General features: G+C 43.7%; 3 protein-coding genes across 6 annotated transcripts; 2 read left to right on the top strand and 1 right to left on the bottom strand.

The window, feature by feature from the left end:
- The first annotated feature begins 52196 nt into the window (after window positions 1-52196).
- Window positions 52197-97372, top strand: UBE2E1 (ubiquitin conjugating enzyme E2 E1). 3 transcript variants are annotated; one of them, XM_050890822.1, is made up of 6 exons: window positions 52197-52376; window positions 54615-54703; window positions 56854-56904; window positions 89806-89938; window positions 96062-96209; window positions 97212-97372. In XM_050890822.1, exons 1-6 carry the CDS (start codon window positions 52197-52199, stop codon window positions 97307-97309), a joined length of 699 nt encoding a protein of 232 aa, XP_050746779.1. In that variant the 3' UTR covers window positions 97310-97372. The 3 variants fall into 3 exon arrangements, with proteins under 3 accessions (XP_050746779.1, XP_050746778.1, XP_050746780.1); XM_050890821.1 differs by having other exon boundaries at window positions 54525-54703; XM_050890823.1 differs by lacking the exons at window positions 52197-52376; window positions 56854-56904 and having other exon boundaries at window positions 54552-54703.
- Window positions 97373-101673: 4301 nt separating this feature from the next.
- On the bottom strand, window positions 101674-114258 carry NKIRAS1 (NFKB inhibitor interacting Ras like 1). Of its 2 annotated transcripts, XM_050892095.1 has the most exons (5): window positions 114217-114258; window positions 113342-113435; window positions 112512-112638; window positions 105234-105475; window positions 101674-102418 (listed from the first exon to the last, which is right to left on the bottom strand). In XM_050892095.1, the coding sequence occupies exons 3-5, from the start codon at window positions 112603-112605 to the stop codon at window positions 102179-102181; spliced, it is 576 nt and encodes a 191-aa protein (XP_050748052.1). In that variant the 5' UTR covers window positions 112606-112638; window positions 113342-113435; window positions 114217-114258; the 3' UTR covers window positions 101674-102178. The 2 variants fall into 2 exon arrangements, with proteins under 2 accessions (XP_050748052.1, XP_050748053.1); XM_050892096.1 differs by lacking the exon at window positions 114217-114258 and having other exon boundaries at window positions 113342-113445.
- A 1241-nt stretch (window positions 114259-115499) lies between these two features.
- Window positions 115500-119598, top strand: RPL15 (ribosomal protein L15). Its single transcript, XM_050892580.1, has 3 exons — window positions 115500-115684; window positions 116737-116873; window positions 118866-119598. The coding sequence occupies exons 1-3, from the start codon at window positions 115513-115515 to the stop codon at window positions 119169-119171; spliced, it is 615 nt and encodes a 204-aa protein (XP_050748537.1). The 5' UTR covers window positions 115500-115512; the 3' UTR covers window positions 119172-119598.
- Window positions 119599-128374: the final 8776 nt, after the last annotated feature.

Raw genomic sequence — 128374 nt, 5'->3', positions numbered from 1 at the left:
AGGGTCAGGTTAGGCTTTGGATAATTCAGAAAGGGACGGGATTGAATGGCATGGGCGGAGGTGGAGCGAGCAGGACCACAGCAATGAGCAGGACCACAGCAATGAGCTGCCAGATTTCTGAACTCACCTCTGAACCTCATGGTTCCACCCTGCCTCAACTGAGCAATTCCACCCCTTTCTTTACCCTGGCTCTAGTCTGCATCTGACCTGGTGATGAGTCACTCCAGCATGCTAAACTGGTAGAAAAAGGATGGGTTTTGGGGTGTCGAGGGTGTGTGTCTGGCTTGCATTCCCAAATAGCTCAGAGCAGGGTTAGGCGAGCACGAGAGCTGGCGTAAGGAAGGAGACAGGGAATTTGCAACCAGGGTTGGGAAGGCGGGTGGGATTGCAGCAGACAGGAATTAAATTGGTTTAAGCTGTTGTTTTGTGGCAGCGTGGGCCAATTTTAGGGGCAGCTTAAGCCCAAGTGTAAGGATACAGTTAAGTACTCTACCAAATGAAAGCATTTTCCTCAGTAAGTCTAAATATGAGCATTGTATAGCTGTTTTTTCTTGATTTCACAAATACTCACATGAAGCATTTTTAAATGTTGTATGTATTTATAGCCAAGGAGGCAGCTCTTTGAGAACTGTATCCCATTATCTGCTAGTCACTCCTGTGGCTGCGGAAGCAGTGCCTCTTGCTAAGGGGTTTCTGCTAAAAGCCCTTTGATTGCCTCCCTGTTTGGAGCAGGGTAATGCCAGAAAGGAGACCGTGTCTTCGGGAGAGCTGGCAATGGAAGCAGAGTTTTCTGTTACAAATGTGTATCATCGGTAATATTTTTTGGCACTAGCCTTGCTCTGTGTGTTGCTTTGTACGTTCCCTGTTGCTGTAGAAAGGAGGAATCGCTCCCTAACTGCATCTGAGGGCTGGTGTCCATCAGCTCTCTGCAGAGCCTGGAGCAGGTCGACTGTGATAGTGTTTCTGGGCTGCGTGTACCGGGGGATGCTCAAAAATACAGCACCCTTCTGCGGCTCTGCATTGGCCCTTGGAGCATGCCTGGCTGCTGTAATCTCTGAAGCCCAGCATCAGGGACCCCTCTTATCTCTCATGCCAGTGTGGATTGATCTCTGGGCAGATCTGCAAATGAATGGCCGCAGATGGGAAAAGCTACTGGGGATAAGTGTTTCCTTTGTGCCTGTAACTACCACAAGTGCGATTAAGGAACATGCCAAGACCTTAATGAAATAGTGCGGGGTACTTTCTCCCTGTCGCTGGGGCAAGCCAAAGAGGATGGGAGCATGATGCCTTGTCTTGTTTCATCCAGGGTCTCCATCCAAATAACAGTCATTGTCTGCTTACACAGCGCTCCAGAACCAGTGGAAATCGCCTCAGCAGCCTGCCAGGTCATTTTGCCTAGGAATCTGCTGGCCCACAAAAGCTGCTAAACATAATTATGAAGTCCCCAAACCAAACATTAATAAAGGAAGCAGCAGAATCTGAGGCACTTCATTTAGGGGCTGATTAAAAAACAAAATCCAAAAATGTCAGTGGGAATGTTTTGCTGCTTTCGGTATGCTTTGCATCAGGCCATGGGCCCAGGTGTTGCCACATCTTGTGGAAACGATGCATATGACTTCAGAGCTGCACACAGCAGCAGTGCACAGAGAAATCTGAAGTATTTGGGGGTCTTGTTACAGCAGGAAGAAAGCAGTGTTGCAGGAATGAAAGCAATCCTTTTTCTGACTACTCACAAATATATGCCATACGTTTCTCCTTTTGGTACCCTATAACTGATCACATCAAGCTATAATGAGAGGCGGAATGGACAGACAGGTAAGCAGTGCAGTCGCATGAGATCTCACCCTGCAGCTCATTATATCGAGCTTGTGCAGAATGTGATGTGTTGGCACCACACAGATACTTGGGTCTGGATTCACTCTTCACCCTGTCTTCCCCATGGCAGCTGCAGATAGGCTATTGATCTTTCTCCTCATTAATCAGAATAATTTTGAAGAAAAAATAAGGGGCTCATTTCCTATCCATTCTTCCCCTTAGTTCTTTAATTTACAAACAGCTTTATTTTGAGCTTTTCCTGTTTCCTGCCTCCTTTATGAGGCACAATTCAATGACTGCTACTTATTTGGTAGTGATATGTGACTCACAAAGTGTCTGGAGTTTTGCTTTGTAAAGCGTTAAGATGAGAGTAAAAAGGGAGAGAGGAGGGCCCTGTTTTTAAACGGGATTTGCTGTGCTGCAACTTGATCAAACTCCAGGTAAATGGATTCAGTTGTTCGGGGTGGAGGAGGAAAACATGTACTGTTACAGTCATCTTTGGGGTTTTACATTTTTAAATGAAAATAAATGCATCTGTCTAGGGAACAGATACAACTCCTTTTACTCCAACCTCAGAATCTTTAATTACCTTTGCAGCCCTGCTGTGCAGCAATAAAACGCTATTATTCTCACTTCATTTCTTATCCTCAGATACGGAAAGAAGGCAAGGGAGGCAAAGGGCTAGCAGAACCCAGACCCAAGGCAAGAGGTTTATGACCCTGACAGAGCAGATGGAGGCTTGGTGTCTAAGCAAACTGCAGCAAATCTGCGTGCTGAGTGGAGAATTTTCTACTTTGCCAGCAAAAAAATATGAAACAGAGAGGCCTGCCTTCTACTTAGGGTTTCACTGCCTGAATCAAAGACACGTGGAAGAACCCCCCGTCCTCTTTGGATCCGGAGTTTGTATTTATTTTGTAAGGAGAGGAGTCATATCCAGTTAATCAAAGAAATTATTTGGGCTCAGAGTGACCTTGCGAAGGACCCTCACGTAGGTGGAGGAATGACTGAAGCACAGGAAGGGGTTTGGTTGTAAGGAAGACACTGAGCAAGTTGACATAGTGAGCACTGAGGGGCTTTTAGGGGTCTGTGGGACTCTAATATCTAAATAACTGTTTAAACCAATTGAAATAGCAGTTAAACCTGAAAAGCTTAAAGCTCCTTTTGATTTTAAACTCCCCTAGAGCTGACAGCTGAACACGTGTGCTGTCGCTTAGGCACTGAGACCCTGGTCCTGAATGTGGACTTGCATTTCAAGTCCACCACCCAAGGCTGGTGACTTCCCACTGGGCTGGCATTATTTGGCCTTGTTTCATTTTTTCCTTAAGTTCTCTTTTTTTTTCCCTCCCCCTTTCAATGAACCTTTATGAAATAAAAATAATTGTTTCCTTTTAATGCAAATCAAGCAAGAGATTTGAATGGATTGCTGCTTTTGATGCTGCAGTGGGCTAGGTATGTGCAAGGACCAGTTACTAAACTCCATAATGTGATACAGTGGGTTTTATACATATTTTAAAAAAAAATTTATATATATATATATGTATACACACACAATACAAAGGGAAGAGTAATTGTACCCATTTCAGGTTGGTTTGGAGCCTTCTCCGGGTTGTTTCCTTATTAAGCAGTGACTCACAAGGTGCTAGGAGTAAGCAACCTGCACTTTGACTATTGATGGGCAAAACATTTATCTTACTACTACATGTTTTCAACTAGATTCCCAGTATTTCTAAAATATCCAGTATGGTATTAAAAGCAGAGCACAAAGCAGAGTGGGAGCGTGTTATTTACGAGGAAGTTGTCGAGCTATTTGCTGCTGTAATATTGATGAGGCTTCTTGGACAGGTCGCGTTAGGATAACACGAGAGGAAATGAAAACTCTCTTACGGCTCTGAAGCCAGCACTTGGGAAACTTGATTTGAAATTGCTAAGCACCTATCCAGAGGAAAACAAAAGGCTGCTGCCAGGAAGCAGGTGTTGCATCTAGTTCTTAAACTATGTCGCAGATTTGTAAGGCACCGTTGAGGTCACGGGCATTATTAGGAGGTGGTGGGGAGCTGTGTGCTTTTGATTCCCCTTATCAAAAGGGATTTGGGTTTATTGCAGAAGTTCTGACAGCTCAGCGGTGTTCGCTGCCTTATTGTGCCTACTGCAAAAGGTCAGTCCGTTCTGGCTCAGGCAAACGCTTTTCAGCCAGAGTCCTCCTGACAATAAACTATAAATGTTTTGTCTATCAGAAGGTGATGATAGCTTGGTATTGCACAGTTTTCCTGTGCTACTGGAAATCTTTTTGTTTATACAGACTCCTCTGTCTCCAGGATTTATCAGCCTGGCAGCAATTATAAACAAAACCCCATGGGTTTGGGACTTTCTCCGAATGTTTTCAGAGAAATGTTAAAATGCATTGGTTTTCTTGCTGAAGAGTCACAGCTCGTTATCCTGAGCTCATGAGGAAAAAGTGGCCAGGGAACTAAAACTGAAATCTCCCTCTACCATTAAAAGCGAAGGGTGTTCCCCCAGGGGTGATCCCATGGGACGGACACCCATCTCCGCAGGGCTGCTGTGTGGAGCTCTTGAGCAGAGAGGTGCCTGCACTCCCCGCCGGAGCGGAGCCCGCCGCACCGGAGAGCAGACCGTCACACCCAGCACTTCTGCCTGGCCAACTTCTTCACCGATTTTTCTTTGGCAGCAACAGGGAGGGGGAAATTTTCTATTCCCAGAGCCTTAGCCCATTTATATATCCAAGACTGAAGACTGTAAGTATGGGGTCTGTTAACTGAACTAGCACCAGAGCTTTGTTAGACACTGTCACCAGCGTATCCAGTAGCTCTAGTATCTAATAAAAGGACATTTGCATTGTGTAGGAGTGAGAAATTCCAGCTGTTACTAGCCTGGAGCCTGTGCAAAATACTTACACCAAACTGTTCAAAAAGCGGTCTCCAAGGGGCTTGAGGAGAGAGAGGAAAGCGTGCAGAGTTGCACCTGAGGGGGTGGTGTCGTGGAACCAGAGTACCATAATGATGATTTCATTGTGCGACAGGCTTAAAGTACTCTAACAAAGCCATTACTAGGTAAAATGCCAGTGTTAAGTGCTTTGCTAGCACCAAAGTGCCAAATACATGAAATCCTTGATAATGTGAAGAGGTGAGCAGACCCAGGTGTTGATCTTGGTTGTGGAGAAGAGCTGAAGAGCAGAGTTATACTCATACTCACTGCCCTAGCCAGTGACCTAGGAGAGGAGGGGGGGATTAATGCTCCCTTCTGCTTAGTTGAAACCCTGTGAGTATACATTCATTGCCACACACCACTAGACTATTAAGAGGAGGATTCCCTGTCCTCACTCCCACCTGTTCCTTAAATTTCTAGGAGGCATGGGTCTAACTCCTTTCTGAGTTAGAAGGGAGTTGAGCCCAAGTCTCCACGTGCCTTGAATCAGTGTCTGAAATGTAAGGCTACCATGTTAAAGGCTGCAGGAGAGTTTCTATGTCCTTCAGGAGCTGGCTTGGGGCTGTGAAATTCAAACAAGCAGAAGTGAACCTTCCTACAGCCCTCATCCACTGCTAAAGTTTGGGAGTGGGGAAGGATTTTGGAGACCACCTCTGTTGTTCATATTTTCTGTGGGATCATTCTGGCAGCTCCATGGTGTACCGGCAGGAGGCCTGGATTTCTTGAGGGGTGTTTTGGATCACGTCTTAGACATGTGTCCTCATGTTACACCTATGTAGGCTGCTGCTGGAAGAGGTGATCCAGCCCTTCCCTCTGCCTCGGCCACAGATTCCAGTTCATCTCTTTTTGCCTCAAATCTCACTCTTGTACAACCGAAGGCAAACTGGCACAGCTTGCTAACCTGCTGTCAAGAGGTTTCTGAGGCATGTGTGGAAAGAGCAGTTTTCTGAGAATTGAACCTGGGCAGACTTGAAATGGAGCAGCGCTGGTTGCAGGATCACAAAATCCAAAATAAAGTGGTGGGGACACCTCGCTGCAGACAGGCAGGGTTAGAGAGGAATTCAGGACTGACCCTTCTGGTAGTGGCCTACAGTGATGCTGGATGAGGAGAGGCAGCAAACGCCAGCCTCAGCAGTGCCCTTTACCCACTAGTTTCAGGCAGTTCCAAAGCTGGACCGTGGAGCATGTACCTGCAAGCACAGTCTGATCATAGCCATGTAGTTCCTGACCCCATAAAGTGCAAATTATCCCATGTGTGATGGCAAGTGCCTTCAATTCATCTTGCAGGCAGTGAAGTATTTTCAAGATCTGGCCCTGATATACTGGTGGGGTTTTGCTACATCTTAAGCGCATGATTTCAATGAACTGGATGTTGGTGAGTGTATTTTATGTATTTCTAACAATTCCTTCCGTGTGCTTGTGGAGAATTATTATTCTTCTCTGTCTACTTACATTCCATTTCTCTTTCCATCTGTTTCTGTTTCTAGTTTAGACAAAATGATACAATTTTTTTCCTTAACACTTCTCTCGAAAGGTAGAAAATAAAATGTTCCAGTCCTTCATAAATGCTTTTTTTCTGCCCTCCTTCCCCCAGCTCATTCAGCTGCGAGTGGAATGGCATATGTTGTCAGATACCCAGCAAAAGGAGAAGTACGTAACCCAGAACCTAATAAAACAACAAATCTAGTGTGCCCTCCTGGTCTGCAATCCTTCAACAGGCTCCCTTCATTAAACATAAAGCCATGTGTTTCTTAAAACAGATCACATCCCTGGTGCCACGGTGTGGTATGTGTTGCTCTCGCTGTATTTCATGAGGGTTTTTTAATTTATAGCAACACAGTTTTTATTCTTACAAGGATTCCTGAAAAAGTACAAAAAAAAACCCAACAAAAAAAATATGGGCAATACTGATATCTGTGAGAGCTGTAAACTATCTAAAACTGATCTGAGCAGCAGTACTTGCAACTAACCTTGACCGCTCAGCTTTATTCCCGGCAGTGTCTGCAGCAGCCCAGCTATGCCTTACTTCTTCAGGCATTTTGGTTGCCCAGGTGAAAATCCCAATTAAGTCCGGTGGCTCCGGTGGCATTGTTCTGGATTTACACCGGGGTACCCATGAGCAGAATTTAACTGTGGGCTTCCTGCGTGCTCCCACCGCCTGGGCTGCGTTGCCATGGCACAAGCAGTGATGGAGCACCCAGGAGGACTGACAAGTCGCAGAAATCTTCTATTTGTATTCTGCCAGCTCGCCCCAGCTCCCGTGTTTCTATTTCACTACCGTTTTAAAGCAAAGGCTAACGAGGTTATGGCCATAAGCCTCTAGCTGGTATTCAGGCTGCTCTGGGTAACTAACAGCGCTGGCGAGTAGAAGACACCGATGGAGTTTCTTTATAGTTGATTAAAGAATGAATTGTTGCAAGCAGGGGGAGAAAACTGAGCTCTCTTCTAGAACAGGTTTGTCCTTGCCATTTGGATATTTTTAACAAAAAAAACAGCTCTTTAGAAACAAGTGTGGCGGATTGTACCTACTAAAATTGCTTTTTTTATTTTAAGGTAAAAACACCATATAAAGCCCCACATGTAATTCAGGGAGGGGTGGGAGGTAAAATATGTTGCACTTCATTAGAAATGTTGCTTTTCGTTTACAAGCACGAGAACGGTTTTTCACTAGCTGAACTCTGTCTGGCTTTCTATGCACAGCTCTCCTAATAGCATCTCAGTGGGCCAAAATTTCCGCTGAATTAAATGTTCACAGTCAGATCGACTCAAATGGTGTCTTGGTCTTTTACACAAATGGAACATTTGCCCTGCTGTTATAAAAATATCTGCAGTGTTTATTAATCTAATAAATTTTTTAATAAAAAAAAGCCATAAACTAAAAGGGTTGCTAATTAACCACAGAGCTGAAAAGTTAAAGTAGTTACTGCAGATCGAGTCTCAGTTATGCTGACATGAGCGTGAAGTAATTTTACTGAAGTCTGTGCTGTTACCTCAGACTTTCCCCACTCTATCCGCAACCAGAATTTGGTACAGTCTGCCTAAATATCTTTTATCTGGGCTTAGTTTCAGCTCAGTGACACATCTCCACCTTGCAACCAATCCTTTGGCTTTTGTGAAAGTCTTTTTTGTTGAGAACAGTGCCATTTTGGTTTCCATTTAAAAAGAATTAAAGATCCAATTATGCAAATTAATTTTAAAAGCTTTATCGCCAATCTTCTGGGAGAAAGGTTATTGCACAAAGCTTGCGACAGATTTAAAACAAGGGTTCTTTGGCTTTGAAATGCATCCCGGCGTGACACCCGCCTCTGCCTCCTGTCACGCAGCTGGCAGCTGAGCAGGAGACTTCGAGCAGTTCAGGGACCTGACCCGGAGCAGCTCTGCACGGCTGCCAGCCCCAGGCAGGGGACCCCTATTCTCCAGGAAAAGAGCCGGGCTTGACTCATGACAGTGGAGTGGAGAGGTACAGAGGAAGGAAGAGGGATGGACTGGGGTGTGATACAGGAGCCCCCGGAGCCCCCAGACACGTGGGGGTGATGGCTGGGCTTTGTAGTTTGGCTGCGAGACTCAGAGGTTGAACCCCTGTCCTGTTCTGCTGAGGATTTAACAAGGGCCACTGAGAGGAAGTAATTACTTTGGAACAGAGTGGAGTTTAGCTCAGGAAAAGCATGTTCAATCACAAGCTTATGTTATTTAGGCTTTAGAAATTATCCACTGCAAATATTAGGCCAAGACAGGGAAGAGCAGGGACACGCTAAAATAATATTTGCAAGTAGCGTGTGCTCTCTGTGATGAGCAGGGCTAGCTACCCTTCCACTCATTTCTGTCTGACGAGGAAAAAGGTTCACACAGTGATGCGAAGCTCAGAAACCGGCTGGAAGAAAGCTCAGCAGCTGTGAAAGCAGCTCCCACCCTTCCTTGTGCCTCCCTTCCCCATATCCAGCCTCGTCCTAACAGTATGTAAAAGCCGCTCAAGTAGTAGAGTTGCTTCTCACTCATTCTAGCACGGTGTGGAAAATCATAGGCCACAGAGGACAAACGGATGTTGGCATTAAGCGTCTATATCATGGAAACTACAAAAATATCTCCATGTTGCTGCTGAAGCAAGGAAACCAGGGATGGGCAGGCCCAGCTGTGGGTTGCACACCGGGGATGTGCGGCCCCTTGCAGAGCCCCAGAGAAGTCAGCGGGGACCTCTCTGGGCAGAGCACGCAGATGAGATTGCTCGGCGAGAGCTGCACTGCAAAACTCAGAGTGGGAATGAAACTTCTGGGAGTTCAAGTGCCTTCTATACTTAGCCCGGGAGAGAGGGGGTGAGGGGAGCGATGCCTCCATAGTGCCAGGAGCTGGAGCGGCTTCAAGGAAAATCTGCTCTCAGTATCTGCAGAAAACCTTCGCTGCACTTTGGCTTGCTGTGATCTCAGCAGTCATAAAAGGGCTCGCTTTCTCGCATGGCATTTGGTGTCCCCGTTGCACACTCGTCAGGAAACTATTCATCAGCTTTCAGACATGAGCCTGAGCTGCTCAGGGCAATGGCTATCTGCAGCAACTTGATAAAGGACTAACATGCTGAGCTACACGAGAGCGGAGAAGGTGATCCTGGCTGGTGTGATGAGGACCACGCTGATAGCACCTTCGCTGACTCTCTATGCCCACACATTAACAAGCCAGGGGTCAGCAAGCACTAAAGGAAGACGAGCTTACAGGGAGAACTGGAAAAAATAATTTGTGGCCTTGTTCTGTTCACAGAAATCTTCCCTTGTAGCTATATATATTAAAGGGTGAAAAAAGCAGCAGGATTTGGCAAATGTGCTCCTGCTGAGAACACTGCACTGGAAATGCTCCTCAAAAATGGGCTGGCTCTTACCCTTCCCTCTCTGGATGTTGAGTGGGGTAAATCTATGGAGTTGCGCTGGTTATTTTATACAGATGTGAGTGAGAAGGTGTTGAGGTCAGTACACCACCATGTGTGTTTGAAGTCATCTGAGGATTTTAGAATGGACAGTCCCTCCCCTTGAGTTTTACCTTTTTAATTCTGTCATTTCCTATAAAGGGACTGTGAAGAAAAGAAGAAAAAGCTGTATTTACATGGACCTGTAACACTCAAGCAGAAAAGATTTAGCTGCATTTTCAGAAAGAATGACTCTGAACGTCCTTTCAGTATGTTGCTTTATATACACTAGCATGCTCTGTAGGCCACAGTTGCAATAGACAACTACAACTTCAACTGTTGTAGTAATAGCCCTCAAGACCCTACGGTATAAGATAATGTCATGGTGTTTGAACAAGAGGGGTCTCAGGAGCACCTTCTGCTGGGATCACTGAACGCACTGCTGCAAGGGAAAATCCATCCAGCCATGGTGGTGCAGGAAGGTTTAGGGTAGAGGCAATATAAATATTTTGGAATTGATTGCCTTCCCTTTGGAAAGGAAAAGAGGAGTTTGCAGTAAGCGAGGGATGTTGTGGGGAGAACGGGAAGCTTTACATGACAAATTTTACTTCATCGGTCTAGTAGCACTGCCACAGAGGCTGTTGCCTCAATGAGCATCCCCACTGGATCCCTGACAAAGCTGTTTAATATACCCAGTATTCTGCTTAGCTGGCTGAAGATGGGGGTGGGTAGGGTGTCTGATGGGCTGCAGTGTCTCCAATGGGCAGCAGCTCTGCCTGGGTCTGGAGATGGCATAGTCATGCCCCCAGAGGCCTGAGCGCAAAGGCAGCATTGCTTTGGCTCCTCTATGACTTGTGTTATTTACTCTCCTGAAGATGTTGTTAAATGTCTTTCCTGTTGTTCATTCAGAGAACTCAAAAATTGCCCAGATTATAATTAAATATATTCCAGCATGAACTAAGAATCAAGACTTAAGAATTTACAGTGTTATAAGGTACATAAGAAAGTCTCTTATTTGCAAATCCCTGCTCCTGTTGCTCGAGTTCCTGCAGAATCCCCATTACAGCTGGTTGCAGGTAGCTCCCAGTGCAGTTCCAGTTCCATCCAGAAGTTGTCAATCTGATGCCAGTACACTAGCCGCTCCCTTGGGACAGCTTGCTAAATATTTCTTACTATGAAACAACCAAATTGCCTAAAGCAGGAAGACAGACATCAACACTCTGTAAATATTGGCCTGTGCAGAGCTGAAACTTAAGGCAGCGGAGAAAAGAGAATATCCAAGACATCACTTGGAGATCTGGGCTTTCTCAGAGTTGATGGAGGCCAGAGACTGAAGTTGAAGAATTAAGAAGAAGCCATTTGATTCACCTGAAAGACCTGATGCTCCTTGCTCTTGTCCTTGTTCTGACTTCGCTGATGTTGATGCTACATTGCACTAGCCAGAGGACCAGGGTGAGTCAGGATCCACTTTGTTCAACACAAAAAGAGTGAGCAGAGAGGAGGGTGTCTGGGCAAGCCAAAGTGGGACACCAGAAGTCCAGAAAATGAAGAGCAGATCCAGCACAGAGGGAGTCAAGTTTCTTCCTAACATTGTTGGCTCAAGACAGTTAGGGCTTCAAATAGATGGGAGCTTTCATTCTCTTGCTTTCCTTTCAGGATGAACTGTAGATGAGCAAATCAGTCTTTCACCAGTGCTTCCACTCCTGATGTTGATGGCTTTTGTTGATTTTTTGGGGGGTTGGGTTTTGTTTTTCTGTTTTCTTTTTTTTTTTTTAATTTGTGCCCAAACAACCCAACCACTGAAACAAACTCCAGCACAGCATGTTCGGAAGTAGTTTGAATATGCTGAAGATCAAAGGGAGATGCTGCCCAGTGTTTGATGTACACTTGTTTTTAATTCAAGGTTAAAGAAACAGCGAAAGCAAGGATGTACAGAATGGCCCCTATTGAGAATGCATTTGGGAGGTGAAGGGAGAGACATTCCTCCCTAGAACCCCATAAAACTATGCACATATGCTTCTCCCTATTGTTAATCCCTTTTGCTGATGGGATGTGGAGGAGATCTTATACAGTGGTGCAAAATGGAAATCTATTGCAGGAGGAAAGAGTGCTGCAATCCCAGAGGGACTCTTATGTTCAAAACAAAATACAACAATGGAGTTAATTAGCATTGCATGGTTCACAAAATCCCCTCGAGGGGATCTTTCTCTGTTCTAAATCATCACTTGTATGTGAGATGGAAAAGCTCCCACTGAGCAGGCCCCTTCCACAAACTTTTAATAGATATTACCACGGTTTTTCATCATTTGCCATTGGCTTTGAGAAAGGTAACAGCTGAGCCAGGGCTATTCAGCTGCATTAACCAGCTGCATGTTAATACAGAAATACTCTCCTGCTCCTCCCTTCTGCCTGCAAACCTCCCCCGCCCCCCCAATAAATTAACCCTTTCCTACCACACTTTTCTCTGCCACTGTGACACAGATACACAGGCAGAGGGTTTAGTAAAGGTAGACAATTAAGCAAGGGAGGACCTCACTATGGTTATTTGAACTTTAATTGTGTGCAGATGAAGGTACCCAAACCAGATCTTCAACCCACTGTGTCCGCACCCATTTGAAGGGACAGCCCCTGCTCCAAAGGACTCACCACTTCCCAGTGCCAGGGAGGAGGGCAAAAGGCCAAGAGGAAGGACCTTGCCCCAGGAACCCCACAGAAATTAAACCCATGCCTCCCAACTCCCACGCCTGCTATTACTCTCAGAGCCTGTTGGCACAAGACTCCCAGCAAGCCCAGCTATATTCTCACTGAAACGCCCTGCACCCACACAGCACAATTTCCAGTGGGTATTAATGCTGGAGACAATCTGTGCTCTGCTCACTAATAGCGCACGGCGAGTGAGGATTAATGCTTCTCTGCTGGTTTGACTGGCCTCCAGTCGCCCTCCCACTCTGTTTCGTGTCATGCCAAAACTGATCAGTACCTGCACATCCTCCACCCATTTGCAATCATGTTGGCCAGATGGCCAAGTCTGTGTTTCAGCGCAGGCTTGCACTCAAGTGCAGCTCGCTCGCAACTGCAAACTGCTGGAATCAGCAGCAAAGCTCCGCTGTGCACGACTGCACTGCCTGATGCACCACCTCGCCGCTGATCCTGCATCTCCTTGTCTCCTGGGGAGAGCCAGGAAGCCCTGAAGAAATACTGCAATACGGCAATCATTGCAAAAAGCCACAGCTAACGAATTGTTGGAGCAGGAACATGTCAGGGCACCTTGTAGCTCTCAATCAAGAGCTTGGAGCTGAAGTGCTTTGTAAGGAAAGAAGTCAGACTCTGGCAGGGTTCGTGCTACCTGCCAAATTCTGATGGGTGAGAGGGGTTTTTGTCATGGGTCATTCCTACTAAACTATTGTCCTGGTTTCGGCTAGGACAGAGTTAACTCTCTTCTTAGTAGCTGGTACAGTGCTGTGTTCTGGATTTAGTGTGAGAATACTGTTGATAACACACTGATGTTTTAGTTGTTGCTAAGTAGCGCTTATCTTAAGCCAAGGACTTTTCAGTTTCCCATGCTCTGCCAGCAAGCAGGTGTGCAAGAAGCTGGGAGGGAGCATAGCCGAGGCAGCTGACCTGAACTAGCCAAAGGGGTATTCCATACCATGGAACGTCATGCCCAGTATATAAACTGGGGGGAGTTGGCCGGGAGGTGCAGGTTGTGGCTCGGGAACTAACTGGGCATTGGTCAGCGGTGGTGAGCAATTACATTTTGCATCACTGGGTTTTTTTCTTCCCCCCCCCTTCCTTTTTTTGTTATATTCCTTTTCATTACTATTATTATGATTATATTTCATTATTACTATTGTTAGTGTTATATTTTACTTTAGTTATTAAACTGTTCTTATCTCAACCCACAAGTTTTACCTTTTTTTTCCTTTCCTCCTCCTCACCCCACTGGGAGGGGGAAGCGGCTGCGTGGTGCTTAGTTGCTGACGGGGGTTAAACCACGACAACTATATTTTATTATGATTGTCTCAGGTTAGTCAAGACTGCTGAATACTTTGGGACTGGCGGGGTATCTGGTGAGGAAGAGCTAACCATGGAATTCTAGTATGCCGGGGGAAGCTAGGAGGTAAGCCCCTTTCTTCTTCCGTTTCAGCATTGGATGTGTTTACTGCTTTCTGTCTTAGCTAAGTATATTGCCCTTCTCTCCTCACCTGGCCAGGGTCCCAGGGAGCTGCCACAGCAGCTGGGCCCCAAGAGCATCTCTGCTTGTGAGCAAAGATCCCTCTGTAACACAGGAGGGAAAGATGCATGGAGAAGGCAGGCTGTGCATGAGCATGGACATGCAGACTGCCAGTCCAGGGCAAGGGACCTCAGTAGAAAGTATCTGCCCTTCTTTACATTTTATTAGCATTTTAATTTAAATGGTGGTGAGACCGATGTGAAAGGGATGGTGAAGTGTGGTGATGAATTCAAACAAGCCATAGGCTAACACAAACCATCTTCCTCCAGCTGTGGCTAAACTATCACCCACCCCCAGTCCCCTCTCCTCCCCCCTTCCTGACTCTCACCTGGCACACCACAGTGGCACACCACCGTCTTCCCCTTTCACACACCGAAAGCGAGCAACCAACCCAGGGCAAGAGGAAATGGTTAAGCACATCACTGCCTTGGGAGCCTTCTGTTGGCCTCCCACCGCCCTGCCACCACTGCTCTCACCTGCTTCTTACCCTTTCCTTCCTTTGTGCCCATTATGCTGCTCCCCCACTTCTCCCACTGCACTAACCTGCACATTTTGGCCAACCACCTCCTTACCACCCTTGGCACACTGGGTTGAAAAGTACCACCATCTAATGGTGACACAGTCCTTGAATGCTGGGTGCTGTTTAGATTTGTTACTCTCCTACTTTGGCCGATAGACTGCTCTGAGATTACAACCTTGCAGCGCTCGTAGCACTGATGACATAACGTTTCATGACTTTGCAGATGTACTCATAGCTCTATATAGTATGTCCCCGAGCATTTTATCATGGCACGTGAGGAGATGTTTCACAGTATTCTATCTAGGCACTGCTCCTGGCCCAGAGCCTAGGCATTTGAACAGTAAACTCCTTTTAGGACTCGTGAATGTGCACAGAGATAGCGAGGCAAGAAACAGAGGATATAATTAACCACTAAAAAGTTCCTCACAATCATTGCAAAATGCCAACAGACTCTGTTCATCTCTACAGAGAATATAAAGTGGAATTTAAGCACAAGCAGGTCTCTGTTCTTGCTCTAGCAGCCTTACTCTCAGATGTTAGGGGCAGAGGCGGTTTCCTCGATCTTTCTGTGTGCCCTTTCTTTCTTACATCTTCTTTGGGAATCTGTTGTGGAGTAGCTGCCAATGCACAGCCTGCCCTAGTGCAAATCAGCAAAGCCATTTCAAGATGTGATCTGTGTTGTCGAAACTCAGCGTAGTTTGTAGGAGCAATTTGTGGAAGCGGCTCAAATCTTAGGGACCTGACTGCGCAGAGGACATTCTGCTGTATGGTAGAGTGTAACTGCAACGCACTGCAGCTATCCCACAACAATGTTGCATGCAGGCTTCCTTGTTCCATGATTTTAATGCATTTTCCCAGTTCACTGTAACCCAAACCCAGATTGTCCACCCAGGGAGCTTTTCACAACTACTCTTCCTGCTGACTTGGTTTCCCTGGGAAGAAGTCTGGGGAAACCCACAGTGTAAGCAAGCCTGAAGTGACTACCTCCACTTCTGGATTTGCTTCATTATAGAATAAGCCTGGAGTAAACAGCAAAAAGAAATCTGAATGTAATGACCTGCAGCAAGAGCTGCTAGGAATCTGCATAGGGCCAGTCCTGTGAAACGCACTGAGATGCTGAAAGGTTCAGATAGGTGCCTAACCACCTTGAATTGCTTCCAGAGGAAAGTTAAAGCCCTATTGTTTGAAATTCTTAAAACTGTCAACTGGGAAATTCCCTGTAGAAAACAGGCCTGCATTGACTAGTCCTCCAGTGGCCTTTCCCGTCTTCAGCTCCTATGATTTATGTTCTCATAAATTCCTTTGTGTTCTGTGCTTACCTGGAAGACTCGCCTGTGGCTGGCATCCAAGAACACCATAGTGGAGTTGCGTTAGGCTGTTCTTTCTGGTTTCCCATTGTCTCTTCCCTGCCTGAATTTGGATCCAAGAGCAGATACGGACCAGATGCAACGTGTCCTCTTCAGACTGGAAGGCCACCTTTTCCCGTAGGGATATCCATCCAGTTCAATTCTGCCAGGTGATGGTTAAGTGCCCTGTCCTTGCCAGCTGCTACTGGAGTGTCTTCCCTTGCTGCACCTTGCTTAGGCTCCTTGGCTTCAATCCTGCTCTATTTTATTTAAAGGTGACTGTATTGGGAGAAACAGAACCAGCCTGGGGCAGAACTGGTCTGAATTCAGAACCAGTCCCCTACCAGCACAGGCTGTTTGGAATATTTACTTCACATCATTTTTCAGGATGAAGTTTTATTTCAAAATAGCATATAAGGGAATTGTTTGTTAACGCAACTCTGTTTCATGTAAGCGTGCCCGAAGCTCCTCTTTGCCATGTATACAGCAGTATATTTGCATATCAGAAGATTTCACATAGCTTCTCAAGTTACTGCACATGCCTAACTGCTTCCAATTGCCACAGTAACATTGGGGAAAAAAAGCTTTTACAAATGCTTCGCCAGACAAATCACATTTTTAGCAGAAGCAGAACAATTCCTTTCTCTCAGAAAGATGCTTTCAATGAGGGCAGAATCAGTACAGTACTTAGTTACAATACTAGAGTGTCAGATGTTTATTGAGTCAGCAAAGGAGATATAAAAAGAACTGGCAGGGCTCTGCAAATCACTTTGATTTTTAGTAGTGACTCTACTACGGTAAACAGTAAATAATGTAAATAACAAAGGTGTTCTCATTCACAGAGAAATGAAATGGGAAGTCAAAATCCTTTTTTTTCCTTGTGATAAGAAATCTTTTGAAACCCTCTGATGCCATTTCTTATTCCATCAGTATTACATTAACTTGATATGTTGCTGTTAAACAGCCGCACTTAAATACATCAAATGGATTAATGCTGGCACTTTATCAGGTATAGTTTCTGTTTCTGTAAGACATCTCTAGACATATAGAAACTACTTAAAATGAGAAAGGAAGTTTCTCCTCTTCACTGATTCAGAGGACTGTGTGTAACTGGCTGATATTTCTTGAACATCCTGATTAGTGCCAGGCTGGTCACAGCTATGACAAGGCAGATAAGTTAAGTGGGCTTTGAAAATCGCTCTAAGTGACGTGAGTTAGCGCAGCTTCGAAGCGCTCTCAGCTGTGCGGGAAAGCAAGCAGAGGCACAGTGAAGAAGAGCCTACAGACACATTCAAGCTAGCTGCAGTTTTGCCAGGCATAACTCAACCGAAGCTGAGGTACGAACTCAGTGAGCTGTCTTGCAGTGTCTTCGCTTATCTGGTATCACTGCATGTAAATCCTCAGGCTGAAGGAAAAGGCAGGAAAGAAGCTGCTCACAAGAGAGAGTAATTTCATCACTGATAAAAGGAAAGCACTAAAAGGAGTGAGTCACTGGGCACCGTTTACAGAGCAGTAAATAAATAGTGTAGTCACTTGTTACTTATTTTTTTAGTATCAAAAGTAAGAGTGAAAGCTCTTCTTTGTCCCAGTCTCATTGCTGTTTTCTCCCTTGAGCATCCAGCAGTTCACCTCTGCAGGACCAGCTACCTCGCAGGCAGACAGGTTGGCAGGCAGGCTCCCCTTCCCTTCCTACCACTCTGGGACTTGCATGATTGCTACCTTAAATATATGACTCTGCACAAATAACCTTCAGCTCATGGGCCAGGGCCTGCCTCCCCCTGCTCTCTAGGAACGTCACTAAATCACCGCCAGTCCTGACGCGAAGCCTGACTCCGATTGTGATATCTTGGTCTTGCATCATGAGCCACTGGGGCCGCAGCGAGGTTGGGGACTTTCTGGTGAAACAGGAAAGGTTTTTCCAAAAGGAAAACTGAACCCAAGAAAAGGAGATCCTTCCTTCTCCAGCCGGATTTCCAGCGCTCTGCCTCCTTGCGCGGGACAGTTAGCAATTTCCTCCCCTTTCAGCTGCTGCTGACACATGGCTGGGTGGTTTCCAGCCTCCTCTGTGCACATTGTTCTGCAAGTGTTTGTCTTAGCGAAGTGCAGAGCCAGCCGCACCTTGCAATTAATAAATATGTGTCAACACTCGGTGCAAGCCTGATTATTATCATTACCCCAGAATTAGAGGGCTGGCACAGCCATTGAGCCGCCCGAGGGCCTGATCCTGCCAGGTGCTCAGTGCTCTTCATTTCCATTGGCAGCAAGGAGAGTGGAGTGAATTACAGGATTCAGCTATCCAAGGGGTGATTTTTTATTTAGTCTCAAATTCTAAAAGAGATTATTCCTGTCAAGAGAGAGGAACAGCGCAAAATTAATAGCTAGGGGCCATCCCCTCAACCTCTGTAAAATAATGCCACTCACTTAACAGCAATGGATCACTGCTGATCTACATCAGCTGGGAATCTGGTGCTGTGTTGGTAAACATGAAATGGAGATTATAAAAGGAAATTAATAACAGTGAAAGCTAACCTAAAAGCTGAACAGTATGCAGGGATTCCTCTGTCAGTTACAGTGCAGCTGTGCGGGGCTTGAGTTGAATTTCTAATCCATCTTGACCTTGGCAGGTCAGAGAACTCCCCATTTTATGCTTGGAGTGGTGCCCCCCTGGAGCCAGGGTCACACCGACGTACCTGGAGGGAGGTTTGAAACCTCAGGACTGATTATGATTTGCACTAATGCCTCTTTTCACTGGAAATGCTGCGACATTTGCCTAACACCCTGAGCACTCCTATAACAATAGAGAAACCAGAGAGGCAGATCTTGAAAGGCAGTTAGTTTCCTGAAAATGCAGACAGGACACATTTTTAAGATATCTCCACTCTAAAAATGTCTCTTCAGGCTAAGTCCTCAACTCTCCTTGATTTCATCAAGAGTTCAGCATTGCTCCTGCACTGATACTTTTTGCAGAATTTGTAGAAGTGCCTAACTGGTCTTCAGGTACCTTCATAACTTGAGAAATCCTGCCTCCCCAGCAAGCAGGGGATCAGGCTGTCCCGCAGGATTTGCCTGCATCCTGAGGAATAGGTGGTTCTTGTCAAAGCTGCTGTGTCAGGAGGGTTGGGGATTGAGCTAGAAGGATGGAAATGAGCAGGTCCTTGACAGAGAGTGGTAGCCTGGAGTACCGTCAGGTGTAGTGGTGCTTCCACAAGAGCACAGGAAAAGGCACTCACTGCCATTTACTCGTTTCCATCTCTGTCGATCTGAGCATCTTTGCATCATTTAGAGCAAGAGAAGAGTTGGAGTGGGTACTGGTGCGCTGACTTGAATGGAGAGCAATCTAAGAAACCTGCAAGGATTTCTGAAACAGCTGCCTTGAAGGAGGCCTGCTGTCGAAACCCAGTACAGCCCTAGGCCTGGTGACTGCTACTTGAATAAAACAGAAATGGCAGCTCATCCAAGAGCTACCACTAGTAGAGCAGTCGTTACCCCGACTCCCTCTGCCCCTTTCTAATCTATACTGCAGGCACTGCTGTAATATCAAGGCCCATTGCTACGAGATAAACACCAAAACAGGCGAACTGTGCCCTGTAGTGAGTTAAAGTGAAGCGTGTTCAGATGCAGCAGGCAATGCTGAAGGATAATATTGTGGTTAGAAGAAGGACTCTCTCTTGCATCATGTAATGCTGCAGTCCTTATCCAAACAGTTTCTACAGTCCAGACCTGTCTGAGGAGCATGGAGAAGCACCAGACCTCTCTGCCAGCTGTGGACCTGACTCTTTGCCTCCATTCATATCTCCAGCTTGTTGGACATTGCTTTGGGAAAGTTAATCCATGGGTATGACCCACCATGGCTAACTATTACTATCATCTAGGTCCTCTGTGTCTACTGTCTTTCTTGATTATTGTAGAAATCAGCTCCTGTATTAGACATTGTTAATCTGTCTCTTCATTTTCCAAGCTCACACATATAACTTAGTATCAGTGGTCCCTTCTATGTAATAATACCAAGAAATGGCTTTTCCTAGCTAACCTCGCAGTGAAAATTGTCATCGTGGTCCAGGACTATTTTAAGGCATGGACCCACAGTTGCCCAGCCCTACACCACTGTTAGAAAAGGTTCCTGAGATCCATCAGCCAATCCAGAGGCGGTGAAATATTCTGAATAATATAAAATTTCCATTTCTTAGATGATCAAAGCCCACATCCTCTGTGAAAGGCGTAGAGGACTATCTCATATTTTTGTAACACCTGTTTGCATTTCAACACAGCAACCCAAGTGCAAATCATGTCTGTACCGTTGTGTCAGACCTCCTGAGCAAGGTAGCAGATAAGTGACTTCCTGGAGAGGCTGGGTGCTGCTGTGCATGGCTGTGTCCTCGTGTTCTGCTGCCATCTGCTCAGGACAGCAGAGCCCTCACTGAGCCCTGGGGCTGGCACTGCCACAATTCATAGCATAGCACTGTTTAGCCCTCATCTCCTACATCTTCTTATCCGCAGGCTGCCCATAAACTACTGAAAAAGCAATCATCTTGTTATTTTTCTCCTAAAATTTCTCCCTGAAAGGTCTCTCCTTATGACACTTTCCCAAAAACCACAGCCCAAACTCGTTTATGGTTGAGCTGCTACAGAACCGATACTGCTCCTTGCTGCTTATGACACCATCTATTTTTCTTTTAAACTTCTCCAGCCAAAAGACACCCTTTCCTTCTTTTTTCTTTTGTTTTCTGTTCATACGTTACCTAACCTAGAGTTATATTCTGTAGTAGAGTGGGATTGGCGCACAAGCTCTGTGATCATGAGAATAGCATTATTATTTTTTAGAGGGAGCTTCTTTTTCATTCTGTGGTAAGGCAGCAAGAGCAGCCACAGCTATGAGTTCCTTCGTGTCTCTATGCTAAGTTGCTTGTGACTGAAGTTAGTTGATTTGTTACTTGTGCCCTTTAATGGGAAGAAGTATTCTCCCCAAAACTGTGTTGGCATAGCTGAAATTCTCCACGGTGCCTTCTTGCTTCTGGATCACCTGGCCCTCAGCGAGAAATAGGGTTCCTTCAGAAAATGGGAGCAAGAAGGACTGTCTTACAGGCAATGCAGAAAGCAGGTCTGCTGCAAACACTGCGTGGCTCTTTTCTAATCACTACTACATCACCTGATGCAGACACAGCGTTGCCGCCTGGGGAGTGTGATACCTGTCTCCATCTCAGCACTGCTTTCTGGGACTTTCCCTGACTCTTTCCCTCGGTGCCTGCATTTGGAGGGCCTGTTCTGCACCAGATCTCAGAGCCACTGGCTTTAAGACCTTGTTTGTGCATTTTGACTATAGGAGCTCATTAAATGAGCTGATTAAAGCCTAGATCCTCAGAGGTATTTAGGCACCTAAATCTGGTTAAGCCTATTTGATGCCAGTGGGGTTAGGTACCCCCGTGTTTTTAAGGAGCTGGGTGTAGTGTCCTGGTTTGGGGGGAGGAGGAAGAGGGGGCAAGGCGCAAGAGGCATTTTTCTGCCAAATGTGTATAAAAGGACTGAATACTGGAAACAAAGGATGTTAGACCCTGAATTACAGATCTGAAGGTTATAGAACTAATAAAGAGTAAATAGTGGAAAGAAAATTAATGTTTCCCACATTTCTTCCAGCTTCTCAAAATATACTGGGACAATCCACACACTTTCCAACACTCACATGCCTTTTTCTTCTGTCTTATTTGCTCCTTTTCCTCACTGCTAGTCTGCCACTGACCATCAGCCCCTTCAGGCAAGGACTGTGCTCTCCTTCATGTCCGGAAAGTGTTTGGCAGACCCTGGGCAATAAGAACGCGCCTTTCAAAACTGGCCAGGCGGTGCAAGGATTTACGCTGCCCTGAAGCCCCACACAATAGGAAGAGCACAGTGTGTTGACTCTTTGGTATTTGTTATTGTTGGTCTTATGTGCTGGTAAGCTGGTCTCAGCTCGTTTTCCTGACGACTGCTGTGGAATAATCCAGCTTCAGTTGTGATTGATAGGCCCTGATGAATATCTGAATTTCAGGGGGACTGCTGTGGCTGTGCCTGGGCATGACTCCTACCCCAGAGTTAATTTCTTCACATGTGAACCAGGCTACTTCCTAGGCACAATCACGTTAGAAAACCACTCCTCTTGTCAGGAAGGACCTGAGCTGCTAATGGTGGTGCTTTGTTCCGGGGACCCCTTCGCTGCAGTTCAGAGGGCTGCTGGTGCTGGCTGTTGAAGGACGCAGCACAGTGTGGGATGGTGCTGGGAGCCCTCTCTCACCTGCATGGCTGGACGCCTACACAGCCTCCCCGTGCAACCGCTCTGACAAAGCTCAGCGGTTAAGAGGGTGCATATTATACCTCTGACAGACATAAATATGTGCTGGTGCTTATCTTTTATGAAAACAAATGAACAGAGATATCTGTTGCTGCAGCCTCTGAGTGTGTATGGAGGTGAAGTCTGCAGGCAGAAACAACAGCTTCCACCTCCCTGCAGACACCTTTCCTCCCTTTGCCAGGCCACGTCCGACTGAAAACAGCTTCTCCCTCTCCACTACGAGAAGGAAAGGCAGTGCCCACGGAGCCCATTGGAAAAGGAGCCAGAGGAGGGACTGATTAAGATGTGAGCGAGGAAGCTCTGCTCACGAGGCATTCCCGGCAGGAGTGCCGGCGGGACGACTGCCCACAAATCCCTCGGCAGCAGCCGCCTTCCCCGGACCTCCAGAGACACTGGGAGAGTTCCCTTCTTCAGCTATTTTCAGGCGGCATCTGCGTCTCTCACCAGCCATGGATGCCACAAGGCATGGTGCCAAAAAATCAGCAGCTTGGCAGCTTCTCTACATGGACTCAAGAAATATATTCTGGATTATCTGTACCATCTGCCTCTCACAGGTGTTCATCTGGGAGGAGGGGGGAGGAGAAGGGCACCTGAGGGCACCAGATTCGAACGGAAAGTGTTTTATAGGGCAATACGCATTGTAGCAGCTGGTGCTGACGGAGGAGGAAGGAGGAGGAAGAACAGATACTAATTCCTACCTTGGAAAGATTAATAAAGTTTACTGCGCAGTTGCACTGAAACTGGGCAAATCTCTGAGTCCTTACCCCTTGGTCTGCCAGGGGGACAGGGGAGGTTTGGGGTGAGAATCCCCAGGGTTATGTACTGGGGGAGAGGCAATTTTCTGGGTAAGTTTGGAGAGGAACTATGTAGTGTGTCTTGTTTGTGAGTAAGTGGAAGTTTGGAGTAAGCATCCACAGGCCGTGGGCTTGGGGTTTTTGTCAGCTATGGCAAAACGCTGCTATCTCTCAGCAGACACCACAAAGGTCTCATCCTCCTTTACTTATTCATGGTTAATCATTAATATTTTCCTGAAAGTGGAACTCTACCGGTTCTCACAGAACTACAAAGCCACATTTATAAACAAAGATCTTATTTGTGAGGAGACGAAACCCTGACGGCAGTGAATGGTTTGCTTTCCACTGCGCTACAGAAACGCCGTTTCCTGCCCCTCCCATGAAAAGAATTTGCTGCGGCAGTCCCGGCACAGCCTGCACACCTACAGAAACCACAGGCTGCCCACGCCGGCAGCACCAGCACCCACCACCCATCTCACCTCCAGGGACAGCTACAGGTCAGCAGAAGCTGGAGCTGCTACCCCTGCGAGGCTCCATGTACCGCCTGGTGAAGGAGGGCGACTGGCCTGCATTACATCTTCTTTTTAATCTGTCACAAGGAATTGATTTGTCTCCACACTGAAGCAGGGAAACTGAGGCAGGAGGGTCTTTCTGCTGTTTGGAGACAACCTTGGACCAAGACTAGGTAGATCTGGCCCACATCTTGCCTGGTAGGTGCTTCTGCTGTCATCCTTGCTGTGGGTCTTGGAGAAGTCATGAAAGAACTGGGGAAGGCCATCACCACTCCTTTCTCTGCCCCCTTTGTAACCGTTGGTCCAGCACCTCCTTTAAAGCCTGCAGAAGTTGCAGGGATGGCTGGACTTCCTGCAGCGGCACCTCCACTCCCATTGCCTTCAGAAGTGTTCGTGGGAATGGACCAACTTTGCACCTACTTTTCAAGACATAAGGCTGTGCAAGTCATGAAAGAGTTGCACGGAGCAGAAGAAAAATAAAACCACTCTCAGCTCCTCATGTGCAAGCTGTTGCTACACAAGAAGGCAGTGCAGAGCTGGTGTGAGGAAAGAGATTGCTGTTTCATGTGGTTTCCAGATAACCACCGATAACGTATATGATTGCAGCTGACCTTGTGATACCATATTGCTACCTGTATTTTCTTTAAAAATACAAAAAGCTGTGTTGCCTAATGCAAATGAGACTGGTGGTGGAAAAACAAGCTCACAGTACCTCAGGTAGCAAGGCTGATGACTATAGTATCACCGTTCAGCCACAGCTCTCCTCTTGTCTTCCCATTGTGTCTATCATCGTCTGGAGTACATACTGTCTAGGTCATTTGACTGTAAAATATGGCCCTTCATCATTAGCCACACAGTTTTCTAATCCCCCGGCCTGAACCTCTGGGCTTTCTTTTGCTTCATCTGTGGAGCTACGTACAGTGCTTTGCAACAATTCTGCTACCACACAGGCTCTCAGGAAGTGTACGATGCCCACCTTTTTGGTGGTTCCCTACCACCATGCTTCAGGCCTAATTGCAAGTTAGAGCTTCAGGGAGGCTCACAATGTACTCTTGGTACATCAGCTATCCATATTGTATAGGGCTCCAACGAGTTCTGGTTTTATTCAGTATACTAAATAACATCAGTGTTTATTTCCTAGTGTGGATTTTCTATTTTTATCACTACATTTTTGTTCTCAAGTGCAGAATAAAAATACCCCAGACGCTAACGGCTGTTTATTGGGAATGTAGAAAGTAGGGAAATTGAGAATCAGAAATAAAATTGCAATCACTTATAGATAGGACAGGGCAAAAGATATTCTCAGTTGCCTGTGAGTACTGCTCATATGTCTTATGACGTGTATAAAGTTTTATAAAGGCATTAATGTCTTTGGGCACCTTGTCATTTTTAATGCTAACTTTTTGTGTCACTTGTTTTTGGGATGAAGGAGAGAGAGCAAACATCATGTTAGTCCTTGTGAGAAGTGCCAGTCTGACAGACTTGAAAACAAGTACTTAATACATCTCTGTGTCAAGCAGTAGAGAGGCAGAAAAAAACCCACCCAAGGTGTACTGAGAGGAGCTGCACAAGACTTCTTGCCTATGGGAAGAGACAGCTACCTGAATGCTCCCCTGGTCTTGCCTGCTTTGAATGCTGGAGAGGGTCCTAGTGTAACGTAGGAGAGTCTATCATCATCTCAGTTGCAGCATGGGCCTGTGCTAGCTACTGCAAGCATCCCAAGACCATATAAGCCACAGTCCTGGCTGAGTCCCCAGACATTTGTATGAATACCTTGTGTCCTCAGGTATTTTATGGTAAGCTGTGCCTGATCTTCAGGAGCACCTGTGAGTTCATTTGCTACAGAGCTGAACTTTACCGAAGTTTTATGAATACATTTTATAAATGAGATTTGCCCTGTATTACGTTTGCACATATATCAGACAATAAATTGCATAGCTGCTGTACTGGTCATTAGCAGATGTCTCCCCAAGGTTCCAGGGTCACCACGTGATGTACAGAGTGGTTGGGCTGATTTCAATCCCAGGGAAAAAAAGAAAAGAGAAAAAGAAAATGATGACACAAGGTTCAATTAACAATGAATTGGAGGACCAAAATATAATTATTGCCAGTCAACAGATGTTGTGGAAAACAGGTCAAACAAACTGAATGTATTACATCTATGCAGTTATTTTTACCAGCTGATATGTTTGACATAGTACTTCATACCGTTTTGTTTAAATTTAGCACTATACAATGTCCACAGAGTATGCCTACAGTGGACTGGAAAACACACTACTAAGCTTTCAAAAAGTAGTAGTAACTGTATGACATGGTATTGGGGGGCTTCTATAGGGTTTCTGTAAGCATCAACATTAGGATAGAGGGCATTCAACATCTCAAATGAATGCCCTGGAAATGAATATAAAATCACTGCTAACAAAATTTGCAGATGACATAAAGACAATGATGAGGACAGAGCACTCATACAAACTGACCAGGAGCTTAGCAATCCTGGATCATTCTAACAAAATGTGGTTTTATGTAGTGAAATGTAAAGTAATTCATTTAGCAGCATGGAATCAAGCCAAAGTTACAGACTTCATCCTGTTGAAGAATGGATCTGAAAAAAATTATAGCAGAAAAGCAATTCAACATGGACTCTGAAGGCGATTCTGTGATAAAACATGAGCAGTCTTACCCTGGGACTTCTAAACTGAAGATTAGTGAGTAGGACTAAGGAAGTGATTTTACTGGGTAGAACACTGGGGCAACTTATACTGGAATACAACATCTGGTTTTGGTGTCCATATGTTTAAAGGATGTTTGAAACAGGAAAGAGCCTCCAAAAGGAGAGAAATCTTTGCAGCAAGAGATGCAAGAGCTTAGTGCTTTAGCTTATCGAAAAGCATATTGAAGGGACTGAATTACAGCACAGAAGTACCTTTGTCGTAGGGAGGAAATAGAAGGGTTCCCCAGCCTAGTGGAGAAAACTGTAATAAGGACTAATGGCTGGAAACGAAGGCCAGGCAAAGTCAAATTAGAAAACTGAGGATTTTTTTTTTTTTTTGTAGTGAAGGTGATCAACCACTGGAACACATGACCAAAGGAACAAGTCATTCTCCATCTCATGGCATCTTCAAATCAGGCTGTGCCTTAGCCAAATGCAAATTATTGGCTTCATTACTGATATAACTGCAAGGAAATTAATGGCCTGTGATGCACAGGAGGCTATACCAGATGATCTAATGATCCCGTTTCACCTTAACCTCTGTGCGTCAATGAATAAAAGGAATGAATTCTGGTACTACAGAGAGATATTGCCAACTGGGAAAGGATGAACTGGTGCTTTTGGCATCCGGAGAGGACCGGAGGGTGCTTCTAACAACCAGAAGCTTGTTACTTTAGTCATAACTTTACTCTTTAGTAATAATATTAGAGGGCAAGAAATGAATTTATTTTTGTGGGGATTCCCATTGCTAAATTCTTTCCTATCAGCAGGCTTGGAAAACAAAATTTCTTTATTTCCTTCCCTCTAAATTTATGCTTTCAATACATTCATTTAAGCAAATGAATGTCTTCATTTGCTAAGCAAATGAAGCAAATCATGTGGAGGTTCCTATTATTATCTGTGATAAATAGTTAACACTAAGCCCAATCCAAAGACCATTGAAATTAAAGGGAGTCTCCACAGAGTTCTTCCAGTGGAAGTTTTATCGGGTTCACTGACATTCAGGCAGTCATTATGCAGTTTGCTGGTATCCACATCCAGTCAATAGAATAGAGTTCAGCTGCATTGGCGTAGATCTGGATGCACACCTGGGGAGCCCATCTGTATTGGTTCAAACACTGCACTCTGTAGGCTTTTTTTTTTTTCCCATAAACCACCCAGAAGCTTCCTAAAATGACATAAAAGATTCTGTTACTCATTTCTGGAGCAAATTATATTTTGCCGAGATTCAGGTTTTTCTGTAGATATAGTATCTTTTCCACAACTAGGAGAGTGTTGACTTCCATCATAAGGTTCAGTTTCACAGTATCAGTACCAAACAATTTGGTTTTTGAACTTCCCTGTTTCTCCCAAAAGCAAGGGACAATATTCTAGGAGACTTGAAGGGAATTCATCCCAGTGGTTTTCATTTAGCTCCTACAATAAAAACGCCCTTTTCTGAAATGTTCATTTTTGTCTGTCATACCTGCGTCTCTGCTTCATCAAACGTCCTTGAAAACTTGGCCTTTAGGTGCACTTTTAAAAAATGTGTTTAAGTAAAGTAAAGATCTTGGATGTGGAATGTTAGAGCCAGCTCTACTTCTGCTGATTTCACTGGCAACTTGAAGTCAAATTTTCTCACTATTAATATCAGCAAGAATTTTTTGGATGTAAGTAGCAGCAATACTGAATACTGTACATTAAATGAGTTAGAAAACATATAATAAGGCCCCTATTCTTTAGCAGTTGTTTTCTATTACCTGGCTGTTTTTATTATAATGTTCTTGCTTATAGCTGATGTGTAAAAAGACGTATCTACTGTTCTATGTACATTACTCCAGCATAGTGCTGGTTCTTACTTACCTCTCCTAGCCAGCACAGCATCATTAATAATAATAATAACAATAATAACAACAACAACAACAACAACAATAATAATTTTAAAAAGATAATCACATTAATAATAATACTTTATATACTCCACAGGCAGAAGCATATGTACCAGTATTAAGATGAAGACGGGATTTACCTAACAGGAGGCTAACTGGGTGACAAGAGAATAAGATGGGAACAGGTAGATCCAGGGCACTTGGAGACTGTATATTACAATAAAGTCTTTAGATAAAAACATTTTATTTATTTAACTGGTTTATGAAATTATACATACCTATATATATATTTAATACACATGGAAATTTTGCCCATTCAGAAAGCCTGACACTACTTATTTTATTCTGCGATCAAGAAAACCCTGTAATATTGCTATGTTCATGTCCATTCTAAGTAGTCCAGCTATACTTTAGTTCTCTCTCTCTCAAAAAAAGAAAGACCTATAGAAATGCATCACTGATGCACTAACTCCTACTGGGAATATTTTCTCAGCTGGGAATGACAAACTGTCAGTAGAGAGTAGATACTTTGGGGGGGGGGGGAAGATGCAGCAGAAAGGGAGTCCACAAAGTGGGAAGCTCATCATGAATTAGAAAACCTGTGATGAGTTCCCTGTCCTGCCACTGATATCTCTGTGCCTTGAGGCCACACAGAGAATGTCTCTTTAGTGTCTCTGGTCCCTCTTCAGTAGTTTTTCACCACACAGCCATGTTGTGAGTCTCTCAGATCTGATTGTAATGAGGAACCATATCGAGAGCGAGCTGAGTTTGATACGATAGACAGCAGGATAATATCTGCCTTTATTAGGGGACAGATACTGCCTTGAAAAGCCAGGACATGGATCCCTGCCGTTAGGATATGAACACAAGGATTATTAAATGAATGGGTGTCATAACAGAAATAATAACACTGACCTCTAGTTTTCATCAGTCTTAATGTTGTTCCCTCATTATAACAAACTATTTACCCTTTGGCCTCATTTTATGCACATGGGAATCAGATTATTGCCTCATAAAACAAAGGAGCAGTGAGATTATCACTTAAGTAATGGCCCCAAACATACTGTTAGCACAGTGTCACGGACTGTTGCTATACAGCAGAGTAATATAACTCCTTTCATTAGGGCACAGTCCCAGTCACACGGGCAGTGGAGCAGGTAGAAATGTCACAGGGTGAGCGAGCACAGCTTCCCGTTCACCCTCAGAGCAGTCAATCCCCAGAATTTTATCCCTGCAACTTGTTAAACCTCAGAAAGCTCATACCCATTTAGAAGTGATAGCTGCTGCCTCCATGCCAAATTGCCTTATCAGTTTTAGATAGCCAATTCCACACCCCCCCCCCCCCCCCCCGGTATTTGCTGATAAAATGTTTGCACACTGTTACATGGGGAAATACAGAGCACTCGGGGGGAAAAAAAAGGAAAAAAAAGAGGCCTTGATAATTTAAGAGCTGGCATTTCAGAACGAGAATGTCAAGCAGTTTAGATCTTGTTGACGTTGAACCCTGGGGCTCTTCCTCCCTCCTTCTTTTTCTTCATGTTTAAAGCAGGCAGGGTGATCCTATGTTAAGGGTGTGTAGTCAGATACCTCTGCTGGGGATTCTTCTGACCGGCTTCAAGCACACAGCGGTGACTGAAGTCCGTGGAGACAAGGATCTGTGGATATAATGCCGGCATTGTCTACACTTTCATTTCTGCCGTACGCTGGCCCCTCTCCTCCTCTGCATTCATTGTCGCTATTACATTCATCTTGGGAGAGAGGCCATCGTAGGCTGCATATTTATTAATCATTCTTACCTGCTTCTCTTTTTGTTCTTTGCTCTCGTTCTTTTCTGTATAGGGAGACAGAAAGGCAGTGGCATATCATAGCAGAAGTACTTACACAGCACTTTTTTTATCCGCTGATCTCAAAGTGCTCTACAAAGGTAAGTGCTAATATAACAATTATCATCCCTGTTTGTCAAAGGAGAGAAGCGAGGCTAAGAGAGGAACCCAAGGGCACACAGCAGGCCAGTGATACAGGGTGGAAGAGACCTCACAGCTTCCATACAGTATGTTGGGTTTTATGCTATGTGCTTCTTAAGCCAAGTAGCCTGGTGGAAAGGCCTCTCTTGTCCTTCATCAGCGACACGTTGACCAGCAGAAGACACCCTTTTAAACAGCAATTCTGAGAGCTGCAGCACTGCATGTTTCAGTGGACGAGCCAGTGCAGTGTAATATTATCTGCACTGTAGCAACAGAGTTACTTTCGTCTCAGGACTCTGCAAAACTCCTTCCCAACCACTGCTTCCCATAGAGATTACGAGGCTGGCTGGGTAAGCAGGCTGCAAAGGGTGCGTAGGGATCAGGAAATGAATATATGCATCAGGAGATTTAGAAGAGGTGACTAAACCCCTGGTTATTAGCAACTACTTCTAAACACCCGTCCTTCCCAGAGCTGAGGTCCGACCACCCTGGGTAGGCAGAGCTTTCCCCGATTACACAGACACAGCAGCAAAATTTTGATTTCCCTGAAAGTAGTGGTGTCTGCATAATATCACACTGCTGATTTTTATATCTCAATTTCAGCTTTGTTTATCTTCTGAGAACAGTTATAAAAATAAAATCCAGATTTATTTTTTTTTAAGTGCTGATGAGGATGGGAGTCTGGATGTCTCAGGGATTAGGTAATGGGAGAGAGAGTCTTTGGCTTGAAGTCACCCATTCAGCTGTGGTCAGGTCAGCTGTGTGTTAGCATTTATATTGTCCGCTATCCCAAGTACGGAGAAGTTGGTGGTCTTATGTGTACCTCAAAAGGAACATTTTACTTGCAATGTGAAGAAGATTTAGTAGCAACAAGGCTGAGGAGTACCTGAGCATGGAAAATTAAGCAGACCTGAAACTTTTGGGCTGTGCCAGGATTTCAGTACACTGGAAGATGCTGTGGATAATGCTGACCATGCTGCACATCTCTTGCAGGTAATGGATCTAGGGAAAAGCGTTCAGTGCAATCAGTCGAGCACCTTCTCAAAGGCGGTATCATCACTTTAAAAGAGGCTGAACATTCGTATTGTTTTCCTTTGATAATTGAAAGTTTCAGTAGGTTCAAGATTTAACCCGACCCCTTTTTGGCTCATACCAGCATATGAACTCGATGTAATTTTGTATATTATTATCTCCACTGAAAATATTCTGTGGTTTCTTTTTCCCTCTGGGTATAAGTACAATATCTATAACGCAGTACTCGCAGCCACTGCCAGGGCCTTGGACAGTTGTGGGGGGAAATGTGAATTAAAAGTGGATTTGAAAAAAAAATCCCTTCCTTAATGGTACCTTTGTAACTGATTAGATTTGGTAATGGACTTGCAAATGAAGTTTAAACATTAATCTAAGAGCTCAATTAGGTAAGGTATTATGGTGCAGCAGAGATTTCCTCCATTCCCCAAGCAAGTGAAAAAACCTTGGAAATTAAGACAAAATCAGCTTCTTTTCTTTCTTGTCTTTTGAGAGGTTTAGCAGAGGTTGTTACTGAATTAATGAAATACTATTGATTCATATATCCTTTCTAATAAGTGAAATGGAAGGGGATATCACTTATGTTTCCTGCAGCAGTTTCATACTGCAAGTGGCGACACCATCGAACCCCCATAGGCCTGAAAATCCCCAAGCAAATCAGACCTCTCTGGAGGTCACCTGCTGACTGGAGATACATTAGCAAGCCATCTGACTCTTTTGAATAAACTCTTAAGATTTCACTTTGCACTGGGAGTCATAAAGTACACTTTTCAGTGTGACCAAGTTACTGGACCCCATAGTGTTTGCTCACAAAGGTTCAAACTCAAAGTCGCACTTAACCGCATGTTTAAATGGGAATTAAGCATATTATTAAAGTTAAGTGTGTGCTTAAGTACTGCTCTAAATAGAAATGCTTTCCTGAATCCGGAATAGCAGCGAAGAGTAATTCCTTCCACTGCAGGCCTTGCAGGGTGGAATGCCATAACCTACATTATGCAGGAGGTCAGATGGGATGGTTGGCTGTAGTCATCCTGTTTGGACCTCCAGCCTGTGAATAGGACACGTCGTTGATCAAATACCAACTTTCCAACTGGACTATGTCCAGCACAAGCGAACAGTGTTTAGAATTATAAGAAGGAAATAAAGACAGGCTGGGGTAATTAAACACAGGGGAGGTTTTTTCCATTCACAAGCCCCAGCCATCGTGTTTTGGATAACTTGTTCTATTAAAAAGCTATCTTGCTACAACGTATTTGAACAATCCTTTATTCTGCTCATTCTATTAAGGTTGCTCTAAAATTATTCCACCGAGTATTGCCAGCAGCTTTGAGACCTTTAGCACACAGCATTAAGTAGAAATGAATAAAGACTTGGCTAAAATAACACATGGCGACTCACTTAAAAGGCACTGTCAAGACATTTTATACACCTTTCCTTTTGCTCTGCTTTGTTTATAATATTCCTCTGAGAAGCCTGAAAATACTTGATTCTTTCCACTGGCATTTGGCCCCTTACACTGTGCAAATAGAGGTTGTCTTCAATGGCAACATGAGTGAGCCTGGCTCTTTCCTCTTAAGAGTCTCAGCTTGCATAGTCCGCTGTTCTGCTGGACCATCTTGGTTGTGGATCAGCAGTAGAGGTGTCCCAATAATTGCTCCTATGCAGCCAGGTGATGGAAGGGAGCATCTGAAATGCAGAATTCGTAGTCCATATAAACTAATGACTGTGAGACTTTTAAATATAACCTCTTGGAAAGTAATACCTAATACTTGCATTCAGGCATAAAAATGTCCTCACAGTACGCGAACCCAGGAGATGCTGAGTTTGTTAAAGAACTCAGCTGTTCACTGTGGTTTCCCACCACAAGAGCCATGTTCAGTGAGAGACACTCCCCCCACACGTACCTAGTGATGCCTTACAACAAAAGACGTCCTTCAGCTACTGCAGGGAGGACAACGTGAGCGGGAGGACCGTTCTGCCGGCTGGGACTGTTCATCAGTGGGATGACAGCACTGACGATGCCTCAGGTATACAAGCCTCTTAGCGTCAGCTGGGCTCATGTAGTGGGGTGAGCACTGAGCAACTCAGTGTAGCCATCCAAACCGTCTCCTTCAGATGTGGGCTGACAGCCTCAGCTGCACCACTTTGTGTGAGCTAGAAGTCTTTGTTGGGTAGGGCTTTGAAGCAGGGAATTGCTTGCCTCTTCCCTCATCTTCTTGCATGCTGGTGCTTTTGCAACACATTCATCACAGCTCCTCCCTCCCCCTCTCACTGTCATTTGGCTGCCTCAGGAGCAGCAGGAATGTGGAGCCAAGTGACTACGTACCGGTTCAGTTCTCTCTGAGGTAGCACCAGCGCTCTGCCAGCTTTAATTACACGAAAAAAATCGTTTAGAAGTGTGGGGGCTTTTTATAAGCCCTAAGGTCAGATTCTCTTCTCATCTATGCTGGCGTCAATCAGGAGGATGTCAACAAGAGCCAGTGAGATCTGGTTTAAAGTACAGTCTTAATTCCTTTCCAAGTCTCCTAACAGAGTGTAGATGCCACTACAGAACTGTTGCCTGTCAGCAGCCAAACAAAACCGTGCTGGAAGTAGTTGCTAGGACCAGCTATTAAAAACCTGCTTCCATTAGTCCAAGGGCTATCTCCTCTCCCACCATCCTCTTTCCTGTTGCTCCACTGCCTCCTCACCCAAACCTGGAACCATCCAAAGTGACGGTTGTTGGTGACAGCACCCACCTCTGCGAGAAAAATATTAAAATCCAGCTCAGGAACATCCCAGGGAACAAAACTGGAATTTCTTGAATTCAGGAAGAAAAACCATCCAGGACAACTAAGATTTCACAGTATTGTGAGGTGGGGATTAGGGGGATTTCCATCACACTTCACAGATCTACTGAGAGCAAGGCTCTCTACCAGCGTTACTTCATCTGTCTTTAAGGAGAAAGGCCACAGCTGCTTAATAGCACTGTGTAACACTTCCTGACAGCTTATGACAAAATGGGAAGTGGAAATTGGACTTTTTTTTCAAAGATCATTGCCACTACTTTACCCGCCAATTCTCTCTAATGAATTGTGTGATACAGCCCCAAGAGACCTTGCTTGAAGAACAGTTCTCCCAAAGAAAGCTACTGTGAAAACCCTTTTTGACAGTTTTTTCCGGATTTGACAATTTCCTTGGCATGAGGCCCCCTCCCTCACCCTCTCACAAACACATGCATGAGTATTGCTCACTCTCTACTTGCCTTTCACCGTCTTTCCATAAGAATTAAAATCCTCTGTTCAAAGATCTCTCTGGAAGTTTTGTACCTCAAACACAGCCCTACTAACACGAATATTCAGGGGAAGCCTGAAGTACTTTTGCAATGTTTGTCCCTCAGTTGCATTTTGAAGCGCTCATTGAATCTGACCTGTAACAGGTAACAGATATTTAAAGAGAAAAGACCCCCTGTTTCACCAAGGCTCTGGGTTCTCAAAGTACATCAGCCTTCTTCTTGAGCTGATGCAAATTTCCACGTTGATATTCTTACGGTGATTTGGCCCCACCAGGGTCTTGTCCTTTATGTTTCCTTTGAATTAGCCTTGTGTCAGCTCTTTCCCTCAGAAATAGAGCTCAGACTCCTGCCTGCATTATGGGGCCCAACAAATAGCTACCCATGAGACGGGAGATTGTGCCCATCCCTTGGCCCATTGTAAAAGGGAGGCAGCATGACTGATGAGTCAGATACTTCAAGTGAGGTATTACAGAGCAGCTGATGCATGGTACCTTGCTAGCGGGGTCAAACGTGTCTGAGCACCTTTTTATTTATGAGGCGCTTTTGAGACAATGTAGTTGAGATTTATTTTAGCGTATTTGATTCAGGGCACACTTATGGAGTTGAATTTTCTCTCCGTACCTATATTGTTTATGTGCATGTGCGCATGTGTATTTTTATACATGTATATATATTGTAGGCACATTGCTTTGGTTGGCTGCTCTTCAGATTCAGGACACAAAAAATCAACAGTTTCATAATTGACTACTAACATTCACAGACCTTTCCAGCCTCCTAAACCATAACTGCTCTCTGTTTTGTAAGATCAGACAGCAAGGACCACTGCCTCGTAACAGTGCCTCATAGCAGTGAGTATTGAAGTTGGACATCACATTAGACTGCAAAATTGCAGCCAATAATCACGGCTCAAAGCATATCTCTGACATAAGCATAAATATTGCTCATTAAATATTATGAGAGAGGAATATAAAAACCTTACTTGGTCTTTCATTGAAGCAGTAAACAGCAGAGCCAAAGCACCTGTTACAAACAGCTCTGTAAATCTTTCTATAAGGTATGGCATCCAGCATTGAAGAATTAGTTTGTCGTCATGTTCATCTATGTTTTGAGGAAAGAAATAGGTTCCTGGGGAATCAAGTCTAAACCTATCCGGAGGTGCTCAGCCATGGGAACGTCAGCTCCCTGTTTGAGCCCTCAGTAATTCTCCATATGACTGGAAAGCGCAGCTGCTTCCAGTAGCCAACGCAGTGATATAAAACATGACACCTCCAACCTTTCCGAGGCCGATCCCCTAAAGTCAATGAGAATTTGGCATCTGTATCAGCAGCCAGTTTGGCCCTTCAAAACAAGGTATCAGTACGTGGTTTTCAAGTCAGTTGCCAGCAGGGATTTGCTTCTGTGGGAAATGTCCCTGGATTAAAAAAAAAAAAAAAATCATGCTAGCACTTTTGTTTGTTAGTTATATCAGTACGAAAATCTGTGTATAGACCAAGCCAAAGGTTTAGGATTCAAAATATTCCTATTGGATGGTGTTAGATTGCTGGAAGCAAATTAATATATTCAAAACTCTAGTCCAGGCAAGATAAACCATACTTTAGCACTCACTAAGCTGATGAAACTGTGAAGCCTTGCAGGCACACCCAGGCTTCAGTTCAGCATTTGTCTCCATGAAACAGGGCAGACAGTCATGTGCAGCTCTGCCTGCGGTCCAAGTCAGCCAGATGTGAGGCAGCCAATAAGTCCTAGTGAAGCATGTGTATTTGATCCAGTGTGTCATATGTACTCTTGATTAGTTTTCCATTTCTAGTCTTGGAAGACATCCTTATCCATATGTGGATTAATTATGTGTCACATGCTCCTTTTGCAATCAAGAAGTAATATCAGCATTTTCCTGCAGCTACAGAAACACCTTTACATTGAAAGTCTTGTAGGTCGGCATCTTTTCCTACAGCTAAGTTGGAAAGGTGGGGGGAAGGGAGAGGAGAAATAAACTTACTAGAAATGTTTCTTAGATTTAATTTTCTTACTGTGAGCTATGGACTTACATTTAAAATAATTAAACCAAAAATATCGCATAGGTAGCTCACATAGGGCTCCTAAATTTATACTGACCACATAAAAATGACCAGGTAGTAAGAGATGCTAAGTATCTACTATAGCTTCAGTACTCAGCACTTTTGAAAATCAGGCCACTTGATTTAGGCAGCTAAACAGGCACATTGGAAATGGTTTGCCTTAATTAGTTCCCCAATGTTACACAGATTATTAGAAAAATAACTAAAGAAGCATTTTTATTCAGGAGGCAAAATATAATGCAGTGTTAAACTATTAAGTGTAATTTGCATGAAATGGGGTGTGCATACACAACTCCCTCTGTTTGAACTTTACAGCCTTTCTATGTAATATACTAGTAATAATTTTTCCCTTGTAATACTCGATAGGTTTCTCTTGCTTTGGGGGATATTAGGTGAACTCTTTTGTAGGTAAAATGACAACTGCAAATGAATGGTAAGATTGTGTAGCTGAGTGGATAAAATACTTTAAATTATGGCACTATGATAAAGACACCCCTGCAAAGGTTGCAAATCATTTTTCATTTTAAGGTCAGTGTTCATGATTCCACTAACATTTTTAGATAGGTTTAAGAACAAGGTTCATTCTGTTTAAATGTATCACAGGGCTGTATCTGTAGAAAGCTTTCTGTGCCTGCAGAGAACCCTGCTCCTATTCCATAGCAAGGGAAGATACAACCCTCTATCTGGGAGAACTCCTCAAGAAATTCTTTAATTTGGCACTAAATATTTTGAATCCAATCTAGATTCTTTCTCCTCCAGCTCAAGTGGTAGGCTCTTTTTTCCTAACCATAGGCCCAGCTTGCACTAATAATGAGGGTCGTGAGCTTACACATAAGGAGGAGGATATTTTACCTTAGAAAGATATCTCGTGAGAGATATTGCTGGATTTCAAATTTGGTAATTTTCATGGAATTTATACAGGAGAATTATGCAAGCACTTAGGGGACTGTAAAATAAATCTCTCTCAAATGTATCCCTACAATATTAGATTAGCTTTCTACAGGGCTGTCTGCACTAAGAAAAATAATGTCCATTTTATAGACTAGCTCAGCTGCAGTACTGCACCGGTAGGCTGTGCACAAGGGTAGATAGGACTTGGTCTTACCGTTCTGTCATGAAAACCTGCTCTCACTACTGCTGTGAAACCAATACAAGTCTTCCTTGTGGCTTAGCTCCATAAAAGCTGATGTTAGTTTCGTCTTGACGAATGCAATCTGAAAGCTGCGATTTCCTCTGCATCCTTAGGGAGAAATGACTTCAGGAAGGTGCTTTGATGGGTTGGGAATTTTTCCCAGATTCTGCCCTCAGCTGACTTCTCAGAGAAAAGAGTAAAAAAAGTAAAAGCAAAAAGAAAAAGCGTGGTGCCTCAAAGTTCAAGAGGAATTTTTCAGGAAAGCGTCCTAACTTCAAGAAGCTTGATGTTAACTTGGGCTGAGCCTTGCATCAGGCCTAAAGGTGTGGCAGAAAGTTTGTGCGTGACGCCGAGTTCTGCCCCTATTGCTCCGTGTAACAGCACAGACTTGAATATCCTTCTCCTGAATTTAGACTGAAGAAGAGACCTCAATCCTTTGGTCTTGTGATTTTATGATGAGACTGGTAGTTGATGCTTTTCTGTCTCACTTTTGGAAACAAATACTTTTCCTCTGGCATGGCATTGCTCCCTCCACGGGTGTCCTAGCAGATATACAGCTAAATTCAGTGCTAGTGTAAGCAGGCACAACCCTTTATACCTCAGCTGAATTGAGGAGCCTACACCAGGAGTGAACTTGCCCCGGTCTATCAGAGCGAAGGTGTTATTTATTACTGGAAGCATCTTATTCATCGCTGCTAGCGCCGTAAATACATATTAAGATCCACCCGCTCCATCACTTCCCGGCAGCCGCATCACCTCTCAACTCCCCTTTAATTTAGTTTAATTCTCCGCCCTAACTTCAACCCCCAAAATAAAAAAAAAAAAAAAACACCTTTTCCCTTCGAAAGGGGGGAACTTAAGAAGGGCCCTACGGGCACCTCAGCCGCAGTGGTGATTTTGCAGCGTTGCTAAATTAAGTCCCCGATTAAAGCCGGCGCGCTGCGAGCTCCCCCTCCTGTCGCCGAGCCGGAGCCGAGCCGCGCCGAGCCGAGCCGTACGGCTCGGCTCGGCGCGGCTCGGCTCCGGCTCGGCACCGGTGGTACCTGCAGGAGGGCAGAAGGATGCTGGACAAGGGGGGGGGGGGGCTAATTTTGACGGAAGAAAACTCCGGAGAGGGATAGGGCACTGCCAAGGGAGGTCTGGCATTGAAAAACTGGCATGTCGGAAAGGAAAGCGGCTTTACGTTGTACGCTAGAGCCTTCATGGGCCAGGATGATAAAATTGTCTGGCACCGTATAACGCTAGCCTTTGCCAGGACATCACTTATTTTAAACAAGTGCATCTTTAAGAAGGAAATAAATGCTAAAATTACAAGAAAATCCCTTGTTCCTTTTTGCTATCTCTGTATCTTCCCTTGTAATGGTTTAACTCAAAGGGCTTGGGATCTAGGAAGGAGAAAACGGAATTTTTCGGAGACTGTAAGCCTGCCCCTGAGGCACAGAGGAAAAGTGAATACAGAGTAGTGTTGGGAGAGGGCACCACATGCATTGTAGTCAGAATAATTTTGTTCAGGCTTTCCCCATCTATGTTTTATAGATGCAGTGTGTGTTTATACAGCAGGAGGATGGGCAGAACCTTGCATAGTACACGCCAGGCATGAGGGATGGGAGAGCCAGATCCAGAAGCACATTTGCTGTGGGTGCTACTGAAGATCATCTTCACGCATAGCATCTTGAGAGCATTTTAAGAAGGAACGAGGTTTTCCAAGTGAAAGCTCTGCTGAGAAATCATCATCAGCCAGTGTTGCCAGACAACAGGCAATCACAGTAGGTCTGCCCTTGGGTCTGATGTCGTTTAGAGCCCAGTCACACCGTGAAGCTGAGCAGAACAAGTCCAGGAGTTTCCTCTCACTCTTTCTCAGAGGCAGGGTGTACTCCGGAGCAACTGTGAGCCAGCTGCTCGAGGTGTGTAGCTGTTCCCTTGTTTACAAACCAGAGTCAACACTCATTTGGAGGGAGGGGGAAAAGGGAGAAATTGGATTCAGGCCCCTCTTGAATGTGAGCTGAGAGCTGTAGCTAAAATGGAACAAGAGGAGCATCGTTTGGGGTGAAAGCGAACCCAAGCACAGGACAATTTCACTTGTGTCCTTCTGCCGCTTCCCACTCCTGGCAGGCCCTGGAAGTGCCCGGAGGATGATCTAATCCATTGGGCTAGGGTGGGGAGGAGACAGGGGTGTTGACACACAGGGAAGGAGGCTGGGGAGAAAGGCTCACCCCTGGAGCTGAAGTCATTCATTAAAGCTGTGCATAGGGTACAATGAGTCAAGAAGCTATTCATTTAAGACTGCAGGTGGGAGTAAAGAATTTAGTACATTACTTGTGGGCTTTAACCAAAGCCTAAGCAAAAGTCTGAGAGAGAGCAACATGTGTTTGCACAGTTTGCAGCTCAGCCAGGGAAATCTGGCACAGCTCAGGTACCACAGGGTAGAAGTTTTCCAAAAAATCCTATTTCTGTCCTCCCCCCTCCCATCTCTAAAATACATCAAGGCCATTCATAGGGTCCTATAGACTGTGGAGCCTACAGTTAGACCGTAGGACAAAACACATTTGTTCTTCTGAGCAGAGACTGTGTATGTGTGTCTGGATGTAAAGTATTGTGGGCTGGAGCTGTGAGCTGAGAGATGCATATATGGAGCAGGGCAGAAGGAGACCACCATACAGGCAGAGAGGAATAGAGCTTTACACCTGGTGTAAAGGCTTTAACCCTTCCCAGACCAGGGGACTGGGTGGCGCAGTTTAGAACAGCCATAACCTCCATTGGGCAGTTGTTGTGGGTGGAGGTGCTTGTGAGTACCCCATATGCCTTCTCCCTTCCTCCTCCTCAATCTTTTCACCCGTGCTGCAAGCGCATCTCATACGCCAGGGGCCAGGAGGGACTGAGAGATTAAAATCTCACCCTGCGAGCTGCTTCAAAACACCTTTATGCCACAAGGCCATTGAGAATTATTCATAGCGAGAGCCAGACCCTTCCTCTTAGTCAGAACTCTACATGAGGTAAGTTTGTTGGTTTCAGTCAGATGCTTGTGTTATTTACTATGGTTTCTAAAAGTAAATTGGAGTTTTAATCTTAGAAATAAGTGATGGGGAAACCTTCCAGCCGTCAAAGCGAGGTTTGACTCAAAAGGGAAGAAAGAACCCGGCTGTTCATAGGCAGCCTCAGAAATCAAAGAACCCAGAATCTCCACTTCCCCAGTCACCACCTTCGCCAGCGCTGCCTTGGCACCAGTCTCCTCTCCTGAAAATGTGAGTGGGTGGAGTTGTATTTGCAGGCTGGAGGGAGTTCCTGAGCTGACACGCTGCCAGATTCGGGCTTTGTTAACTGTTGCTTTTGCTGTCAGCTGCTGAGATTATAACGGGAGCATTTTTAATAACCAGGGGGGGGGGGGGGCAAAAATTAAAAAGAGGCCATTAGATTAAGCAGCAACCCTGGGACAATTTGTAAGTCACAGTTAAGAGAGAGATATCTGGAAGATTTGCCAAGTTCAAAGGTCTTCATTATTAATGTTCCAGTAGCTGACTTGATGGATTGTCTCTAGTCTGTGTCCCCTTATTCCTTCCACCTTCTCTCCTAAAGACAAATGCTTAAGACAAATCTCTAGATGGAGGGATAGACTCTGTAATAGATTATTTCTTATTACTTAGAAATTGGTTAATAATTTACTAATTCAATTTCAGTGTTTCATCCCCCACTTCAATTAATCTTCAGAATATAAAGTAAATGCTGTTCTTTGTTCTTCCAATGCTAATGAAGAAAGAAACTAATGAGGAGACCTGGCCTTGATACCTTTCTGAAGATGATTTAGCTGCATAGGAGTTAATTTTCTTTTTTTTCTCTTCTTTTATTTACTTCTACTTCTTAAACACAAAATCCACCCATAAAACTGAAAGCTGTACAAGCTGGTTACGAGCCCGATTTCAATCACATTACACAAGTCTTACTCTAATAAAATTCCATTTCTTGGCAGAGTGTTACAAAAATCGTGCATACCTATACTCTTCCGTTCTGTAGACAAATATTTTATAGAGATACTTTATACATACTCAAATAAAACAAGATATAGGAACTTTTGTACAGTGATTCAAACTGCTGTCTACCACTCTGGAACGGTGCTTTAAGATTTAGCCGATGTAGAGAGTGATTTTTTCCTAACAAATTGTATCTGTGACTCTGTGGCCGTAATGCGTTTCAAAGAGATTTTTTTTAATCCCATCTGTCAGGAATTACACAAGTATAGTCAATCCAGCCTCCTGACCTCCCTTCCAGCCCTGTTGCCTGTAATTCTATTACCTTTTGTTTCTTATTTTTTTTCTGTTGTTTTTTCTTACCCTATCCCTCCCATCAGCACTCTGAGAAATGTTTTCAGCCCTGCCTATAGCACTGTACCCAGGATGCATGGGAGCCTGGGACTGATGGCTGCTTGTCTGCCAATGCACAGGCACGAATTAGGAAACCGGTTCAGATTCCAGCCAACAGACTTTTGTTCTTGCAGCATGTTGTGTCATCAGTGGCAGGGGTTTGGACGTAAACACTTAGGGCACTAAATGTCACGTGCTAGTGTTCGGATGCTTTTTGCCAAGTGTGACTTCACACCTGGGGGAGCACAAAAAAAATCTGCCAACAAAGCTCCAAACAGCAGCATTTCTGTATTTTTACTTACCGCAGAATCCTTTTTCTTAAAAGAAAAATTACGGTAGTAATGTGTGGTCAAAGTTGATAAGCTTACTTCATGTAATTGCCACTGATACAGGAAGAAAACAGCCTTTTTCCCCACACCTACAAGCTTGCTTAAGCCTGTCTCGTTACACAACACGGGTAGTACATTAAGCCGTTTAATAGTGGGACCAGAATCCTGTCCGCACAATGAAGGGGAGCGAAGGTGCTGTTCAGTGTGGGCTCTGCTATGAGAAATCCTACCAGTCAGGACGGGACTCCTCACAGCAGGCTGTTGGCATCCTTTTCCCCATGAACGAGAGCACTCAGATCTGTGTCTAGCTAGAGTTTGCTTCTGAGGGCTGCGTAAGCGATTGCTGGCTGGAAGGCTATATCCAGGTCTGCTACGGGCCAGCACTCATGAGCGTTTTGTCTTTGTACAGGGGCAGGAAATTCCCTGGGTGTCTTATTCTCTACTTTGCCCTCGAGCACAAGAGAGGGCAGGGCTTGCTGTATAAAGTTTACTTTACAGATTCCTAATTCTATTAAGCAAACACATCTACACACCACAGAGCAGACCCCCAAATATATTAGAATTGTGAATTGTCCCAGATCTTTGGCAGTAGGGGAGTAAGATTTTCCAAGTGACTGAGTAAATTGATGCCTCCAAAAGCATTGTAAACTGATCCATTGGGCTTGACTCTGAACTCCCTTTATTCCAGGATAAATCTGGAGTAAGCCTGCTGAACTCAATAGAGTTATGCCAAGGCAAAATCAGAATCCTCCTCTTTGCTTTTCTTTCTTCTACTGTGGTAGCTAATCCCATAGCTGCAATGAAACTGAAAAATCTATATACACAAACTCCATTGGCCAGGCTATCTTATTGTGAAACCTACAGTATATCCCAACCTTATAAAAAAATCATTCAAGTGTGACACTGTCCTCTCTCTTGCTTTTCTGATAAGCAAAGAGGAAGGGCTGCCAATAGCACAGAAACTAGAAGACGAGAAAATAATATTTCACAGCAGGGGAAAAAACATAACTGAATGGAGATCAAGGCAGCTAAATTAAAGAAACCCACAATACCTGGGTAACATGGCCACAACACAGCACATGGCTGCAGCAGAGACATGAAGGCAACTGAAGGATTCTCCCGATGGCAATCTTGGAGTTGCAGAAAGCAGCAGCATGCCCACTAATGATTTCCTTCCAAAAATCCGCTCCTATCCATTGCCTTGGTTTGATACAGATTAAACTAGTGAAAAGAATCTTATTGACTTCATCAGTTGGTCCATGAGGCCTGACAAGTTTAAATAAAAGGTAAACTGGTGAAATAGTGTCACGATAAATGAACCCACAGTTTCCCAGACTGCAGATGATTGTACTGCATTGTTCATCCAGTGTGACACTGTATGTTTAGAAGGGTGAGTGTCATCTTTCTACGACATCAACAAAAAATAAATGGGCATCTTTTGAGGTTAGCAGATGTTTAAAACAAAAATAATGGCAGAATTTAGAAGTGGCATTAGAAAGGTGTTAGTCCTGTCTCTGCTATTTGAAAAATCTCCAATTTCCTTGCCAATAAATTCCTAGAAAAAAATGGCAATATTCCATTTCATTATTAGCTGGTTTTAAAAAAATCTAATGAATATGCCTTTCATATCAGCCCACCCTGCAAAGACTGCCTGTAGTTTGTAGTTTCAGTACATGAAGTCTGAGATCTGAAATGCAAATCTCATTTTTGAGGACACAGCAATTTGTGTGCAAATCTTCAAAGAGCAACCGAAAAGATTTTTCTCTGTCCTCCTGACTATACCTAGTAGAGGAAGTACTCTTGACATCTGTTGTTCAGTGTCTTTTTTTTTTTCCGACCTCAGTTTTGCAAACAAACCCTTCCAGGGTGTGGTATGATTGCCACCCAAAATGCCACAGAGCTGTGCAGTTTTACTGACACCTTGAATGTTGTATTCTGCATAGGAGGCATGTCCTTCTGATTTGCTTTAGGCATACACACATGACTGGATTCCTACCAGCCATGTGTCTCTAGGCTGGTAGACGTCTTACTAAATCAGGTTCTACAAAAATATTTTTTCACTTGGGCTGTTGTTCAAGAAAAGAAGTTAAAACTCTCGAAACAGGAATTAAATTTCTGCAGTTATGTTATTGTCTCCTGTTCATATTGTGGTGACGCCTAAAGCCCAGTTAAGCTATAAGAAGGAAAAGTTCATGTCCAGAGGGCTCCTATTTTTATCATGCCAACTGATGCAATAGGTAGTGGCTCTCAAACTACAGGCCACTGTGGACCAGTGAGGCTGTAAAGCATTTGCTATGTTACTGGTCCATTGAGAGAAAGCTGCTTCCATGGCCATTTGCAAGGCACTTCAAGGAGCAGCCTGTAAGCCTGGAAGAAGCATGAAATAAGGAGAAGGAACGAATGTAGTGGCATTGGCTAGAGAAGTAGCTGCCATACCACCTGGGAGGAAGAGGAAGAAGGAACTAATTGTCCATTTTTTATGCTTGGAGAAGACGGGAGGAAAAAACTTGGCTGACTGGACACACTGGCCAAAATTCAGGGAATCATTTGCAGGGTGTTAAGAAAAGCCAGAAACAAGGAAGCGTGTAAAGAAGAAAAAGTGGGAAAGGTAAAAAAGAAACAGAGAATCATGGCCAGACAAATATGGAGAAAGACAGTGCTTCAGGCTATGGGGAGAGGGAGAGAAAAGAAAAAGCCAAAGGGGGAGAAAAGGTGCAATGAGTTCTTTGAGAAAGGATCACAAACACAGCATCAAAGCAAAGTCTTCCTGCTTCAGTTCTAACTCAACCGAAAGGTTGAATGAAAAGATCGGCAGAGCAACTTTGTTACACCATGGATAAAGTTTCCCAAAGCATGTCTGTGCAACAAAAGAGGTTATTATATTATGTAATGTTATATAATTATACTGGTATAGTTCCTCGTGTGAACGCTCTAGAAGTGATTCTTCTTCCAATTTTGACTTATATTGCTCTGGACAGGGTTTTAGTTGAACTGGAGACAGTATTTTTATGTTGGGACAGGAATTCACAGGTAGGGTTATGCTTTTTTAACTGTATCTGCATAGTTGTATTGATGTGAAGGGTGAAATGTGCCTCTGTGGACAAAGCCTGAAATATCTAGCTGTCCTTCAGGCCATAGACATGACGTTCTTTAGCTTAGCAAGAAACCACATTTCAAAGACACCTTTTATGATTGTATGGGAACAGAGCAGAACAACACAAGGTTATTTAAAAAAAGTCTTTTACAGGTATTCACAAATGTTTAGGTTTCCTAAGCTTATAGTTCCATGTAAGCAATTGCTGAAGATGTTACATGGAAGTTTTGTGATCATGAATGTGAGAAGGGATAACGAGAAAATATTATGTGTGAAGTTTTAGTCCATGCTGTGAACACTTCTATAACCTTTGGCATAATCTCAGAGTTACCATGGCCTATATCAGGAAGAAAAAAAATAGACAATGGTGTTTAAGAAGTCTTGAAATGAAGGGCTCTCTAATGCTGGCGTTTTTAATAGCATACACCTTTTTGTTTTAACTACGGACTTTACGTGGGAAATGAAGAATGCTTTATCCCTCAATAAATATGAAAAATATATGATTCAAATGTTAAAATATAAGTAATGGTTAACAATCAGATGCACGTTCTATTCTTTGCTTCCATGTGCTGGTCAGACAAAAAAGAAGAAAAGTGCTATACACTGGTTTCTCAAGAATGCAGCATCAGGGATCTGTAAAAGTCTGAGTGATTCTATTGCTTCCTTTTGAAGGGCTCTAATAATAAGGAGGCCTAGGGAGAAAAATTGCAGTTGAAGACCATTGAAGTCTTGAACTGTAGTCAAGCCACAGAGCAAAATTACTGAGCCCTGAACACCTCTCCTGATCCTTCTCTGTTGAGAAGAACCTTTGTTAGATGAGGAGGCAGAGGTTGAAAGACTCAATTGAAATCCTCACTAAATACATTTTCTGAGAAGTTAGGACATGTGGATTTTTTCCCCACATGGATTTACAAATCCACAGAATTGGAGCAGACAGGGAATCACTCTTTTTTTTAGTAGAAAGAATAAACTAGAATAAGAATATTACCAATTCAGCGTATGAGCAAGCAAAGCAGATTTTCTTGTACTAACCCATCTGAGCCAGAGTGACACATACTGTGACTCTGAGAAATATTTGAAAGGGCAGAAAGAAAGGACTGTAGGTGTAAGTATTATTTATATGGTGAGAAACCCTTTTGTCTCGGATACTAGGAAAATTATTTTGTCCACTTATTGCTGAGTTCTTAAATAGGCCATTCAGTACAATTGACTGACATTTTATATGTCTTATTGTAGATCTGCATCTCCACAATGAGTGATTTTCCAGGGTACGTCTTCGGAGTCTGTGGTCAACCTGTAACATTCTGGTGACCGTATGAAAAATACTGTCCTTTTCATCTGAATTTATCAAAGCACCCTACAAAGGCAGAGGCATAAACTGTGAGTGTACACTCTTAACAAGCCATCCCCAGTGGTTCTCCTCTCTGACTATTCTGTTGCAAGACAGAGACACTCTGAGGTTAAGCTTACACCAGAAAAAGATCTCTTGGGATAGCTGTGCAGGCAAGACAGTTCTGCAGACAAAACGCAACATCAGGAGGTGCAGTTTGTGCTGGCAAAACAGTCTCTTAGACTGGCTTTTCCTGGACTACACCTGGCATTATGCCAGTATAGGAATGTCACAACCTAACCATTTATTATCGTAGCAGAAAGCTTCAACTACGGATTTGGTCCAGCAGTGGCCATTACCATTGGCCGTTCAGTGGTGACAAATAAAAAGCAAACACAAGTCTAAATGTCAAGTTGGAATTTCCTGCAAGTTAGCAGGAGAAGAGCGGCAAAAATAGCACATTTGCTGCTGTTTGACCCATTGCCTCCAGGAGTCGTTTTGTCTGGGTCATGTTGGCCAACACCCTTCACCTCTCCCAGGGCTCTTGCCAACAGGAATGCCATTGCCCTGGGAGCTTTCCTAGGGCAGGACTGATTGATGATAGTCCATCTACTGCTTAATCTAGTATAATCACTCCACTTTCTGAGTTTCTTCAGGACCTGAGTACTGCTGCCAAGGAAAAGTGGTATGTAGAAATGGAGAGCTGATGATGATCAATAAAGCAGCAGCTTCTGTAAACTGAAAAAGAGGCAGAAACAGGAAAACCATCTGAACTAGGGGAGCATGCAGTGCCAGAAGAGAAAAAATCAAGGAGTCTGGAATACAGCAATCCAGGGAGCCTGTGTGCTGCAGAGTTGGAGAAGAAAAGCAGAGCCAGCTACTGCAAAGCCCGAAGGAAGCACAGAGACCACTGGGGAGGCAGCATTCTGCAGAAAAGCATATCCATCAGGCACAAAAAGGAAGCGACAGGAAAGTCTAATAAGTGGCTAGGGGTGAAGTCTGTATGTGAACCTCTACATTTTCAGCCTAACTCCTGATTAACATCATTCTCTTCTTTTACAGGAGGGAAAACGAGGATCAGAAATATGGAGCGACTGCTAGAGACATAGACAGGGAAAGCAATAGACAGGGAAAGCATCTCGTATCTCTCAGTCCTCATCACTAAGTACTAGCTATAGATAGGGCAAACTGAGAAAGCAGTGAATCATTGTATCTTCAAGGTAAAGCAATTTTAAGGCTCAATCTCATCACCTGGAAGCAAGGCAGAAAACCCTGGCAATATATCTCATGAAGCTTCTTATGATGCTGTGAAACTGAATTGATCTAAGCATCTTCAGTTTTTCAGTTACCAAAACGAACCAGACCATATACCAGGAGAGACATAAAAGAAGCACAGTAGAGGTAGAAGATATGTATAGTTATACGCAGCTATACTTCTCTGCTGAAGCTTTTGGAATTAATTGCCAGCCACTCTTCAAGTCTGTGGGTGTTCGGCCAGGACTTTAATAAGGCCAAGACATGTAACAGGTCTCAAGTCTTTCTGCCCACACGACACTCTATCGGCAAGGCCTTCAGAGAGCTCTGAGGGCTAGTCTCAAACAAAACCAAAACCAAGTATCAAATAGCAGGGGTCTGACAATGAGACCTAAACTTTTCCTTCCACAACTAAGTCCTCTTTGGCACTGGAATAAAAGGAGAGGAAACAAGCCTTTTTCTGCTTGTGGACCCTTTCATTCGTCTGTAAGGAATTGAAAAAGGTATAACTCTAAGGACTAAGAGCTGTATTGTGTGAGAAAATTACAGCAAGGGAAGTTGGACTGCATCATTAAGTTATGGCAAGATAGTTGTGAGCAGGAAACCGAAGGGTGAGCCTGTAAATTCACTACCCTTATGTCACATAAATGAGCCACTTGTGTTTTCTCTGTTATATTTTCTCTCATTTGAATGCAGTTCCTTCCTCTTTCGGCCCGATTCAGAGTTTCTGCCTAGCTTTATTCAAATAGCTGTGTCATAAGTCCTGAGCTTATCATAGCTTTTCCTTGCTACCTCAGCTTGTGTCACAGGGTCACGCAAAAAGGACAAAGCATGTCATCACAGGACTGTGTGAAATATCAGCATGTCTCTGGCTTTGCCACTGTCACTTGCAAGTGTGACATTACCAGCGAGCTGACATTAGGAGAGCCAAATAGATGATCATTTCTTTTCTGCTCCCCAAAAAAGGCCTGACGCAAAACTCACTGGAATTGGTGGAAATATAAGGGGCTTTGGCTCAGACCCAAACAGACCAGCCAGGAATAATGCTGAAAATGTATCTGGAGCTGAGATGGTACAAAGGGACTAATCCCAGTCACCTTCCTTTAGCAGGAGGCTCAGAGTGATTTGAATTGGCTAGCTTCTGTTCTGAATTAAGCTCAAAGCCCCAAAGGCAACTCAATTCTAGTCATCCAGCTTTGCAGCCTCCTCCAAACTCGATCCAGAGGGAAAAGTGACTAATCCTATTCAGTTGCTACACTGAGCTAGTGCCATCGATTAAAAAAGCTTGGGGCACAGGGAAAATGAATAATCTGGGTCAGTTTTCCTCTGCAAGTCCTTTGCACAACTTGGCCAAAAAAAAAGAAGAAAAGTAAGGAGACAGTGAGAGGAAGCACTGATAAGAAGGAAAGCTCGCCCGATAAAGTGCACACACTTTACAGAAAAGAAATAGAAGCAGATCAGCGAGGTTTTGTCAAAATTCCCAAGAGGGGAAGAGATTGGATTAGAGGAGCTAGTTCTCCTACTTGCTGAAAAAAGGATCATGTTCTACAGTCTTTTCCAGTTCTTCAGTGTCCATGCAAGGCAGAGAGGACAATGATGGGTGGGAGCAAGGCAAGCTGCAAAAACGTTTCTGGGCATAGAAGTTGGCTTCTTGGCTCCCTCTCTCTCCAGGGCTACGGGTATGACATGGCTAGCACAGGAGAACAGCCCATTGCCTGGTCCTAGCCATGACCTAGGGGGTGAGTCATAAAACGGGAGTTGCCACTGTAACAGCTGCTCAAGCGATGACTTTAGTAGGTGCTTTCAGCAAATACATTTTTGGGTAGGCTTCAAAGTAAATAACCGCTGCTGCTAGTTATTGTGTTATTACTTTGAACAGGGTTACCAAGGATTGTGTGCTGCAGAAAAGGTTAGTCTATAGATAACCCCCTACCAAGGTTATTAACATAGTAAAGGAAAAGTGTGTGTGTGTGATTTTGTAACAATCTTTACGTTTTCCCTGCCCCTTATTACAGAAGTGAAGGGCTTTCATTATTAATATCAGGTGTCTCATTTGACTTTGGTGCAGGTTTCCTGTGATGACAGGAAAGGGCTGGAGGTTTGTTTGTGGTGAAAGTGAAGATTTTCTGTTTTAAAAAAGTTGTTCCATAAGCAGTGAAATTTGTGAAGCCGGGTCACCTTGCTTTGTGTTCTCTCAATTCCTGCATTTGTCACCGAGCACGTACCACCGTACCACCAGCCCCATCCTCCACAGCCCCCTGGGTTAGTTTGGAGAATGCTGACAGAACGACTGGGTGCTGTTACGTATATAGGAGCTGAATTCTGCCCCTCTTTTGTCAATGAGGGGCACGAAGTGACCAGATCACCTGCCTTTATCTAAATGCCAGTTTTCATGAAATGTATTATGTGTCTTCGAGGCCGTTGTCAATGGTGGAGATGCCAAAGCTCCACAGTTACTGGAGGGAAGGGTGACCATGGCTTCCCAAGTGTCATTCCCATAGGTCAGACTAGACAGGTTGGCTCTGCTAGCAAGCTGCTTTTGGAAGACAATTCACCAAGGCCTAATACATGGTGCCACAGGTAATACTGAAGAGGAGGGTTAGCAAAAAAAAAAAAAAACCCCAAAACCAAAAAACCCCACCCAAAGACCAGGAAGTGTGACACTGCAGTGGAATCTTCTTTTGTCAGGGTGACTCTCCCAGTGTCACTGGTGTACCTATCTAACACACTGCACGGCTCAACCACACGGGAGACCGGGCAGCAAGTTTGTGGGGAGCGTAGGTAGTTTGGGGATTGACCTAGGTGAAACGGGGTGCTGCTGAGATGTGTGCAGAAAATGGGGGAGGAGGGAGAAAGAGAGAGGATGAGGAGAGGAGAGGGTGACAAAGGGAAAGACTGTCCCTGCCCGGGTGTCCCCTCCAGGGGCATCTCTGGCTCAAGGATTACTGGATATAAATGGTGAAAGATCAGTGCCACAACCAGATCCTTGTGGTGAGTCACCAAAGTGTGAAGCTGCTGTCCCATGGAGGAGAGGCTCGGCATCCCCCGGCAGTCCTGCTTACAGCTGGCCCAAACACCCCTTTTCTTCAGGTCCCAAGTGTCCCCCCAAAAAGCCACAGGCATCCATTACCCGCCCCAGCCTTCAGGTTTTTGTCCCCACTCAAGTCTGCGCCCTTGCTAAGGGACAGGGTCCCACCGGAGAGGCTCGCCTCGGGGGCCAGCTTCACACCGCCTGTCCTACCGGTGGGCAGAGAGCCGGGTCCCACAGGAGCCCGAAGGCAGCACTTGGGCAAGGCGGCTCGCCGCGGGGGCTCAGCAAGGCCGCCCCCCCCCCCCCCCCCCCCCCGGCTGGACCCGGGCCCTCTGCCCGCCGAGCCCCTCAGGGCGCCCAGCGGCCGCGGAGGGGAGGCCCGCCGCGGCCCCCAACCGCCAACCGCCGCCGCCCGCTGGGGCCATCTTGGCGTGCGGGGCCGGGCGCAGCGCCGCCCGGCCGGAGGGAGCGGCGGCCCCGGGGCCCCGCGGGCGGCTCCCGGGAACGGGCAGCCCCTGGCAGCGTGAGACGGGAAGCCTCGGCTTCAGGAGGAGCCAGCCTCGGCTGCCACCCCCCCCCCCGCCCCCGTCGCTATGAAGCGGAGATGTCCAGCCCCGGGATATCCCCCCCCCGGCGCGGGGCCATGTCACCCCTCCGTCCCCCGCCGCCGCTCCGGCGCCTCGCTTTTGTAATTGAACCCCCGGGACTCCCAAGGCGTCATGTCGTAGCAGCGCTCTGTCGAGGCAGCACCCGTGTGTGCCTGCGGGTCACCTCGAGGTCCTCCCGCGGGAGGAAGGGTGAGAATACAAACTCCTATTCATTATCGTGATGCGCCGTGGTGACAGGCATTGTATTTTCGGCCACTGAAGAGACCAAGTAATTCGATAGGCGATCCCTCGATAGGCTGTGGAAACTGGCGGCACCGAGCCAAATTTGCCCCGGGTGAGGTGGGTGGGAATGCTGGTCCCTATTGTCCCTTCACGAGTGGGTCCGGCACCTCCAGGAAGAGCCGCGGCAGCCCACCGGGGCGGCCCGCGGGGGCGGCGGGCTGCTCCCTGCGCCCACGCGTGGGCTGGGGGTGGCGGGTCGCTCCAGCCAAATCACTTTTCTCCGTTGGGTGGACTGGGAGAGCGAGAGATCGACAGCAAAGATTTCGGGGAGATGAGTAAAACGCCTCGCAAATACAATACGCTAGCAGCCCAGGCGGCTGAACGCCGCTGCGCCTTTCCCGCAGACGGGCTCCCCATCAGGGGACTCGGGGAAAAAAAAAGAGAAAAAAAAAATCCCTAATACTTTTACCTTTGGAAAATTGAAGGGGGGTTTTTCGTGCTGTCGCTGCCAAGCCCAGGATTTTGTTTTCTCTCCCAGCATGCGTTGATGACATCACGAAGTGCCCCTTCTTTGTGTGTCAGTGATGTCACCAAGTGCAGTGTGGGGGACAATGGAATCCTGAACTCCGGGCGAGGGCGAGTGGGAAGCGGCTGCTCCTGCTGCTGGTTCAGGGCTGAGCCGGGGGAGGGAAGGCAGGACACAGCTGCTGCTTTAGGGCTGAAACAGGTGAGAGACGGGAAAGCTGCCGGGGGATCCCTTTTGGCTTGCTGGGGGGGGGGCTTTGGGCTGGGCTCTTTTCTCTTTTTTTTTTTCTCCCCCTTATTGCTTTCCAACTGAGACAGGTGAGAAGTTGCTGCTGCTGCCGGAGGGACAAAGCAGGTGAGGCAGGGGAGAAGCTTTGGGGTTGAAACAGTTGTAAGAATAGGAGGAAAGCAAGCAGCCCCCCCGCCAAGCCTAATAACTCCCTCTCAGCCTTAAAAAAGCAGCCCCGGGAGCTTGCCCCCTCTCCCAGCCACCTGCCTCGACCGCGTCCCTGTGGGGCTCTTGCACGGAAGCAGAAGCGGAGCCGGGGAGGGCGTTTATCCCTCCCCCCTTGATACCCCTGCAGATTACTTTCCAGAGGGTCTCCATTAAAAACTCACGTCCCCGTCCCCCCCCCGAGCGCCCCTTTCTTCCTTCCCCAGCACCCGCCGGAGCAGGGGGGTAGACGGGGGCACTCCGGCTGCCGCGATCCCCCCTCCAGCCCCGGAGAGGGGGCTGCGCCGCCTGTCCCCCCCCCCCGGCCCCCGCTCCACGCGAGACGGCGGCGGGTGGCGCCCCGGCCCCGCCGCCCCCCAGCCCCGCTCGGCGGTGGGGGAGTCAGCCAGGGAAGCCATTGCCTGTTTAATAGTTGCTGTTGCAGCACTTCCGCTTCTCTCCCAGCGAGAGAGACACGAGTGGCCAGGCCCAGCCGCACCGAGGAGGAGCAGCCAGACACAAAGGGAGAGGTAGGGGGACGGGGCACCCCCCGCCGCCCTCCCCGCCGGCCCCGGGGGCAGGGGCGAGGGGCAGGGCCGGCCGCGGCCCGGCGATGGGGCGGGAGGCGGCGGAGCCGGCGGGGCAAGGGGGATCGCGCCCGGGGCTGTCAGGTACCGCTGTCCCCCCGGCCCCTCGCCGCCCGGCCCTGCGGGCCCGCGGCCGGGGGAGCTCGGCCGGGCCCCCCTGTCCCCCGCTGTCGCTCGACGGAGGGGCGGGCAGCGGGGGCGGCCCGGAGGGGGCAGGGGAGCTCCCCGGGGGCCGGTGGCCCTGGGAGGGAGGCGGCCGTGTGCCGGCCCCCCGGCCCGCTGCTGCCCCGCCGCCGCTCGCCCCGGGCCCGCGGCTGCCCCCCTCGCTCCCACCCGAACTCTCCCGGGGTGCCCTGCCTGCCCCCCCCATCCCTCCCGACGGCTTCTCGCCCCTCTCGGGTGCGGACCTGCCCCCCGTAGCCCACCGTGCTCGCCCTCCTCCCCTGTGCCCCCGAGGTGCCCGCATGAAACCACGCTGCCTCCCCCCGGCACCTCGCTGCCCCCCTCCCTGCCACCGGCCTCCCCAGGCCCTCCGCTCTCACCCATTGTAGGCCCTGGCCCTTCTTTTCCTCTCCCCCCCCCGCGCACCCCTCCAGCACAGACCCTCTGTTCCCTTCCCCCTTTGCTGGTATGCCCCTCGCTGCAGCAGGCCTTGGTGGGTCCCCGCCATGCCCCCCCCCCGCTTAGCTGTTCCCCTTCATTCCCCCCCCCCCCCCCCCCCCCCCGCCCTCCCTCTCCCAACACCCTATCCAGCAGGCAGGGGTTATCCAGCAGGCAGGGGTTTTCCCACCACAGGTCACAGATCCTCCTTCGGGGTCTCCCCCCTGTTGCCAGTGATGCCCCACTTCCATTTTAGTGCTGGCGACGGTAACCCCCCCAGCCCTGTCCCTTCCCGCCTCCCCCACGTGCCTCCCGGGAACCCAAGGGACCGGAGCTGTTCCATTTTTATCTCCTACACCCCTAGGCTGGATAGTGGTGGGTGGTGATGGCTCCTCTTGTGTGTGCAGTTTGGGGGAGATTAGAAGGAATTACTTTGAGCTTCCCCAATCCTCACAGTCATCCTCGTTCCAGTCTCTTCTCCTCTCATTTCACACTTGCTTTCTGAGAGGAAGCTTTAAAAGTCCCTTTCCCCCTGCTCCTCAGTGTTACTAGTGCAGGGGAGGCTACTGCTCCTCCTGCTTCGACTGTAGGGCCTGAAGAGGAGAGGGAGACACGAGGACCCTTTAAAAGGAGCGTGACCCAAACACAGAGCGAGATTGTCAGCGGCCTTTCTCTGTGTGTGTTTGTGTTCACTGTTTGTTCCCCACGCCCCATGGTGTCTCCTCTCCAGGTTGGGGTGTGTGGTGGGGGGGTCGCTATGTCGGATGACGATTCGAGGGCCAGCACCAGCTCCTCCTCATCTTCATCCTCCAACCAACAGACAGAGAAAGAGACAAGCACGCCTAAGAAGAAGGAGAGCAAAGTCAGCATGAGTAAAAACTCTAAGCTGCTATCTACCAGTGCCAAGAGGTGAGGCTGCAGTCAGTTTTCTCACTGATTTGCTGCATCCTCTCTCCTTCCTCATTTTATTTTGCTCCGTTCCCCCACTGCTCCCTTGCTGCTCCCATTCCTCATCTCTAGCCCTTATGCTTAGCCTTTCCACACGAAGCTGCCATTGTCTCACTTTTTTCAGCGTCTCGGTGCAGCGAGCGTCTGCCCAACTTCACTGCTTTCTGGTCTGTCTCCTGCTTCTTCCTCTGTTCCATCCCAAATATTTTCCTGTCTTTTCTTCCGCCAGGCTGTTATTCTGTCCCTCAGTCATTTCCACTCTCTTTTCCTTTTTCCTTATTAGCATCAGTTATAGGGATGGTGTAGGATTGGCATGTCGGACCTTAATACCTTCTCTGCTACTGGAAGCTATGTGGTCCTGAGTAAGGCATTGCATTTCAACGTCAGTTTCCCTCTCTGTAGGCTGGGATTGATCTAGAGTGGCTTTTTGCTTTCCAGGACTGCTTTAGGGATTAATTAATGTTTGTGAAGAGTTTTGAGTTTGCTTGCACTGGTGGAGTGCACTCCAGTGCAAGTGGTGTAATATAGCCCCAAATCTTTTCCACCAAATATATTACTGGTTTTCTGCCTGCTCGTCACTTATCTTGAATTTTCTGTGTATGGTTGGATATTGACTAGAATAAATAATCCACAGCAGGTCCACTTGTGGACATTCTGCTCTAAAACAGTCTTTGGTCACAGCACAGAGTGGGTTGGGGTTTTTTTGAGAATGAAAAAATTTTTATTCCAGAATAATGTCTATATGGGGGAGAGATGCCTGCATAGAATAGTAATTCCAGAACAGCTATGTTAGTCAGTTTTCTTCACCTGGACAGACTCTTGGAGCCACTCAGTTTTTAAAAAAATAAATTGTTACCCTTTCTTATTTATTCTGTGTTTCACCTGAATTCAGCACCATCCTGCTCCAGGGAGCTAAGCTGACAAATGGAAGTTTTCAAGCAAACTTGCAGTACTTCAGTAAGAATAATGAACCATCTCACTGAACAGCTTTGCCAAGCAGCACAGAGAGGTTCTATCTGTAGGTGTCAAAAGTGACTGGGGTTTTATGCAAATGCCCTGTCGTCGCAACTGAGTTCTCTGTGGCTTTGTAGAATTTAGGCAGTTTGGTTATTCCAGATCTCCACTCAGCAGGTTTCCATGGCAAACTGACATAGATAGTGCAAAGGAGTGTTTACGTGTTGTGCCCTTAACTATTTTAAAAAGAAGATTGTAAACTGCCTAATATGAAAAGGTTGTGGTTCTCATGTATGACAAGTGGAAGAGAGGCAGAAGATGCTGGCTGAGTTTAAAGAAGAAGGGAGGCAGACTGAGTGCTGGGTGGGGAAATCTGGAGGGGAAGCCTGAGTGACAGTAATGGGACTCCAGGGAAGGGGATGATAGCTGGTTGGGCGTTTTGTGGCAAAAGCAGTGTGAGCCCAGAATAGTCTGGGCAGGGAGGACAGGGTGTTGTCTGAACGCGGTGAAGAGAGGGAGCGTCTGGAGTCCTGAGGGAGGGGACGTAGGGATGTTGTGTGGCTCTTGAGGGTGAAGAGAAGGGAGAACTGAAGGTGGCAGGAATGTGCAGGAGCCTCGGAAATAGATATTCACCTTCCTTTAAGTGTCCTTGGGAATGGCGCAGTTATTCACTCCCTTGGGGCTGGTGTTTTTTCTCAGAATGGTGATGGGAAGCTCAGGGGAGAGGGGGGGAGCCAATTTGGCAATGACTGTTTCTCTCGATCCAGCAAGACAAAATTCCTTTTCAGACTGCAGTCTCCTCCTAGCACTTGGTGCATCACATTTGCAGAGGTTTTCCCTCATTTACAGCCTGGTTGGCAGAGTAAAGCGGACAGTCTTTTCCACTGCCCCTGTGTGGTTGGCATCTTTATGGGAGCCTACAACAGTGCACCTGTCTGGGTTCGGTGCACGGTGCCTGTCTGCTTTTCTGCACGTCTATGTAACAGGGTGCCTGTCCTGCTTAGTGTGTTTGGACTGGTGGGAGGCTGCAGCTAAGAGTGCCTCTCTCTTATGTAGTGTTGCAAACTCGTGGTGACAGTATGTCCATAAGGTGTACGTGTTAACTGCTATCCCACACAGTGACTTACCTTTGTTCCTTCTTGCTTTTATTGCCACAGGATTCAGAAGGAATTGGCTGACATCACCTTAGATCCACCTCCCAACTGCAGGTTGGTGTCGATTCCTTACCTGAGGAGGGTGGGGGAAGGTGAGGGGCTGAAGTGTGCCTCTGTGTGTTGTAACTGTCCTCAAAGGCTCTGGATGGAGCAGAGGAATGGCTGTTTAGGTGGCTGACAGTATTTTTGTGAATGCTTGGATGATGTTAAATAGTTTCCAGGTGAGGGGGCCTCCAGAGGTTATATGTGTTTTGATACGAGTTTTCTGTTTGTTTTGGGGGTTGTTTTGGTTTTGTTTTTTTAACAATTACATTTCAATCTGTTACACTGCTTTGTGTGTATGTTTCTGAAACTGGCCTGTGAAGAAGAGTGTGAAAACTTTCTGCTTGTTTGTTTTTTCTGGTTTATAAATCTAATGCCTGACTGCACTAATCTTATATAAATAAGAGTCCTGCCAAGGAAGCAGAGAATAGTAAAATGCTACGAGCTTCTTAGCTCAGAGGGTTCTGTTGTGAACAGTAACTTACAGTGGAAGAGAAGCGCGAATTTGTCACTCAGTGGGTGCCCTACAGGAGCACACATTTAGCTGATGAAATAAAAAGCAGGGATCTTCTGTTGCCCTTTATAGAGCAGCTTGTTTTTAAGTATGTTTTAGAAACCTGTACCATTTGTTTAAAACATCTAGCATGTTGATTTGGTTCATTGCATGGTGGCCCGAGCCTCTTTGCGTTTGGAGAGGAGACAGTAGTAGTGTAACATCTTTGGTTGTGCTTGTTCATTTGAGAGGAAAGTGGCTTTCGGTCTGGTCTGTGTTCACTGTAGTTGCCAAAGCACAACTCTATTCCTGTGTTCTTGCTGTGGCTGAGGCTTGAGGCCTTTTGATGTTGGTAACAGCAGAAATCAGAGAAAATTCTGTTTATAAATAACTATTTAATTTGGTCTTTTTTGTATTGAGTTGCACAAATGCACGTGAACCTTTTTATTGAAGCTTTTTGCAACGGTTATTCTGCAGGGAGGTATTGGCACAAGAGTTAGCCTGACAGGTCCAGGGTCACTCTTTCGGTACCAGTCCCAAGGACCATAATTAGTGAAAGGAGGGATGGGATAAGGCATGTGAGTAGAGGTCTAGGCTGATACTAAGCTTTTTGTGCTGTTTGGAAGATAACCGGTGAGCTCTGAAATCTTTAGCTGTGACAATATTGTTTTAATAACATAATGACTACCTGAATATTAGAAGAGCTTCCAGCTCTTGGGCTGACGGTGTCTGTCCTGTCTGCGTCCTGGCTCTGTGTCAGGATGAAGTCCACATGCTTTCCCCTCCTCCTCCCACCATAACCTGATTTTCATGGGAAAGAAACCCAGAAGCACAGCTCAGAACGGCACTGTGGCTTGCTCTCTAGATAACTGAGTCTGGATGATCAAGATGCTGGGACTGCAGTCTGAATTTTGCAAATCTATCCAAAAGTTGTGATAGTATACGAGTATGTCAGATTGCAGGTTTCATTTGAAGGTTTGTGTAAATAATATTAGAACCCTAATTTGTCCTTGTTTCAATTGGCATCATTCACAGGTAAAGATGAGCTAGCAGACTACCCGTCAAAATAGAATATGTTTTTGATTTTTCTTTTTTTGATTACATAGACCATTGAGGATAATGCACTTCAAGGCCCACATAGTAAATTTGTGTTGTTTCAGCCTTTATAAATATTTCTAATGGTAAAAATTAGTTCGTAGTACAAGTAGTGATGATTAATCTTTGCCCATAATGCAAATACAAGTGTTCTGCATTCCTTCCGACCTTCAAATGAGTGACAGTGAAGGCTGGCAACTCTTGCAAATAATACATGAAACTGGTGTAATTGTTACTGTCTCTTAATATGTTGATAGGTAGGAAAACGTGAATGGAGGGGGGCTCTACGTGTGTGTGTGTGTATGTGTGTGACCAAAGGAGTTTTGGTATTGCTCATCGTGGGGTGAAGTCATCCTACTTCAGTAAAGATAGTGCTGAGAGTGAAGGAGAGCAGCTCTGCTTATGGCTAACGAGGTTCCAATTGCACAGTCAAGCACTGGGGGTTTGCTTCTGTAGTAGCTGGTTTGTAAAAGGGTGGGCAGGTGCCGATTGCCACAACAGTGAGATGAGTTTCAGCTATCGCAGTTACCGGGAAAGTTCACCTCTTGTGGAAAAAGAAATAGTCAATTTGTGAGTGTGAGGAGATTAAGCAACTGAGAGACTCTGGTTGCTGCGTGATGTTTAAGGTTGCCAGAATTTGCTGTGGGGAAGCCTGCTAATAGTGTCACTGCTTTCCTTTTTTTTTTTTTTTTTTTTTCCTTCATATGAACGTTATTAGCATGCTGTGAGGGAGGTATTAAATACATAGTTCCAGAACTTAGTTTCAATTTCCTGCCTTCATGACTTTGCTTATCCTCACCTTTCCTCTGACCTTCAGCCCCTCATCTCTCTGCTGCCTTTGTGCCTCTACAGACATTTTTCAGGTGTCACTGGAGGGGAGGGCAGGGCAGTCCTCTCCTTTTAGGCATCTTACTCTCTCCTGCAAGACTAACCTCAAAACTTACGTATTCAGGGAGCTATATACGATACCAGGTACTACCTATTCTACTGTCAACTTTAGGGGTGCCAAAGTCTTAGAAGTCACATTTGAAAATGTGCATCTGAAACTGTATCCTGTGTTATGCTGGAAATGTCATATTCTTTTTTTCTACTGGATGTTTGTTCTTACACCCCTCACCACCATCTTTGTATTTTCCTCTGTTCTGTGCTGTGCCCTGTGTTTGATAGCAGTTCATTGTTGGCTGTGCTTTAATTTTTGGCCTCGTTGCAAAGTGCTGTTCTTCTTCCAGTCTTATTGCAATAACGGGAGTTCAAGATATTTAACACATCCCAGAGCAGCTCTGCATATTGAAAGAAAAAGCTTTAGGTTGTAAATGATTTTTAGTAAGAACTGTTTTATTTTTCTTCTTATAAAACACCACGTATAAGATGCAATTACAAATAATGAAAACCATTTGATATTTCAAACAAAATAGCTTAAAAACAAATGAGTTTCATTTTTATTTTTGTAGCTTGCAGTGACCGTATTTTCATGTGTGTAACCCACAGATCATCTGTTTAAAAAAAAAAAAAAAAAAAACACCAAACAAAAGCCCCAAACCCCAAGCACACTCAACACCCTGTGATTGAGCAGCTGTGTGGGCTTTACACATATGTGGGTAATATGAGGGGAAGTTTATCCCAGAACTTCCTCTCCCCTCAGTAGTTTCCTTGCTTCTGCTCTTCCATAGCTTGCCTGTGTCCCCCAAATGCTTGCCTGTGCTCGTGTCTCACTGGCTGCTTCGTCATCTCTTGTAGTCCCTTTGCCCCTCATGTCTCCCTCCCCAGGCTGTGATTTTGATTTTACGCAGGCTAGTACAGTTCCTTGTACAGAGATGCAGAATATGTGCACGGAAACGCAGTCTGTGCTTGGCCTGCATTCAAAAAATAGATTTTTTTGGACTTGAAGACATTTTCTAAAAAGATACATTTAGTACGTGTCACAAATTTGTGGGTTTCTGATGGAGGCAATGCTGTCCTCATAAGTGTCCTAGTGTAGTGTATGTGTGGCGTTCGGCCACTTCTGAATGGTTCTTACTCCTCTTCATTGTTTTCGGTAGGCTGGTGCTCTAGAGGTCTTTAATTTCTGTTGTCTGCAAGATGATTTGACTTCTGATATTAATGCTGAGTTATGAAAGTTAAATGTGGCTTTCAAGTTCAAAAGGTGGTTAGTGGTTAATATGAACTGGAGAATAACTGTTTGGACCTAAAGTGTTTTAAATCTTTTAAGAGAGTACCTGGTGATTTCTTCTCCTACTTTGTATTCTATCAGAAGGTTATAACTCTTGTTTTAGAACTCAGAGGAGGTACCTAAAGACTTCGGACTTTTGGTCTTCTGTATATGTTGGTGACAGAGGAGTATATCCTGTCTTTGTTTTGGGTCATGGAAGTCTGCGTCTGCGACTGTCTGCAGATGTGAAAATACGGTTTCATCTTGCTATGTAGGCAGACCTGATCTTTGTTTGTAGATAACACTTGTGAGTATTGTGCCAAAGCTTTCCTTCTGTCACTGTGATGAAGTTTCCAAAGCTTTAACAGAAGTTAATTAAAGCTTTAAGTACTGTTTATTCTCTTTATGTAATTTATTTGACCTCTGTATCTAAGCATCTCCTGATAGTAAATCTGCTTATTGCTGTGAGGTTATGAAATAAATGTTTTTCCCCATTTTAGGGATGGGGAGTTGCAGCACACAAAAACCAAGTGACTTGTCCAAGGTCATGCAGGAAGTCTGTGGCAAAGTGGAGAAATGAATGTAAATCTCCTTTGTTTCAGGCTAACTTGCAGCTGAGCTGTTCTGCTGGAACTGTGTGTATTGGTTGCGTTATGAGCAGAGCTTTGAATTTGTGCTTTATTGGGTGTCTGGTATTGACTGTATGTAAGCATGGTAATTTAATGTTATTTTTCCCATCTGTGTAGAGGGACTAAAATGGATATTAACTAGAATTAATGTTTTTTAATCTTTCTTACCCGAACTGAAACAAGTTTATCTCCACATGTCTCATTTAAGTCCATATAGGCAAGACCAGCTGTTATTTAAACAAAAATAATTTTCAAACCTTTACTGAAGGAGGCATTTGCCTACAAGGCTTACCATTGCTTCGGAGTAAAATGCTATCACAAATTCATTATTTAGATAATAATAAAATACAGTTGTGTTTCCTGGCTCCTTCAGCCCAGTTTTTGTAAATTCACAGAATAAGGACCAGATCTCCCTGAGAGTCTTGTGAAAGTTAACTGTCAGCACTTAATAAATATATGTCTCAGTATAGATGGTGGGGAGAAGTGCTGTCCACTGTAATGTGTGGAATATTAATAGTTTTCGAAACTTTGCAATGTGGAATTAAGATTTCTTGGCTAGAGAGAAGTCTGTAGAAAATGTGTGGCTCAAAGGCAGTTTTGAACTCAATAGTTTCATATTGTAATTAATATATTTCATCTACATACCATGAAAGTGTGGCATTTGTTTTGATTACATTTGTTTTTATGGTGCTTGTAATTTTTTGCAAATGTATTTTCTCAATAACTCCAACTCCAATAATGCTTTAAGTGCTTTTGCTTTTAAATCTAGTGTATTATCTAAGGATGGATTGTCACTGTTAAACTATAATACCAGTGTTTTTTTATTATTTTCATGCTTGGAATAGTCCTTCCTGAACATAGCCATATTCTAGCATAAACTTTCTGGTCTTACATTTTGTAATTAAAATCTTAATTTTGGTATGACCTTTTTTTTTAATGTGCACACTCAAATTATTAGATCAAGAATGACACAAATGCTGGGTTTTACTTCCTTGTAGAAATAAAAAACGCAGATCACATTTAATGAAAATTATCAGCTTACAAAAGTGGGTTTAGCACTTCTTCCCCCCCCCCCCCCCCCCTTGTTGTTTCTCTGAAATGGGAGTGTTTTCTCTGAGAAGTTTCCAGCCTTAGGATAGGAAGGACCTTCGTAATTAGTGCTGTGTGTAGCTGAAAAATATTTTTTGTCATATAAACTACCAGTGGTTCAGCATTCCCTCCCCGCTTTGTTTGGCACATGATCCCTGGAGAAATAACTCTTCCTTTTGAAATGGTGTATTAACTAATTTAGAGATCCTCTGCAGCTGTGTATGGTCTAGCTTGCAAACCATAAAAATAATACCATTTCTACACTCGGTGAATTTGAAGTATGTGTAGGTAGCAGCTCCTGCAGGCGAAGTCCTCTGCCTGACATACTCAGACAATAGCTGCACAGGAGCAGCTTCTTTACTGTGGATTGATTAGTTAATATTACAGGAATTCATCTTCCTGAAGATATTCCTGGTTTTATTTATTGGCTTCCTTTAAAAATCAGAAATGTTTTGATGGCCAGGCTGCTTGGACGCTGTGGCAGGAGCTGGCTGATGCTGTGGTAGATTTTGTTTGGCACATTCTGGCTCAGTAATTCCCAAATGAACTGCATTCTGTGCTCTTGCATGCCAAACATCGGAACGATGAATCTTGAGAGCGGCTGTGAAATTGTATCATGGCTAAGAACAAAGAGGATTGAAATCCCTTCTGTGCACACTCTCTTGTATACCACTTAATTTTATTATTTGACTTTCAGCTTTGCTGCCCTTGGAGGGCACTGTGCAACTGTGTTTATGATGCTGCGTATATGTTTTATCTGACAAATTCTAATATTTCCTCTTGGTTATGCTGTCTTTAATTTGATTTCATTTCCATTGTATTCCAGCTCTGCTTGTCTAGATTTTTATATTGGATATGTGTATAGCAGCGGGTTATATGTCTGGTTTTGTTTTAAGAAATATTCATGATATGTATATGGTACTTTATAGACATAAATGGGAAACACTGTATGTGGAGTATTTATACTTTAAGGGCTTGAATCTATCTTGTCTTTTTATATGAAGACAAAATTGTCCATGGAGAACTGGCTAGTCTAGGGGATTGAGAAAGCGATAGGGGACAGTTTTTTGTGTTTGAGGATTTCGATGAGGGCAGGTTGCTAGTGACCGAGAGCTTTGTGGTTTCTGAAGAATGAGTTGGTCTTGAGAGCTGATAAGATGCCGTCTGACAAGACGTTAACTTTGGCCCCGCTGTCGAAGGGGTTTGTTCTGGGAACAGAGATAAAGCTCACCTGCACCAGTACAAGTTATGTCGGTGGATTAAGGTTATTGATGAGTTAGTGCATAGTGAAACTTCTGCAGCCTCTGCCTGCACTCTTGTGTAATTGTACATGACAGACCAGCCTTCCATACAGCACCTCTGTAAAAGTATTCAATGTACTAAAAAAAAAAAGAAGATATTTTATGTGAATGGGTTAAGAGATTATTGCACATCTGTGCAGACTTGCACACCACATACAAAGTTAAGGGCTATGCTTTCTCCACCGAAGAGAGTGCTTTAAACTAAGTTAAATTAATGATGTAATTTAGTCATTATAGCAGAATCTTGCCAATCTGTACATTTATTTGAGTGAAATAAGTTTATACTTATTTTTCCCTCTGAGGCTTAACAGTGGAGGTCTAAATACTGACTTTGTTATTTTACAAGATGAACTAGAGGACATGTATTGTCAAGTACTATAAATAAACTACAACTGTCAAAATAAACACAGTACACTCTGGAATTCAGAGGGGTTTTCTTGTTTCTCTTGCCAATTTGCAAATTTCAGCAACGTGCAATTGGTCTTCCAAGGCATTTGTGGAAAGTGTAATGGTTACTACAGTGCATTTAACACATATTTTCTGTGCATGAGGGGCTAATTGACATTACCAGGAGAATATATCACAGATCTGTATGCTTAACTGCAACATCCAAAATGCAGTGTTCTTTTCTTTATTAACCTGGACTCCCTGGGATGGGAGGTGGGGGAGAAAAGGAGAGTGGGGCATGCAGATTGTAGCTCAGGGCAGATGTGGTATTTGATTCCCCACACTCCCTCCGATCTCTTCCATGATTTCACAACTGAAAGTATAGAACAGGTAAGATGAAGCTGAGCTGTTTCGAGAACTGGATCCAGGCCAAGTTTTGGCAGTTCATTTGTTTAAGAGAAAATACAAAGTAATTGGATTAAAGAGGCTGTACGATTAATGATGCAGAGTCTTGTTAAATTTCTTTGCTTCTGTATTTCTGTGAATTAGTGCAGAATTCAGGGCTTGATTCCTCCAGGGGCTTCAACTGTTAGAGTCAAAAGTGAGTGTAAACCAAATCAGCATGTTAGGTGAATTTTGCACTTTCTTTGTATCAGTGTAAATGATTATTTAAGAGATTAGAGAATTGCATTTCTCGTCTTTCCGTCTGGAGCTGCTGGACTCGCTGGAAACAAAGTCTTGAACTGGTCCTAAGAATTGTAAAGGCTGTAGTAAATGCTGTGGGCTAGAGAGGAGGTGCTTCCTGGGGCAGGTGGACTGCTAATATTTAATGCTATTTCTGCTGTGGGTATCTGAGCAATAGATTTTTGCCATTGAAGCTAATTCCAGTATCTGTTAAGGAGAAACCAGGAGAGGGGTCTTGGGATCTTTTTTTCTTTCTTTCTTTCTTTCTTTTGATGTCTAGGATCCTACAGAGAGTTGCACACAGGAGTGAACAGGCCCACAAACATTAAAAATTAATTCTGAAGTCAAAGATATCTTTTCACGATAGATAAATTGATGAAAAGAAGAAAGATACTTCTAGTATGGACGCAAAACATTGTCAGAGTTTTTGGAGACAACAGCAAAGCTTCAGAGCAGTAGCTATTGTTATACAACGAAGCCTGTCAGGTTAACTGTCTCAAAGGTTTTACATGCAGCTTGAATATCTTCACTGAAATTTTAAGGTCCTAATTTAGGTGATGACTGTTATGGATCTGTCATATGTTTCAAATTTTCAAGTGGACAACTTCTAGACAGTTTCAATGTGTGTTTTGTATTCTGAAAAAGTGTAGACTGCTCTGAGAAGTGGCCTATAAATGGTGGAGAAAGTGCAATATATTTAATTACTTAAAGCAATGTTTAACTGTTGCAGATGGTTTTGAAAGATTGCTAAAATGCACACTTGTAGTAACATAGTTTTAAAGCAATTATATCAATACTGTAGTATACCATAAAAGGTCATTTCATCAGAAGTTTCTGGTCAATCAAACTGATTGTTGTAATACTGTATTTGCACGTTACTTCCTGTATGTCTTGATAACCTTTTTAAAGGAGATAAATTAGGTGATGCATGCAAGCATTTATAGCTGGTGTCCTCCTTGACTTCCTTGTAAGTAGTTTATCAATAAGAACTGTCTAGTTTTGTTTTTGATGGGGTAATTCTCAATTTGAGAATCTCATCATATTTTGTAGTGCTCTGGCTTCTGATAAAAGTATTTATGCTTACTTACACTTAGGTGTCTGTGGGAGAGAGGGAAAAGACTGAAGGCTTTAAATAGCTGTGCCAAATAAAATCTCAAAATGTCATGAATCTGACTAGAGTTCTCCATTGCATTAAAGCTGTGGCAGTGCTTTCCTTACTACTTCGAATCAAACTTCAACAGCACCCTTGTGATCTAGGAAATTGGGCAAGAAGATATATAGTAGCGACAAGAGTGACCTAGGAAATCTAGGTTTTGAATGTAACTAGTGTCAGGCCTTGCTGCCCTACTGCTTGTCTTTTAGTTGCATCCCAGGATTGAAGTCTCTAGTGAAATTTTAATACTTTCTTTAGCATAGCATTTTTCCAATTTTTTCCATCCCCTCACTCCCCTAATGAGGTTAATCAGATTGCAGGCATTGGTAAGACTGAGAGAATGAATGAGTTGCAGGTGAGGAATGCCACTCGAGGCAGAAGGGTGTTACGTTCCTATGGACAGCAAGATTGTGCAAGGCGTTAATGGTGACTGTAACGGGCGGCAGAGAGAGATGGCCCATCAGGATACCAGAGGCCATTTTGCACTGGTTGCTGAAACAGTTGCAACAAAGGTGGAGGCAGAGACAGACTGATTCTTTGTCTGCTCCAGCAATTTAGCTCCACTTTCTTATTGCCCTCTCTAAGGAGCAGAAGAGACGAGGCATCCTCCTCTTGAACGAATGGGGAGAGCCATCCATGGGCCAACCTCTTCTTGGGCATGAGTGAATTTTTAAAACAGGCAAGCATGCAAGCTGCAACAATAGTTTTTGCTGTGCTGCTTGTATTACACCCCACCTGGGAGGCAAAATATCCATATAGCAATAAAGTCAATGGGTTTATACAGTCTTGCACTGTTTACAATGCTCTGTAAATCAAGAAGGCACAACCTACTGTATACCTTGAAGAATACATGTAACAGGTGCCCAACTGTATCTTTGCAGGCCTCCTTGAACCGCTGCATGAGCCGCATGTGGCTCTTGACCCATGGATTGTCCTCCTATATCTTTAGAAGTGCATAAGCAAGATGTGAGGAGTGGGAGAAGAAAATTGGAGCAGAGGGAGAGAAAGGCAGAGGTAGAAATGGAGGGAGGGGGCAGAAGGGGGAGAGAGAAACAAGTAAGCAAGCAAAAAAGGGTAGGAAAGTTCAAAAATCACTTGAAACTCCATCAATCCCAATCAAGTAGACTAGTATTAAAGACAGAAAGCTGCAAATTTAATTTGTTGAATGCCCTGTGAACCTGCATCTTCCAAAGGAGCACACCTTGCTTTTGTAGCAACTGGAAGAGAAGCATGACAAGAACTGTTATTCAGTAAATTCCATACCACTAGAGCAGAGATATTCACTGAAACTGTTAAGAGATCATTTTAGAACAGATTAAGTCCTTCTACCCAGTAGGCAGTGGAGTTCTGGAAGCTGTTCCTGCAGGAGGTTGTGAAGGCAGATAGTATCAGCACACTCAAAAACAGGTCCATAAACAGACTCAAAGAGAAAAGTCAGGGACGTACCCTTTAGCACCCCTAATCCAGTGGCTGTGGGTGCTGTGGGAGCAGAAGGGGAATGGACTGCAGATAGTGGCCACAGTCACCTATTCTGAGGAGTATCTGCTCTTAGCTCTGCCAGGAGTAGGGTACTGAATTAGATGACCCCCAAATGGTCTTTTTACATTCTATGTGGAGTACCCACAAAATGACCTCCTTCCCCTACCCCGTTGTCCCTCATTCCAGTCCACTAACTTCAGTCTCTTTTCTGTTTCCTTGTTCCACTTGACATCACTTTTAGCCACATAAAATGTTCAACTTCTGCCCTTTATGGAACTGTTCTTGCCTCTCTTCTTTTTATGCTTTGCTGTTTAAAGCAAGCCCTCGTTTCCTGTCACTCAGCCACTTCTCCGTGCTTTCATGAAGGGTTAACCTTCATGCATTTGTCTTGCGGAATTTAGACTGTAAAACTTTCAGGGCAAAGGACTTCTTTCATTTTTGTCTGTGTTTGCAAAGTGGTATGTAAATTTCCAGCTATGTTTAAATGTTCTTTAATAATAAAGTAGGTTTAGTCCTTGGGCTTGTAGATGTCTCTCTATCCCCCCTTCCCAAAAAGACGAGGTTCTGCTTATGTTGTGACATTGCATTTTTTTTCATTATCTGATTGATGTAAATAAGCGAGTTGTTTTATTCAGCAGCTATTGTATTATCTTGAATATGTGATTTGGTTATTTTCCGGTTTTATGCACATCAAGGTTATCACAGCTGTTACTTTGTGATACTACTACATTGTAATAGGGTAATGTATTTTGAGATACATTAGTGTTGGGGTTTTTTTTTCTTCCTGGATAGTGGCAGAGAAATAATAAAGGTGTCCGACAGCTAATCTCTTTCTTTGCTGTCTTTGTGCTCCTACTTCACCTTCCACCTCAATAACTAGGAGGACTGTAACTATTTGTTAGGGAAATATTAGTTAAATTGCAGAGCTATTACATGTGCTGAGACGTTCCAATTTAAAGTACTTAGTATTCAGTGTGTGTACTCCTAATGACTGTAAATATTGTGTTACATTTGAGGTTTTGTAATGTATCGGGTATGTCTTGTACATTGTTTTTTCCACAGAAAATGCAAATTTTCTAACCCATAGATGGTGCAAGCTGTACTTTCTACATTGCTTTACAAGGATTTTTGCTTTGCTTTTCATAGTAGATTCTTATTTATGAGGAGATGTAAAGTTCAGACAAATAATTTAGCATTGAGATTGTTCAGGTGCATGTTTCATTGCAGTGCTAAGTAGCACAGAACTAGCTATTTAGGACATATTTAATAACTAGTACTGGATTTTGTCAGGAAAGACTGAAAAATAGGGATTGGATAGTGGAGCCTTTGTACGGTAACACTATGCAGTGGGGATGCAATGAACTGGCAGGGTCCAGCCGTAAGCTGTAGCAGCAGAGTAAAGGGCTGAGGGTAAGTGGGGATGTGCTGTGACCTCTCTCATGGCTGGCTGAACAGCGGGATGGGATTTGTTAGTGATTCACAGCGTGGCTTAAAGAGAGATAAGGCAGGAGTGCTGATTGGGGTCTGGATCTGGGAAGGAGACTTGTCTGTTACCTAGTGAAGTCTGTTCTATTTGCAGTGGTCTTCATTGATACAAAACAAATGGGAAAAAGATGATGGAGCTAGAGTTGATGGCTGAACTATGACACACAAGGAAAGAGTGAAAATATAGGATGGGTTAGATGTGACCATTAAAAGCAGAGAACAACAGGGAAAAAAAATGCATTTTGCCAGATCCCTTTCCAGCAGTAAACCTGCCAGTCTCTTGCACAGATTCTCAGCTCTCCCTGTAGTTCTTTACTAGGCGCTCTCTTCATTACAATCCAATGTGTCCCAAGTCACCAGTGTGGTGTAAGTTCTGCAAAAGACAGCTAGTGTGCCTGTTCTGGCCCATGCAGCTGGGCCTCTTTCTGCAAACCATCACAGGCTTGTAAGGAACGGTGCTAGTGTCTTCTGCCTCCTTATCCTGCTGAGCTGAGCAGGTTCTGGCCCCTTCTCTTTCCTGATGGCTGCTCTGATCCTTCAGCAGTGAGCCATTACATCTGTCAAAGTCTGCAGCCCATGCCTACAGGGAACTGAAGAGGCAAGGTTGTCCTGTTAACAGAAAGAAAATGTTTATGAGGAATTAAAAAATAAACAGACAAAACCATTCTTGTTTTATTAATTTACTTGCAAATGAAGTAGCAGTGATCAGCTAAACTACTGAATGTGTATATAAATTTATTTTTTTTTAAATTGCTTAAGTATTTGGATCACGAATCAGAGGAGCTTGATGAAAGGGAAAGAGGAAAGTGTTTTTAAAGTACTTAAATAGGCAATTGGGATAATCCTGAGTGCAAGGTAACATAAGAGTTGACATTTGTCATCTTTCTTTATGTAGTACTCTTTGGTCATTGGAAAAGTGTATTTTATTATCTTGAAAGGTTTCTAGTCAAGAGGATGCATCTAAACTTCACTTTGGGGTTATGAGGACATTTGACATGTGCAGTAGGTGAGCCTGTATGAGTGTTTACGCAGCAGACAGCTGTATGCCAGGCAAATGAAAGATTCTTTGGTCAGTATTTTTACTAATCTTTCTCTCATGTACACATTGAATGACACATCTGGAAAGTCATCTAGTTGCTGTTTTAGCAAATGGTTTCTTTTCAGAGGGAAAATCTCATTTTCTGGATATTAAAATAGTAATAGAACTGTGGTGTTTGCTTAGATTGGCTTTCCTGGAAGATGATGTGTCATATCCTAATGACACACTAGGTCAAGTGCTAAATTTCAGTCCTTGCTGGAGATAGTGAATGAACCGTGCCCAGAAATAAGTGGTTTTGTATGTCCCTGTTCATATTACTAGAGTTCAAGGTCACTAGAAGAGTTGTGGGTTTTAATGTACAATATGTATGATTTACACATTCTTTCTTAAAAAGTGCCAGACTCTTTACTGAACTACATGAGCACCTTACTGTTTTATGTATAGCCAGTGATTTTCTTTTTCTCAGCTGGTTGTATGTAAAGAGGATAAGCATTTCTTTTTTTCTTCCTTTTTTTATTTATTAATTATGCTGGGACAGCTGGATGGAAGAGTGCATCTTGCTTTTGGCTTCTGAAGGAAAGATCTCTTTTTTGTTTGTTTGTTTGTTTTGTTTTGTTTAGTGTACTGGGTTTTATATAGGGTTATTCTCTAGTAGGGATTATATAATATGATTATGAAGTTATCCTCTCTTCCAAAGGGTCATATATATGATCTCTGGTCAGTAGGGAGAAACTCACGCTTTTGACCTTTCTGTCTCTTTGGACCCATTAGTTGTTGGACATAGTGGTGCTTCTAAAATTGCTTAATTGTTCCAAAGAGATCATTTGTGCTTACTCCGTTATGGCCATTTGATGCTGTCTCTCTACACACTGCCAAAACCCCACGGTATATTACATTTTTGTTGTTATGTAAAGCGTCTGTAAAACAAACAGTGTGGTTGTGTAAGAGTGTTTGAAATCTTTGCTATTGGCTACTTCATTTTTTCCCTTTATGTCTCTAACTTCTACATTTATAGTTTTGCCACCACGGGGAGCTAATGAAAAGCAAACATATAGACTGTTTATTTAAAAATAATAATAATAATGCCATGCACAGATTCATGTTGCTTCCTTATTCATATTTATTATCCTGTTTCACAGTATAAGAAAAGCTAGGGCATGCTGTGCTGGGGTGGTTTTTTGGTGGGAGGATTGTTGGGGTTTTTTGTCTTCTCCGTGCATTGGTTTGACTGTAACAGTCCTCTGATTTTTAGGAAACTTCAACAATTGTAGAGCAAGTGAGCATATAGCAAACAAAGAAAGGAAAAAGATAAATGCATGTGCAGTAAGACATTGATCTAGATGAGGGGAGGTCTGTTGAACGGTTTTGGATTTTTAATACTTGCATGCCTGTAGGGAATCGGTCCCGTGTGCATCCTTAGCACACTCACAGGATTATGAAAGGTGATTTATTTTATGTGTTCAAGTTTCTCTTTCCAAGTAGTACTGAAGAAAACAAGGGCTTAAATTATCTTATGTTTTTGATTCTTTCTGTACCTCTTTTTGGTATGTAGTAGAACTGCATGTCTCAGGAGTAAAATTATGAAAAGCATATATTTATTAAGGGTCTGACTTTCAACACTAGCTGTTTACAGTGAGAGTACTTGTTGAGATGATGAGTCTCTTGATCATTCTTTGCCCTAGTGGGAAAAGTGTGTAAAAACAGCCCAACAGCCACTAGGCAGCCTCTTATAAGTTTTCATCCACGTTGGTCACAGCTGCTAAGACATTTTTAATAGGTAGATTTTTTTCTTAGTTTAAGCTATTTTTCTAGTTTAATTGGAGCTTGCATAACTTAGATCCTGCTTTCCGCTTTATTCAGAAAGATACCTGAGCTCAGTCACCACTGAGCCAGAGCTGCCTTCCTTCCGTAGCCTGTGCTGGGGATGCATACCTACTTGTTGGGGGTCTGCTCTACTTGGATTAAAGGAACAGAAACAAACTATAAAGATTAAAAGATGCTCAGGAGGGGAATATGTACTTGGATTTTGCCAGCAGTTAAAGGTAAATCCCTTACAGTAAGGAAGGCTCTGAACAGTGCCTCTTGATATGTGTTTTGCAGTAGGTGAATTGTTCAAGAAGAATGAGAATATAATACAGCTGCCAGACTTCAACTTTGAAATAAATGAAGTAGATTTTAGCTTGGTTTTTATTTTGCCCACCATTTCATTTTGCAGATTATGAGGTAATTAATAATAATTTATAAATTTTAAAACCGCTAGATATTATCTGTACAACAGCTCTAAGGGAACAGTGTTGCATCAGATCTGCTTTTTGTTAGCGGTGTGTTTAGAGCGTGCATGTGTGTGCAAACACCCCTTTTGCATTCACTTACCAGAGTGCAGCTGTATTTCTGAGAAAGTAAAGGGTTATTTTTTCTTTACTTTTCCCATCCCAAATGTGCAAAAATAGCTGTATGGAAAAGAATTATTGTAAGAGTAACTTTCCTTTTCTTCAGCATTTACCTTGACTTGCAGAAGTTGACAGAATACACATTTTCCTAAACTCTGAACATTGCATCACCCAGGAGAAGCACACATGGGAAAGTCTCTTAAGTGCGGGCGAAACAGACGCCAAGGGTAACGCTAACTTGCCACAGTTAGTCCCAGTGGTATAAAGGGTAAGGCCAAACTTCTTGTCATGACTGAGAGCAAAAGGTGTTAGCTGGGATCAGTGCTGCAATATTGTATATTCTTGTCATCATTTTGTAGCAAAAATGATAATATAATTCTAGATCTGCCATTATGGAAGACTGTATAAGAGTGTGTGTGTGTGTGTTCTGAAAAATACCTAAGCAAAGTGGTTGAAGTGGGCTGATTCTCTTTTATCAGTCCCGGATGGTCTTTCTGTACTTCTGCAGTATTATTACGGTAGCAGTAGCTGTTCATTTTAACTGCCACTGAACTGGGTTAGTACAGCCATGGAGGCGTACAGATTTTGTGTGTGTGTGTATGCACATTTTCATGTTTATACACACATGCATATATACTCAGATTTTATATATGAAATAGTGTGCGTATGATCAGAAGTAGATATAACTGTACCTTTATCACCGAATTTTGTTAAAAGATGTATGACATTTTTAGAAAACTCAATCTGAATGTCATCACACTCAATTAGGACACCTCATTTTGTATTTCACCCACCTGGGTTTCCTTTTTCCATCTAATCCTTCTGTCAGCAAGTTTGAACTAATTGTGCTCTTGTGCCCTTGGCTAATCATAGCAGACTGGTGGCTTTCCCCCAGTCTTTGCAGCGTTTTGACTTGGAAAAATGAACTTCTTAACTGTGTAAGAACACTTTATTTGTTTCATAAACTGTTTCATTGTTGAAAATGTACCTTTAAAAAAAAAAAAATCTGATCCAAATTATGAGTATTGTCAACAAGAGTTTCTCTGCTCCAGAAATTTGTTTTCAAGTCCTCAGAGCTGGTCACATACAGCTGATGCCTCTTCATGTGTAACTAATGTATATTAATGATGGTGTAAAGATCAAGGATCCCATGATACTGCACAATGAAGCATTGCAATGTAAGCATATTTTTTTCTCAAGTACAGTGTCGTTTCCGTTAAACATAAGAAGAACCAAATTATTCAAAATGAAGAGGCTGGAGTCCTCTTTTAAGTAGCATAACATAAAAGGATTGTGATCTTGGACTTCTCAGATCCATTGGTTTTGTATTTGTCCTTCTGAATTACTATCTTGTTGTGATTTTCAGTGCCTAGCCTGGGAGAGAGGTTGAGCCAAAGTCATGCAAATATCTTTCAAGCATGCTCTATGCATGCTTGACAGGTGGCTAAGATTTCATACAGAAACTGCCAGAACTCTGAAGTCAATTTTTTCCTGCTTTCTGTGGTTTTATTTGGATGATTTGATGCTAGTTTGGGTGCAGCTAACTGCAGCAGTGTCTCAGTCATTGGAAGGTGAGGGAAGTTGGAACTGGGCTCAGTAAGCCACAGTGCAGGCTGGTATTGGATCTGAGGGTAGGTAACCTTTGTATTTAGGGATCAGTCCTATAGCTGAGGTAATAGCTCTGTAGTTTCTCTGAATTGTCCTTTTCTGTCCTGCAATAACTAAATCAAGCAAGGTTTCCACTGAAATGGTAACACCAATGTCATCAGTCTGTAATCTGGTGAAGTCCCTCTGAAATCTCATTCCACTGCTTTTATAAATCTAATGCCTCTACCCAGAGATCCCTATTTTATGAAATGTTTTGGTTGAAGTCATGCTTGTGTTTGGTGCAAGTTTCACCCACATAATGGTAGTTATATTCAAATATAGAGGTACACCCTTCCTGCAAGTGTCCAAAAATGTCATTGCAAAACTGTGGGCATCGATCCCTTTTAAGCCATTCGTCTGTGACCCTGGTGATGGCACCTGAGAACTTGCTTGTGCTCACAAAGTAAGTTGGAACTGTTGACTGTAACTGCTTCTACAACGAGGTTTAAAATAGCATGCTGAGTATGTGTGATATCAGAGGTTTGGGTGACATTACATGATAGGTTCTCTTCTTTTGCTTTTTTATTGTCCCTCTCCCTCACTAGCATCTTCAGCCATATGTGCTGTATTTCATTTGGTTAGAGTTTGTGGTTTGTTTGGTGGGTTTTTTTTTTTTTTTCTTCTTCAAATATAGTTGTAACAGCATCAAATAGGGGACTAATTTTTAACACTTGTAGTATTTGTTTTCTCATGTTCTCTCATAAGCCTCTTGCTCAGAGTTCATAAGTTTGAGTTTCTTTACTTCCTTTACTTGTTCATCTTTCTCTGATTCTCCTAGTAGTCAGGCAAGTTTACTCAGTTTGGAAGAACAGAGTCAGAATGAAATATTTCAGTCATTTATTTAACTGTTAGCTTCATGCTGCACTGAATACTAGTGTAAAAGAAAATAAATTGGAAACATCTGTTTTCTTTTCTCATAACAGAAGAACAAAGAGATATGTTCTATTGAAATCAAAGGTGGCAAATATAAGAGTAATAAAAGGAAGGTATTATATGTCTTTCACACATATAATTAGTCTATGGAACTTACTGTCACAGGAGATTATTGAGGCCAAGAACATAACAAAATTTGAAATAGAATTGGGCAGGCATGTGGCTATCACGAATGTTCAAAGTCTGTCTTATTAATTATGGTCGTTTTCCAGCAATATTAAACCCATGCTCCTAGGCTTGAGCAAGTTTATCTAGAGATGTTGTATCAGAAGAGCGTGCTTTTTTGTGTTCCTTCGAATTAAACTTGCCTATAGACTAAAATTTACTTGAATTCTGAGCATTGCATGGAAATCTTTTTGTCCAATCCCAGCTTGTACATATGCAAGCGTTTTTCTCCCTCCCTTCTTCCACATACACATGTACACACCTGTCTTGTATCTCTCTGGGACTGGATATCTTCCTCATGTATTTTCTTTGTCCCTTTCCATGCCCCTTTTTCACGTCCCTTTCCATATCAGCTCATCCCAGGAACGACCATTATGCATCATGTCTGATCAGGTTGCACGGGAATGCCTACAGAAATGACCTACAAAGTGAGCAATAGAATCCGAAGACTTATGAATGATTAAATACCTACACAGAGCAAGAGCCACAACGTTGATTAAACTTGAGTATGCTGTGATGAGTGAAATCACTGTATTTCTGTAAAGGAAGTGATGATGGTAGCACACTCTTTACCATGTCTTGGCTTTTTAATAAGTGGCACTTCAAGTTATGGAATTAATTCCACAGAGTGGAATAATATCAGGAGTGAAGTAATAAATATGTTAAAGGGTTTGACTATTGTAGTTGACATTTATGCCTGCAAATCTCAGCAGGGCTTTAAACCACACGGTTCCTACACATTGGGGCCAGGGAGGAGAAATATCTTCTTGATATGCTAAAGCTTTTTTTTTTTTAAAGAAAACAACCACCAAACAAACAAAAAAAACCAACCAAAAAGCAACAAACCCACATCTGTAGTATCAGAAAGAAAAGAAAAAAGTAGTTGAGCAAAAGCGTAATAGAAACAATAATTAGAAATCCCTGGGCATTAGCCAAAATGTTCCTGGTCTTCAGATTCTTTTATTGGGAGTTTAGGAAAGGCAACTTGAATAAATCATGTGGCTTTAAAGGAAAGAACCTTAAAATGTCTCCTGTGGAGGAGTTCAGCTCTCTGCAGAGCTGTGTGCATTCCTTTGTAAGGTTCTGCTCTTCTGTAATTATCAAAAAACTACGGTCAGATTAATGACAGAAGCAAAGCTTGTTGCTTGTTTCTAAGATGCTCAGCAGCACCATTGATTGATAACAAACTCTTAGAGTTTATTCTCCCATAAAGAATACAATATTCTGTCTTTTTACAGAATGCAGAAGCAACAAGGATGCTTTCAAAAGTGTTCTTCGCTGACAGTAAGTGTGAGAATGAGGAATGACATAATTACTGACTGGGCTAAGTGTGATGAAGCAAACCCCCAATCAAAGTGCTTTGCAGCAATCTGGCTTTTGCAGTCACTGCTGGTTTTTTTCCAGGTTCCCAAAAGAGATTTCTCTGTCCTGCATTGCATATGAATTTGTTCTGCTGAATTTGATGGAAGTTTTGTCATTGACTTCAGCTAGCCCAGACTGATACAGAAGCACTGGCTTCTAGAAAGACACTTGACAAATGTATTTGCTAACAGGACAGATCTTTAACAACGCATGCTCTGCTGCAAACTTCTTACTTTGAAAGTAGGGAAGAAACTTATTCTTTACTGGCCTGGTGCTCATTAAGGGCATACCTACGGTGATAAGTCTTCCCATTTTGAAAAAGGAAGGGCAGTAGGTTTTTATGGCATGTGAATGAGAAAAAGGCTTAATATAGATACATACAAAGGAATGTCTTGTCCATCATCTTTTGTGTAATGCCGTCCGCTGTATCTCAAAAAGAATATTGGAGAAGTGGGTGGATTTTGGAGAGGAGAGATGGAAGTTATTAAAAAAGAAACTGGAGGAGTTCTCATGTGAAGACACAGGGATTGTTTCTGTCAGAAAATAGACTGAATGTTTATTTTCCTTATTTTTATTCTCTAGAGAAAATAGACAGGAAGCTTATTTTCCTCTGACTTCTAATACAAGAACAAAGGCATATGGAATGAGATTAAAAGATAGAGAAATTTAATTTATTTCATTTTTACAGAATGAAATTAGACACAGGGATTCCATGCTGTATTACGTTGCTGAAGCCAGGAATTTAGCAAGCTTCAAAAAGGCTCAGACTTCTATGGAGGGCAAAACCAGACAGAATTTCTGCAGCTTATTCATAATACTGACTTCAGAAGGGAAACATAGATGCCTGTTTTTGAGGCTCAGTCAGTTACTGCTGAGGATGTTGCTAAGGTAGGGGAAAGCAGAAGACCTGGCAGGAGCCTTCCAATGCCCATCTCTGCCCCATTTGACACGGGAAACCAGTGGGAGACAGGGCGTTGGAGTAGGTGGACTTCAGATCAGATCCAGCCTGGTAATTTCCTATATTACTTTTGATAAGCTAGTGGAGGAACAAAGTTCTGTGACAAAATTTACATTTGACCTGTGATCAAAGTCTTTGCAGTAATACTAATTCTGTTATACTAATGGATGGCCTGAGCTTTATTTTAACATTGTTTTTTATAGGGGAAAACTGTGTTCAGAAAAAATCTTTGTAAGTCACGTTATAAAAAGCTTTGTGCATTACGAAACACACACGCATATGTATCTATATATGTGTGTGACAGAAGCACCTTTAAGAGTAATTTCCAAAAGTATTTCCCGTAAAGTTTTTGTCAAATTAATCTCTCTCTCAGAGAATTGAGTCTTAAAGCTTAAAACAAGTGCGCACGTACTTTGGTGTCTTACTCCAGTACTTAAGGTTGACTTTGCCTGATCAAATTTCAAGTTTGTAGTATCATCAACTCATGGCTTGAAAGTTACGTGTGTGACATGTAGTTTTACATATATTTATACAGAGCGAGTTAAAAAATCATTTTAGTATTGGTTAGTTTGCTACTCTGTTAATGATACTACCATTGGGATGATTTTTTTTGTGTGATCTGTTTTACTCTTCTGTGACAGGCACAAGCTCAGCAGAAGAGAACTGTTTTCAGTTAGTTTGTCTTAATTGGAAAAAAGGAGTTGTATCATCATAACTTTTAATTACATTTGATTAAAAACCCAATATAAAATAAAAAAATTAGAAGTATGTTTTAATGATGGGAATGTCAGCTGCCTTTGAAATTTGTCTGTTCTTACTGATTTATTAAGGCGGCTATTTGTGTGTACTCTAAGGGTTTTATTTACTGACCTTTCTGAACTGAGATCTTGACATAGAAACTTAAATGAAGAAATATCTCTTTATTATTTTATCTTGAAAGTTCAGGTGAGATTGCCTAGACTGGCTGAGGAATTTTCTAACGTAGTGTATATAGTGCAAATATATTTACATTGTAAACGTGTTGCAGTTTGAACATCTTTATTTCACTAAAAGGAAGATTTGAAATGCCTTTTAGTGAGAAAATCAAAGTGAATGAAGCTGTAGTGACTGGAAACAAATAATTTTTCTCTGTTCTTACAGTGCTTTTCTTTACCTTCATACCCCAAATCCCTGTGATTTGTAGCTAATGATAGATTTATTTCTCATGTTGTTACATGTGTAAAATGACATCAAGCATGGGTATTAAGGCTGTCAGTTCTTCCAGGTGTTTTGCCATACTACTGTATGCTATTATGCCAGTTTCATATTTGTGCCTAATTAGAAGTAACGTGTTCAGTTTTTCTTTAAAAAATTAATAGTGTAAAATTAGGTGCAAACTGTAGATCTCTCTCTGTGTCAGTTTTACGGTTTTGTAGGCGTGCCTCTTTATTTCTGTTGCCGTCTGTATGGAAATGGTTACAGCATAACTATAGTGATGCACAACTCTCAAAACATACCCAGAACTCTCTCCTAATCTTGTCACTCTTGCTTTAAGGTGTTACTTGTAACAATGCTCAGGTTAAAAGGTTAGAAAACGTAAGCTGCTGTCTCTAAAACACTTGCATGTGTCTGTGAGGTGTGCTTTCCTCCTTCTGTCTCTATTTATGAAATATAATAGAAAATCTCATGCTAACACTACTGCCAATTAAAACATTAACACCATCCAATAAAGAAATGCGAATTTTTACTAAATGCCACTAAAGATCCTTCTCTGTGAACTTCATGGGTTGCGCAGGAAGTTTGAGGAAAATATGTCTTTTTTTTTTTTTTAATGACTGGAAAAGCCTCCAGATCATGGGAACATACCTGAAGTATTGTTTAACATCAGTGTTTTCAGCTAATTACAGTGTTAACTTAGCATGATTTTTTTTTTTTTTTTTTTCCTCCATGACAGCGAAAGGTTGAAACTTAGTTTAAACTAAGAATGCCAGTGATCAGCTGAAGGAGCAAAGTTTCCAAGCCGTGTGGGACCGGGAGCGATGTTGAGGAGGATGCCTGAACTTCTTGTGCTCCCTGGCAGTTCCCTTTTACCTGCCTGCTGCAGACCTCTGTCAGCAGAACTTAACTGCCACCCGTGGGTGTTGTCTTTGCAGCTTATTAAATTGTTGCTAAGTCTTCTCCCTTTGGTGGAAATCAGGGAGGAGCAGACACCCGTGTTGGCTTTTATGTGTGTGAATGTGGCATGCTTTTTATAAAAGGTGTAAGTGATGTAATGCACTAAGCTGAAACTCTTATTGCGTGGCACTTGTTGTCTTTGATGTTTCCTTACATTCAGGAGATACTTCCAGTCAAAAATGTCATGAAGTGAAGGCATTGGGAAGTTTGAAAGTCAATAGTGTGGGTTTTTTTGCTTTGAGGGAAAGTTACTTAACGTGAATTGCCAGATAGGGTTCTGGAGAAAAAAGATAATTTGTGAAGGACTGTATCTGTACTTCAAGTTAAGGCATGCAAGTTGGCCCCAAAACTGTATACGTTATTTAAGAGCACTGCTTAGTCCTCTTGTGGCTCCTTATGTGAATTAAATTTAATGTTCCTAATACTTGGAAAACAAAAAAATAAAACTTTAGAAAGCCACCACAAATGCATATTCAGGCTATCCTCATGCATGTGAATATGCTATCAAAAAATCGAAGGCCTATTTTTGTTTTTAAATCTCTTGAAAGATTTTTTGTTTTTCAAGCTTTTACCCTCATGTCAGCTTCAGAATAATATTTACATATGTATCTGCTACAATAAATGCTGATGAGTTATTGTGACTGGCTGTGTTTGCAACTGTTATTAATGAGAACAACTTGCAGTGGTATATAAACAATTTTTAGTGACTACAGTGTAGTTGGCTGGCAGCTGTGCTGTATTAAAGTGTAGGTAATCTTGTTTTACTTAAATAGTGAACTCTCATCTTAGATCTCTCAGATAAAATTTCTAATCTGTGCATGTCACAGTTTCAAAACTCAAAGGCAGTGTTTTCAAATGACTTTTCTGCTAGGCAACTTTGATAGTAGTTTAGAATTGTGAAAATCAGGAAAGAGATGCTCTGGGTAGTGCAGCGTAATTGAGAATATTTTGTTGTTGTTTTGAGAAGAGTAACCAAATTTTGTTGTGGTATTGGGTGGTTTGTGTAATTTTGCTGTTATCACCTGCAGTAAAATAGGTTAATCCAAATGCAGTGATCTTGATTTATTTAGTGAATGGCAAGGAAAGGAAGTTAATGTAAAGAGTTCAATGTAGGTAAAGGAGAAGGGCAAGACATCTAGATTAGATTTTTTTTTTTTCTTTCGAGGTTTCATGTATCGTTAAGATATGTCCTTCAGAACATAATCTATTTTGATTAGCGACATAATGTTATAAGTATCAGCATCGGTATGCTGATGGGAAGCAATATAATGATGTGAAGCAAGATAATGGGATGACCTGGTTCTCTAGTTAAGTGATGTTGACTCTACCTATCCTTGATCTAATGGGAAAGAGACACTGTTGGTGTTGATTGGCTGATGGATTTGTTTTAATTTGTAGCATGTTTTTAGGGACAGGCGGATCAGTTTTGGAGCATGTGGTACGTGAGCAGATTTTTTTCCTTAGGTTATGTTCTCTTCAAAACTTAAAGTTGCATATAAACTAGCAATCTTAAAATACTGTATCATCTGTTCTGAGTACAGACTTTAAACAGAATTCCTGTAGTTCAGTGCAAGAGAGATGGTAGTGTATCTCTAGTCTGGCAATGCATTGTCTGCCCTCTTTAAAATAGCCCTTTTTCTCCCCATGGAAGTAAGAAAGCTAGCTTAAGGAGACAGTTGGGTGAAGCCACAAGAACCATGTCCTTATTAGTTCAGGGAAGTTCGAGAGTCTTGTCTGCTTTCAATTTTCAGCATAGCAGGGTCGTCTTGCCAAGTGTTACACATCATCTTTAACTTTCTGGGGCCAGTTTTTCCAAGGTGTTTTGTAGCTGCTGTTGCCCTTTCGATCTAAGTTATTTAGCGTATGCGTTTCTTGATCTACAGAATTACTACTTATAATGAAATCAATAGGGCAAACTGATGATCAAGTCCAAGATAACCAGACCGCTATGTTATCTCAATGCTGGATAAGTGGACTTACGAAATAGGTGGGATCCTTTTTTGTTTGTTTGTTTGTTCTTCCCTCAACAGGGCAAGTGACTTTTGAAGAGACAGAAGCCTCCAGATCACGTGGGTCCAAACTTAGCAGTTTTACAGTTGATGTACTACAGGGTGCCTAAATATTTATGATGTGCTGGGCTTTTGTTATCTGTTTATTGAGACCACCTTTCATATTCCCACACTGATAGGGAGAGGACAGGAGATGGGCATGGAGTACAGAAACAGAGATGTAGGTCCCAGCTTGATTCTGGAATGGCAGGTTAATTGTGGTGGATTTCTATTTTCCCTAATGGATAAAGCATGGTATCTAGGGGAGAGCCCTCTGATCATTTCATGTAGCACAATTAGGGCTGCTTATGGGGGGGAAGGGGGCATTATTGAACTGTTTTGTTGTCAGAGGGGGTGGTTTCTTTTCCATGTGTGAAGAATCTACTATGTCCCAGTAAGTGCCGGGAGGAAGTAGAGCTTTTGTTTTCTTTTGAGGGGTACGCCACATCTGAGATTAGCGACACAAGAACTTTCATATTTATTAATAGTATTGATTCTCTTTTATTGTCTTTAAATACAGGACTGTCAATTTGATGCTGGGCAACCACTTTAAGAGTACATTTGCTTTGCGAAAGCATTGAAATTACAGAAACAAATAGGTTTACTGGTTATATTTCTATACCAACTTCCAAAACCTGTTGGAATGTGAAGAGGCCCCAAGCAAATGATGTAGTTGCAAAAATGGTGCATTTGTGAAACTGCCTAGTTTTGCTTACCAATTGTAAATTACACATCTGTGCCATAAATACTAAATTTGGAAATGAGGTCTGATGATGTGAAGGAATTTCTGTCCCCACGTTGGCAGCTAATAGTCCAGTTGACAAATAGCAGGAAGGAAACTGATGTAAAAATAACACAAGGTTAAGTTGGCAGAGCACGGTTTCTACCATCATATTTTCTTGTCATTTTAAATAAGCCATTGCTAATTGTTAGGCGAGTCACATTCTCTTCTACTCTTTCCCAATTTGTTTTATTGTTTCTTGTGCAGAGTATTATTTAATGGGAGATGCAAGGTCAAATATAAGCCAGTACATTTTAATTTATTTAATTTTTGGTCATGGTGTCAAGCTATAACTATGACTAGAAAAGGAAAACAGATGTGCATACAACGAAAATAATTTCGTTGACTACTTAGTTTGGCATTTTCTGTATTTGCATACTGTACATACTGAAGCCACAGACTTGCAGAAACAACCTCTCTGCAGTCATGTTGGACACTGAAAATGTTCCTACATGTAGTGGGACAAACTTCCAGTGCTTTGAGGTGGAGAACGCTAGGAAGAAGCCACTGCAAAGGAAAACGGAAGCCCTTGAGAGCTGAGCAGGCTGGATTTATTTTCAATTTTGGAACCAATGCTAAATGGATTAATTTCTCTTGAACCTTTTTATGAGGACTTGCTCCTAAATTGAAGTGATTATTGTTAAACTAAATAGAGCTGCAGCACACTCCTGAGAATATCGTAAGTCTCCTTCTGACCTCCCTGTTAACTGAGATTTTATTTTAAATCTTTGAAGCCTGGTTTAAAAATCAAACTGTGCAGTGAAATTATTCAAGAGGGTTGGCCTTTTCACCAAGTAGTTTAGTAGTAACTTCACAGTAATATTTTGCAGAACTGAAATATTTCAGGTGAAGGTCCTAAATTTGCAAGTACTCCTGGGCATTTCTCTTCCTGTTGCAATTGAAAAGAGTGAGATCTTGGCAACGATAAGGCTCTTGGTTGTTGTGTGATCTTATTGCCAAGTATTTTTTTATATAAACTGGAAAACCTAGTCTTTTTTTTTTTCTTCCCACAAAGAAATCCCCCTGAAACAATTTTCCTTGAAGTCTCATAAATCCCTGCATAACACCTTATCAGCTCCATTATCAGAGCTATTTAGTTATTTAGTTCCTTTTTTAACCTCGTAAGAATGTAATTCACTGCACCGTTTATCCTCTAGTTTAAGCTTTGTGCAATTTATGTGCAATTTTTCAAACCTCCCCTCCCCAATTTTACATTAGTCTGATACTTAAGGGAAAAGCTTTCCCACATGCTAAAACAGAAATTTAGTGCATGCTCTCCTCTGTTAGAAATGTGGTGGGATTTGTAAGGTACTTACCCTTGTGCAATAATATTGTGACTGCCATTTTAAATTTAAGACAGAAAATACAGTACCTTCAATGAGTTACAAGAAAAATAATAATATTTACTGCTTTGTACTTGAAAACCATGCCCCCGAACATGCATTAGAAGGAGAATTAAGTTCTGTTTTCACAATTTTATCATTTGTATTGCTGTAGCAATATAATGTTCCATCTTTGCTCAGTTATCTCTCCTTTCCCTCCTTTGCTCTCTTCTTATGTTTTAATTAAAGCCAGCTGCAACTTTTTCTCTTGCTGTCTTTTCCCTGTGTGTCTCATTGAGCTTGTAGGCATTTCACCTATGGTCAATCCATCATTTTTAGCTAATGTTAACACAGAGGAGCAGCTTGGCTGTGTATAATGACAGTGGGCAAAACATATCATGCTGATTCACGTAGTCACATGGTAATTCAGTATGTTACCTTTAACTTTCCACAGTTGCCCAGGAGGGGTTTTGTTGTGTTGTGATTTTTTTTCTTTCTTTCTTTCTTTTCCTTTCATTTCCATACTTTGACTAGAAATGGGAGGCAAAAAAATTATATCCCACTTTTAAATTACTTGACTGAAAAATGGCAATTAAGTGGATGGCCCAGGGTATCCTTTTAAGTACTTCTGTCTTGTCTCATTGAATTTCTTCCTAATAACTGTGTAATGTCTTAATGCTTATTTTACAAATGAAAAACCTGTGTAAGTTGTGTACACGAGTCTTTGGATTGCATTGTAGCATGCCTAGCATAGTGGGGTCCTGTCTGTGAATGGAGTGTCTCAGTGCTATAGTAATAAAAATACATTTTGGTAGCTAAAGCATGTGCACAAGCTGACAATTTATTTCTAAAATTAGAGCTATGCATCAATATGAAGTTTTCAAAGTGACATCGTGGCCAATGGATTAGCTGCTTTTTTGTTTGGTTGGTTTTAACTCTGTTCTTCGACATTCCCATTTTTAACACAGCTTGCTTAAAAACCTGTAGAGCAAAATTTCTTTGAATGAGGGGTTTGTAAGTGTGTGTTTTTCAATGGCTAAGCTAGATGAGCTGTCCTGCTTCTTTGTAGACCCTGCACCTGCCTCCCCTAGTGATCTAGGGCTTCTGGGGTACTTTTGCAATCTCTGCACCAGATTCAGCCTAACAATGTAGGTGAGCAAGCTCAGCATGGACCCGCTTGGTGGACTACCAGAAAAGAAAGCATATTTACCCTGAGGTCAGGAATGGGGTGGATTAGGAGGGAAAATCAAGGTGCACCAGAACTTCCCATGAGAATGATATGCTGCCTCCCTGCCAGTCAAAAAGTCTAATGCGTTTTGGGCTTGCATCTTTAAAAAAAAAGAAAGAAAGAAAAAAAAAAAAAGGAGGGGAAAAAGAAAGGGGAAAAAAGAAGCCTTCTAACAGTCAACTAAATATTTCCTAAAGCTGCCTAGTAAGGTGATGTGTACATGACTGAGATGCAATTCCATGTTTAGTCATTCACTGTTTCTTACTACAAAATAAAACAACAACAAAAAAAAATTGATGTTGCTATCAGTTTGTAACGGCACAGCTTTACATTGGAGATCATTAGATTCTCTGCCACCTTGGAATTCCCATGCGCCGTTGGTATGTTGTTTGCTTTCTGATTTGAGCTATGTCCCTTGGAAAAGGTCATGTCTGCAGTGTTTTTGGAAATTACATTTATTTTCCACAAGTGTGCAACTTCAAAACAGCTTAGGTACTTGCATCAGACTCTTCCTGTTCAGGGCAAAATAGCCTCAAAAATAGAATCTAGGGATATGGAGTAGTTGGAGTATGAGTTCGTGGTTTTGTTACTTGCGGTTTTAACTGAAATATATTGTAGTTTTTCATTAGCTGTTATTTACTTCAACATACCATGAAATTGCCCTTCTTCTCACCATCCTGGCGGATAGCCGTCTCTGGCATTTTTAAACTACTCTGCTAAATTAGTTAGCTTTTAAAAGGAATATATGCCTCTTTGGTATAGCAGGGTATTAACCTAGTGTCTGTAGCATCAACTAATTTTTGATTAATTTATCACTACAGTGACCTGCTATTGTGTGCTTTCCATATCTCAAAGAAGAGGAACTGAAGTATTCACCAGGCTGTATTTTCACTAGAGGAAAAGCTTATGTTATCATTTCGTCAACTCCTAGAGAGGACTAGGTAGTTTCCAAATGTACTAGCAAGTTAACATAAACAGTGGGCTCTTTCTGAGTCATTCTCCTGGGAAGTACCAGCCGTGTGTTCCCAGGGATTTTCATACATTAGCTATATGTGGTGAACACCAAAAAATCCTGCCTTCCCTCCATGGCATAGGCGTACTTTGAGTGATTTCCCCAGGGATGCCCGGGCAGTGGAGGGAGCTGAGTTTGTGCACCAAAAATAGCAGAGTGGTATCGCGTAATGTATGCCTGAGGTGGAGGCTGTATCTGGCTGGCTTAACATGAAAAAGCCACAGGCTGGCTGTTCTTGCAGACTATCTGTCATTTCAGCCTTTTCAATACACAAAAAGATGTGTGTGTGTCTTCTCCATGAACACCTATCTCTGAGACAGTCCTATGTTTACAGTTGCTCAGTACTGCAAGGCACCTGAGCGTGCAGCCAATTCACCCAGGCATCATTCTGCTCCCCAGCCTCTGCTGCGGGCATTTCTAATTTACCTGTTTGGTTTTTAAGTTGAGAAGGAACATGGCGCCTGCCAGCAAAGGGAGGCAGAGCAAGATGAGATTTTTTTCCAAGTGACACAAGGCTGGTTGGGACTTGGCCCAGGCAGAACTTGGAGCTTGGTCTCACCTGTGCCGAGACTTTCTCTCTGCCTTGCATTTACCAGGAGGATTCGGACTGCTGCTTCTGCCCTTGGGAAGTTAGATAGTCCTTGAACAAAAACTGCCTTGGCACTGGGCAGCTTCCTAAGGGCGTTACTGTCATAACATCTGTCCAGAGGATAAGCCAGCAGTAACTTGGGAATGATCAGAAACAGTTGTTACAGTGGGTGCAGCGCATCTTCACTGAGTATATCACTGTTTTTCCAGGGAAGAGAGATCTCGATTGCACTGCTGTGTAACACATGCTGCCTAATATGATAATGATGGGTTGGGATTTTTTCCGTTTTCTTTCGGATGTCATCTTTCGCTCTGCATTACTGGTCTTTGTCTCATTTCTTTCTTTGGAAGTGAAGAGGTTGTGGGCTATTGAGTTCAATACAGGCAGTTGTTGCTCTCATACTCGTGTCTTGCAGTGAAAACAATTTCTATTTAATTGGTTAAAATTGTCTTCCCAGTGGTCATATGTTGGACAGCTTCAAAATGTTGCGTTAGTAGAGCTAGACACTTAATTTGAGCAGTGGTGACACACATCAGGCAAGGTGGCAGCTGTGCCTGTGAGCCCTGTATCTGTGCATCAGTGAATTTCTTTTTGAAGCAAATAATTGCAAGGATTTTAAACAAAGAATGTAATCTTTAACCTTTGATAGTTTTTATAGCTCCACCAAAAGTTAATGCCGCTGCACTTATGCTGTGGTCCGGTATCATCACTTTCTATTAAGCACTAGGTCTTCTTGAGCTGCTTGATATTACCTAATCCAAATTTAAATCCAAGCAACGTTGCACTCTGAAGCTGACTTGCATCTTCCTCTTTCAGTCTTTCCTTTATAAGAAATCAATGTTAATATGTAAAAATTGGACATCTACAGCTATTTCACTCTGTTAATTGAATTATGAAAAGCTTAAAAGGTAAGCTTAGTACATCACTGTTAAAGCCTACTGATGTCTTACAAAGATGTTGCACTCTTTTAATACGGAGGTCTAGCAGTATATTACTTGCATGCAGTGATAGCTCTAATTGGAAACCTAATAGGATACAAGAGATTTCTAAGACTATTACAAATAATAATATATTATTTTTTAAGTCTGGGGGATTTTTTATTGACAGTCCTTTGGGTTGAAGCTGGAAATAAAATGCAAAAATGTTGAAATATTTCTCGTTGGTTCAGAGGGTTGTATTCAGTGCTAATCGCACATCACATTTCTTGAGTGCTGAAGTGCTCCCAGTTGGCAGTTCTCGTGATATAAATTCCAACAGTAAATCGGTGCTAACAAAGCTCAAGTACCTGTTCCGTTCAGTGGCTCCATCTTTAGGGGAGGGAGGGGAGGATGATCGCCAGCGCAACTTGCAGTAATGACAGTGTGTCAGTAGGTTGCTAAGACGTACATAAAGAGGTGATTCCTTGGAGTGGTGGCTAAGGGTGCCCCAGAGAGTCCTTTCCAGTAAGTTTGCAGAGTTAGGCTGATGTCTTTCAAGAGGTAGAGCTTCCTGTCGAAATACAACGCTCTTCCAGTCTAATGCACAAGTGGTAGCTGGAGAGTACTGAGTGCCCAAATATATAGACCTGCATAGGACAGGGACAAGCCATTAAAGTGGAGCGGGATGCCAGGAGTGTTCAGGATGGAATAGCTTTTACTTTAATTTAGTACCGATCTTGAGCTGCACGGGGTTTTGTGTTCTGAGGAGAGAAATCTTTCCCTAGTGGCTGGTGCATCACTTTGCAGAGAACCTGTCTCCCTTTACTGCTTTCTTACATGCTTTCCTTCCCCTGGAAGCGTGCTTTTAGTCATAGCTTCACTATTGTTGAACTACTTAGCACCAACATATTGTGAACTTTTCTTTTTAGTTTAATCTGAAAATAAAATTTCAGGTTTGATAACAGAATTAACTCCCTTTCTCTCCCCTGATTCCCCTGCTGTCAAGAACATGTTCACCAGTACTGCAAAGAGCAGGGGGAAGAAAACATGTCTCTGATCACTGTTGTTACATTGAGAATTTGTATTTTTGTAATTGTATTTCTATTTGTAACACTGTTACTAACACCTAGCAATTACTCTGGTTCCCTTCACATGATAATCAAATGCATATTGTCATGTATATATTGAACTTATTGGATTGCCTTCCCCCTCAAGTAATACTGCTCCATGATTGTTATAATATGAAAAGAGCGTTTTTTTATCCTTCTGTCTTATATTAGCCTTGTTAAAAGAATAAGAAAAGAAGGGCAAGGCTGGTTTTCATTGTGTTAGGGATGTTAAAATCCAGCCCCTTACAGAACAAGGGGAGAAGAGATTTCCAAAGTCATAGCACATCCATGATGGAAAAAGCTGTGTCAGCACCTCCCTATATGCAAAGGGAGTTTTCAGCTCTGGCATCTTACAGATAAAATATTACCATAGCAGCACAGAAAGAAAGAGGTAGCAATGGAGTCCTAAACCATTAATGGCTTTATACGTTGAGCTGTACTTAGAAATACTCAGTGACATATGGCACACTACAGAATACAGTTGTCTGAGGATCTCAGTAAAACTAATTTTCAACAAGCAGACATTTGTGTTCTGCAACACCTTTAGTTTGTACTGCTCTTGGTGAGCTGCTGGCAGGTTAGGGAGAATCTAGAATTAGACAAAGCTGATTTGAGAAAGCGCTGTTTTCATTTGACACAGTGATTTTAATTCCCCTTACAAAAGCAGTTCCACAATACAAACAATATCAATGGGATGAGTTCATGTGGCCTCGTTTTAGAAATCAGTGTAGCAAAATGGTAGAAGTGTAGAAAATTTTGACATTTAAGAGTATCATCATGTATTTGGATTCCTTCAATTATACCATGAGCCTTGGTTTAGCAATAATGCAGGACTGTATTTTAATTTTGAAGAACACACAAGATTAATAAAATCAACATAAGTCCTTAATTTATTTAGTATGGTCTTTGTGGTGCAGTTTTATTAAGGCTGAGCTGGAAGAGCCGTTTCTGAAATACAGTAGGAAATTGTTCTTTGAAACTTAACTTTTCTGTTGTCTTGAGGTAGTGTAGCATGTTTAGGAGTTGTTCTGGGCAATGCTGCTCTTATAAATGTCAGGAGACAGAAGCTGAAAACTATACCCCACCTCTAGTTTCTCAGCTTTGCTAAACAGTCTGGAACGCTGATAAGCCCAGGTAAGATCTCTGAGATTTTGGAAGCATTCAGTCTACTTTTAATCCCTGTCTTTACTTCAGGTGGTATATGAAGTGTAACACTGAAAACTGTCTTCCATATCATACTTGAAGAATGTAAGAGGTCATATTTATTTGAACTGCGGTAATATTTCTAAACCATTTGGTGTTTTTTATCTCTTAGCGCTGGCCCCAAAGGTGATAACATCTACGAATGGAGATCAACCATTCTAGGACCTCCGGGTTCAGTCTATGAGGGAGGTGTTTTCTTCCTTGACATCACATTTACGCCAGAATATCCTTTCAAGCCTCCAAAGGTAAGAGACCTGTAGCTGACGTCTTAAGTCATGAACGCTCAACAGACCATCAAATAGCAAGCAGTGTTAATGCAATGCAGCCCATTTGAAAGCCACTCTCTTTAAGAACAAGCCTAAGCTCATTTCAGACATTACATTGGTTTCTATTAGCTAATGTTAACAGCTTTTCCAATCCTCTTGATCACTATTTTAGAGCTTGTTTTCTTTTATCCTACTTCTGTTTATAAGAGGTCCTAAGCAATTAGTGCAAGCATGGGGACAGGACTGAGAAACTGAAAAGTAAATAAACTTGGGGAGAGGAGAAAGGATACAAATACTTGTTTCTCAAACCACTCAGTTACCACAAGCATAACAGTTATGTGTGTTTTGGCCACTAAAGTAGTATTTAATTTTTCAGTTTTGTTGGGTACTTGTGTTGTTCACCTACTTGTACAGTAACAAACTACTTCTGTAGGTGTGTTGTGTTTGTGAAGCTCTTCTATTCCAGTGTTGTTGTGTTCCGATGCTAAAACGCAAATACCAGTGCAAGTGAATATTATCTTGTGGTTCACATACTTGGCCAGAGGAAGAATGTTGGGTTGCAAGAAGAGGTGGTTGTGTATACACTTCATGTTTGCCTTGTATCTGAAAGCATTTATGTGCGTGTTTAACTTTCTACTTAAAAGTTGCTTCATTGATGAGATAAACGCCAATGACTGCCCCATCTTCAGACTTTGGTCTAGTCTGCAGTAGAAGGGACTTGCCATAGTTCAGGCCATCAGTCCATCTCAGTGGAGACAGGGCTAATTGGTCATACCAGACAAATTAATACAAGCTTCCCAAATTAAGGAAACTGTTTGATTGTTCTTGCTAGCATAACTTCAGGGTTTCTGGTAGCATCAACAGGACCTTAAATTCTACCCCTAAGCTAGGGCTCTGATTCACAAGCAGCATGGTCTACCTTGGGACACCTCTAGTGATTTCCTGCTGATGCCTGTCCATCCCTCTTTGGAGGTTCTCTGGCAGCACAGATGGTTCTCGTGTCTTGCCTTAGAGTTTAATTGAGTTCAGAATAGTTTTTCATTATTTTGGTTTAATTAGTTTGCATTGGATAATTTATTGTCTGACTATGTGCAATATCTTATGTCATGAGCCCCGTAAGCATTTAAAGAGGGAGCTTTTACCTTCCCACATGTGCTTTGCTACACCTTTGCTTTCTATGCTACAGGTCAGAAGCATTTATCATCCCAGGTTTATCCAGCCTGATGCCTTACAAGACCATATTATAACTACCAGTAGTATTGAGACAGCCCTATATGCCAAGTTCCCTGATGCAGAACCAAAGATACAGTTTTATCGTTCCAGCTCAGACCTGCTTTTTGCTCTGCCCTTCTGACAGGGATCTCTTTGCCTTTATCTTTGGATCTAAACCCTCACCCAGATGAAAAGAAGGATGGGATTAAAAAGAAAACAGGCATCACTTAGTGAGGCCTTAAAAGACTAGTTTAGTGGAGATTAACTGTATTGTAGCAGAGTTGCATTTAAATGGAGTCTTTCGTCTAGCAGAGTCCAAGTTGGTTTACAAACCACATATGTATATGGAAATAAAATACATATAGCTTCAGTCACATTGAGATGGGATATAGGAGAAAGCGTAGCAGTGCTCTAATAGAACGTACTTGTGCTACTTGGGTACTTCAGGTTTAAATGAAGAACCTTTCTTTTGCTGAGAACCAAAGACTCTTATAGCGGCTCCTGTGTTAACACCTACGCTAGTGTTAATCAATGATAATGTGGAAAATATAATTATCATATTGCTCCTGCTTTTATTCCCACTAATTTGTTGATTTCAGATTGCCCAACTGCTTGCAGTGACTGATAAATATTGTTTGTGGGTCATCTGGAAGTGGTAGGACTAATGTAATTACCATAGCCTTCCTATGTTTGTCTTTTAGGGCAAGAAATAAAGAAACAGCTAGTTGAAACAAAACCCAGTGTATCATTTTGATGACAAGCACTAGTAGAGCAGTAGAATGGTTGAAGGTCATTTCAAAAGCCTTGGCCTTTGAAAAGATTAAGCTCTCTGGAGTGAAAGGACTAGTTTCCCTTGAATCTTCCTTGGTAAGCCTTGCAAGACCAGTGGAAGAAAAGCTCTACTGCTTCTTTGAGTCCTTGGAAATTCTTACGAGGACAGTCCCTGCTGTGGGCCACCCTGTGGTGAAGTGTCTATAGTAGAACGCATTTCATAACTTGAAAATGAAATGTCATTAAAGGATTTACCTTCTTAAAGTGAGGTGAAACTGGTCATCCTGGCTGGCTTCCAAGCCCTTAGGCATATGCGTGAGAGAAGGTGTTGAGGCATAGCCACTATTGACAAATGCTGTGTGGTTGACAAGCATCCTAGAGATGTGTGATGGTGGATACACAGGTGCAGCCTTTGAGGACTGGATCTAGCTCCAGCTGAGGGTTTGATTCAGTATGTTGGAGCAAACTTTTGGGGGGAGGATGTTGCTATAGGAGAGCCAGAGGACTGTGCTGGAAGTGCTATTAACAGATTCCTGGAAGGGTATAAAAGGGGACTGCGCTACTGTACTTGAGGCTGGAGAAACTAAAGGTCTTAAAATTTGACTTGGAAATGCATTGCACAGTACAAGGAACTTGAGTGGGAGAAATCTGATACAGGGACAGTTACTCTCTCTCCTGTCCTAAATACGTATAATGGAGTTCTTTTGCATTTAGTGAGCTTTCCATACAACACTTTGAAGATGTTAGCATTAATCTGTTCTCTGCTTTTGTGTTTTCTCATTTGGTACGGTATTCTGGTTTTGCCTTTGTTTCAGATAGCAATTGAGTCAGGCACATGCTGGGTGGGCCTAGATTCAGGAGAATGCAATAAACAAGTATAATTAGAATTTAAGAGTTCAGTACTTAGTCCTCAAGATGATTGCTGTTCTTTTGTACTATTACAATGGACGTTTTCCCAAGAGTTACATTATAGTTATATACATTCATTTATTGAGGTGAAAACAGTAGCTTGTGTTGACCTGGTGTGTGCTTCGATCATTTGTATTTGTAACCTCTAACCACTTCCTTCCCCCCACTCCTATTTTGCTGCTTGTGTAAATTAACCTCTGCTATCACTTCAGGGTAAGGTTGAGATTAGCTTCTTTTATGTCTTCTCAAAAGCTGTGCTTAAGTCTGTGTAGTTACTGCATTAATGTAATCTCAGGTGGGATATTTCCAAAGGATTGTTCAGTTACACTATATTTTTCTGCTATTCCACATGCTGTTCTCTTGACCCTGAATACATTGTACTACCTTTTAAGTAACTCAGTTTCTCTTGGTTTTGGTCTGAGTCTGCTAGATTTATGTGATTTTTTTTTTTTTCTTTTTTTCTTCCCTCTTTAAGGTGTAATGTACATTTACTTTAAATATTTTTGTTTGTTTTTAAGTGGGCCTCCAATTCCTCCCCCTCTCCCAGCTTCACTTGGGTTCCCTGCACAGCTGGCTTTTGTACCATCAGCAAAAATTGTAAATGGCAAACAGCTGGACTACATGTGTCTAACACCATCCCAGTTCTGACCTGCTGCTTAAGTGAAAACAAATTTAGATTTTTCCCACAGTGCTTTGGTTAGGTAGAGCTCCTCTAACTGGAGAAAACTGCTTTTAGTGCCATGGATATAACCCTTAAGGATTATATCTTAAGGTTTCTTAAGGAACCAGGCTGTTCTGCAAATATATGGGAGTCTTCTTTCTTTCTCTCTTTCCTCTCCTGCACAAATAATAATTAAAAAGTAAGTCTTATTCTTAAAGGCAAACAGGATTCATGCTTTGTTATCAGTTATTAGTCAACCGGACTGAGAGGCTGCCTACAGAGTATTTAGCTTTTGTGCTCAGAATCAGGACTAGCAACTTTCTGTCTCTACAAATTAGAACTCTTGACCTCTCTGTTAATTTGGTCCTTATTGTATCAACTTGGAAATACTCCACGCTTCCCCTTCTGGAAGTGTTTAATCTGTTAGAATTATTACCTCACCTACATTTAGAAGCCTTCTTGGAAGGAGACCAAAGCTGCAGGTCAAATAGAGAAATACTGAGCAAGCAGTGGGGCTGGGCTGCTCGGGAACCCCAGGCAGAGCCATTGCCAGCAACTGCAAATGCCACAAACTTCTGTTTTGCCCTAAACAGTGTGGGTTGGGGCAGGTACCACAGAGTCAGATCCGCCCTCTGCTCAGGCTCATGTACGTGGACTTCCACATGACTGTAGGGAGTCATTGCTGCTTTTCCTCTGAGGGTTAGATGATCTGGGAAACGAAGGTCGTTTTGGTTTCTTACCTGCTATACCTTTAAGATTCCCCTAGGTAGAAAGCAGCAGGGGTTCTTGGTTTTGGAGTTGCAGCTTGTTGCAGAAGGTGTGGGAGGGGGACACATCCCTGCTTTCTTGCAGACATTTTGCTGTTCCCACCCGTAATGTGCAAAAGTGTAGGGATTTGAGTTTTTTTTTGTTTGTTTGCTTCCTGTTTTAATCTAAAATTCAAGCAGCTTACAAGGAACAAAGCAGAAAGTCTCCCCAAGCATGCAGTGTGGGTGTCTCCTGTGTGACAAGTAACTGCTTTTGCGAGTCCAAAAATAGCCTGTGTGCTCTGTGCATCGGGAGCGTTCTTGGAAACACTGCATGGATGCAGTGCACGGGGACACGCCAGGCACTGGGGTTTTGTAGCTGTGTCACCCCACCCCGTGCCTGCTCCCCGAGCTTGCGAGAGGGAGGGTCACAGGCAAAATTTTTGCATCAGAAAGACAGTAGAAAAAATGAAGGTTGGCTGGCAAGTTTTATGTGTGGGCTGGTCTCATCTCGAGAGAAAGCACTAGTGTGTTCTTGTTATACTGCACGCTTACTGAGTGTGTTTCGCAAATACCCCCGTGACCTATAAACAGACAATAAAATTTGTGGGTGTGGATAGCTGACAAATTCTGAGGATTTAGGGCATGAACCTGCCAACCTTTATTCACGCAGATAATCCTAATCCATGCAAGTTCCACCAAATTTGTTGTCGCTGTTCATCCAGTGAGTCAGAGTAAGGCCTTTCTGCAGGTCACATTGTATTCTCCTGAAAACGGCTTGTGGTGCTTTTGTTTCCCTTTCGGATAACTTCTGTGGCAAGCTGCCCAGCTCATTCACATCTCCCAGATTTGAAAATAATAAAATCCAACCAACTCCCGCGATTGCTGAGCTCTTAGAAGTGATGGGAGCCACGATTCCAAGTGCCCTGGCCTGTCTGGGGGATTTTACAAGTCCTTGGGAGCCCTGCAGGAGAAAAATGCTGGTGTTAAAGCCCCAGGCCGCTTTGCTGCTGTGAGCAAAAAGATGTAATAAAAAAAAAAAAATTAAAAAAAATTTAAAGACCCTGCAACCTGGGTTTCACAGTGACCGTAAGCACCCAAGGTTGGAAAGTTGGCCGTTTGTTTTGCAGGGAGATGGTGAATGTGTTGTCAGTCATGAGCCCGTGCTGAGGCCGCAGTGATTCACCCCCGGGCTCAGCTAAGTCACCCACGTCCTACATTTGGGTTTCCTCTCCTTGGGATGGGAAACCTGTGCTGTCACCTGTCACGGTGTGTTTAGCACTGCTCAGGTGTACTCGGAGGGGCTAGAAACGGTACTGCCAGCCACGCGCTCGTGAGACTTTTTTATTTTAAATCAGGCTCTTTTTGATTTGCCTCTGGCATCAAAGATGTCCTCGGGCTGTATCTTTTATTTTACCCTGGAACCACCGGTGGGAAATGTCTTTTTAGTGCAAGGCGGCTGCGGTCGGTAGAGATGGGGGTGTCGGAGAACCCCCGAGGCGGCCCGGCCCGGCCCGGCCCGGCGGCGGGGGGCGGGTGTGCTCCCGCCAACGGCCGCGAGAGGGCGGCGGCGGCCCGGGGAGCCCGCCCGGCCCGGCCCGGCCCCGGAGCGGGTGCCAGCCTGCCGGCCCTGGCTCGGTCAGTCAGCCTGAGCCCGGGCCGAAAGGCCGGCCGGCCCTTCGTGCCCTCTTCTCCGCCAGCGTGCGTGGGCTCTTTGCCTTTCCCTTCAGTTTGTACTGCCTGTCGCTTTATCACAGTTGTGTGTGGTACCCCAGCACACCCGCTAATACCCGTTTCTTGCAGGTAACGTTTCGGACAAGAATCTACCACTGTAATATTAACAGCCAAGGCGTCATCTGCCTGGACATTTTAAAAGACAACTGGAGTCCAGCGTTAACCATTTCTAAAGTTCTCCTCTCCATCTGCTCCCTCCTCACAGACTGCAACCCGGGTAAGTGCCCTGCACGGCCACACAGGCCGCCTGCCGCCTTGCACCCCACCCGGCACCTGAATAACATGGCCCTCATCTCATCCTCTTGGCTTCGGCCAGCATGGCTCTGGCCTCCAGCGCAGCACGTTTCCCTCTCCAGGGCAGCCGGAGAGGGGCTGGAGGTGGTGGAGGTGATACACCCTACCTGCCTGCTGTTCACCGCTCCTCAGGCTGACCCGCGAGGAAAGCGGCGGTCCTCCTCCTGCACATGAAAACTCCTTCCCCTTCCAAACCAACTCTGGTTTTGGGTAAGGGTTAAACACTCTTCGCTGGTCTGTAGGACTGTAGTAATTCAGTAGAAGAGCCACAAACGCAGTTCTGAAAACAAGGGGATTAGCCTTTTACTTTCCATCGTCCATGTAAAACCAGTGTCCAACTATGCCACAAGTAGTCCTCGCTGCTTCTCTTACCCACCTGTTATCCACACCAGTTAAGAGGAATATGTCTTGGTTTCCAAAGTCAATTTTACAGGTTGTATTTCTGTATGTGTCTAAAGATGAGAGAAACACCAGATTTCACACTATATTATGTATAATTAAAGTAAACTTGTTGGAAAAATAAAACCTCTCCTTGAGATCTGATCTCTCCTAGAAGGCAGATTTATATTGATACAAGTACACTTAGCAATGAGTATGTCCCAGGCACTTTTAGAAGGGGCAAAATAAACCTGAAACACACGAATCTGTGAAAGTCCTCAGTAATGCAAAATATGACTATTGAATTGTTGTCTTTTAAACTCCTTAAAACTTTAATTGGCATTTCGCTCTGTATTAAGTAATAGATTAGTACGTCACCATAAATACACACAAATCAGTGAAGATACAGACCATCAATTCAGTATGTTTAGATTGTTGCAATGTACCTTAACTGTGTGATTCCCTTGTATTAAATTCACACTTCCACTTTATTTTTAAGTTTTTATTCGGTAACTTGTCTGAAATAAGTGGTTTGTTTTCTTTTCAGCTGACCCCCTGGTTGGAAGTATTGCCACTCAGTATATGACTAACAGAGCAGAGCATGACAGAATGGCCAGACAATGGACCAAAAGATATGCTACATAAATTGGATTTTCGTCAAACTCTTACATTATTCGTCTGTGATGGAAAGAGCTGCTTATGATTTTGAAGGGGTGGGGGGAGGGAGGGTGCTGGTAAAGAGTTAGGGTATTTCTATAACAGATTTTATTCAGTCTTTTATTTCCTAAGATTTTGTTGTTGTAACTTAAGGTATCTTGCTACAGTAGACAGCTAGGATTGGTAACAGCATATTTTAAGACTGTAATTAGTTCAGCAATATTAGCTCACATACAGTACCGAGAAGAATGTAAACTTCTTAGACTTTGGTTTTCAGTTTGCTTGCAATATGTAAAAGATTAAAACAGCTTAATTTTGTACAGGTACATATGTTGACATTTATGTAAAAGTCCTTTCAAGACTCTACACACTGTTTTTGCTTTTTGTTTTGTTTTGGGTTGGGGGGGGTATTTTGTTTCGGGTTGGGGTTTTTTTGGTTTGGTTTTTTTTTTTTTTTTTTGTAAAAAGATGTCGGGATTGTTTTCCCCTATGGAGGGCACATTGGTATTTAACAAATCCTTTTTAAAGACTGTCATCTCATGATCTGTGATACGGAGAGGTGGATATATGGCCTCATATATGAAATGAGAAGTAGTTAATGTATTATTTTATAAGCCAATCTATCTTTGTGAAAAGAATAAAGGGTTTAATCAGGACTTACGGTAACCTGTAGTGAAATACCTTAAGCTGTTTAACTGTAAGGCGTGGAATAGGAGTCACTCAGTGGATTGGTTGTATGTTGTGGGCTACTTAAGTCTGCATTTGTTACTGTGCTAATAAAAAGATGTTTAAAAAAAAGAAGAAGAAAAGATTTCTGCTTAGTGCCTTGCTTTGTCATTTTGCCAGAACAGTGTCTCCCAGTACGCTTTGAGGATTACAGTATGGATAAGGACAAGGGAGATCTGCAGGTGAGTGCACTCACTGCTGCTATTTCGGGAAGATGCTTCTAGACAAGCATACAATGAATGACAGCGTAAAACCTTTTTCAACCGTTTACTGTGTAAGTGTTGCGCAGGCTGGCTCGGCCCATGAGGAGGTAACCTGCCACGGAGTCCGTGCTAGTTACTTTTTAGCTTCAGTTTTCACAGCACTGGCTTTTCAGGACTGGCACATTATTTGAAAGTACAGCTGGAACAGTGTAAGAGATCTGGAAGGGAAACAGGCAGGAGGTAAAAGGAAGAAGAGAATATCTTCACAGCTTTCTGATGGAGTGGTCTGTTCCCACTTGGAAGAGGAGGCGAAATCGTGTCCTGGTAAGCTAGCAGAAGACACCTTAAAGGAGAGTAAAGGAGACTTAATCTGTAGATCCTTTAACTACCTACAAAGATTATCTCCTAGAGACATGGTGTTTACATTAAGGTGTGTAGCAACAAGGCAGTTAGTTGTGGATATGGCATTTTTGACCACTCCCTTAAGGTAAAGGCCGGAAGTACAGATTCATTTTCACACAGCAAGTACTTCACCTTGCAACATTCTTGTGAGTGCAATGTGGTTATGTGCACTCTTGGATTTGTTTTGGTACTTTAAAATAAATTCTGTGTATATTTTATTTATATACTGCTCTTCCTATCTATATATAGATCAAATCTAACTTGGTCCAAAGTAATCTGTTAATTAGAGGTACCCTTCCTTTGCTGGGTGGTTGTGGATACTAGGACGTTAGCCTCATCTGCTAAACTGCCTTCTTGTGACACAATGTATGTTTTGGTGTATGAGCTCCCTCAGCTGTTTGGTTCAGCCTAGGAAAATTATGGGTATATAGCTACATCACACCAGGAGCACCCCTGGTAATCGTTCCCTCCTCTCCTTTACTGAGTGAGGAGGTAAATTGCTTAATCTCCGTAGGTTTCTGTCGGCTCCTTGCTTTGTGCTACCAGGACATGCCAAATTAACTGTTGTAGCTGGCAGGGGGGAGGGAGCTGATTTGGGGTGACTGATCTGCACAGTGTTTATTCAGCAGGATAGAAGTTTAAGAGGAACAGAGAAAGATGGTTCAATTTACTAATTTATTTTTCTTTTTTATAATAATTTTTCTCCATTATCTTGTGAAGGGACTGTCTAGCTTTGTAGTAGATAAGTGATCCCAGTGACCTAGGACAGGTTTTGAGTCAGTGGAATAGTAAGAACAAAATACATGTTCTGCCCTACTATGTAGTATGTAATGTAGTAGCTACTACATTATACTCTGTACTTATTAATGCTATGTAAAACTGTACTACAGTGAGTTTTATTTTTACTCAGTACCAGCTACTGTGTGTAGATTGTTTGCAGAGGAGACACTACATTTTCCATCACTTGTCAATAAAATATTTAGAAAAGACAATTGATTTGAGTGCTTAAAAAGCATCACAATAAGCTTATGAAAGAAAACAGTGGGTGATGGTTGTTCATGTGAATGCCCAAAATGATCTAAACTCGTTTCTAATTAATTTAACCAAATCAAAGATAAAGTGTTTGCCTTTATGTAACCTGTTTGGAAAAATGGCCTTAGTCGTTCAGAAGATCCCTTTTCCTCTTGCCTTTCTTAAAACATTGTCAAGTCCTGAGTGTCCAGGGGAGCAAGTGAGCAAGCCGATCTCGCATGACACAGCTCTGGCAGCCTACAGGTGACATCAGTCTTGGCAGTGGAATTAGCACCGAGTCTGCGGGGTGCAGAACTGGACAGGAACCAGTCATCTCCGTTCCTTCCATCTCCACACGTTTTAAGTTAATTCTCACTTGTCAACCTGCACTCTCTTGGCTCAAGGGTCAGCTTCAGTGACGGTGTGCGGTTAGCAGAGGTCTTCGCGTATTTTGATTGATCCAAAGCTGAATCAAGTCCCTTCTAGAAGAAGGGTTCTGCAGAGCTGAAGAGGAGGAATATAACCATTTCCTTGGTGAGAGGCTGCAGCAAGGAGGTGAACCGCTGCTGCTCTGCAGTCACCCCCACTTCCCAAGCACGCAGGCAGATGCGGAGTCTTCTGGATAGGGAGAAGCCTTGAGTACACGTGTGTTCGGTAGGAAATGAGTGAGGAGGGAGTGTTCTGCAGCATCGCTGGGGACAATGACTATTACTAGCCAGGTTGGGGGAGGCCGTGCTATAGTGCTTACTCAGCTGCAGTGTTGCAATGGAAACAATTGAATGTTTCTAGCAGGTCATTACAAGAGCTTGCTCATTCATAATTGCTCTCTTATCTTACTCCTTTGCCACAGCAATCCAAACTATATTGAGCAAAGCACATGAACAGTTTCGTCTACCTTCATTATAAAGGTAGGAATACCTGCTTAATTTTTAGTGAATTGTACTGCTGCTCTGACATTAGTAATGCTGATGGACTTTATTTGTCAGTATTCGGGAAGAGCAATGCTATAAGCACACAGCTTAATTGTGATCATTAAGCACACTATTTAGCAGTTATGATATGACAGTGCAAATATTGCTCGTGGTTTTGCTGACTCACAGTGAAATTCTCAATATTTGTTCAAAACAACATTAATTTAGTGGGAAATGAGGGAACTGGGTACTTCAGTTCACTCCCTCCCCCCACTCTTTTCTTCAAATATAAAGAAAAGCTAGTATCTTAGTATAAGAGGCTGTTAGAGGCCAAAAGCTGGCCACTCCCTCTGGGAACGGTTGCTCATTCTGTCCCTCTATATCCAATTTTGTTTAGTTTATTGACAGGCTGACCTAGGACAGCAGATTCCTGCAGCACAAGTTTACCAGCATGAAGAGTCAAATACAGCGCGTACAGGTGTGCTCCTGCTGCTGGACAATGTGTGGCGTATTAAGACCAAGGCCATTTGTACAGGTATTTCTGGGCGTTTGCCGTGGGGATGTTCCCAAAAGGCAGCCTCCTGCACTCCCTAGCCCCCTCTCACAAAGTAGCACAGCACTTTGTACCAGTTGCTATCTGGCCTGTAGCTTCGTACCGAGGGTGGATTACTGCAGCTTGGCTGAACGGCTGGGTAGGAGTATTATGCAATGCTCTAAGCAGAACCTGGGCAGTACCTCCTGCACACAAAATTGCTCTGTATAATTTCTCAGTAAAATTATCACCTATGTGAATGTGACTGATTTGTACTGGACATGCTGGAACAAAACCACGTACAGCTATGTTGTCCTTCAGGTCGCAGTTAAATTAATTAGTGCTCTGAGAGCTTTTCTGGTTTGTACAAATGAATTCCTGAGCTGAAAGCACTACTTGCCAGACTTTGCTGACAAGCTTCGTGTTGGGGTAGATCTGTTCTAGTATCTCCCACACGATTTGGTTGGTTCTTTGTTTTGGTTTTTTTGTTGGTTTTTTTTTTTTCTTCCAGACACTAGCAGAACTTCAGCGCCTAAATCTGCTGGTAGTTGTTCCTCCTGCCCCAAACCCTTCTCCTGCAACAACACACTGACCTCAGCCTCCTGCAGCATGAAAAAGCCCTGTGGCCCTGTTTAAGGTCAAGGTAAAAGGACTGTTGCCATTTCAAACATATCCTCACTCCAAATTGAATGCTTTATTGCAGCTAGTACTATTTGTGACTAGAGGCTATAGATCTGCAGGGGGATTGCTTAATGATAAGCTTGTTGATTTGTCCCTCAACATGGCTGTATCCAGGCATATTTAAAGCCCCTGCTAGAGAGGTGTCCACCTGTCCCTCCCTCCTCCATAACCCTTGTTGCAAGATAACTCCTCTCATGAAGTGCTTTTTAAGGCTTTTACCACCAGTGACTTTTTCAAGCCAAGTCTGTGAGAAGGAAGGATACCTCTTAGCCATAAGCTTGCTGATTTTATTGCTGAATGAGATTATTGCTTTAAGTGAAACTGTGAGAAGCAAATGGCACAGGAAGGACTTAGGCTGTGACCTGGCAGCAACAGACAATGCTAAGGTAGCTTAGTTGTCACAGTTATTCCCTTTGCTCTTCCTTCCAGGCAAGGGAAATGTTGATTTGTTCTGGGACTGGGCGAGTTTGCTAGCTAAGAAGGTGAAGGGCTCAAGCAGCGTTTTCCGATCTGTCACAGTCACTTCCCACAGTCTCACTTTCTCGGCCCTTGCCCATTGCTGTGCTGCTTCTGTTTCCACTTGCCTTTGGTCCAGGAGGTCAGTTTTGTTTCCCAAGACAATAACTGTTACCTACAAACAAAACAAAAGGGTGAGCTTTATACAAGAAGCATCCACCACTCACAATGCTTTTAAACAGCAGGCAAGTAGCAACACAGTTCAGACCTGTTCTTTAACTTAGCACTGGCACAAGGTAAGCTGCGTGTCGTTTGGAAGATCAGGGTCTGGGATTTGAATTAGCCTCATCTACTTGTGGGCTGGGAGCTGGTTTTAATCATAGGATATGCAGGACTTCCCCTTCTCCCCCCGATTGCTTAAAGGGAAACGATACCCAAGAGAGCCAAAGTTAAACAGCCCTATTCTCCATTTACTTGGCAATTGAGCTGCCCTAGACAAATGATAAGAGCGTGACATCTGAGTAGGTCAGAGCAGCGGACGCTTGAGAGCTGAAAAAATGCATGGCAGCAGAGAAAGCCTGGACCCCACAGCTGTGGATTTTGCCCAGCTTGTTTTTTTCCCAGGCCCCAGCCCGCAATATAAATAAAGCCCGACCCTGCCAGAAGGCAGCCTGTGCCAGCAGCCCGGGCAGGCTGCGCTGTGTGCCCCTCTCCGGGCCCAGCTGGCTGCCCGCTCCCGCACGCATGGTAAACCACGAGAGGGACCTCGGGGGACAGAGAGTCTGCTGTTGCTGAAAGGGTCAGGTAAGCACCAGCACCATCCTCTTGGGAGCAGTTTCACGAGCAGCTGGTTAGCTAGCTAGAGCAGCACAGCTGTATCAAGTCAGACCCTTAGTTGTAAGGATCCATCAAGTGACTTCTGTGTCGCCGAGATGGTACGGTGTGGCTGAGCTCAGTGGCTGGCCCGGTACTTCAGTTCTAGGAAGTGCTGAAGGTAGTGCTGGCCACTTAAAGGTACTGCTCCTGCTTATTTTAAGTTAACCATTTTCTAAAAATGTTTTACCAGCATCAGTTCTTAGGGGAAACCATGCCTATATTTATAGTTTAAGGTCCTTAGTCAAACTGTGGTCTCATCTCTACACTAGTGGTTTGACAAAGATCAAGTGATAAAGTCCTCTCTTGCTGTTGATTTGGCGTTTTTGGTGTGGCCACACCTGATTGCTCTTTCCTGTTCATCAGGCTAACTCCAGGATGTCTTCTGTTTCTTTCCAGCTAGAGATGTTTGTCCTGTTCCTGTGAGGTCTGAGGCTTCCTTTCTTTTCTATAGGAGCCCAGGGTGTTTGGAAAAATGTTTTTTTCCCTCTGCAAAGGCTTTGGAAGAAGCTTATAATCTTCACATGCGTTTACCACATGCTCCAACTGAATTTTACCTATGGTTAAGCTCTGTCAGTATGAGAGAACACAGCCTCTGTTTAGTATAAAATTTGGCCAGGCTTTAAGGTGCGTGCTGGAGAGCCCCCACAGCCAGCAGAGGCAAGGAACCAGCCATCAGTGCTTTCTGTCATCTGCCATGCAACAGGGGACTGTGCCACTCAACAAGGTGAAGTTCTGCCAGCTCAGAAGCACCATGTGTGGAGATACATCCCTAATTCGGTTAAGGGTGCATTCTAGCAGAGCCCAAACTTTAAGTCCACTGATGCTATCTTAAGGTAGGACTCTTGATCTCACCTGCTACGCTTCAAAGCCTATTTTATATGGACTAGAAATCACAGGAATAAAGCTAATTTATCCAGCTTATTGTGGGCACCACTCTTTCAATTATGTTATCATCAGTCAAGATCACAACTTCAAGCTCTTCCAGAGGATAAGCAAATTGGTTGTTTTCTAAAATACCTGCATGCAATGAGAGAGAAGAGTTCTGGCAGGTAACACAGAAGAGAGGGACACAGATCCTGTTGGGGCTGTGACTCCCTCTCCGCATTACAACATGCTGTAAAGTAACAAATCAAGGCCCTCACAAAACACAGCGTCTGGGAAAAATTTCCTGCTTGTCCACCTTTCCTTGCCCTGCAGGGGAGTTATGATTGAATCCCATACCCCTGATATACGTGACAGGCTGCAGCTCACACCAGCCCTACCAGCCAACATACCTCTCCTATGACTGCACGTTCGGCGGCTGTCAAACTTGGAGCCTCCCTATGTGCTCAGTACTACATTTTTGGAAAGTCTCTCCCTACCATTATCCAATTAATTCTTCATGCACTTTTTTTTTTTTTAACAGCATAAAACAGACATTTGGAAAGCTGTAGGCTAAAGACATTTAACAGGGAAAACTACTCGAGAATATAAAGATACTGTAGGAAAAGCCATAATGCTAATGCCACATGCAAGTTATATTTGTTTAGCTAAGCTGGAACACTGTCAGCTGAAAACACTAGCTGCTTTCTAAGGGAAAACAGAGCAGTCATTTCACACAATTGAATTGATTCAATATGGTTGTTAAAATACATTAAAGCTGCTTTGCCAATTGACTAATGTCTGGGAGACCCATTGTCAATTACACTAGTTTGTAAGCCATCAAGTCCATGAATACAAAACAAACAAAGATAATGCCCTTCGTTATATTATTCTATGCACTTGACTTCCCGTGTACAATATCTAAAAAACCATATGAACTGCACTGCTGTAGACCATATGTTTTATTAGTCATAAGTGTCCTGGCTGGTGCATTCAGCTAACTGAATTTTAGCTGTAGTAGAGGAAGTAAGGAGGAAAAAAAAAAACAACCCTGCATTCTTTTGCATGACCTGCATGGCATGTGAATTAGACTTCCCCAGCATGAGAAAGCTTCCTTTTGCTGGATTGCCCAAGGCTGTGGGTACATTCGTTTTCCTTTGCAAGTTTACAGAAACGAAATCTATGCTTTGCAACCTTAACTTCCTATCACTGAGAGAGCGATAAGCCAAGTAGTTAGGGCACCATGCATTTACCTCCTTTTTGTCTCTAAAGACATCGATCTCCTTTTTGAGCAGTTCGACTCTTTGGAAAGCTTCGAGGCTGGTCACAGCGTACACGAGAACGAAGCCATCAGCGACAGAGAAATAGTGTTTTGGTAATTCTACGCCTTCCTGCAGACCCCTGGTGTCATAAAGCCTTAACTGTTCCTTCACGCCTCGGTCTGTCTCCACCGATGCCAAATACACATCTTCCATTGTGGCACCCTCTTCTAAGCCTGTTTTAAAACAAGCAGTTAAGTTCAACTGGTGTAAGTACAGCACCACTGTAAGAAGTATTTGCAGTACAGCAGAATTTTATCCCACAATAGCTTTCAGTGCATGTTTTCCAGTGTGACTTGACCTGGACTTGACCTTGCCTGACATCCCCATGAAGGGCTGCATTCATAGATCACCGCACCAGCTATTTACAATAGCGACACTGCGTAAATACAACCATCTAATATATGAGCACATGATTATGCCTGTAAAATTAATCTATACAACACGCACATTCAGGATAGGATAAGATACATGGCTCTTCCCCCAGGTTTCCCAAACTCCAGCCACACAGTCTACCAGTTCTGTGCCAAACATGCTGCAAACGGGCCTGCCCAAACATACCCTTTTGGAAGAACAGCCAAGGAACACCAGATAGTCAAGTACTAACATCTTGAGCCTACTTCTTTGCTTCATACTGAGCTGGATCGTACGGCAGAAGCAGGAGCCAAAGGAATAATTCTGGAAATGAATGTGTATTGGTGGTACAACTAACCAACAAGTGAAATCAAGCCAGAAAGGGAAGGGGATGTTTGCATGCAAGCAAAGTTGCATGCTATATTTACTCAAATACACAGTGAGCTTTTTCCATCCCTTAGGGATTTAAAATGACTCAGATTTGCTAATAGGAGCAAGCTCATTTACTGCAAGGTAAGAGCATGCACAAGGTAACAAGCTTTCATATATATATATCACCTGCTCCATGGTAACTATCTGCATACTGGCTCTCCTTCCTTCCTCTCCCCATGGTAAATGTGAGGTGATTCAAGGCAGTTTACTTTGAACTAATTAAAACGATTTTTTCCAAGCCAAACCTGAAAACACATAGATCACCTTAGCTTTGTGTTCCCCCTGGATGCAGGTGCATAAGGTTACAGGTCCCAACAAACTAGGTATAGTGTAGTGGGGCCACTTTCAGAGTCAGTTTTAAGTATTCATATAAACACTCTGCAATCCACGTTTTTGCCTCCACTGCACTCCTATATACATGAGTTGTTTGCCGTTGCAGGGCTACAGTAATGAGTCCCGCATTATTCTCTTTGTCTGCCAAAAAGGGACCATATTACAGCATTGTCTGAGAAAATACGAGGGATTATCTGGCCTGTGAAAATAAGGATTTTGCTATATTCAATGACACTATTCAAAATACTTCACATTGACAAACAAGCTAAAGCATTCCACCCACGCTGATGGTTTCCCATGATGTATGCAGCATTCCTGTGCAGGAAAGTGGCACAAGCTGTTCTTTTTGCCCCTCTCTATGCAGTCTTCATAGATCAAACTCTTATTAGGTTTGCAACGAATTAATTTATCTCGCCTCCAAATATAGCCATAGCTAACGTGCAAGAGCAACACTAAGAGCAGAAGGACAAAAGAAAGGTTAATAAAAAGAGGAAGCACGAACGCATTCCGTGTGGCTGGAGAATGTGTTACAAGGGCGTTTTTAAAGACTGAAGTAGGTAACAGAGCCCTTTCTGGATATAGCACTGTATTTTTTCTTGCTCTGACTCCTTGTGTTGTACAGACAGGTCAAGGAAATATCTAGCATCAGTAAATACTACTTTGGCAAGAAGGAATGAACCACAAGTACCTAAGTTTTCTTTTTAGAAAGCAATGAATAATGTTGTACAGGTTTTTACCATCTAAATGCTGCACTGTTAATTCAATAGAATTAATAATTATATTTAATCCGCATTCTCCTGTGACAGTCTCTTCCTAATGGCATTAAAAGCAGCAGTGAAAATTAACATCCTACTTGAAAACGAAGAGGAAAAATTAAGACCTGGGACTTAAGTCAGCAGAATAGACGAACAAATTTTGATGTGAAATGGGGGGGCCTTTTGGAGGGAGCTGGAATTTATGCATCAGTGTCAGATTCCAGAGGTGAAATTTCACCTACGTACATTGGGGGAGGGAGTATATGCAAGTAGATCCCAAAGCAAACACAGACAATTTTTAGACATACCTGCGTCACCTTATTCTAGGCCCTGCTTCTAAAGCCCAGACCGCATGCTAGCCACATCTTGCTGACAATGATATTTACGCTTCTTGTTAGTATCGTCCCATTCAAACACTTTCCCGGTCTCCATTCAAACACGTGCCAGGCAAGTTGTTGTACGAGCAGCAAAACTAGTTAGGAAAGCCCAGTGTCCTAGGAAGGTGTCTGGCACCATCCCATCCTCCCTGTCACAAGGACCCCGGTTCTCCTTTCCTTCACTGGCATCCCCAGGCATCCTCCTGCCTTCGCTACCTGGGTAGTCAAGGGCAGCTTGTGCTGGGGAGTTACCGCCCTGCAGACTGCTGCCGGCTCGAGTAGGTTTTCCTTGGAGGAGAGCATTATCGTGGGCCTTTTCTCTCTTTCCTGCTACCAGTTTTTCTAAATTTACAGAAACATATTTTGAGATATCTACTGCTGTAGATACTGACACAGATGAACGGGCAGATGGAACCAGCTTTCAGGTTCAGAAGCTATGGGGGGAAAGGGGAACTAACAAGACAGCGAACAATCTCGTGGTTTCTTTGGAAACAAAGGGTGAAAAAAAGTTAGGGAGGGAAAGGAGGAATAGACAGGAGATTGATGCTGTTCTCTAGCGCCTACTTAGCTGGTGCAAGTCTTGGGAGAGGCAGAAAGGTCTTCATCTGTGTTACTGACTGCTGCCACAGAGGAACTGCAAGGGGAAGCCTCAGTCATAAATTGGGTGGTGTTTCAACCCCTGGTGGTTTCCCAATGAGGAAAAGAAAAGGCTCAATATACTAATGAACACTGCACACTCAGGCTAGGCAAGGCAGAGATATTGCAAATACCAAAACAAAGCAAAATTTCAAGATGGATGGAATTTCAGAAGTTCCCAAGTGACTCTAACATAAATGCAGTGCAAATTTTGTGTCTTCTTGAGTACTTTTGAAGATCTCCTATGTAATCTCTGCTTCCCTCCTTCCAGCAGGAATTTAGCGAAGAGCTCCTAAAGCCTGCTATTCCTTGTGTTTGTAAACTGCGGGATAACAGGCTTTGCTTACATAGATCTCAAATGACAGCGTATCGGAGGATTCCTGACTTGGAGAAGAGCTGGACAGGCCTCAATAGGAGCTGGTCTATTTAGATTTAGCTGCTAGTTAAGTACTGGTCCCACCAACCAGTAGCCACAGCTGTGACCCTCCATTGCATACATTCAGCTCCATTTTCATCTATTTCTAAAATACAAAGCTGACTGCAGCTCTATCAGGAGGTAGTTTTGATTTAAGAAACAAAGATGTAAGAATGCATAATTTGGTTAATTAGCCTCCACATCTTTGGAGCTGTGAAAGCCAAAACCCCAAATCCCTCCAGCTGAGACCAAGCGAGGCAAATTCTCTCATTATGGGTTCTACCACAGTAATATATGGTGGTTTCATTCCTAGCTAGTGAGATGATTTGAAGTAGCTGCTTATGAATAACCTGACCATACCAGCTATTTACACAGCTAGGAGGCAGAGATAAGGAAAATCGTGTTTTGTACAGGAAGAGTTCTCCTCTCCTCCTGTTGAGCTGATAAGCTTTACCATAGGTTGAAGGGCCAGAGATATTTTAAAGGCAGAAGGAAGACTCCTTTCTGCACCATCACTGAACAGGGACACTGTTTAAGGAAAAATACCTATCCTCTTTACAGGCATGTCCCGTGCCAAAGTTAAGCCAGCAACTCGCCTGTTAGCCCTCTCAAGAGAGCTCAGGCCAAGCAGTGCCAGGTACCACAGGTATTTAGTGGGACAATCTTCTACTGCCAGTCAAGGACCCATTTCATGACCGAGGAGAAAAGACTGGCCCCTTTTTTTTTCATGAGTGCAAGAGAAGGTGGAGGATTTGGACAAACACAACATTGAAGCCACAAAAAGAGAGATCATCCCAGGTACCAGGCAACTGTATCCATACGTGCAAGCCTTAACAACTATTTTGCCTGACCTATGGCAATATAGTCCCTATGTGACTCAAAGCTAAATCTGCACCCATTTCAAACATCTCCTGTCAGGTTTTGTCTGATTCCTTGTATCACTTTAGCCAGAGAGGCCACCATGCAATACGTACGTTACTTTACATGGCTCTGACAGCGTCTCTCATGTTTTTGCCCTCTCCTTTCTCATCCTAGGGCCCAAGGCAAACAGCCTCTCTTGCAGTTTTAAAGCCCAGCACAAAGCCCAGTACCACACATTGCTGCTCACGTGCTCCAGGGACACATATATTCCTTTTTGCGGGGTATTCTTCCCTCCTGAGTACTTTTTCCTCTTTGACCTCAAGCAATCTTAGTGCCTTTGCAAGAGTGCTAGCTGCTGACCACGTCAGCAACGGCAGCACTTAAGGACTTCATCCATGACAAGCCAGGGAGAGCTGAAGGTGCACGTTTTTCTAGGAAAAGAAACACAGCGCAACTGGGTTTACAGCACGATCACCAAGCACACAGCCAGGAGCATGGGCTCAAAGCCAAGGGCTTTATATAGCAGCGTGAAACCTCCAAGGACACTAATCGCTTCCCTGATAGCAGCTGTGCCACCACTCCTTTTTACAGGAAAGTCAACAGGAGGCACGTGAGCACTGACATAGACTCATGGCTGATTTACAGCCATGGAGGAGATCCCCATGCCAGTGGCTGGGACACCTCGGAGAATGGTACCAGACCTTGTGCTCCGAGCCTACAACCAAGTTCGGGTATGCCTCTTGTCACTGGGAGGAGGATGTGGATGCCGTCAGGAATGGAGAGGCTCTGTGTTGGCTCGGCAGTCCTCCCCACGGCTCCCTGGCCCTCGGACCGGCCGCAGAGCTGCTCCTGACGTCAGTCAGGAAGCACAGGTTTTGAAACAGCTTGTGTCCATGTTGCCGTACCTGGTGAGCTGCCTTGCTGGTTGGCTCTGAACAGACAGGCTTTCAGCAAACACACTAGTCCTTTTCGCCTCCTGCCAAAAAGGCCAGCAGCCAAGATGTACATGTCAGCTTTCTGGAGCTCGCAAGCTTTAGGAAACGAGGATTGAGATTCAGTAATCATGTTTTAAGCGTGGAGGGGCCACCCCTGCAACAGTAGCACCAGCAACGGGTCTGTGCAGTTTAAAGCAGCTCAGCTAAGGAGCAATCAAAGACTCGCCGTTCCTCAAACTCTGTCCTTGCCCAGTGAGACCCTCACAGTGGTGTCCTGCCTCTGCAGTTCGAGAATTAAATCAATACAGATTGGAGCAGTAGCTAAAGATCTTTTGGGAACCATTTTCACCAGCCCATAACTCAGGCACCCTCCGCCAGAACTGCCCGTGGGCTGAGGAAGAGGCAGGGAGGACGGTGACCACTCAGCAGGACTGCCAGAAACGCCAAGATACCAGTCCACCCCCCAAAATGTGCCTGATGGCACCTGCAAGTGATATCAAAAGTGCTAGGCCATGGCCGCTTGTCCCTTGGGGCTGCAGTGGCTCCGTATGAGCCTTCTCCATACTCTGATCTTCACTCTGCTATTTCCCCTCTTTCTCTGAATGTCTTGGGAATAAGATTTGACCAAAATCATAGAAAACAGGAGACTACCTTCTTCCTTCTCCCCTTGCACCCCCTCTCCGCTATCAGCTGCTCCCTCCCTTACTGTTAACTCCGAAAAATAAGAGCAGAGCTGCAGGAAAGGAAAACTGATCTTTTTAGGGGGGGGGGGGGGGGGGGCAAAAGTCTGTGTTGCGCAATGGCCGAGCATGAGCGGAGCATTCGGGAGCGACAGAGGGACACCCGCAGCTAAAGCCCGGGCATGAGACCTTCCTCCAGGTATGTCAGCCAGTATCCATGACATTGTATAATCGTGTACATGGCTGCCTCCATAAATAGCTCCTCCGATCAGCAACACCCGAATATCCTTCCTGCCTGGGTCGCTAATAGGAGCTTGGGGCAGGAAGTAATGCAAGGCAATACGATTTAAGAACGTGGCCTTGCTCATGCTGCTTGGGTGTCTCTGACAATCACCCAGCCCAGCGCAGAGGAGAGGCAGGTCGGTAGCAAAGGGAAAAACCTTCAGCCTGCAGGTTTTGCAACCTTCACGCTGAAAGCTACATGGGGCTATAGGCATAGGGCTCGGTAGGATGCTGGAAACAGATGTTGCTGCAACATTAGAGGAAATCCTCCTTTTAAACAAGGGTATTAGCATGCAGTTCTGTATCACGCTTTGCCAGCAAATGCCTCCCATCCACACATTTTAAAGGCGCAGTGCCTGCAAAGCACCGTTCCAGAAATCCTAGTGTTTATCCAATAACCTACACCAACATTTAATTTACCGGCCCAAGGAAAAGATACAAATTGATTAGACATCTTCTGTCAAAGCAGGAATAATTCATCAGCCTGCTGATCGTTGCCTTTCCTCTCAAAACCAAGTCATGTGGAAACAGAGGGAAACAAGCCGGCTTTGCCTTCGTTCCCTTTCTTTTGTGCACAGCAAGTGTCAGACATCCCATGCTCCTCTCTCAAGTCCGTTTTCCACGGGAGGATTTCTTTGGGAGCCGAGAAGCTTGGCCCTTGAAGTTCAGCGCAGAACGTGGGCCCTAAAGCTGAGCTGTTTTTCTTTCCAGCACTTTGATTAAATATTAGCCAAAACCAAGCAAAATAAAGCTTTAAGAAGATGGAACAAAAGTCTAAACAGTCTCTCCACTCATCATGTGACATCTATTTATTTTTCAGGCATCTACAGCATCTCTCAGGGAACGACTTACTTCTTATGTAAATAGGCAGCAAGCACATCACCTACTTTCTGCGTTTGTTTCTTTTTAAACATTCACGTATTTTATAACTGGGAACATCACGGAAAGGGTTCTTCTCCAAGCCTCTCTTAAAAATCGGTAAGTAAGGGATTATGAATTTCAAGAACTGCCCAGAGATGCAACAAAACCACATTAATTTCCTTCTTCACCTCAGTGCAGTTCGTAGTCCTCAGTTACTGTTTTTTTGAGGCCCACACAGAACAAGATGCTGGAAAAGGAAACAATCCCCCCCAAAAAGTAAAAATATCTCACCAACAGTATGCTTTCCATAGAGAAGCTGCTCCAAAATCGCAGTCTTTCCCACCGAGGCCATTCCACAAACCACCACCTTGTAGCCCTTTCCCATCTTTCCCGAGAGGGCAGAGTCAGCAGGCGAGCCCTGTGCAGACACAGGAGTCTGTTAGCCCGGCGCGGTGGCAGAGCTCGGCACCAGACAGAAGCAAAGCCCATGAAAGGCGAGAGGCAAAACGCGAAGCAGCGGGTGACTCGGGAGGCACAGCTCCCTCCCAGGCGCTCACCAGCGACTGATATTTTTAGGACTAGAGTTTCCTCCCACACCATTTTTTAAGGTTTTAGGCTGCTGCCATTGGTGCCGATGCTTGCCTGCACCCTCAACGCTTGTCCCGTCGGGCGCGGGGAGACTTGTTTGCGAGCGCTGAGGTGTGTAAACCCTCTGGGGCAGGGGCTGTGTTTGTTGGCATGTGTGTACACTGCAAGACTTGCGTTATCGGGCTTCGTGGTTTTGCTGCGGGCCTGATGGTATCTGGTGGTATCAGGATGGCTTCTGGAAACGCAACAAAATGGTTCCTTCCCTTTTATTTCACGCACAGAAAGTTTCTAGCTTTTACAGAGTAGGAGCTAGAAAATAGGAGCGTTAAAGGCAGAAACACAGGAAAGCAAATGCAAAAGCAGGTTTTTTGGTGTGCTTTAAATCAGTTTGGATGGGTGGGGGTTGGTTTTAGCAGGAGGCCTCCAGAAGCCAGGGGCAGTTCCCTCTGCCAGTGAGCCATGGCAGGGCGGGCAGACCCTAGCTCTCAGTTCGCTGTTTGGAGCAGTTTGCCACAGGGAGAGCTGAAGAGTACCTTTTTAAGACCAGGAGGGGCTGGCGTTGTCCTGCTTCGATTCCAGTTCAACCGGGTAACGCTTCACAAGCCAGGGTGCTCTGCAAAGCATACACTGAAAAACAGAAAGGTCACCCTGCAGCCGCAGAGAGGCAGGGGGGACTTTCAGGTGACGAAAGCCTAATTCCCGTTTTGATTCCCCAGCAGGGCCCGACACCTCCACAGCAGCACACCGGGGACGCTGCTGGGAGCCAGAGAGGGGGACAAAAGTCTCCTCAGCACCAGGCCCCTTCCCTGCTCCTGCAAATTCACCTCTGTGGGTGCCGGGTAGGGAGGAGGTGCACGGGGGGAGGCACAGAAATGCTCGGGCACCTGTGCAGCACCGTATGCAGGAGGGACGTGAGCAGATCAGCAACGGGTAAAGCCAGGGCCTTGGCCCCAGCACGGGCTGCTCACACTCACCTTGTCGGGGAGACCCCCGGGGACTCCCCCCAGGCCTGCAGCACCGGGGACTCCCTGCCGCTCCCCCCCCCCCGAAAAGGTTTTGGGGTTGATTTTAGGGCTTCTTTCACCCTTAGGATTTATGATTTAATCGTATGATTTTTTATTATTATTTTTTAGGATTTTTTAAGGGTTCTTTTCAGGATTTTAAGGACTTCTTTACGTCAAAGTCCCCACCCCAATCCCTAGCTAGTTTGGGGCTCTTATGGGGCGGGAGGGGGTGTTTCAGAGGATGCCCCAGCTTGCAAATCCCCTGCCCCAAGGCCAGCCCCCCAGCTCCGCAGGCCCCCGGCCGTGCCGGGCCGTGCCCCGGGGCGCACCCCCGCCTGCAGCTCCGCGCGCCCCCGGCCCCGCGCGCCCCCGGGGCCGCCCCCCGCCCCAGCGCGAGCGCGCACCTGGGCAGAGCTTCCCACAGGACCCCACCGAGCCGCGCCGGCCTGGCGGGCCGAGCCCCGCCCCCTGCCGCCCATTGGCGGGCGCGGGGGCCGGGCCGGGGCGGGGCGGGGCGAGGAAGGCGGCCCGGCTCCCCCTCCCCAAGACTACATTACCCATGGGGCGCCGCTGCAGCCGCCGGAAGCGCGATGCCGCCGCAAGGGGTTGTGGGAAGCAGGCCTCTTCCTTTCCGGTGCTGGGCGCCATCAGGTGAGGGACTGTCTGTGCTCGGCCTTTCCCTCAATCCGGTTCCATCCCGGGCCCGAGGCGGCCATCCGCCCGCCGCGCTGCCGCGCCCGCCCGCCGTCACCCTGGCGGGTTGGGACGGGGCTGCTCCCGCGGCGCAGGGCCTCCGCCACCCGCCGGGAGTGGGGCCCGGGCGGGCCGCCGGCCCTGGGAGGCCGGTGGAGGGCCCGTGGGCCGCGCCTCGTCTCGACTCGTCGGGGCTGGCTGGCTGGCTGGCTGCCCGCGGTGTGCGGCGGGGAGGGGAGGGGGACACTCAGTCGGATGCAGGGTTGCCTGGTGTGAGCGGAAGGCCGCGCACCGCACTGCGCACTGCAGCGTAGCGGTTGCGGGTTGATTACAGGTCGCACGTCCTGGTTTGGCTCTGGGTTTTGTAGTTCGTTTGTGGTGTTTTATGCCATAATGCAATCATAAAGAAGGGATAGTTTGGGATGGCAAGAGCTAGGCCATAGCTGGGCAGATTCAAAAAAGAGGGGTATGGAAAAATCACGAGGTGGGTTTTTTTGTGCAAATAAAATGAGCTGCGTTTTTCTGATGATGATTTGGGTGGGGGTTTGATGGAGTTCACTTTCATCTGCTAATTGCTGCAGGTGTGTGAGAGCTCAGAGGTTTTTAATGGTGATTAAACAGTGTTAAGAATAAAGACCACACCACTCAGTCACATACATCTTTATAGATTAATATTTACAACTTGTTTTAGATGTTAACTATCGATTTTGGTAGTATCTGACATACGCATCTGAAAATTTTCTGAGCTGAGGAGTTCAACACTTAAGAACATACAAAAGGAAGAAAATTGCTGAGAATGGTAACTGCCGTGTGTCCTGTAGGAGGTTGCCAGGTGTGAGCCATGTTACCAGATGTGCCAATGGTATAAAGAAGCTTGAGAGCATCCTATGTTTCAGTGGTGTTACGTGTATGGGTTTATGCAGTGTGTCTGCTGGAAGCTGTTCAAATTTGGAACCGGGTTTGGTGCACTTTTTTCATTGACCTCTCGATTCAGCAGGTAGACAAAGATGGGTGCCTACAAGTACATCCAGGAGCTATGGAGGAAAAAGCAGTCGGATGTGATGCGATTCCTCCTTCGTGTCCGCTGTTGGCAGTATCGCCAGCTGTCTGCCTTGCACCGAGCTCCCCGGCCAACCAGACCAGACAAAGCTCGCAGGCTGGGATATAAGGCCAAGCAAGGTAATGCGATGTAGAGGTGGAGTCCTTGCGCTTCGTGATGGAGCGGCTGAGTTTTATGTCAGTTTCCTTCATTCCTTAAGCGATAGTAGAATAACAAAATCTGAAACTTAAATATTGCCCAAGAAACTGGTGTCCTGCATGAAATGAACTTAACGTTATAAATCTGTTAAATTGGTAGCAGTGCCCACAGCCCAAAACCTTATGTGATGTAGTTTTGAATTCACGCCTTCTGTGGCCATTTTGGCAGGTGGAGATTGAGCGGGCTTTGGCTTTAATTCTTGTTCTTGTGCTGTGTTACTACTGCAGAGTTGACCAGTGCTTTTAGTATCCTAGGTTTGAGGGGGGGGTGTCCTTTCTCTGCCCAGATTTTGTCATGCGTTACTTTGACTGTATTACAGCTGCATGTGCTTGAGTAAGCAAGATGATGTAGTTTTTACTGTCATTAGAAAACAGTTACTGGTCAGTGAAAGAAACTTGGGGAAAGTGGCCATCCATCTGTAACTTGAGCAAATCCTTAAAACAGTATGTTTATTCACTATCAAAATATAAAGTTAAGAGTCTATGCTTCTGTTACTGTTTGTGAAGTTTGTTCAGTTTCCTCATTTTTCAGTGATCACATTTCAGCAGGGTTTGTGGATGGCTTGTGCTTCAGTGCCTTATGAATGCTACTATCAGAATATGGGATTTTTAGGTTTGGGGTGGGTGTTTTGGGGTGGGTTGTTTTTTTTTTTTTGTGTTACAACGTAGCTGTTCTTAGTGTATTTGGAACTGCATGGTGGAAAGGTGCTGTAAGCTCTGCTTTGGAACTAAAAAATAGTCGTGACAGGACATCACTTCCCTTACTCAGGTAATAGAAATAACAAAAACATCTTGTGCTAGCCACCTCCAGTTGTAGGTTTTGGTGAAGATAGGTATAGTGACCTAATTTTGCAGCATTTAATGTAAAATTTTGGGGGTTGGAAATGCAGCATGGGCATAAAAATTGTATTGCTGTGATCTGCACTTGCTACACTACAGAATTCTTCTAGTTCCTAAGTCACCATTTCTTTTAGGTTACGTTATCTACCGTGTCCGTGTTCGTCGTGGAGGTCGTAAACGCCCAGTCCCAAAAGGTGCAACCTATGGTAAACCTGTGCATCATGGTGTTAACCAGCTGAAGTTTGCCCGGAGTCTTCAGTCTGTAGCAGAGGTGACTATTTTGGTTATTGCTCAGAAACTTGGCAGTAGGAAGGTCTTAGTCTGTAGAAGTTGAAAATGCTCAGAGACAAAAAAAAACCCCCGAAACAACTGTTAACTGTTTACTTCTAAAGTATGCCACAATATTTGTAATGAAAAATAGACATACAACTAGTATAAACCCCAGTAAAATAAAGGGTTAGGCATGAGAAATAAGAATTCAAATATGCTAAGGTGTCTGACTTCACTCATCACTACATCCCGCCTCTGTGTTCCCTGCCATGTTGTATGTATTACCAGCTTTAGGTAATGGTCCTTTCACAAAGTGCAGATGAGTTCCTGTCTTAAAGTCTGTAGCACCTGTTTGTGTAGTAGGAGTGCTGCACAGTGTACTTAGCTGTATCATAGGATCTGAAAGCAGCATGCCAGAGACCTTCTGGTTCTTTATAAAAAACTTTGGTACCTCACAAGCACAAAGGTTGGTCGTTAACTTGTTTTTAGGTCAAATGCTGTTACCCGCTGAAATAACTCAAAATGGAAACTTTAATTCGATGAGATCTTTAAGTTTCATAATGTCACAGTTACAGTGTTGAAGAGATGTAGTTCTCATCTCTAGAAAAAACTTTCAGTGGGTTAGAATTGATACTAGTCTGCACTCTCAAAAAAGAGACATTGTGAAAGAATAGAGACTGCTCATTGCCTTTCCATCTTGAAGCAGAAGACTTTTCTGTTCCCAGGACTCAAAAATATTCATAAGTGACTTCAGCAAGTTGAATATGGTGGGGGTTTTTAAAGGGGAAAAAAAGAATGTAAATGGGACATGATAATTTAAAAGAAACACAGATGAGTTTAAATTAAAAATGCAACTATGTGTTTTCAGTGCTTATGGCACGCTCTTCATAGATGCTCTTCTCAGATATATGATGGCTAACCACATGCTCACTTGTGGTGACAGCTCATGGAAGATGTTATTGGCCCTCAGTTTTAGTTCAAAATTTTCTGAATCTGACACGCTCTTTCCTAGAAGACTTACATTTTTCAGATAGAAATATTATAGAAATATAAAATCTCAATTGTAGCTACCGTCCCCCCATAGAAGCTGGTTGAGGGTGATTGGTGTTTTAATGTTTAATATACGTGTTGCTCTCACATGCTAGAATAAAATGAGGACTTGAAAGGATTTTATTACATATGCAGAAAATAGTCAAGTGCTGTTCAGTGGAAGACTGTAGCAATAGGTTGGGATCGTATTGGGATAGAAGATGGGTGGGCTCCATTGGTTCATACTTTCCCACGGTAATGATGAAGTCCTACAATTAAACACACTTTTAATGTTTTAAATAAGAAGCATTCTTGACAGGAGAGGCAGATGGAGTTGCATAATTGGTATTTTCTGCTTTGTTTTGTTTTCTAAAGTAAGACTGCTTCTTTCCAACCACAAGTGAGGACAGGAATAGCAAGCACTAATATGCCAGCAGTGGAACAAAGACTTGTTACATCAGCTCTTCCTTTTCTCCTATCAATATGGGCTTATTCTCTGCAGAAGTGTCTTTCTCCCCTGTAGCTTTGGATGTGCAAATTGATCAGTCTTTCATAACTTCCCGCAAAAGATTGTTCCGCGGCCCCAAGTGCAGCTTGTGTTCTTCATCTTCACGTTAAAGTTGTTTTTAACTCTGTGTATTTACTGATTGGGTGCTTCTGTGTACAAAGCAGTTCTTTCTTTTGTTAACCAAGCACCTTCCTCCTTACGTTCTTTAAAACCTGTTTCATGTAGGAATCCAAGCAGCCTTTTTTTTTTTAATACAGCATTCCTTTCAGCTATTATTTTTTCTTGCGTCTCTGCGGCTGGAAGGGGAGCAGTTGTTTTAGGAAGAGAGGGTCTCTCGGGGCAAGCTGAAATTTCTAGCACCTACAAAATTTTAGGTTTGAGTTATTCATATCTTTCTGTGTGAAGAGTGCCCTGATGCATGATTTTACAGCCTTTTGCATTTATTTTTTCCTCTAGGAACGTGCTGGCCGTCACTGTGGGGCTCTGAGAGTCTTGAACTCGTATTGGGTCGGTGAAGATTCCACTTATAAGTTTTTTGAAGTGATCCTGATTGATCCTTTCCATAAGACCATCAGGCGCAACCCTGATACTCAATGGATCACCAAGCCTGTCCACAAGCACAGAGAGATGCGTGGGCTGACGTCGGCCGGGCGGAAGAGCCGTGGTCTTGGCAAGGGCCACAAATTCCACCACACCATTGGTGGCTCACGTCGTGCTGCCTGGAGAAGACGCAATACCCTGCAGCTCCACCGTTACCGTTAATTCTTGTAACAATCTAATAAAGCTGATGCGGGTTGTTGAATTTAACAAGTGCTTCTGCTGCTTCTTGGTTTATGTGGAGAAGTGTAGAATTCTCCAGGAGTTCAGTTGTTTCCGTATTTTGAAAGGCTTTTGAAAATGTAATTTGATATTTGTGAAGATTGTAGGCCCCGAGCATAGAGTTCTGTGATGGGTTTCACTTTTGATAACACTGAAAAGTCATGTGCAGCGTGAATTGAAAGCCTAATGGCTAGTCCATGTTCTTTTCTCTGTTGGTCTGAGTATACTTCTTCACTGTCCGTAGGTCGGGGTCTCTGTGTCCTGTGCTTAGAGTGAAGGCCAGCTTTGATCTTGTGCAATGAGATGTAAACTGAAAGTGCTAGTTTATTTTTTATAGTGATTAAATACTAATGGCAATTTTGTTTTTCAAGTTCTGTTTTTTTGTATGTCTTCAGTGTGAAACCAGCTCTTGAGCCTGTGTTATCTGCAAACATTGGCTAAATCAACTAAGCGTAGAATAGAAAGGTAAGGCTTGCTCTGTTCATTAAAGTGCACAGTATTTTAAATATGGACACTTCACAAAGAACTATATGATGTTTTAGGTTGAATAATAAAATATTGACTGTAGAGTAGGTATTACTTCATTTGTGCAAGATTCCAGGCTGTTCATTTTACATTTTGCAGTGGAGACAGTGTTGCTTAGATCTGCCTTTTGGTACTAGAACAGAGAACGTTTCTCTGGTGTTAAAGAGCTGCATTCTGATTTACTCTACATGGTTAGGTGGTAGAAATAGTCACATTTGGATGACAGACAGTTGTAATCATAGATGAATGTATTTTAGGCTATATTTTGTGAAATTATAGTGTGAACTTTCAGCATGAAGTCAGCTTGCACATAAACACTGAGAGGAGAATAACTGCAAGTTCTGGTAAATGAGCTTGCATGGCTGTCCTAGCTTCCACAGATTTCATACCATGTCCATTGGGTAGTGATAGGAAAAGGGATCAAAAGAAGGCGCAAGAAGTAGCTGTGTCTTCCTAGAGCTTCAACTTCAGGTGTGGAAAGATTAAAAAAAAAAAAAAGTGCTGGGACTGAAATGTCTAAGATTTGCCCTTCAACTGAGAAATTAGCCTACTTGTTTTGCTCTTTAAGGTCTTAGAGGAGGACGGTAGTCTGAAGAAGAGACTCTTTGGCAGTGTGTTCTTCAAGCCAGGAAGAACAGCTGAAGGCAGCAATCCTTTCATGACATGTTTTGTTTGACTCCAACAAGAAAAAATTCAAAAGGAATCTTCTGTTAAAAAGTGCTATCTGCTCCTCTAAAGAAGGGAGATTTTTTTTAACCTTCCCTCTGAAGCAGCACTAGTATTCTTGAAAGCAGCTCCTGTGATGGTGTAGGACAGGGAGTGGAAGTTCCTAGACCAGATTTGGTGAATGAGGTCTCCCCTGAGCATGGAGGGGGTTACTGTAGGGGGGGGGGGGCTGATCTTCCCCTTTTGTAGATTCAAGGGCTTAAGGTGGTGCCAATATAGTCAACATGTCCATTTTTTTTTTTTTTTAAGGTAACAACTTCGAGCCTGATGATGCTGTACTAGGTCTTGTTAAGCTGTTTAGGACCCTTGCCATTGATGGGGGAAGGTGATAGCGGGTGGCGGGGCAGTCGGCACTAGTGCTGTGTCCTTTGCCAGGGTTCAAAACTTGTAGCATGGGGGGGGTGTCTTCAGTGAGACTTGCCTGAGGTTTCCCCTGGTTGTCCTGTAGCTTTTTGAACTTTAAAACGGGGGGGAAGTACTGTCACCTCCAAAGTTTATTGAAAGCTACTGATGAAAGTGTATGTAAGAGGGCATGGTATTTATCAGACAAGCTAAGGAATTTGAAATGGATGGTACTGTCTTCAAGGGGAGCTCTGGGTACGTACGGCTCATCCCAAGTCTTGGGGAAATCAGATTGCCGTAGCATCTTCTCACACTGGAAGTGTCTTATGCTCTGTTAAACAGTGTTTTGGGTTAGGAGGAGGGGAAATTGCAGTGCAGTATTTGTGTGAAGAGGAAAGGCAAATTATTAAAACCTGTATTTAAAAAAGGCAAAACATTGAGGAAAAACTTGTTTGTTTGAGGTTGTTAGCTTGGGAAACCAGGCTTAGAGAGAGGTTATGTGATCTCTGCCTTTCCTACTTGATTTTTGAACCTGTTGTGCAAGTTCAACAGATTGCAAGTCTGTGTTCCTTAAGAGTTTGGTGAAAATCAGTCATCTGAGATAGTAGTCCTACTGAGAGGCTGTTACTTGAGTTCAACCCTCCTTATACACCAAGAGTCTGCCTGAAACACGGATACTAAGCTGTAGCTGAAGGAGGGCAGGGAGAGGGAAGAGGAAGCATCAGGAATTTCACTAGTGAAATTTATTAAGACACAGAGGAATCCAATAATCTGTTTCCAAGCCATCTACTTGGCTCTGCTTGCAGGACTGATTATTTCTCAGTCTGAACAGGCATGCTTTAGATGTAATTAAAAGACCTGTCTGGTTTCTAGGCAAGACAAAATGAGTACCACAGTTCAACTGCAGAGAAACGGGGCTGTACAGTACCAGCCTATTTCAGCCTGGTATCAGGTGCTGTTGAAAATAGTTAACTGTAAGCTTTTATTAGGCTGGATTTCACTTTGGTGTAAACTGCCTAGATTAACTAATTGCATAGCCTTTGGTAGGAGGTGAGGGCCTGGCAAGCAACTCAGCCCCTGTTAGAAACTAATTCTGTCCTCCTGGAGGGCGGGATGTGTAAAAACAGATTGTGTGATTTAGCATGTTCTTTAAATAAGCAAGTAGTAAACTCCCTTCCACGTAGCTAATAGAAGTGCTCATTACTTGGCAACACTAGCTAAGTTGAAAAGTACAGGCTCGCTAATCAACAGCGAGTGTAATTGTTTCCTTACATTGTCTCCGAAGTGTTGGGAGTCTCTGTGAGGCAGCTGTGTGCTGCTGGGCGAGGGACGCCGGCGTGCTGCCTGTGGTAGGCACAGATGTTGATGGAGGGGGCAGTTGGCTCCTTCCTTGCAGCAGAAGGTCATTGAATGTCACGGGTGATTTTGTGGGGGTCTTAGAATGAAGTAATTAGCGATGGAGGAGAGTAATAGCTTGACTTGCTCACTTATCTCTGTCCTTGTAATGCAGCATTTGTTCACTAGCCTTGACCCAGTGAGAAAAGTGACTGCATGTGAACAGTCCCGTCCAGCTAATGAATTAAAAAGCTAGACTCTAAAAATAGACCTGATTCCTACTCTTTTATCTGCTCACTCTCCAAGAGGGGAAAAAACACCATCTTTTTTGCCCTTGTATGGCTCTTTTCTTTTGCAGCACACACAGGTCTAGTTCTAAGAGTATCAAGCCAAAATACCCAGAGTGATGGAAACACTGCTTCAGCCACAAAAAAGCAATTTGGATTTGAATTGGACGCTCTTTTCTGGGGCTTTGAGCAAGCACCAAGTTTTTGATCCAATCCTTTTCAAGTAATTGCTTGAAATGTAAAGCTGTATAAAAGGATGGAGAGCCTGTGGGTTGTTCTCTTCATGTGTCAAGGTTCTGAATCAGCCTCAATTTAATAACTACACACAGAGTGTTTAGGTTGCAAAGTCTAGCTCCCTGAAGTTAGGAAGTGCCTGAGCTACACTGCTTACACAACCTTTAATTCAGTGGCTATCCTGCTCTTACCTAACGTGCCAGAAGAGGCCTCTGGCAAAGCCAGGACTGGAACCCAGTTTTTCTGGGCCCCTTGTCACTGCCTGAAATTTAAGAGACCATGCTTTTCTTTGGTATCAAATGATGTTCAATGATATCATATAATTAAAGGCTTTTATGTAATGAAGATGACATTTAATCTCATTAACTACTGTCAACTCTCCCATCATTCAGGGAAATGGAGAGCTGGGGTATCCTGGAGCTCAATGGGAGCAGATGAGTGATTAAATTAAGCCTGGCTCTGTTAAGATCAATGCTGGCTGAGATCGCTCTCTCAGATGGAAAGTAGCCCCCTTCTGAGCCTGCTCAGGTCTCCCCATGTTGCCTTCCTGGTACCAGGCTTTAGAAAAACCCTTGCTAGTTAATATGTTGGACCCTAGCTGGCTCCTTAGGGGTTATGCAGCCTGTATCTTGTTGCGAAAGGGCTGTGGAGGCATACCTCTGGACCCAAGCTGACTGTCCACGTGCAAGTTGAGAAGTTCCCTTGGAAACACAAGAATCAAGAGGCACATAGAAGGAAAAAAAGACAAGGAGAAGAAAAAAGAAGAGGACAAGTCAGCTTGGCTTCCAGGGGGGCTTGTTAGTACCCCAGTGCTGCCCAGAGACAGGAACGCATTGCAAAGGAGGCTACAGCTAGCCAGGGTTCATCAGCCAAGTTTGTGTGGTGCAGTCCCCGTGGTATAAACTTGGCTGGACCCAAGTCTCCTCAGCACAGAACTAGCTCCGCGTGCCTGTCTCTCGGGTGTCAATCTGCAACCCCGACAAACCAGGCAGTGGCTGCACTTCACCAAACCCAGAGCAGAAGGACGGTTCTCGGTTGGTGCTGCGAACCATAGGCTGTGAAAGGCACTACATCCAATGCTCAGGCCCTCCATCTTCCAGGCTCATCACCAGGCTCTCTGTCAATAGCCAGAACAGCAGGCAGAAACCAAGACCCTATTACACTCTGCGTTGTGTTCACACGTGTAACGAAAATGAGTCGCCGTCCCCAGCTCATACACCAAGTGAAGGAAGTAGCTCATTAGTCCGGTGTTCACTCATTCATTTATTCATACATTTTTCTTCCAGCATTGTTTTTCTGTGACTAACAAGCAATTATTTGAACCCTTTCCTTGTATGAGAATCGCGGCCCTTCAACTCATCCGCTGCTACAATCCACTTGCCTCTCTCACGGGTTTCGTGATTAGTCAGATGAGTTTAGATAGCCAGTTATGCAACCTTTATAAATAATGTGTTTTGAGCTTTGTGTTTTCAGTTCATTTAGAGCTATATATAAAATTGATGTCTTATAAGTTGCTATGTTGTTTGCAACTATTTGGAAAGCAGTTTTGTCAATGCACAGTTAAACAGAGTCATAGTAAATCTTTTAAGTAAAATAGAAAATTTTGTATTGTTTTCACTTTGTAAGTTATTGCTACAGGTGTTGATGGAGAACATCTGCTTACGATCTTTTTTACAGAAAAAGATACAAAGTAAGATTCAGCTACACAAGAAAAACGGAGGACAGATATAAACCAGTTAATATTTATAAACTTAGGAAAAGAGGTGGAAATAAAAGGAACTTTCTTGATTCTTTTTAAATAGATTTATACATACGTTATTTATACAAAATACAGGATTCAATTGGTTCTATTGAATCTAGAGAATCTAGTTCCCAATTTTAATGTAGGTAGTTTTATTTCTGATAGATGCCTGGTTGTCCATTCTTAGTAGGCAGAGACTAAAAACCCATATGAACTGATAGTGAGATACTAAGTTTTTCATGTTAATGCCCATGATTTGTACTGGGAAGATGATTGCTGCCCTTTATGTGTGATGCACATTTTAGATTGTAGTTGCTGCTTGGGTTTTGGGCCCTGTTTTAGCCAAACAGCAATTTTAAAGCAACAGTTATACCATATCCATGGGAAACACAAAATAAATTAATTACTATAATGGGTTACACTGGAAATCCAATTCTTAGATTTATGATTTATGTTGCTGAGAAGGAAAAAAGGAGAAAACAACCCACTGTGAACAACTGAATCACTGTTCTGACTCCTGAGGATAAATGAAAAACTCCGCTATAGTTATTATTTTCATTGGCTAGTTTAATAAAAAATACAAGCATCATAAAACTATGGAAACCATATGGCAAACACGAGTTCTATTTTCTCCATTGATGGTCCCATCCATTTAGAACTGAAAACTTTAAAATACCTCTCTAATAACTGATCTTGCCTTCTAGTAGGTGCCATTCTGGCAACATTCTGAATTTTTAATTTATTTTAAGAAAAGTAATTTTAAAATAAGGAAGTAAGAGATTTGTTTTGAGCCTGAATAATTATTTTAGCCAAATTATGACTGTGTGGAAATGAACTGCAGAACTGGAATTTTGTCCAGATCATCATGAACACTGAAACTTGATGGGTTTTGCAGATTTTGCAAATCATCTTAAAATCACATAAATTGCATTACAGTTTGAATATTGAATTGTATGGTCCTTTCATAGAAAACTTTTAATAGCAGTAAAGGCTGAAGCAATTTCGTCGTATGCAGAGGAGTGAGACGGAGAACCGGGGAAGCGATTACCTTCCATCTTTCCCTGCTTTGGCCCCTGAAGTGGTAACCCTGGACCAGCTCTTTCGGCACCTACCAGCCAACCCAACCTGACCCATCTCGTTTCTCCTGGATTTATTACAGCCCGTGCAACAGGCTACTGCTTGCTGCTGACTCGGTTCTTTCTGTTGTTGTTGTCCAATAGGAGTGAGATTGACAAAGTTGTAGTCGTTTGGGTTTGTAAAAAATGCGCTTCTCAGCTTCGTATGCCAACGCTGTTGTCAGAAGAGCTGGCTCCAGCTGTCTGTCAGGCACGGCGGGGAGGAGAAGAGGTGGGAGAGCAGTAGGTCTAAGCTGGCCAGCTCTGAGGCGGGAGACTTCCTCATTCAAAGATAGACCCAGTGTAATGTGTCCCACTGAGATCCGTGACCCAGGACCAGATAAGACTTGGCATTGCCTCAAATTGGGGGGGGGGGGGGGGGGGGGGGAGAAGTGTGAGCTAATCAAGCCCCTGGCTCTGGTGATAACGGCGTTTGGCAGTGCCTGGCCTCCCACCACACGAACGGCCGTGCAGGGCCAGTCCAGACGTCTAATGGGCAGTGTCCGCATTTGACAGGGACCAGCGATGGGTGTTTGGAGAAAGGCTGGTGAGCACGGAGCAAGTCCAGCCCTGCATGTAGCATCTCCAGTTCTCTAAAGAGCAGGGCAAGGATTTCCTCGCACCGTGGTTGACGTCGGACTGTCCTGCTCATTAACTGCAGCAGGACCTGCATGCCAACAGCCACCCAGGACAGCTGCAAGCTGTGACATCCAGAGCTAGCTGGGAACTCCCACCGGGCTTCTGGCTCAGCAGAAGCGTGGGCTGGATCCGTACACGGGATGGCATCTGAAGGTAGATAAAGAGAAAATGATTGCCTTGACTCATAGGTGCCTCTTGTAATTTGAAATGGGAAGTGGAAATATAACCTGTTTTGATGGTCTGCTCCTGGAAGCTCACTGAACCAGAGACTTTACAGATGACTCAGAGCAAGATGGTCGTTCGCCAAGAACTGCTGTATCAAGGATTTGGCACGATTATATAACAAGCAGTTGTCCTTCACCACTGATAATGTGCCTTCTCTGCAAGACTGATGCTTACAATTGACCAGTTTTGAGGAACTGCAATAAAACAAAATGGCAAGTGCCTGTAGGCATTTTCAGGATGCAGCTGAGCTCCTGCCCGGAACAGACCTATTATTTGTTTCTAGACATTGTGCTACAGTTGTTCAGGAAGAGAAGATAAAATTTCACTGCTAGCCTCATGATGCCACCCATTCCTTTGCAGCGGTCCCATTTAAGTTGTGTTTAGCATGGTGTACCTCGCTCTATTTAGCAAAAGCACTAAAACTAGTTGTGGAGAATGTACCTGTTTCTTTGCAGTTAAAATGGCTAAGGTTCAGAGAGTGATCTTTTTGCTTTTTGGGAGCTGGGGCAAAGCTGGCTTCTTTTGTGTGCTTGAATTTTGCTATGTCTCTTTCAATGCTTCTACTGGAAAAGTTTGTACTGGATTGAGTGTTGGTGAAAATTGTCAGTGTTTGTAGCTGGAGGTTAAGAAGATCCTTTCTATCCTCAAAAAAAGTGTTTGCATTCTTCCAGTTCAGAAAAAAAACCAGAAGAAACAGGAATGCTCCTTTTTGTTTATGTTTGATATCACCTTTTGGAGAAGATAATTGATTGTGGCAGGGAGTTCCAAGAGTATTTTCAGTCCTTGGAGCTGTGTTTGAGACCCTAGCTGGGAATCACATGCATTCGCTGATGTTCACGTAACAATAGATGAAGTGACCATGATGATTTTATTAAAACTGTAAGTGCCTCACCAGGAGGTTCTGTTGGTTTGCCTGTGATCACTAGAAGGAATGAGAGAATTTGCTTCATTCCTTCTTATTTGTAATGGTTTAGAGCAGAAAGTTCTTACTCTGACTTACTGTAGAGAGCCAGTTTTGCTGCGTGTGAAGCTGGTAGCTGAATCTGACTAAATGCGTGTCTGTCTTTATTCATGAGGCTGATAATATCCAGCTCTGTTTCCATCACATCAAATACCAATGGTCCCTTAATAGGAATATCGTTGTGTCAGGAGTAATCTGGGCAAGTTGCTGAGGCATAACACAGGCCCAAGATTCAGGACAGCCAAAGAGGTCAGTATTTCCATCGCTTGTACAAGTGCCAAAACTACAAGCGTAGATTAGTTTGGATCCACAGCAATGTTTGTATCCAGAGATATCCCACAAACATATTTCTAAGACCCTACGAACATAATTTGGATCTTACACTGGTATTACAGGATTATAACCCTTTTGCTTTCAGTAGAGTTATTCCAGATTTATCTGGAATCCGAGTTATTTTAAGAAGCATTGTATATTTGCAAAATAGTTTGAATACCTCAGGTTTGTTTCTACTAAGCTTTCACTCTTGCTGCCCATGCCTTGCATAGGATTTTATGAGAGAAACTACATTTGTTTTAACAGTTAAGTTTTTATAGCTGGAAGCAATTTTCTTTAGTGTAACATTTCAGAAGCCCTTTATGGCTAGCGATATTTCATTGAATGCCTGAAGATTGAGACCTACTGCATGACTTTATCATGTATAAAGCTTATTATCTGACATAATTTGGTGCATAGCAGGCTTATTTATTTAAAAGGTCACACAATCATATTTCACCACTGGTAATGGCATTTTTATCCATTTAATAGGTTTATCCTAAAGCATATTGATTCTTAACGCATTTTGTTCTGAAGCCAGTTAATAACTTTAACTCTTCAGGCTCTTAGCAGAATAGAGAAGCCAGCATTTCAGAACAAGAATTTGACCAGTTGGGCCTAATCCAGGAGGACACAAGGTCTGATACGGTGTTCCATGCATCATCTCCTGATACAACTCAGCACCTTGAAGCATTAGGCCTTAA

Source organism: Gymnogyps californianus, chromosome 2, assembly GCF_018139145.2.
Source record: "Gymnogyps californianus isolate 813 chromosome 2, ASM1813914v2, whole genome shotgun sequence".
In the NCBI taxonomy this organism is placed as follows: Eukaryota; Metazoa; Chordata; class Aves; order Accipitriformes; family Cathartidae; genus Gymnogyps; species Gymnogyps californianus.
Note: the sequence above shows the minus strand (reverse complement) of the source record. Positions and strands in the feature narration are given on the sequence as shown.

Bases quoted from the DNA above. Each gene is read 5' to 3' on its own strand.
- UBE2E1 (XM_050890821.1), top strand. From the start codon at position 52,197: ATGACATCACGAAGTGCCCCTTCTTTGTGTGTCAGTGATGTCACCAAG. The intron at 56,905-89,805 runs GTTGGTGTCGAT...TTTATCTCTTAG, and splicing joins GATCCACCTCCCAACTGCAG to CGCTGGCCCCAAAGGTGATA. The intron at 89,939-96,061 runs GTAAGAGACCTG...CGTTTCTTGCAG, and splicing joins ATCCTTTCAAGCCTCCAAAG to GTAACGTTTCGGACAAGAAT.
- NKIRAS1 (XM_050892095.1), bottom strand. From the start codon at position 112,605: ATGGGAAAGGGCTACAAGGTGGTGGTTTGTGGAATGGCCTCGGTGGGA. The intron at 105,476-112,511 runs GTGAGATATTTT...GTTTTAAAACAG, and splicing joins CTATGGAAAGCATACTGTTG to GCTTAGAAGAGGGTGCCACA. The intron at 102,419-105,233 runs GTAAATGCATGG...TTTTGTTTGTAG, and splicing joins TCTTTAGAGACAAAAAGGAG to GTAACAGTTATTGTCTTGGG.
- RPL15 (XM_050892580.1), top strand. From the start codon at position 115,513: ATGGGTGCCTACAAGTACATCCAGGAGCTATGGAGGAAAAAGCAGTCG. The intron at 115,685-116,736 runs GTAATGCGATGT...CATTTCTTTTAG, and splicing joins GGGATATAAGGCCAAGCAAG to GTTACGTTATCTACCGTGTC. The intron at 116,874-118,865 runs GTGACTATTTTG...TTTTTCCTCTAG, and splicing joins GTCTTCAGTCTGTAGCAGAG to GAACGTGCTGGCCGTCACTG.